We start from the raw sequence: 144,179 nt of genomic DNA on the forward strand, positions 1-144,179 counted from the left end.
TATGCTTCCAGTGTTTTCTGCTGCACTTTCACTCGCTACTGCCACAGAAAACACTGCAATTACTTGTGTAGATTACTCCAAGTATGCCACACTTGCTCATTCTGTAATAGTATTCAAAATGAAATGTAAATGATTGAAATAACACTTTGTGGTACTTCTTTGTATTACACTGGGAAGTATATTTGTTCATCAGTGGATATAATGCACAGTTCCTTTTATTCGTTGTCACAAAATGACATATGCAAATTTCAATTCAATAGCCAACACATGTCATGAGACAGAAAAAAAACTCTATGGGAAAGAACTACTTTATATGAGTTTATAAAAAATGTTTCAGAATTAAATTAAGGTAAGTGACAAATACAAATACAAGTTGCTCTGTGCACAAATTTTCAAATAGGAAATTGGTTATAAAAACATTATGGGCTTGTCAAGCAGAGTATTTTTCTTGTGAAAGAAAATATTTAAAATCAGTTTTACAGCAGACTTTTTTTAATTGTAAAACGACATAAATATAACAGAATATCCTGTGTAAGTTAACTGCATGTGAAAGCATTTTGAGGTTGGCGCTTTCAATTCCTTCATATGCACCATGCACCACTCACTGAACTGTGAAGTTAGTCATAGTTCGTTGAGGGCGCTGTGGTATCACTTCACTGAACAATCAGGTCAGTCAGTCTTAAGATGGTCATGTTATTTCATTTCAGTTGAATAGGTAGTTTTTATTGGAAAATGCATATTGGGAAAGACGAAAGACTAACTTTGCCTTTATACACAGCTACAATACAAAAAATAAGTATGGGCTTTTACCCACAATGCAAGATCGACCAAACGTCAGTGACAACTCCTACACATGCGCACCACGTCACGACCGTTCATTGCTGTCTTGGGTTTTAACAGACCAGAGTGAAGCCACAAAATATATGGTTTGTTGATAACCTGGAGACCCTTTCCTGTAAGGAAGACAACAAGGTATAGCATTGTAACGAATTCATTGTATTTTATCAACGAACCAATATTTTGTTAAATGTTAATAAGATTATGTCGTACACGCATTGCACCGGTCGGCCATTTTGTAGCAGCTGAACATATTTCGTTTCAATCTAATTCTGGCTGATTTACAATGTAAAGCCGGTTGTCAACATTTTCATTTTAAAAGGGATGCTTTAGGTAAAATGTACAATTGTTGGTAGCTTACACACAAGACAGTATAAAAATTGTCCACAGTACAAAGAATTCAACCGCTGAAGAACATTTCGGTTTAAAACATCGAGATACACGGTTATCTAACATTACATGTAACAGCCACATGTTTTCAAAGTTGACGTAGTTACCAGATGAAGTGAACTGTTAAAATTCGCCTCTACTGATTTTTTGTGATTGCCAAAGTAACTGGTATGTTTACCCAAATACCCCCAGTTCTGCTTAGTTTAAGGTCATCATTCATTTTCGGCGTTTCGACCACAACATGGATGTTTGACTTCCGGGTTAACAGGACAATCCGACGTTGACTGATATCATTGAATTCTTGATAACACGTCACCTCTATTACGTGAAAACGTTACACGTCATTCAAGACGGTGGAATCCCCGACACGTTACACTTTCTGACGTATTGACCCAGTTACCTTGTTCATCACTCTACTACAAATAAGAATTTATTATACGGTTCAAAAGTGAAACTGATGATACGGTGTATCCATTTCTCCACTGTGACAGTCAAGTGCAAGTTAAAGTTTACTGGTATCTCCTGAAATGTTTCGGAATACTCTGTTAGCATGGATCAAAATGGAAAGATAAAACACCATTAAGGTAAGAATGTAGAACAGGAAACAGTTGTACCATATATATACACAGTTGTATTCAATCAGGGAAGTAAAATGTCCTTATTTCTCTTTTCAGAACCTTGAATGGTACAGTTATTTTGGAGAATTCGTCTCAGATTATATTTACAGACATTGATCCGATTGATGTTAAGTCAAGCTTACAGGATTACACTGAATTTCAAACAAAAGGAACTGTAGGTGTCATCTGTGAAAAAATAACCTTGTGGCATGTTTTAATATTAAACAAGACAGTTGTGCTTGTATTATAAACTAAGTTGTCTGATTACTGTAGAGAGAACAATGCCTGTGATTTAGCACTGTGTGGATATCTACTCTAATTGTGAGCTACATTCTCAAAGAGAAAAGCTACACTGGACACAACCAAAATGGCTACCAAGATATCGGCACCCCCAAATGGGATTTATATTGTACAAGGGGAGATGTCCCTTGTTGTAACTGCAATGAGACGCAATTCAAGATGGAGTTCTCACAGTCCTCAGGTTAGTTGACTTGATTTTCTAGAAGATAGTTATTTTTATGACTTAATCCAGTTTTCCTAACTTGTAGTTCATGTGTACAGACAAATCCCTCTATCCTACCAGGTCCCCAATGATATAGCTGCTTGGTTAACTGGGGTATAATGCTGGTTCAGTCGACTCATAGTGACAAAAAACCCTTAAGTCACTTGCATTTTTCTTGGCTGAATGAACAAAAATGTTGGGAATAACATCTAATTATACATGGCTTATTCTGGTAACAAAAATTTGAGTTATTATGGATTTCTTTTCTTGCTATATTTTCAAGTTTTAGAAATTCCACTAAATTCTAAGTACATGATAATTATGAAGTAACAGGTACTGTAATATACAGACTTGTGTTTTGCCAGATTCAATAATAATAATCTCATAGTTTCCAATACATTGTATCATCATTTTGGTGGAGAACCTAGGTAAAATGAAAGGAGAACTCTGGTAGATTTTACCTGCTTATTTTGGTGGAGAACCTAGGTAAAATGAAAGGAGAACTCTGGTAGATTTTACCTGCTTACCACCCTTAATAAAAACTGATTTGTGTTTGTGTTGTCTAATGAAATAAGTGAAAATAAATCTTATAAAAAATGTCCAGCTTTACAGAATTTATCACACCTTAAAATAATCCCCTTCTGACATACACCATATATGTTGGAGAGCGACATTTGTACTTTTAAAAAGTTCTTGTAAATGATATGAAATAAAAGTATCTTGCGGAGTAATACAGTATTTGTGTTAGTGATATGATTTTTAATAAATACATAATCATGCTATAAATAGTATTTTCTTGTTATTACAGGATGAAGATCAAGATCCACTTCTTGGTAATTTTTCTCAATTAAAAGAAGTCATAAATAACATATCAGGTAAGGATATCACAAACTAATGTATACTGTTGCAGTATTTGGTTTTCATGTATTATAATGGAAAATTTTCTCAACTAAAAAGTTATTAATAATATATCAGGCAAATCTATTACAGATGTATCCTAGCTGATTTTAATAAAAATACCACATTCAGCTTTCATTCATTTACTGTAATAGAAAGTTAATTTATCAGGCAATGAAAAATTCTCCATACATAATTATCCCATTATAGTTACCAGCAGGGTGCCCTCAAATTAAAAACATCACAGATTTTGTGAGAATGAATGTTCATAGACTTTGGGTTCATAGTTGCAAATGAAAATATTTTCTCACATGTGACATAGGCAAAACATTTCTTGGTAGTGATTCCCAAACGTTGCCAATGTTACATCAGTATCATCAGGAGTGTACTCCAACAAATTTTGTTGTGGGTCAGATTGTTAAAAATTGGGTTTACTCTCGAGTCACCACAAAATATGAGATAAGAGAACACCACATTTTGGTGCATAACATGAAATTACTATGCATCAGTGTTAAACCAAATTGGCTGAGATGGCACGCTGTGACACTGGTTACAAGGATACTATATGTTACTTCAACAACCATGATATTATTTGAAACCAAGTTTAAAGTTGTACAACCTGAGTTTATAAACCTTTTTACTCTGATGAAAATACTTACATAAAACCTTGGTTAAACTATTATAATGTTATGTCCTGCTTGTCTTCTATGACAGTATAATTGGCACTGACAGGCATAACATTTTTTTTTTAGAACAGTTGATTGTCAAGTATGGATTCATCAACATTTTTTGATATGTATAAAATATTACGTCAGCAGATCGTTTATATGTTATATCTTAATATCCAGTTTGAGTTCAGTCAATTGCAAGTGATACATTTTGTATGCTTCAGTAAGTAGTAGTAGTAGTAGTAGTAGTAGTAGTAGTAGTAGTAAGTAGTAGTAAGTAGTAAGTAGTAGTAGTAGAATTTATTTAAGAACAGGGTAGCAGGAAACAACAAAAGCTGATTTCCACCTGGGCCCTGTTACGAGTGTATACTAGTATATGAATTCTAGTACTATGAGTGACTTTTAGATAGGCAGTATAGAATCTCACCCCAAACCATATAAATTCAGTGTGTGTCCCTTTAAACCACCTAGCACACCATTGCAATAAAATATCACATCGATAAAGTCTGCACACATTGTACACAAAGTGTCACACATAGAATATTATTAATTACTGGAAATAATAACCCTTTAGCATACTATTTTAATCAAAACATGGTGTTAATCACTTCAGGGCATACACACAACATCTAAATGTATCATTTGTCTTGTAAAAAAAACGAAAAAAAAACATTCCAATAAACCTGTAAGAAACCTTGCACATGATACAGGTATGTATAAATACAAATTCCCATCTATATATATGAAATGTTGAGAAAATATGGGCATACATAATTATTATATATATATTTTAAATCAACTTTTACAAAACTGTTGGTATAACATACATGATGTCAACACTTGGAACCATTTTGAATCAAAATATAAGTAAAATTTGAAGATGTGTTTTTTGTGCACTCTAAAAATGTCTTTCTAAAATGTTTATGATATTAAAATGAAGTACTGATTTGTCTACCCTGAATAACAAAAAACCATTCATGCGTTATTTACATATTATTTAAGTACCAGCTAATTTGTATAATTGGTTTATTTTCAGATTCATTCAGCATTGAATGTAAATGTTCAAATATTCATGACCACTTCAAACGTGGCAAGTTGCCCACTCTGAGATAAAATCTGTATTTGTCTCACAAAGATAATAAAACCAAGCCAATAAAAGAGTTTCTGTAAGGCCAAATAAAAAAAAAGTGTGTTTCTGATAATCTAACTTACCCAAGTTACGCCACCGACCCTAAACATTTTTGACATGCGAAAAGGTACAATTACATGTATGATGTTTTACTTCTATTTCACTGTAGATTTTCTTGGCAAAGTATATTTGGTTACTTTTCTAGAAAAAATCACATTCCAGAGAGAAACGATGTCTTTTCAGCCTATAAAATCACTGTCTGCATATTGTGTTTGTCTACTTCTGAATCACATAATTGTCTTCATTTACTTCTTTTACACTTCATCAACTGTTATGGAAATATTGTGATCAACGAGTATCTTGTCTTTGGGTTAAAGTAATTAAAAAAACCAATAACATGTCAAATAAATAAAATCTTGACCTACCTACCTGAGGCTATTTTCTGAAATCATGTTATCGGAAACAATCACTTTTTTTATTTTTGCCTTATGATGAAACCATTCATATCAGTATCTTGTGACAGCAAAAAATATGTAAAATGTACCTAAGTTGATATAATGACCCCACCAAATCATGGTTCATTCCCCAAACAACAAAGTAAAAACAAATGACAAATAGTTAATAAAGATTTGAAAACAGATTGAGTTGAATGTACAGTAAACTCAAAAGTTTGCCAGATTTCACCTTAGTGTGTTAGTGAGGAACTAGCTATACATAGATTTAAAAAGCTTAATAGATAGTATGTGATGAAACTTTCTTTGCTATGACCATATTGTTCAAAACATCATCAGAGGCCATACAGTGCATATGCTTTGAGTGATTTGTGTAAAACGACACACATATGGAATGATTGTATAAAATGACATGTATGGGAATGGGATGGGATGCATTGCCACTTATTCGTTCATAACTTTGTAGTTGAATTCATGCACATATATAATATCAATATCAAAATCCCTATTTCATGTTTCTACATGTTTCTTTATCTATACTTTGACAAAACAGTGTGTGGAATTATTTGCTGACGGTAATGAATACACATTTACATGTACATTGTACATCTCAGGATCAGGATCTGCTGTTGGTCAATTATGAATCTTTGTGTAGAATTGAATACATTTATTAATAAGTGAGTGTACATGAAATGAAAATAATATCTATGGTAACTTGAAAAGATAGTGACAAGTATGTACATGTATTTGTATCAGAGACAATCACATTTCTGATTGTGGATCTTCTGAATTATAAATTACAAATATAGACTGTGGTTATGGTTTGTGTAGTAGCTTGAACTTTGCACATAATGCTTCAAAGCCTAGTAAAGGTTGTCTTCTGTTGTAGCATTGATTCAAAAACTGACAGAGAACATTTTTCATAGTGATGTATACAGAACACAAGCCCCATGATGTTACATACTGGTACATGTGATGTCATTTTCATGGAACATCCAGTACCAATGCTGTATTTGAAATTATTTGAAATTATCTTCTTCATCGACACGACACCTCAACCTGTCTGCAAGTTTGATGTGTATATGCAACAGCAGAAACCATCTTCAGCTAAATGTAAATTAATACTTTCATATATAAACAACATGTTGATATAAGCTGATAGAAACCACCTTCAGCTAACTACATGTTAAGATACACACAATTTAATACTGTCATTGCAACATGTTGATATAAGCTGATGAATGGAGGGTAGTGTAATTGTATTCACAGTAGGGCGGCATTTCTGATGACTTCCATGATGTTGCAGTGTACAGGTACCTTTCTTGAGGCCTTCCAGTGTTGACACTATCTTGATTACATGGTGATTATATCCACACACAGAGCTACAGCACAGCTATCACCCACTTGTGTATTTTGTCATATGGAGTATCAGTAGTTTTAGATTGTATCTATCTCAGTAAGCTGTAAGCTTGGTTTCCACAGTAGTACATGTCCTGTGTATGATTTACACACCAAACTTGCATTCATTTCAGTATATTTTTTGTTGAATATGCATTCTTGTATCATGTAGGTATTAACATACATTGTACTGCTAAAAAAAATTGAGGGAAAGCAAATTTGACACAATATGTAAAGTGTCCATGGAAAATTATCTAAAAAAATCATAAAATACAATACTCTGAGAGAGCTAGGTAAAATGTACACTATGGTAAGCTCACACTGTGATTGATTCAAATGTACAACTCTGTTATTGATGTGGCTGTCAAAATGGTACATTGTGTATCATTATAACTGTACAGTATACCAGGTTCTTGACAGGCTACCAATACCGGGGTTAAATTTAATTTCTGAACTATTTCAGACTTGGGGTAGAGGCAGGAGGGGGTTGGAGGGCTCCAGCTACAGATGCCAACAAAGATGTGACCATGTCAAAATGGGACATTGATTGTGTACCATTATATAACTTAACAGGCTACATTTTTGTTTGTGAACTTTATTATTTTGTGGGAGGAGGGTGTGGTGGGGGTGGGGGTGGGGGTGGGGGTGATGGGGCTCTTCCTGGTCTCCAACTACAGTACTAGTCGCCAATCCGAAACCCTCTCCTGGAAAAATCGCGTGAGAGGACACTGACTTAGCTTTACCTTTCTGTGCACTGTACATGTTATACACTCACAAACCTTGAGGTTTACTAATAACGTGGACATCTGTGGCAAGAGAATCAGTACTGGGTATTTTAGATGAAAATCTCAGTCCAGCATCAATAATTGACTGTTTAGTCTTGATGTACACAAATACAAGGCTATAAGAGTTATAGCAAGGCCAAAAAACATATAAATAAATTGTTATTTCTATAAATGCCCATGGCAGTTGACCTTGTAGATTACCAGGTTCCCTAAAATGTACAGTTTATAGCATTTCTATAATAGTGCTAATTTTAAATTTAGGCATGTGATGTACAATGTATATTTCTATTAGAGTGTACATTGATAAAATGGCATTATGAAATGATTTTACACTGGCTTCCTCACTTTGGCTTTAGAATGTACAGTTTAGTATACTTATATAACCCAAAAATGATTCAGTGAAAAAAAATAAAACATAAAAAATGGAACAAGGACATTGTGATAGAAAAAATGGGGAAACTGATAATTGAAGAAAGAAAACCGAGCTAATTTACATTGAACTGAGAGACAGTTGGTAACCTTTTGACTAAAGAGCTAGTAAATTATTGCACTAGGCTATGACATTTACATCTTAGAAGAGGAGAGAAGTGGGTGGATGTCATGGTAACTGTTGTCATGGTAACACCAGCATCATAGAGAATAATACACTAAATAGACCTACTAGTACCATAATGAGAGAGGATCATTTTGATATCTCGACATTATCACTCTTAGCTATTTATATGTATGTGTGTGTGTATGTATGTATGTATGTGTGTGTATGTGTGTGTGTGTGTGTGTGTGTCTGTGTGTGTATGTGTGTGTGTGTGTGTGTGTGTGTGTGTGTGTGTGTGGAGGGGGTGGGTATGTATGTGTATATATATGCGTGTATCTATATTTTTATGTGTGCCTTTATACAGTCATGCATAATATGAGTATATAATACAGTGGGAGAAGATCAAAGGCAGACAGATACACATGTATAAAAAGAAGAGATAGACTGACTGAAAAAAAAGACAACCCAGACTAAGACAGATAGAGACTTGAGGGTGAAAGATAGAAATTAGGCTAAGTGATGAAATATTTATATGGGAATGTCAAGAAAAATAAGATGTCTGAATGAATTTCTTGAGAAATATAGTAATGAAGATAAGATGGTTTTTTACGATAAAATTTGAGTATCATCAAAAATGACATAGATAGATGAAATTGATCACTTCTAATTAAAATAACTACTCAAGTGTAAAATCAAGGCGACAAGTTAGAGTAATTGTATAGATTACCACCTAGCTAATTGCACCATTACCTTTCTAACAGACCTATGTTTTATTCATATAACTTTTATTGCACTGTGTGACTTGCATTTATAAGCTGCTATATAGCTCTACAATCTCTTTCCTACTGGGCTAGTCCTTTCTGTGGTCTTGTTTATAAGGCGAGGTTGGCCACCAGGCAAGTTACATGTACTATGAGTATATGTAGCATAAGCCTAGCTCCGTACAAATACACCAGGGTAGCACTGACGCTTGATCAAGTTGATGTAGCATAAGGCTAGGTCAGTACAAATACAAATGTACACCAGGCTAGCACTGACACCACAACAGTGTAGCATGTGTAAGCAACTGGAAGAATTATTAAATAGTCTGCACCAGTCTAATGCTAACACTAATCTAATTCACTGACACCAGGCTATCAAATCAGAGAGTACTTCTTGAGCTATACAGCTAAGAAGTACATATTATTGTCATTTAGGAAAAATGTAAAACATTTGTAAATTATCTAATTATTATTATTCTAATTTCAGTACTTTACACAATCAAGAGTAGTTGGTTGGTTCTTCTCCAATCATGCCACCTTGAAAACAATTTAACAAATCATTAATTCATCAATATTACATCTTTTTTTTATTTCAAAGTTCTTGTATACATGTAACTTTATTATTATTTTAGACACGTTTCAATTTAATCAATGAAACTCTACAAATACAGTCAATAACAAGGGAAGCAGTGGACATGTTTACAAGATTTTAATCAACTGTACATTGTATATTTACAATTGAAACTATATATCATATTATGAGAAGAATATTGATTAATTTGTTGTTTTTCTGATAACCACAAGTGATACATGTTCCAGGTCATACATTATAATATATTGTATATGTTTATATGCTAAAGCTTATGTTATTGAAACACAGAGACCTAGAAATGACCCCATTGTGATACATAATGGTAAATGTGTAAGTATCATAATTTATTGCATACATACTTTAAACAGACACAGGTCAGATTGGGATTAGAATTTTGGTTTGGAAAATAGTTGTCTGGCACAACTTAAGAAAAGTTGGTTGAGAAGTAATAATAATCCTATTTAATCCATACTATTGTGAACCTAGGATTGAAACCCTGGCCTTTAAGTTATGGCTCCACTAATGTGAACCTAGGATTGAAACCCTGGCCTTTAAATGGTCTGTGTGTAGCTAACATACACAGGTACTTACATTTTCAGTGATGGAGGGTGGGTGCTGGGGTGGTAAACTGTGATTTTACAAAGGTTCTGGAATGATCATGAGAGAAAAGCAAATCTCATTAAGCTTCAGATCAAGTCTGTTCCAAAGACTGTTATATTTTGGTTGGTATCCATGGTGATATATTGAGGGAACTTGAGTAGATTCAACCTGTAAACAATATTTAGAAAATTTGTTTCAAAATGTTGTAAAATAATCCAGCACAAAATATGAATTTCGATTGAAAATTGTATTCCTGTAATATTTTGTGAATTAATGTATCACTCTAAGTGAAATTAGGACGTTTGGTACACAAAAAGATGTGCAAGTGATTTATAGTTGTGGTATATATTGTAGACGTCTTTAATTTATTGTAAGGCTAAAAGTACTATTCTAATTCATCATGTACAGTAGATGTCACTTTTATGGCAATTTATTGTCCCCTGAAGCCAGCAAGTAAAAATCCATCTTAGTTACCAACCGTGATGGTTGATTCATTTATTGTATATGTTCCTTAATAGGTCACTCTCAAGTGGCACTATATATATTGAACCAATATTACATTTGTAGACTGATTTGTAAAGAATTTTAGATTAGATCTGTTAACCAACATTACATAGGTTTGTACAGAATGCTAGATGAGATTCGGTGATATGGCCACACTGCGTCATGCTGTTAGTTGTATTTAGATAGGCCATCTGTTTGTATTAATTTTAACATGATGAAATTAGGGATGTTTGTGTCAAATGCGTTGAAGAAAGGAAAAGCATTGTAACGTTCTGCTTGTTGACGTCATGAAAAGGTCAAAGGTTACGGATACAGTGTGCATCAACTCACAAAAATAATTTACAATCTAGTGTTAGCCATAATTAGATCTTTTACAATGTGAAATTGTCCATGAAATGCAATAGGAACTGCTACGGTGCTAGATTGCAATTGCATCTAGATGGATGATATAGCGCACAGGGTTTCTGCTTTGAACAAATACAATATAAGGCTTGTAAGTCTGATGTAAGGTAGGGTTAGGTATACACGGTAATTATTCTATAAAAACAAAACAATACATGTAATGTTTGTAAGTCTGATGTAAGGTAGTGTTAGGCATACATACACTGTACACATGTAATTATTTTATAAACAAAACAAAATGATATCAAATAAATCCAAATGCACATGTTTCTATATGCTCTAACTAGCTTTCAGTTTAACCCAGGTTGTGTTCACAGATTATTATCTGGTCAGTGAAATGGTATGGTATTGTTTGAGATTTAATAGAGATTATTTCACTGTAAAATAAACTCATATTAAATTATATTACAACAACAAGATGATCTCAGTAAAATTCAACAATATATCTGTGTACACTCTACAACTAACTATCTCTCATCCTGCTTATGTTCACAGAGTTATTATCAAGTTAGCAAAATATTCTATCTTGTTTGAGATTTAGAAATTATCTCACTGTTCAAATAAACAGTCTTTAATTTACAGAATTTAAAATGTACCTGGGAATTTGACATTTGTAGCGACATTGTAGTACCTGCACTTGCAGCACAACATTTTTTTTTCATCTCACACCCTGGAAGGAATTTTCTTTTTGTATATAGGTGGTCAGCAAAGTTTATTAACCATTTTGGGCCTGAACAATTTTATTCTGAACCCCCCCCCCCCCCCCCCTCCAATGGTTTACCCATAAATATAAAATGTAATATATCATATCACTTCATGATAAATGCACCTAGTGTAAAAGGGTAGAATTGTAAAATGTAAAACCATTATATAATACAGTAATTAATATTACTGTAGGTAAGGCCACATACATATATCATAGTCTACTGTATTCTCCACGAATAATTTAATGTATACTGAGGTCAACTCTTGGCATTTGAAAACACTCCCTTGATGAAATGAAATGAAAATTGTATTTCAAGGATTTGGTTTCAAATGTCACTATGTTTTTGATTTACACTTGATAGTTCTTATCATGTCAAAGTTTGTTATAGGTGTGAACCAATTATGAAACATTGTACATGTATTACTAGGTATTATATATATATATATATATATATATATATATATATATATATATATATATATATATATATATATATATATATATATATATATCTCTCTCTCTCTCTCTCTCTCTCTCTCTCTCTCTCTCTCTCTCTCTCTCTCTCTCTCTCTCTCTCTCTTTCTCTCTCTCAATCTAATGTCAGAGCTTGAAATTCACTTTTTTTTCAGTAGTCCTAGTAGGCTAACAATATCAGAAACTAGTGGCTCAAGGATGGTGACCAGTAGTCCCAAATTCCTGAACTGAAAACAAAGTTCCTCTATTAGAAATATATGTGTTATCAAAATACTTTTATGTAGGCCTGTAAATCTTCCATCCTTTAACGTTAAATCATCACATAAATTCAGTGGCAGTGGGAGACCAAGTTGGCTATCAGCGGCAAAGCCCTTCATACAGAATCTGTCAAAAGCATATACATATACATGTAGTATTTGTCAGCTAAAGTCCCTAATGTAGTGTTTTATATGCTGTGATCAGATTACTATGTATTTGTTTTCATATAGATAATTCTATTATATTTTTCAGATCTTATAGAGGTAGAACCCAATGTGTTTTTAACACCTTTCCTGGATGTTATTCGTTCAGAAGATACCACAGGTCCAATCACAGGATTAGCTTTATCTTCAATCAATAAATTTTTGTCCTATGGACTAGTAGGTAAGTGTGATTTTGAAACTGTAGACTTTCACCGGCTCCCTGTGGTGTAGTGGTCAGAACTCAGGATTATAGTTGGGAGGTCATGAGTTTGAATTCCAATAGAGACTGGGAATTTATGTGACTGACCCAAATCCAGGGTGAGCGTTCCACAGACTTGATGGTAGGCTGTATCACTCACTCACTCACTCACTCACTCACTCACTCACTCACTCACTCGCTCACTTACTCAGTCATGTCTCATTCACTTGACTAGTATGAATTGGGAGGGGGTGGATAAGGTAGGTAACATTTACCTGCATTCCCCAGTCATTTTACCAGGGTTCCCTACCAGTGTTTTTGTTAAGTGTTGTAAGTAGGTAAAATATACCCAAGTTCTCCAATCATTTTACTAGAGTTCCCAACCAAAATTATGGTAACTCATAGTCTACAGGAAACTATATGTTACCAGGGTTCCCAGACCTTTGCAACAACATTGTTTGACCTTGTAGATATATCTCAAACCAATGGTTGACGTCACCCACATAATAATGACTTACTGGGTAGTTTGGTTTTCAAGTTTGTCTCCATACAGCAATAATTGACATAGTTAAAGTTGTGGTGCAAGTCACAGGAATCATATCATACATAAACACTACGATGATATTCCTGTATTGCTATGAATCATTTTACTTCAGAAATCTTTGTAAAGCTTACAAATATATAATTTTTGTTACCTGAAAAATACAATTTTACCACTTATAATTTTGCATGATAAACATAACAATAATTAAATATTTTGATTGACACATGATGTACTAGACATACATTACTACTACTAGTAGACCCCCTTGTTCTATTTTGACCCTCTAGTATAATGTAAAATGTTATACTCAAGTCATGGAGAATTGAATTAGAACTCTTAGAGGTACCAGTGTATTTATATATGAGTAAAACTGTGGAACATCTGGCTGGTGAACATAGCAACTGTTTATTTTGCACCGATATCACCAGTTAGGATGGGTCAATAACCCTGTCATAGTGTTAGTATACAATAGGCAAAAGACAGCTTAAAGGGCCAGTACAGAGTAGGACATAAATTTAGGTGTGAAAAACTGGTCTCAACAGAGTTAGCAGTTGGTCCAGAACAAAGAATGATTCTACTGGAGATGGTGTTTGTAATAAATCATTCCCTACAAACACAGTTGCACTAAATAATTGAATATAATGAATGGTGCAGGGGTTTCATTATATGCCGGACGCCGGAGAAAATACCCGCCTACTCTTGTCATTTCTCCGGCTACATTTTTCGAGATGATGACAGAAATGACGTGAAATTTAATCAAAGACACCTTTGTAATGGTCATAAAAGAATGATTTTCAGACTACAAAACTGCTATAAAACTCTTCGTAAGAAATACATCGTGTGACAAAAGATTATGACCTTTGACTTAGTTTGATACCGCTGTCCAAGAACATGCAATGACAATGGCTTGGTGAAATAAACAAAATACATGTAGCTTAGATGTGATCAAACGTCAAACGCAACACTCTATTGATTTCATGACTGTTTCATTGTCTTTTCCATGTCACACAGTTGCGATCAAAATGATACAAAACTTAGGAAAATATACGGAATAAAATCATTCTCCCACCACTAATCGCGAATATAATAGTATTTTACAACTATTCATTCAATACTATGATACCTCAATTTAGTGGAAGGATGAAAATTTACGTCGTTTATCGAAGCCCTTAGCTGAGGAGACAAATCCTAGACATAATCAGAATGACTTCCTGTGTTTATAGATAGTAACAGATAAGATTTGAGGGACGTGACTTGGCGCATACCATTTCTCTCTAGGGTTGGATCATAGCATGTTATTTTTTAATCTAAGGGAAACTGAAATGGATGGTGACCTTGTGTATTTTTTATCGTATGACGTTTTATCGTTTACAAAGTAAATAATAATAAATAGCATAAATGCTCAGAATTGAGAGCATTTGTGTTAAAAGTTTGACAACCAACCCACACACCCAAAATGGAATGAGCCACTAATCATTAAGTGTAAACTCTACACTTCACCCTGTTGGTGATTCAGTGAAATAAACTACAACATGGAAAGTACGTAATTTTGGTGTGTGACTAGCGATTTAGTTAGTGTTTTGAAGTTTATTTTTGTCAATCTCTCAGTCGTCCTGTATATATGTTTGAGGCCAGTAACTGTTTGGTGTGTGTGTGTTTGTGGGGGGGGGGGGGGGAGGTTTGTACATGTATACATGTGTGTCTGTGACTGAACTTGATGAATGGATGTAAAACATGTGTGTATTTATTATGTACGTGTTTATGCCAAAATTGGTGTCAGTTTGAGGTTTCCAAATTGCAAAATGGGAGGTTGGTACACACAATAATCATTTATATGATATTTACTTACTATGATAATAGTATATTATATGTAGTATTTTAGGACAGGTCAAATGTTTGCATAATATGAATGTCACTAATTTCATGAAAAAACTGGAACGTTTATTACTTAATGTTTTGTTTATGCATAAATTATTAAATGCTGAAAAAAAAATGACTTCCAAATCTTCCCTGTTGACTACCAGTTTTAAAAAGTGGTAGTCAAAGTGACTACCAACTAAAAAAGTTAATTTTGAACCAGAGGTCTTTGCTTGATACAGGCTTCATTAAACTATCAAAGGGCCAATATAAAGGTAATGTGTTCATGTTTATCATAATTATTACCATAGCTATGAGTTGTAATGTATACATGTACTCTAAAATCCACCATTTTGAACATGAACTGAGTGAAGGCATAAGTCGAAACAATTACTAACAGTGGGCTCGCCAAGTTCATGGAATTACACCGACAGCTTTAAGAATTTTCAAAACCTACCAATAAATCACATAACACAAATTTTCTTCAGAGGAAACCTGACATGTGTCATTTTTTCTAAATTGAATATTTAACCAGTAAATGACAATGTATAATTAATGGTGTCTGTACTTCTGAAAGATGCTCTAAATGACCTCTGAAAGGTTTCTGTTTTTCAAAAAAAATTCACCATGGGAGGGGGGACACCCCCCTCCCAAACCCACCCCCCGCGCCTGCATAGCAGGCGAGGTGCACGCTCTGCGTGCACTTCTCCGCCTACTATTATCATTTCTCCCCCTACTTTAAAACTTAATGAAACCCCTGATGGTGTGAATTGATTACCCAGTTGTAAGCATATTAGCCCCGTGGATGTTTTACTACTAGCATGCATTGCTCTGTAGTAATACCAACATATGAACTAGCTAGATTTTTGATACTTTAAACATGTTAAAGACACTTCACTGGTCATGGAGTAGGATTCCAAGCTATGGATAGCCTCTAGACTAACTCAATCCTACCTGAGATAGGTGTTTGTAGTGCCTCAGACCACTAAGAGGAGGCTGCCTTCCTATAGTAGGTGTCTGTAGTGCCTCGCCTCTAAGAGAAGGCTGCCTTCCTATAGTAGGTGTCTGTAGTGCCTCAGACCACTAAGAGAAGGCTGCCTTCCTATAGTAGGGCTCTTCATAAACAAGGACATAGAAATCTCTTGTTATTTTGAAGCACTGTATTGATAGAATCAAATTCCACTCCAAACTACTTGTAACCACTTGAGTTACTAAAGTTGTATCAAATTTAATCCATTCCAGTGTTTTTCTATGTCAAGAATTTAACCTAGTAGGAAGCCATGGTAAAATTATTTTATAAATTAAAAATCCAAAATAAATACCCAATCCTCATCCGTATGGCCACTTTAAAAATCCCACTTTGAATTAGTACACTTTCCATGATATGTATGACAGTGCCAGCTATGATTTAAATAATCTGTGAGTGGTGATTGCAATGATCTCTGATCCTTCTCCTCAGGAGAACTCTAAAGCATACTAATGATGTACTTTGTATTTACTAGATTCTTCTTGTGAAGGCGCTGCGGCAGCCATAGAAAACATGGCAGATGCTGTGACCCATGCCAGGTTTGTTGGCACTGATCCAGGCAGTGATGAAGTAGTGCTAATGAAAATATTACAAGTAAGTGATTCAAACAGTTAGCAGTGCTAATGAAAATATTACAAGTAAGTGATTCAAACAGTTAGCAGTGCTAATGAAAATATTACAAGTAAGTGATTCAAACAGTTAGCAGTGCTAATGAAAATATTACAAGTAAGTGATTCAAACAGTTAGCAGTGCTAATGAAAATATTACAAGTAAGTGATTCAAACAGTTAGCAGTGCTAATGAAAATATTACAAGTAAGTGATTCAAACAGTTAGCAGTGCTAATGAAAATATTACAAGTAAGTGATTCAAACAGTTAGCAGTGCTAATGAAAATATTACAAGTAAGTGATTCAAACAGTTAGCAGTGTTGATGAAAATATTACAAGTAAGTGATTCAAACAGTTAGCAGTGCTAATGAAAATATTACAAGTAAGTGATTCAAACAGTTAGCAGTGCTAATGAAAATATTACAAGTAAGTGATTCAAACAGTTAGCAGTGCTAATGAAAATATTACAAGTAAGTGATTCAAACAGTTAGCAGTGCTAATTAAAATATTACAAGTAAGTGATTCAAACAGTTAGCAGTGCTAATGAAAATATTACAAGTAAGTGATTCAAACAGTTAGCAGTGCTAATGAAAATATTACAAGTAAGTGATTCAAACAGTTAGTAGTGCTAATGAAAATATTACAAGTAAGTGATTCAAACAGTTAGCAGTGCTAATGAAAATATTACAAGTAAGTGATTCAAACAGTTAGCAGTGCTAATGAAAATATTACAAGTAAGTGATTCAAACAGTTAGCAGTGCTAATGAAAATATTACAAGTAAGTGATTCAAACAGTTAGCAGTGCTAATGAAAATATTGCAAGTAAGTGATTCAAACAGTTAGCAGTGCTAATGAAAATATTACAAGTAAGTGATTCAAACAGTTAGCAGTGCTAATGAAAATATTACAAGTAAGTGATTCAAACAGTTAGCAGTGTTGATGAAAATATTACAAGTAAGTGATTCAAACAGTTAGCAGTGCTAATGAAAATATTACAAGTAAGTGATTCAAACAGTTAGCAGTGCTAATGAAAATATTACAAGTAAGTGATTCAAACAGTTAGCCGTGCTAATGAAAATATTACAAGTAAGTGATTCAAACAGTTAGCAGTGCTAATGAAAATATTACAAGTAAGTGATTCAAACAGTTAGCAGTGCTAATGAAAATATTACAAGTAAGTGATTCAAACAGTTAGTAGTGCTAATGAAAATATTACAAGTAAGTGATTCAAACAGTTAGCAGTGCTAATGAAAATATTACAAGTAAGTGATTCAAACAGTTAGCAGTGCTAATGAAAATATTACAAGTAAGTGATTCAAACAGTTAGCAGTGCTAATGAAAATATTACAAGTAAGTGATTCAAACAGTTAGCAGTGCTAATGAAAATATTACAAGTAAGTGATTCAAACAGTTAGCAGTGCTAATGAAAATATTACAAGTAAGTGATTCAAACAGTTAGCAGTGTTGATGAAAATATTACAAGTAAGTGATTCAAACAGTTAGCAGTGCTAATGAAAATATTACAAGTAAGTGATTCAAACAGTTAGCAGTGCTAATGAAAATATTACAAGTAAGTGATTCAAACAGTTAGCAGTGCTAATGAAAATATTACAAGTAAGTGATTCAAACAGTTAGCAGTGCTAATTAAAATATTACAAGTAAGTGATTCAAACAGTTAGCAGTGCTAATGAAAATATTACAAGTAAGTGATTCAAACAGTTAGCAGTGCTAATGAAAATATTACAAGTAAGTGATTCAAACAGTTAGCAGTGCTAATGAAAATATTACAAGTAAGTGATTCAAACAGTTAGCCGTGCTAATGAAAATATTACAAGTAAGTGATTCAAACAGTTAGCAGTGCTAATGAAAATATTACAAGTAAGTGATTCAAACAGTTAGCAGTGCTGATGAAAATATTACAAGTAAGTGATTCAAACAGTTAGCAGTGCTGATGAAAATATTACAAGTAAGTGATTCAAACAGTTAGCAGTGCTGATGAAAATATTACAAGTAAGTGATTCAAACAGTTAGCAGTGCTGATGAAAATATTACAAGTAAGTGATTCAAACAGTTAGCAGTGCTAATGAAAATATTACAAGTAAGTGATTCAAACAGTTAGTAGTGCTAATGAAAATATTACAAGTAAGTGATTCAAACAGTTAGTAGTGCTAATGAAAATATTACAAGTAAGTGATTCAAACAGTTAGCAGTGCTAATGAAAATATTACAAGTAAGTGATTCAAACAGTTAGCAGTGCTAATGAAAATATTACAAGTAACATGTTGGATCATCACTATTAATTGTTAGATGTGTAACATTTCATTTTATGCACACTGAATGAATAATTTGATGACAAAAAATTGAATCTCGATTGTCAGGATTGTTGAGACAATAATGTTTATGTGATGTGTGTTATTGAATCAACAAAAGAGTGAAAACTATCGGTTAATAAACTCAATATTTATTAATTTTTTGGGATTGTTATTCTTTTAGGTATTAAGAACTCTGTTGTTGACTCCAGTGGGAACACTTTTAACCAATGAATCTGTTTGTGAAATTATGCAGTCCTGTTTTAGAATATGTTTTGAAATGAGACTAAGTGGTAAGTCATAGTACACTGCTAAGTTCATCAGATTCTGTATTTTATAAATACAGTCACTTTTAACGAACAGTAGACAATTAGATGTTAGTACCCAATATTTGTCTTCCTTCAGCCAAGGAAAATATGAATGACCTCAGAGGCCTTTGTCACTACAAGTCTAGTGACGTGTAGTGACAACCCTTAGGTCACAAGTATTTTCTGGCTGAATGAAGAAAATTATCGGAGAATGATATAATTATACCAGTGGCAGTAATAGCAAAGCACATTGAGATTGTTTTAATGTATTGCGCTCTATAAGAAATAAATATTATTATTAAAGAAAAATCAGAGAAAGTAATGGCAATTTTGAATGTTTTGACTCATATTTCGAACGCAGCAGAATCAGTGACATAGACACGCGTTGTCATGACATAGTCACACGCTGCCTTGACATAGAAAGACCAGAGTATATATTCTAACTTGGCTTATGTGTGGTATATTAAATACATGTAGTATCTTTTAGATCCTGTAACATCAATGTCTTGATGCGTGTCTATGTTAATGGTTATCAATATGTCTGTATAGGTGAGGATGGACGAATTGACCTCTGTGTGTGTGTGTGTGTGTGTGTGTGTGTGTGTGTGTGTGTGTGTGTGTGTGTGTGTGTGTGTGTGTGTGTGTGTGTGTGTGTGTGCGTGCGTGCGTGCGTGCGTGTGGGTGTGCGTGTGTATGTGCGTGCATGCGTGCGTGCATGTTTGTGTGTGTGTGTGTGTGTGTGTGTGTGTGTTGACCTGTCTCTCTATGTCTATCTATCTGTCTGTCTGTCTGTCTGTCTGTATACATGTATGAATGTATGTAATCATTTCTTAACATGTGTCTTCCCATAACAGAACTACTGAGAAAATCAGCTGAACACACACTGATGGACATGGTGCAAATGTTGTTTTCAAGATTACCGTATTTCAAAGAAGAAAAATTGTCAAGTATGAGAAAAGTAAGTATCCTAGTTTTGACTTTGTACAGGAGAAGTAATTATTGTTATTTTGATCTATTTATACATGACTCAGTTGAATTAATAATATTAACCTATGAAATGTCAGGACTTGAATTTGTCTAGTGTGCATATCAAAGGAAACTAGGAACACACTGTTTTAAAGTATTATTGTTGCAATGTTAAAGGGCACTACTACACCACCACTCCAGGTAATAGAGACATTTTCATAAACAATGGGTTCTGGAGTCATTTCATGATTTTACATCACCTACAACTATTTCCCATTTCAGAGAAACATCAAATTGATCTTGTGCATTTATGGGGTATCTTTGCTATGGGCTATTGCATCATGGGAAGTAGCAGAAATACAGTATTCAATGGATGAACACTGAATACTCATAATAACACTTATGTAATACTATTATACTCTTTCAGCTGAAAATGAGGGCAGGTGGAATCTCTGAGTCATCCAGGAGCAAAAAACAGAAGAAATCACCTAAAGTGCGACAAAGAAAAGAGAGACTTGCAACATCTCCTACAGAAGACAAAGAAAAAGACATTACTACATCTGTTACGTATACTGCAGCAACCACTTCTACAGTTGGAACTGCAACAACAACGACAACAGGTAATCCAGCAGTGACTACAACCAATGCTGCAGCTGTAGCAACAACCACCACAACAGCATCAAGTACAGCACCAGTGGCTTCAGTAGATATTTCAGTTCAGGGGTCTGTGACATCTGGGATTGATAGTGGAATTGACAGCAAGGAGTCCTCACCAGACAGTGAAGGCAAACCAGAAATTACTGTTACTCTGCCTGATAATGACCAGAAAAATGATTGTGAATTGAAACCTCCAGAAGAGTCCTCAGAAATGAAGGTATTGTATTTAACCAAGTCTACATTTTATTCCGTGGCTATCTACATGTCGTTCTCTCAGGCAAACTGTACGACTGTTTAGTTGGTTGGTTGGTTGGTGGGTATGTGGGCATGTATGTCTGTCTGTCTGATTCAGTCTCATCTCTCAATACAAGCTGGTAGATAAATCATAAAGTTGTCAAATTAAAGTGTGCAGTTTGTATGTGTGAATGTCTATGTAAGTGTACATGTGTGTGTGTGTGTGTGTGTGTGTGTGTGTGTGTGTGTGTGTGTGTATGTACGTACGTACGTACGTACGTACGTATGTAGTACGTACATCTCTCTCTCTCTCTCTCTCTCTCTCTCTCTCTCTCTCTCTCTCTCTCTCTCTCTCTCTCTCTCTCTCTCTCTCTCTCTCTCTCTCCTTCATTACAATATGGTGTTAAATCAGTCTTCTAAGATATATATATATAGAATCCTTGTTTTTTAGTAAAACATAAATAAAGACAGAAACTGATTGATTGGAGGCACACAGAAAGTAACAAATATACATGGGTTTTTTTAACAGAAAGCTGGAAGTGATTGTGATTTAGCAGCCACAGACTCTGAAAAGACAGAATCTATCCCAGAAATAGCAGAAGATTTAGACTCTGTTACCGAACAATCTGACAGTGCATCCGTACAAGATATGGAATATGTCAGTTCTAGAGGGGTTCGGTTCACTCCACAACAAACTGCTAGAGATGGTAAGTGAATACATTACGTTGACCATTGGTAGTATTTGCTAAATAATACAGTGTTCTCCCAAACACTGGTCAGTACAAAACGGTACTCAGAATAGGGAACATCAACTATATGCTGCTTGTCTTTCACTTGATTTATATCACTGTACACTGTACACAAAAGTAATCAGTACAAATGTACCAAAGGCAGAAATAATTGAATTTACCTTTTAGTTTATTCCTTATAAATGTAAGTGATCAGCCAGGTTAAATGATCAGCTAGGTTAAGTGATCAGTCAGGTTAAATGATCAGCAGGTTAAGTGATCAGCCAGGTTAAGTGATCAGCAGGTTAAGTGATTAACCAGGTTAAGTGATCAGCCAGGTTAAGTGATCAGCAGGTTAAGTGATTAACCAGGTTAAGTGATCAGCCAGGTTAAGTGATCAGCCAGGTTAAGTGATTAACCAGGTTAAGTGATCAGCCAGGTTAAGTGATCAGCAGGTTAAGTGATTAACCAGGTTAAGTGATCAGCCAGGTTAAGTGATCAGCAGGTTAAGTGATTAACCAGGTTAAGTGATCAGCCAGGTTAAGTGATCAGCAGGTTAAGTGATTAACCAGGTTAAGTGATCAGCCAGGTTAAGTGATCAGCCAGGTTAAGTGATTAACCAGGTTAAGTGATCAGCCAGGTTAAGTGATCAGCCAGGTAGCATTACTTTGGGACTGTGAAACCTGATTGATACCAAAGGTCATCAGCTGCCCCCATGGCACAACAGTGGCCAAACAAAAGAGTTCAATACTATGGTGTATTTCTGTATTATTATCAATTCAAGAAGACTACCCATTATAGTTGTATGATAGATTGGTGCTGAAACATCAAGGCTAATTGGTTCTCTAGGGAAATATTTGCTAATCTTCAAACATCGATGCATTTTCAGTATCAGTAATTTGGTTGTCAGCAACTTTCAATACAAATAATATTTTCTGTGTTTTGTTTTTTTACAGGTTCTGGACCACTAATTCCCCATGGTTTACCATGTGTTCGAGAACTTTTTAGATTTCTAATTTCATTGATAAGTCCACATGACAGGTAAGAATAAATGTCACACTCTAGTTTGGTCATCTTTTTTACTTTCTTGGCGTTATTTTTTCATTGAAGTTAAAAGTCAGTTCTCTCAACCATTCTTGATGACATTCAATTACTGTTGGAAACTTCAAGAAAATGAATTTCGTTTAAAGGGGAACACCACTCCAGGAAATAAAGATATTTTCATAAACTATGGGTTCTAAAGAGTCATTTTGTGATTTTACATCACCTACAATTACTTGTGATTTCAGAGAAACATTAAGTTGATTTTGTGCATTGATAGGGTATCTTTGCTATGGGCTATTGCATCATGGGAATCAGCAGATATAACATTCAGTGGTTGAACACTGAATATTCATGAGATCCTGAGTACCCATTCCCCTCAGTGTAAAACATCTTGCTTTGCCCTCACGAAACTGTCTGTTGGGATGACCCACAGTCACTTGAGGAAACCTCTATGATGTTGTCCTCACAAGCACTCAACATGTGTATAATGTTTTCATTACAGGCATAATACAGACGTTATGATTCACATGGGACTCAGTTTACTAACAGTGGCATTAGAGACTGGATCTGATCACATAGGAGCATACAACGCTCTACTCTGTCTAGTCAGAGATGATATGTGTAAAAATTTATTCTTTGTAAGTAACTCCTACCTCATTACTTTGTGTGATAGTGGTAAAGTGTTTTGCATTTTTAATTCATAAAATAACTCGACTATTAGTAATTATACATTCTTGTACTATGACCAAGAATCGTGGTACAAGAACATATTATTATGAGAACATATTATTACAATGCTTTTACCGATCTGACGAACATGATTAAGGACAACGTTACTGTCTTTTTATACTTGAAAAAATAGTGTGAAAGAGCATCAACCAAATCCATGTTTGTATCTCAATAAATTACAAAAAGCTGAAAAATTATATGTGGAATACTACGGTATTTGAAATTGAAAGAACAATATTATTAACAAAACAAAGCTCTTTTGTACATATTTTCAAAATACAATTGAGGCAACAATGTTTGCCTTACCCCTTCTCACTTTAAACACAAGTATTTGTAGTCTTCTAAATTTCAACAAGTGTAATGTACCAAAGGAGAAGTTTTGATATTAATAATTTTTTTTTGTTTTGTTTTTTTTAGTTACTTCAGTCAGAAAGGTTGTCATTATTTGCAGCAGCACTTAGAGTTTGCTTCCTATTATTTGAATCAATGAGAGAACACCTCAAGTTTCAACTAGAGATGTATCTACATCGATTGATGGAGATTATTATATCTGAGACTCCTAGGATACCATATGAACAGAGAGAAATGGCATTGGAATCTATTGTACAGGTAATTCTTGCCATTTATCCCCTCTCCCCTCTCCACCCCCACCACCACCACCACCACCACCACCACTCCTAGGATACCATATGAACAGAGAGAAATGGCATTGGAATCTATTGTACAGGTAATTCTTGCCTTTTATCCCCTCTCCCCTCTCCACCCCCACCACCACCACCACCACCACCACCACTCCTAGGATACCATATGAACAGAGAGAAATGGCATTGGAATCTATTGTACAGGTAATTCTTGCCATTTATCCCCTCTCCCCTCTCCACCCCCACCACCACCACCACCACCACCACCACTCCTAGGATACCATATGAACAGAGAGAAATGGCATTGGAATCTATTGTACAGGTAATTCTTGCCATTTATCCCCTCTCCCCTCTCCACCCCCACCACCACCACCACCACCACCACCACTCCTAGGATACCATATGAACAGAGAGAAATGGCATTGGAATCTATTGTACAGGTAATTCTTGCCTTTTATCCCCTATCCCCTCTCCACCCCCACCACCACCACCACTCCTAGGATACCATATGAACAGAGAGAAATGGCATTGGAATCTATTGTACAGGTAATTCTCACCTTTTACCCTCCACCCCCATTCCCACCCCCACCCCCCATTATGACACCTCCAATATACAATTATTTAGCTCTTGAATTATATTTTCCCTATCTGAATCTTTTAAAGAGAGAGGCAATGTAAGAATACAACTAAATTATGTGGTTTGAATTTCAATATTTTTCTAATTTTGTTGTATTTACAAATAAATTAAAAAAAAATTTGTTTTTTATCTAAGACATTAATATGTTAGATCAATTTATTTAGCAGTCACATCATCAATTGTCTTAATCATAGGCAAACATTGTTGTTTGAGTTTTCACCTTTGATTTCATTGTAGTCAACAGGAACTGAACAATTCCTGGTACCAGTACTTTTATCATCATTGCAGGAAATACAGGCATTCTCGCCAACTCTTGGTTCTAGCGAGTCATTTCATGTTTTTACATCACATATAATTATGTGGTATTGCTGTGAAACATTGAGATGAAACTTGTCACTCATTCATTGTTAAGTGTAGGTCCTTGCCATGGACACTAATTTCCCCATGGAAGTCAGAATACATGCATATGTAATAGCAGAACATAAATATTCATGATTCCTAACAGTTTATTACCTCCAAATAAACCAAACATAGAGTTCAGTATGCTAGGATACTTGTGGACAAGTTGAAATAAATTTTCATTTTCTTAGTGATATACAAAGTTTGTGTACTGAGAAAGGAATAAGACAAATGATATGTGAAATCTGTAGTAATCATGGTAACCATGTGTTTGTATTTGTGTTGTAGCTATGGAGAATACCTTCCTTGGTAACAGAGTTATACCTTAATTACGATTGTGATGTTTACTGTAGTAATTTATTTGAAGATCTTACAAAACTTCTGTCCAAGGTGAGACCTAATACAGACTACTGTGATACTGTATTCCTAAATATTTATTGCAAAATATGACATTTGTCATACGAAAGAAATGTTACATATCAAAGAAAGGAGAGTAAATGAATGAAAGATAAAAAGACTGAATGGGGCAGCTGATATCAAATGTGTAAGTGAATGGGAGCAGAAAGATAACCAAGATAAATATGTGAAATAGAACGACATAGCATAGTGCACCACCAATGTTGAGACTTGTATTACTTTTGTTTAAACTGACTGCCTTTGCCATAGTGTCATTGTTTGTGTCTAATGGCAACTGTTCATTTTATTCACAAGCTACAAGTGCTACAAAATCTTGTTTTCTTAGAATATTTAAATGAATGTCCAAACTTTATTTCAAATGAATGAAACCAAAATGTCTATTTTTCTGCATTTTGACAGAATGCCTTTCCAGTATCTGGACTATACACTACACACCTGTTATCATTAGATGCATTACTAACGGTTATTGACAGCATTGAAGCTCATTGTCACAATAAAATACTGAGTGGTATGGCTGCTCAGCAACAGAGTACACAAGAAAACCAACACTCCGCTGACAAAGACAAAAAACATATGGAAGTTACAATTCATGTGGAAGAAATACCTGAAGAAGATGAAGAAGAAAAAGAAGGTAAATTATATACAGTAATAGCCCATATTTGAGGTTTATAACTTTAGTAGTAGTAGTAAAATTTATTTAAGAACAGGGTGGTAGCCAGGAGACAACAAATGCTGATTTCCACCTGGGCCCTGTTACCACTCACCAAAAACATTACATACCACACAAAAAGAAAGTACAAACAATGCAGAAGCAAAGATTTACAAGAAAATGAAAACAACAATTTGAACAGACAGATTTTACACAGCCATCCAGTTCCACCAGACTGGAAGTCCAAATCAACTGGAAGGGTTACTGGTAATCACTTTTAGGAGTGATGTATTTAAAAATGATATATTCTCCTGTTGACAGGGGAACAGTTCAATTCTTTTCACCTTAGCTAGTATCTGGCTTGTTTAGGAAATTCTGCTAACTTTAAAAGCAAACAAGGGATGCATAGCACCAAAGGCACAGACAAAACTGCACACCAGAGGTAGTGTCATCCTCGGCATTTGTTTGAGTATCTTAATTCTAACTCTAGGCTGGCACTATCACCTTACTTGTGTGTGTTAGCAACTGAAAGGGTTAATGTCTGCATCAGGCTAGTTTAGTGCTAACACTAGGCTGGCGCTTCCACCTTACACACGTGTGTTAGCAACTGGAATTAATTGACTCCAAGCTAGAATGGTGTCAACACCACGCTGACACTACAAAGTCACCAGCATGTGTTAGTAATGGGTAAATGTATACACTACCCCTATATCGACTCCAGGCTAGAATGGTGTTAACACCAGACTGACACTGGTTGAACAAATGAGAAATGTATTTAGGAGTTGTATTATACATTGGGTGGCGTCTGGTCATAAAGGTTCTTGTCATACATATTATAGGATAAAAATAGTACTGTGCATCTTTTTGTTGATGTTGAAAATTGATAAGTTACAGAATAAGTTAAACAATCAGTCTGCTGTTGATGGACAAGTTAAATATCTACCAGAATAAGTTAAATAAGCAGTCTGTTGTTGATGGATACTTCAAAATATTCCTAGAAGAAGGCTTTAGTTGGCCACAAAATCTGGAATCACCGTGACGTTTGAGTAAATTCAATTGTATGAACCTTACATACAGATTACTTAATTTCCCCTCAAGTTAGCATACAGCAATTGAAAGTACAGTACATATGTTGCTGTCCAGTTAGTGATGATGTTATTGGCAAATATAAGAGAGATTTACAAGTTACATTTTGTTATGTATGGTTTGTACACAGGTAAAGTAAGGACTGTGTCTACGACATCAGCTGATGGAGAAGATTCTGGTACAGAGTGTGATACACAACCATGTACTGCACCACACCCTACTACATCAGGGTATGCAATGGCACAGTATATAGCATTACAGAGACAGGAATCTAAAGAAGATACGGGTAAGAGATTGATTGATAGGCAGACACAGACAAATACAGATAGACAGACACACAGACAAATACAGATAGACAGACACAGACAGACAGACAGACAGACAGACAGACACAGACAGACAGACAAGTAAAAGACAGTGAAACACATTTATATAAATAAGAAACATGAGATAAGGTAGACAGACACACACAGACAGACAGAGACACAGAGAGACAGACAGACAGACACAGACAGACAGACAGACAGATAGACACAGACAGACAGACAGACAGACAGACAGACAGACAGGCAGACTGTTGGTTGGTTAGATACATTACCAAATGAGGTGGATGAGATACGGTAGACAGCCAAATGGACAAGATAATACTATGACCTAAACACAAACTGACACCTTGACAAATGACTGTTTTTTCAGCACAAAAGTCAGAAATAACAGAAGTAAACAAAAGACCAGATTTAATAATGACTTTATTATTTTGATAATAGTAATAATATGCTGTATTGTCTTTGGAAAAGAAAATAATACATATTAAATAATCAAGCACTGAATACAAAAGAAAGCTTAGATATTACCAATTCCTGAGACAGCTTCCTTCCTCAATGCAAATGATTCATGTTTTGTATTCTTTATTATTGAGTGTCTTTCTGTTTCTCAGCAGGTAAACCCAGTACTAATGAAATCAAGAGAGGGAGAGATCGAAGGTCAAAGTTCGCAACAAACATTCCCAGCCCTGAAGAACTGATAAATATCAAACAGAAAAAGAAGTTGTTGTTGGCTGGTACTGAACAGTTCAATCAGAAAGCATCCAAAGGCATAGCTTTTCTTCAAGAGCATGGGATTTTGAAGGTGCCATTGGAAGCTCCAGAGGTGGCTAATTTCCTACGGGAAAACCCTAGACTTGACAAAAAGATGCTTGGGGAATTTATTTCAGCCAAGAAAAATGTTAAAGTGCTGGATGCATTCGTAAGGTATGTATCGATGGGTGAAATGGAATGATAACGTAAGTGAAATAAAAACTAAAAACTACATTTCACTAACTTCTACAAGTGATTATACCTATGTATTTGGTGTATCTGTCTGTGTGTTTGCCTTTGTATTGGTATGCATGGGTTTGTATTTAATACCAGTACATGTGTGTCTGTGTGTGCCATACCCTAACAAGCCTTCCTTGCCCACAAACAAATCCTTTTGACAACGCATGATTTGGAAATATATATGCCAGTACATAAAAATAGTGAACTCTAATGAAACATTCAATATCTGGAAACTGAACAGGTCAGCCTATGTAGTCCCTTTGAACATGAAAACCCTTTCTTGTTAGCAGATGAGTTGTTAAAGTAACTTTTATATTCTATTTTATTTTTGGTTTATATGAACAGATCCTTCAGGTTTGAGAATACAAGAATTGATGAAGCATTAAGGATGTATCTAGAAGCTTTCAGGTTGCCTGGAGAAGCTCCTGTCATACAGCACTTGATGGAAGTCTTTTCAGAACAGTGGCATGTAAGTATATACTGTATATATATATATATCCACCAGTGATTACTTATATCAGTGTGTGTGTGTGCATAGTGTATACAGTGACATGTAATTGTAAGTATATACATATGTATCCATCTTGATTACTTAAATTTATGGTCACTGTATTTTTATCATTTTCTACAGAATGCTAATCACCAACCCTTTGTCAACTGTGATGCAGCTTTCACCCTAGCATATGCTGTGATAATGCTGAATGTGGATCAACACAACTACAATGCAAAGAAACAAAATATCCCCATGACTGTTGAGGTAAGCTATACAATATGTTGTACAGTAGGTAGTTATTAGAAAAACAAAAGATTTAGTAGTTTGGCCACTGGGAGTGCTGTTTGGATGTCGCTTTTGGGTCAGAGGTCACGGCTGTGACAGAGTCTGCACATGTAGTGTGGCTAATAGGACTGTGGGTGCAGCTTTTGGGCCAGAGGACCATGACATTTGAGAATTATAGCATATACTTTGGCCCCTAGGAGTGCAGTTTGGATGCAGCTTTTGCATGAGAGGTGAGGACTTTGACAATTGAGTATTTATAGCCTGTAATTTGGCAGTGCTGGATGTAGCTTTTGGGCAAGAGGGTGAGGGCCATGACAAGTATTATAGATTATTTATAAGGATCATCCTTCCTAGTGTTTCAATGATTGAAAATATTCTGCTAACTCAGGGAACTCCTGTCTATGCTGGCACTCATGGAAAATAAGCAACACAAAAAGCTGTCAATGCAGTACAAACATTCTATTATTCTTGGACTTTACTAAATACATAATATAGAAACTAATTATGACACCTGTCATTTAAATAACACAATTGAAGAGAATGGCACATTGAAAAAGAGAACAGAAGATATTCAAATTTGGCCTGAGTTCCTTCTGTAGACACCTGTGGTTATGTACAGGAGTGAAGTCAATTTGCATACTGTATCAAGGAAAGATAACAGGTGGGCAGTAGAATGTACCTGCCACTGCAGTTCAGGACCCCTCAATTATCTACACTGAGTACTCTAGTAGCTCATTTGAATATTTTTCATCAGTGGTCAGTACATACATGGTGTTTTAGGTTTTTTGGTGATTGACTCAACTGCAAATTTTGCAATATTTTTTTCTTTTGATAATTATTTGGAAATACTACTACAGGAAGGAATATAGTTGCTGTACAAATGAAAGGAAAAGATATTGACATGGGATATACAAAGAATATATATATATACAAGAAAAAAAAGATTTTATGCAAGTGTTACAACAAATATTGTTCATTTTTGGCATAATATATTTCTTACAATTGGACACAAATTGGCCATGTGGTGTTATGCTAATTGGATCATGAATATTAATTAGGGAATGAATATTAATAATATCCAGGATTCCTGGTACAGTTGGGAGATCTCTGCAGACTTTGTTTCACATCAAGTATTTTAGGAACTCACAGAGTTGTTTAACTTTAAGGTACATTTTGTCCATGTCAACATGAATTTAAACTTTGTTACATCATTTGTTGATTGAAATGTAGATGTGGAAAACAGTTGTCTGGCAGAGTCGTAAAAAAAATGGTCCAGAACAAAAGATGGTTCTATGAAACCTTATCGTTGGTTCCACTAATAAGATTACACTAAGTGAAAACCTTGGCCTTTTAAATGAAAATATATAATTATTTATTTTTTACTTTGTAGGAATTTAAAAAGAATGTGAAAAATTGTAATGGTGGTCAAGATTTTGATGGTGATATGTTGGATGAAGTGTACAATGCTGTCAAGTAAGTAGCAGTGGTCATTGGAATATTTGGAACCAGCTAATAATAATAATAATAACAATAACAACAACAACAACAACAACAACAATAATAATAATAATGCTATCGGCCTTAAGGAATACATGTTAAGTGTTGAAATTGAATAATTTGAACGGAAAAGAAATGAGATGGCATACTACATATGTAAATGAAAAAGTACATAATTTGTATTGTATATATATATTTATTTATTGTTTGGATCAGGCTCAAGACCCATATAAAAGAAATACACCAGGAATTTACAAGAAAATACATATATATTGTTTACTTTGTAATTTGTGGATTGTAAAGATTGTACTTTCTTTTCTTCTTGGGAGATGAACATTCATCCATCATTCAATCAGTAATTTATTCACATAGAAAGGACTGAATGTTGTCACATCAGATGTCTAGTGATGGTTATACAGCCATGTCAAATTGAAAATATTCATTTACAAAAGAGTAATTTACCTTTGTATAACAGGAATGAAGAAATTGTAATGCCAGCTGAGCAGACTGGTTTAGTCAAGGAACTATATTTATGGAGGGTTCTGTTAAAACGTGGTGCAGGAAGTGGCTGTCACTTTAAGCATGTCCCTAGTAGCAGCTTTGACCAGGATCTCTTTATGCTGACTTGGGGACCTACTGTTGCTGCAATTTCTTATGTTTTTGATAAGAGTTTAGATGAGACTATTATACAGAGAGCTATCTCAGGGTTCAGGTAAGTTTTCACAACTGATACTAAATTTCTGTCTGTTAAAGTATCAATGGCTATATTACTTCAACTATTTTTCCAATGAGGATTGTCCACTAGAATACAATGTTCTTTACTAGGTTGAACTGCTTTATGTATTATTACCTTTGTAATTCATTTGCTCTGTCAAGCTGATGAATATAGAACATAATTTACTTGTTGGACGTCAGGGAGTTAAAGACTACGCTCTCTTTGGGATATTTACCCTTTAATACAAGATTGTAATTTTTCTGACAATAGTCAATGAATTCTCATTTTGATACTGTTCAAGTCACTTATGGGATATGGGAAGTTAAATATTTCATTTTATTTTCTCTCTACAGAAAATGTGCAATGATCTCGGCTCACTATGGTTTAAGTGATGTCTTTGATAACCTAATCATATCACTGTGTAAATTTACAACGCTTCTCAATCCACCAGAGGTAGGTCTAACCCTTGCTAAGATTTCATTTCACAAAGGTACTGTCTGCCTATCATATCACTGTGTAAATTTACAACACTTCTCAATCCACCAGAGGTAGGTCTAACCCTTGCTAAGATTTCAGGAAGGTGTTGTATGCCTATCATAATAGTGTGATGTAGACATGTAACTTCAATTTTTTTAAAAGGTAAAAGAATAACAACATTTACATAGATGTTGGATTACTAGTATTGGTTTGTCTGTACTTTTATCACAACACTAACATCACACATTGAAGCTTTACTATTAGAACTAGAAAAAAATTGTTTGGTTCCAGTTATCCAACCCCACTCAAGTTTTTCACTGCCGACCCTAAACTTTTCTTTACGTATTTGAGAAAAAATAAATAAAATCACAAAAATTGTGAAGTCTCTCGAGAAATAGTATACTAACATCAACTTAAAAAGACAATATAAAACTGTTCTTCAAATCTGCAATTGCTGTACATCAGATGCGAAGAAACCAATAACACAGAGACCATTTGGAAAACAACAGAAAAAACATAACTACCTGAACTAGGCACTCACATATGAAAAAAAAGTCTACCTCCCCATCTTTTCTAAAATTGAGTGTAATCGGAACCACACAACTTTTTTTAGGCCTTACCTCAATAAACACTAGGGTGCACACATTTAACACCTGTCTTGTCTGCAAATACTAAATCAGTAAATAGTTTTAGCGAAGTGTAAAAAACTGTGTTCATTTGATTTTGTCCAGTGACAATTGGTTGGAAATGGGGCCTCAGTTTCAAACAGTTGATTTTGTTGTTTATTTATTTTCACAGTCCATGGAGTCACTGCCCGTTGTCTTTGGTTCTAATGTCAAGGCTCAGCTTGCTGCTAAAACTGTGTTTGCTTTAGCACACCGACATGGAGACATCTTACGAGAAGGCTGGAAAAATATTCTGGATTGTATGTTACAATTGTACAGGGCCAAGTTATTACCTAAAGTGATGGTAGAAGTGGAGGACTTTGTGGATCCATCAGGAAAAATTTCATTGATCAGGGAAGAAATACCAACCATGAAGTATGTACTCATTACAACAAGTTGTCTTTGTGATAGTAACAATGCGATGAAAAGTTTTTTTGGTGATAAAAAATGAAATTCATAGACAAGTTCTCTTCTTCCTTGGTTGGTTGGGAAACAGTCGTGTCTCAATTAAACACACAAGATGAACATTTTATGTATAATTAGGAATCTTAGTGTTTCCATTATAATCATATTTTGTGTTAAAAAAGAAACTGTCTTGTTGATTCATTGATTCATGAAATAGATTCATGAAAAGGAATTGACAAATTGCTACTTCATATAATTTATTTCTTATTCGTATTTCTTAGGAAATTTTTGTGATTTATTTGATTTTTTAAAGATCTTGAAATGACTCTCCAGAGCCTAAAGTTTATGAAAGTGCTTTTATATCCTGGAGTGACATTCCCCTGTACTTTGTGACTTTGGTATACACATACATATTTTCCTCAATATTTAATGATTTCTCGGTGTGTTTGTGTTTTCATTTCTCCACAGCAGGACAGATTCTTCTATCTTCAGTTCATTCTATCAGTACATCACACTGAACCCAGAACCAGCCAATCAGAGAGGTCCTACTGCAGAGGACCAGGAATCAACACAACAAGCACACGGCTGTATAAAAGTAAGTTTGAAGATTTTTAAGGGATTCGTAGGTGGCACCCCCACATGACAAAAATTGAGAATTAAATAACATGGCAGTACATCAAACAATCAATAAAATGTGGCTATAACAACTCCTAGTTTCTGAACATTAGTTGATCTGACACAAAGCCAGCAGACTTTTTAACTGGTTGAGAATACAACCAACTTTTGCTGTAAGAAACTAGGAAATAATGACTTTTTTTAAAGGAGGCTTTAGCACTCAATTATCGTGACCCTAACTTTTTGTCCAATGTCTGCTCTTGAATAGCGCTCCCAGTGGCTAATCTATGTGATCTTTTGTTTTTATGATCAATAGGAATGTCATCCAGAACAATTGGTAACAGAGAGTAAATTCCTAAGGTTGGATTCCTTACAAGAATTGATCAAAGCTTTAACGTTTGCATCATCTGGTCCTGAAACAGCTGTCTCACTTGGTATACAGTATGATGAAGAAGCTGCTGTCTTCTATCTAGAACTACTCATCAGGGTTATACTACAGAATAGGTAAGAAAGACATTTTAGGTGGTAGCAATGGAAGGGTTACACTTCTACAAAATCAGGAGTAGGAGTGAAGAGAGAATTGGTTATCTACAAAATAAAGACAGGTCCAATTAATCAATAAGTCTAGAAAAAGGAGGTTCAATTTTAGCCGTTGAATTTGATATGTTTACTTCCGTGAGACGTTTCATATGCAAGACTTGCAGGTCATCCAAGTGATTGTTTTAGATGCAAGACTTGCAGGTCATCCGAGTTATAGCTTTGTTTCATTCTCACTGCATTGTAGAGTTATAATGATCTTTCCTTATTTATATTATCATTATACATCTCTCTTGACATTGTAGTCATTGTGATAGTTATTGGAATTATTGGTTGTTAACCTCAAATTCAATTTGTCCATGTCGGGATAATATGACAGAACCCCATGACATGTAAGTTCAAGTGTGGTGTACTCAGGATATTGCACTTGTACTTGCAGTGTTCTCTGCGCCAGTAGCATGTGAAAGTGCAGTAGAATACACTGCAAGCACGAGTGCAAATATCCCAGAGTAATATCACACTGGAACTCACCATAGCATGGAGTTCTCATATTACATATGTTTATCTGAAATGGCGAATTTCCATAAAAAATCATAAAAATCATACAATGCAATAACACAATTTTCGTGTGTACCAAAAGATTGTGTCCTAATTTGCATATCATCATGCTGGTATGCTATAATGTTTTCCATATTGTACTACAGTGAAAATGTCACTAGTATGTGTGCACACCAAAGCAAGTAATCTCTGGTACATATGTAATAATTAAAGTTGTCTAATTGATATTGCAGACAATAAACTGTTTGTCTTTATTTTACAGAGATAGAGTTAGTTCCATTTGGCAAGGCATCCGAGATCATCTATATAACTTGATAGTCAACGTAACTGAATATAGTATGTTAGTGGACAGAGCTGTTGTAGGAGTTCTAAGACTGGCAATTAGATTGCTTCGCAGAGAAGAAATAGCACCTCAGGTATGTCTGTTAATTCATATTAGCAAATGAAACAGTATACTTTTACACTTGATATGGATGCTATAAACAATTGTGGTACATACAGAAAATGCTTTACTTTGGTGTTATGGGTTGTACTTGATATGGATGCTATAAACAATTGTGGTACATACAGAAAGGCTTTACTGGGAGGAATTTATTGAGTTACAAACAAGGACTTGGTATATGTTATTTCATATTGTCTTTTCAAGTAGAAAAACATAATAAAGTTGTTTTATACATGAAAATTCCAAAATTATTCCAATTCTAATCCATATGGCCACTTTATTTGTTACTGTATTATATTTTGTACAATCCAGGTCCTGACTTCATTGAGAATTCTACTGATGATGAAACCCCATGTGATGTATAAAGTTTGTCGTCAAATTGCATTTGGAATGCATGAACTACTGCGTACCAATGCTGCCAATATCCACTCTAGTAGTGACTGGATGGCTATATTTACAATTATGAATTGTGTTGGTGCAGGCATGACACCACCACAGATGTTACAGTATAGTGTTGATGTTGATACTGATGTACCTCCTGTTGTTGTTGACAGTGGTAAGTGAAATGTACAAAAACTCTCATCAGATTGCTAGATCAGTTGATTTACAAAGTTTGTAACAGACAAGCTGTTGAAAGTTTTTACCATTGAGCTTTTCATCTGGCTTGTTCAACAAACTCATGAGAATGACAAATTCCATAGTTACAGCTGACCTCTAGGTGGCAGTATGATCAGCCGATTGTAGAGTTTGAAAGCTCAATGCTAAAATCTTTGAACTGCTTGTGCATGATAACCTTTGTAAATTGAGTGAAAATGTACTGAATAAAAGGGCAAAATCATGTATTGTGTTACTTTCTATGAGTGACTTTTCTTAAGTTTAAATAGTATACTCCTGAGAAATAAAAATCAACATTTTCTGTTACTTTGTTCATGTTCATGGTCACCATTTAGTGCCATTTTAGAATCCAATATGGCTGCCAAATATGGTTTTAAATTTTTGATTTCCTTAAAACAAGACAGTGTACACCTACATATCTTTTATTAGTTCGGAAGGACTTAGAACAAGTGCTAAAACAGTAAAGTTTTGAGAGAGTTTAAAAACTTTGATTTTCTGGGAAATTGATCCTGCGGCACATTGTACCTTTAACAGGAACCGCAGAAGTCAAACAAACTGAGTAGATGTGGTTATTTGTTTTCAATGTGCTGTCTATCATATCTTTTCAGGGGCTCAGTCAGATAGTGAGTTATCAACAGGATCATATGGTACGGCTAACTCTGAGAGAGGATATACATCAGATAGTGAATTATATGAAACACAACAAAGAGTTGTAAGATCTGCTACAGATACAGATCTACATGATGCAAGTAGTAGCAGTACTGGTGGTTGGCTACTGGTAAGTATACAATGCAATTCTTGGTACCTGCAATAGAATTCTTAAACTAGGTTGTCATAAAAAATAGCGACTTTTTGATTGTGTGGTCGACAGTAACTTCCACTCCACACTGCATATGTATTACTCTAGGTGTTCGTGAGAATAAGTTTACCTTCTTGTTCTATTTGGACCTTCTAGCATGAGGTGAAGTGCTATTACAGAGGGTACTGAGATTTAAGTGATGTGATGGTGGGATAGACAGTGTGATGTAGGGAATTTGGAAGTGGACGACAGTGAAATAATGTGATGTGATGTGAGGTAGACAATGTGATGATGTCCAATGGGATAAAGTGATGGGATGTGATTGGGAATAGACAAACTGATGAATGGAATTTGAAAAGTTAGGATGAGTGATGAAAAGTGTATGATGGGATTTTGGGATTAGGATATTGGAATGGGATATTGGGATTAGGATATTGGGAATAGGATAGGGTAAATGTAAATGAGAATCACAGAATGGGAAAGGGGGAAATGGTGGTTATTATGAGAGAATTAATCGCAGTAGACGAAATATCAATATGGTATATATGAAGTGCTATAGGATAAGTGGACATATTTGAACTGTAACCTGTCCTTAGACTAGTTTTTAAGTAAACTTTACTTTTGTTATCAATCAGGTTGGTAAGGAAGGAGAAATTGAGCAGCGGCAACACCATGGTAACCACAGCCACAGTCATCATCATCATCATCACCATCATCATCATAATTCTAAGAAACCCTTCAACCAATATGAGATAGCCATAGATGAAGAACTTCATCAACATGATACAAAGTCACTGATGAAATGCTGTGAATCTCTGGCTTTCCTTGTCAGAGATGCAGCACATGTCACTCCTGATAACTTTGAAAGCTGTGTACACTGTATCCGAGTATTTGTTGAAGCCAGTGTCAATGGAGGTAAGTGCAAGATTTTATACAACATTGGCCAGCTAACAAATACACAGACTAAAAATATCTTTGAAACATGTTGAGATAAGTAATTAATTGACATGAATATACATTCACAGTTGAATGGCATCTATGATAGCAAGTTTTCCTCCAATGATGCCATATATAGTCTCATTCAGTGTTTACACTATCTTGATCACATAATGATTACTAGTATACTATATCCACATAACCAAGGTGTCATTATCACTGGCTCACTTGTAACAACAATAGTTTTAGTTTTTGTGTACCTTCATTTACCAATAGCTTGTTTTCTGCAGTAATGGTTTGTGATATAATGAAACTGAGATGACAAAAATTTATTTATTTTAAGAGTTATGAAAATGTAAATATGTATAAAACAAAATTCTCAAGTTTAGGTAAACTTAAATAATTCATGAAGGTTTGCAAGTGTTGACGTCTTCACTACTCTCAGAAAGCCAGGGTTGAGAGGATAGGGGATGTAAGTAGGGAAAATCTGTATTTCCTGTCAGTGTTACTGGGGTACACCAATCTCAGCAAAAACATTGAAATAAGACATTTAATAATTTGAATTAGCTTCACATCGTGCCATCAGAATGACAAATTTCATAGTTCCATGGTCATCAACAAATTTGTATGAACTGCGTGTTGTTTCTTTGTAGGGAGGCTATCAGCAGAGTACAAAAAACACAAACATGCCAAAGATAAAGACAAAGCTGCAAAACACAGGAAGAAACAATCAATGAAGAAATCGAAAACCTCACCAGCACATCTTTCCAAGATGCTGAATGACAGTGAAGAGAATGATGATGGACCACCTGGTGGATATCAAGCGTTATCTATTCAGGTACTTCCAATTTAAAGGCTAGAGTTTCAATCCCAGGTTTTATTGGATTAGTGACACCTTATAAGTAGATAGGCTTACAGACTTAGCATTTCATGTTGGACCAACTTTTTCATTGACTAAATGATGAGTTTCCAAGTGCTCTAGTTGTACTTCTGTGATTTAGTCTGGTCACTTAAAGCCAAACGTTTCAATCCCAGGTTCATGTATTGTGTTATCTTGTCAGTAATATCTTAAGGATCATTCTTATATTTTGAACAAACTTCTCGTATAGGTGGGTGGGTGGATGAGTGTCTGTCTCTGTCTGTCTGTCTGTCTGTCTGTCTGTCTCTGTGTGTATGTCTGTCTCTGTGTGTGTCTCTGTCTGTCTGTGTCTGTATCTGTGTCTGTGTCTGTGTCTGCCAATATAAATAGAAGGTTGTATGTATTGTGCTGGATATTGTAACAACATTTTTTACATACATTGTACTTTCTTTCTCAAATTTCAGTTACTTGACTTGATGCACACATTGCATACGAGGGCAGCAACTATCTTTAGTTCCTGGGCCGAGGAACAAGAACGGGAAGGCATTGAAGACAGGAAGGTAGATGCAGGAGCTAGTGCCCTGTGGATTAAATGTTGGTGTCCACTACTGCAAGGTTGGTATATTAAATGAAAACTTACACACTTTACACTTAGTATCACCAAAATATTAATTCACTCTCTTCTCTGCAGTATTGTCCATGTTTACTAGATCTTGAGGCTATATCCCAAAAAGACAGTATTTGTAAAACATGGCGATGTGCGTTTTGAAATTTTATTTGACTGTCCATGTTTTGGGGAAGGGAATATGTTAATTTATACCACAAGTAAGGAAAGTGAAGAAACAGGTTTAAGTAGTTCTTCAAAACAGATTTTCACATGAAAGAAATATTATTATTTTGGAAATAGTAACTGTACATGTATGTATGTACAGTCTGTTCCATATTACTGTCCACTGGTTTTGTTTGATACAAACTACCCATTCTACACTCTTAAGATATTAAGAGTGAATGAATAGTATTTTGTTGTGACAGTTTGTCTAAATGAAATGAATGATCATGTCACCATCCATGCAGATATCAAATGCAGTCTTCAAAACATTGGCACTTACCTATCTGTGTCTGGTTGCAGTTTATTTCATTTTAGACAAAATATAACTAGAAATTGTAATCTTGTTATCTTAAAGTGTAAGTGTGCAGGTTCTTAGTTCCTGTATGGTTGTATCAAACAGAGCCTGTGAACACTAAAATAACACAGGCCGTATTTAAAGTTTGATATTAGTATTGTATTAACTATCTGTAGGTATTGCAAGGCTGTGTTGTGACGTCAGACGACAAGTCCGTATGTCAGCTTTGACTTATCTACAACGTGCACTGCTGGTCCATGACTTGAAAACCTTGTCTGCTGTGGAGTGGGAATCTTGCTTTAATAAAGTATTGTTCCCACTGCTGTCCAAGTTACTTGAAAACATCAATGCACAAGATCCTGTTGGTATGGAGGAAACCCGAATGAGATCATCAACTTTACTTTGCAAGGTAAGAACTTCTAAGAGCAGATAGTTTATGTAAAATTGTAGTGTGATGCAGATATTAATTACAGCTAAAACAGGGAGTGTTTGACAGAAAACTGTACCTAATATATCCATTTAATGATCAGTCAATCAATTGGCAAGTTTAGGTTGTTGTTTTAGTTGCTAGGCAAGACTACTTTTATTGATGAACACAGCAGGATTGTGATTCAAGAGATTTTTGTTTACATTCATTCAGCTTTTTAGATTTCCTTCAGTGCTGTGTTTAGCAGTAACAGTCATGTTATCTATCTAGTAAAACAACAAACTAAATATTGCATAATGATCAACTCTGAATGTAAGTAAATGTATGTGTTACATGTAGTCTTCAAGTGAACACTGCCTGATTTAGCTGTAACAGGCTCTCACTACAAACTGTAAATGTCTCCATGTTGTCTGATGACACAATTGCAGAGTTGAATCCCATTCGGAAAGTAGTCAGTAGACAGTTTTGAATTTACCCTGGCCAATAGTCATTCAGAGAAAGTAGAAGTCAGTAGACAGTTTTGAATTTACCCAATAGTCATTCAGAAAATAGAAGTCAGTAGACAGTTTTGAATTTACCCAATAGTCATTCAGAAAGTAGAGTCAGTAGACAGTTTTGAATTTACCCAATAGTCATTTAGAAAGTAGAAGCCAGTAGACTGCAGTTTTGAATTTACCCAATAGTCATTCAGAAAATAGAAGTCAGTAAACGGTTTTGAATTTACCCAATAGTCATTTAGAAAGTAGAAGCCAGTAGACTGCAGTTTTGAATTTACCCAATAGTCATCCAGAAAGTAGAAGTCAGTAGACAGTTTTGAATTTACCCAATAGTCATCCAGAAAGCATAGGCAAGAGCAGTGGTTTGAAAAAGGTCCTCATTAGTATTGATATTACCACTCTGAAAGATTGTGCTCACATTGTGCATACTGGTGAGATCTAAAGCTGCCACCCATCATGTGATGAGAATCCATGTTTACACAGTAGGTGTTACAAATCTCTATCACTAATTACCATATTAGCATTATACAACAACATAGGAATAGATATACAGTAGTAGGAATGTATTGATTGCAAAACTTCTTAGGTAGATATTTTCCCAACAGTGTTTGACAAATTAAATACAGTGGTCAATCCATCTGTTATAACCAGGAGTATTTTAGAGTGCCAAGGGTTTACAGTGCCAAGTGTTCACATCTGTTTTTTTCAGCAGTACACGTTTTTTGAACTTTGATATGTATTTGTAATGAATAAAATGTGTTGTTGTTTAATTCCAGGTATTCCTGCAGCATTTGACACCATTACTGTCACTGCCTACATTCACAGCATTATGGCTTACAATTCTAGATTTTATGGATAAATACATGCACAAAGACAAGAGTGACTTACTGGTAAGTCTTTCATAATCTACATTCTCTAATTATAGTCAACTGAAAGTATATGCACGGTTTATGCTGATAGGGTAGAAAACCATTCAAAAGTGACACAAGAAGATAGCAAGCTATATGCATGCTTTCCAGTCACAGTTATACCCCTCCGAGGGCTTTGCTTTACTCAAACTTTACAGCCTACATATTTATATGTGGATATTCCATACTGAGGTTCAATACTAAAATACTGCCAACCTTTGTAGTGTATATGATTCAAAGAAAGTATTGCCTTCGACAGAATTTCAGAAATATGAATGGTACAGTTTCTACTTTTATAATGAGAATGTTACTTAACTGGGAAACCATAGCATATAAATGGATTAACATATCTTTAGATTACACTTATGCTGATTACAGACATAGTCTGTGTATCATGTCATATAGCAATAACTGCTACTACCTGAGTAAAAACTTGCATCTCATAATTGAGGTTTCGGTTAAAGATAGACAAACTAAAACTATGATTGTTTTAATATGGTAGATGACACAAGTTGATGATAGAGGTTCTTCAGTTGTGTGAATATAACCGTCATCAACATAGTATAAACATTGAAAGTCCCAAAACAGTACACTGCAAGTTTTATGGAACAAGCTTTCAGAGAGCTGCCCTACTGAAACTATAATCAAACCAATGTCCATTCAATAACCCTGTCTCTGTTGTGACAAGAGTTTCAGTTCTTGTCTATCTTGACCAAGGCCTCAATTACCAGAGTAATAATTTTAATAGTATTCAAAAAGAAGTGAAAATGGAATATTACTGAAATTACATACAATTAATCAGAAAGAAAATTTCAATTCTGCATATTTTTAAAGTCTCCATCAGTAAAAACTTAAATTTTATATTATTAAAAAAAAATGGAAATTAAATTTCACTGAATAATAATAAATGAAACTTTAAATCTGATGTTTTTTACAGTCAGAAGCCATCCCGGAATCTCTAAAGAACATGTTGCTTGTGATGGACACTGCCAGGGTCTTTAATGATATGGATGAAGATGAGGAGCGTTCCCAACTCTGGGAAGTCACTTGGGAAAGGATAGATTGTTTCCTTCCTGGACTCAAGAATGAGGTGTTCAAACCACAAGAAACAGGTAAGGTAACCAGTTAATGACTTGGTTTCTGTAATTCTATGTATAACTCCAACCCACATCTGCTGATCAGGTGAGTGAAAGCATCAACTAGTGTATCTCATGTATTTCCTCACAGAAGCTGGTTATATCACAGACAGGTACATGTAAGAAACAGATTAGTAACAGGTATTGTTCCAAGGTGTTAATAGGGGGTTATGAGCTGGATTGTCATCTAGGGTAGGTTGCAAGGGTTTCCTTTGTTTCAAACATACACCGGAAGTTACCAAGTGACACTTGAGTTGCTCTTTGGGAACCATCAGTGTATGTTTTCTTCAGCAACACTACATCATCGGTAAAGGTCAAAGGTTGTAATGCATAATCTTTGAGCAGGAATGGAAAACAGTTTGAAAATCGAGCGAGATTTGGTTGAGTTATTGCCTTTTAAATTTACTTGTTAGCAACAGTCAAATTTATGATTATCTGATGAGCATATTTGAGTAAAAAATGCAGAAATATGGCAAAGGTTATGCACTGTGACAAAATCTGACGATGGGTCAAGGTGTATTGTATTGCTCTTAGTAAGTCATGCTCTGGGATTTTTATCAGAAAAGTAGATATTTCATACCATAGTCATTTTCGGAGGTTTACACAGCTTGTGTGTGTATTTTGACATTGTGATGAATTTATATCTATTGGTGTGCTTGTACACATATTTTAGCAAGGGAGTATGTAAAGCAGGTATGATATAGTCAACACAAAACCCATGTCATGTATAAACTGTTGGTATGTTCAAATTTCTCATGACATTCGTCAGTCGAACAGCATCTAATGCGTGTATTTTTGGTTGATTGAAATTATAAAGATTTTCTTGATTAGGCCTAATAATAAAATAAAATAAAATTGTAGTTCCGATTACGCTCAATTTTAGAATAGGTAGGGTAGGTAGATTTTTTATTTTATTTTATTTTTTTCATGTGCGAGTTCAGGTTTTCCATTGTCTGTGTTGTTTATTTCTTCCTATCAGATGTACAGCCATCACAGATTGGACAGTTTTAAATTGTCTTTTTAAATTATTGTCATTTTCTGCATCCACTATTTCTCGTGAAACTTCACAATTTTTGCGATTTTATAATTTTTTTCTTATAATACATAAAAAGTTTAGGGTCGGCAGTGAAAAAATAGGTGGGGTTGGGTATAACCAGAACCAAACAATTATTTTTTTAAGCCTTGGGGAAATAGTTGTTATTTGTTTACAACAATGTGGAAACCTGGGAGTAGAAATAATGCATTTGCCGTTTTAAATTTAAGTAGGGATTATATTTATTCCATATGCCAATACAATATCCTGGTAAAATGATAATATGTACGTATGGTTATGGTGGTTTGTTAATTTATGCGAGAATATGTTGAACCCAGGTAGATTCACACGTCTGAAAGTTATTTCCATGAGAATAGAATAATGTTTTGTGGAGACTACTACTAGGACAATGGGAGAGGGCCCATTGCTAATCTGTTTCTTACTTGTCTTGTCTTGGATTGTAATTCTGATCCTCTGATTTACCATTTACTTCATCTATTTGTACATTGCCACTTGACATTTCCACAGCCTCTATGTTGAACAAAGACATCCTGCCCAACAGCTGAAGTACTACTACAGTTATCAAGCTATAGGCAAACTAAGATAAACATGAATTAAAACTGTTGTTGCAATATGTTGATGGAATTATACTCACTGTAGTATTGCATCAATTTCAACCTCATTCAGTGTTTACACTGCGTTGATTGCAGGCAATTATATCTACAAAATCAAGCCACTGCTATAACCTTCTTTTTTAATCTACGACATGCAACAATAGTTTCAGTTTGTGTTCTTAGTCTGGCAATATCTCAATATCTGTTGTACTATTTGAATTACATTTCTGTGTATTGTTCCTGTGTATATCCACTGGCCATGTAGATTTTATTCCAACCTTGCACAATGTCACACAAGCTCAAAAAGCGAACTTCATTCGTTTAGAGGGAGGGGGTCTGACATCAATGCAATTGCTGGACTTCATTTTTACACTTGTAACCAGTCTGCAGTCCTTCAATGATAACAGCTTTTGTATTTACTGTTGATAAAAAATGACTTCAAATGTAATATAAAGTGCTGGGTTTCCGATAGTATTTTAATGTTTTTACATTATTACCAATCATAGTGGTGTGACCACTACAGTTTTCATAATAGTTTACATCATGTATAAACATTTGATGTCACACTTGTGAATGTTCATTTAGGGGGAGGGGTTTTGAGCAATTGATTCCAAGTGCATTGTTTAATGTAATGTTTATATTTGAGTCTTTTTGCTTCCCTTTTGTGTATATTTTGTAATATTTAGGAGTAGAGATTCTAATTTGAACATTGTGTATCTTGTATTTTTCTTGTAGTAAATCCAAAACCAGTGAAACTGAAAGAAGTGACAGAACCTCCAAACCAAGATACAATCATACCAAGAGAAGGCTCTCCTTCCCCTCCACCCCCAGAAGAGAACTCCATCCCGTCAGGTAAGAACAATTTGGTTGTCATCTTGTCCACTTCAGTGTTTTATTTAAGGGCGGTAAGTAGGTAAAATCTACCGGGGTTCCCCACCTAAACTATGATACATTGCATGGGAAGCACTACCAGTTTTACCTCTTTCCCCCTTTCTGTTACCGGGGTTCCCAAACCTTAGCAAAAACACTGCACTTGATAATTAAAACCAGTAACACTCAAGTTAAGTTCATTTATTTTAATTCAGTAACACTAACAGGGCCTCAGCCCATTGTACATTAATGTACAAGTAAATACATAGCAAAGTATTTTGACAACTATACTAATGGAAAATAGGATTAACAATATTAAACTCTTGTTACAACTTGAAGAGAATCTCCCTGTTTGAAAGGCTTAACTACAACAATAGTTGCGAAATAATAAATTTCATTTTCTTGAGGAGAGAGGACTTCAATAAGCTTATGTTTATATGTCTGTGTTCTTAGTGATGGAAAGAAGTCATTTTTGACATCAAGCTGTATATAATAATAGAATGGTTAATTATTGATACTTTCACTGTTAATTATCATAGCTGAATTTGTATTAAAAGTTGAACTGTTTTTTTCCAGAACTTAATCAAGTTGGACCGGAGCAGACTGGTGGTAACATTATACTTCAGCCACCTCTTCCTGCTTTGAGTGGGACTGTCAGCAACACTAGTACAGTTGGATCTACTGGATCTGTGCCTATATTACTCAATCCACAAGTTATGCAGGGAGCCCCTCTACCTATCTTAGCTGTTACCCAGTCTCCTTCCATTACCACTGATACAATACAGTAATGTATGCACAGTAAATTTACTAACTTTGCACTAGGATTGACATGTATTTGTGAACTAGTTTGTCTGACAACATAATGCAAGGACATGAGAACTCTGAGGGGAGACACCTAGTTAAACTTGCACTGTTTCCAATAAATTAAGTGATTTTGCAAGGGTATGAGAACAACAGTAAAACAGAAACCTTGTAAAATTTGTATAGTTTCTCCATACGCTGTACTGTGTTATATAGGTAGTTGAAACAATTCATCACTCTCAGCATTGATGTTTTTCACTTATCACCATCCATGGTTGATTTCTAGGAGAAACAGGTAAAGAAAAAGTATGATCATACCGCAACAGATTGGTAGAGGTAATGGGGAAACATAACACAGATAATAATTATTCCTATATATAGTTTAGGGTTGTGTGATTTAAAGAGGAACAATTAAACGACCTGTTCAGTACAAACTAAAACCTAAAATCGTCAATTTGATTCATAAGGATATTGATGTATATGTTGTAATGTAAAGATAAACATGTAAAATAGGAAGGGGGAGGTATTTGTTGTAAAGATGTACTTAAGTACCAAAGATTTTCCCCAGTTGTAAATGTTTCATTTTATGGATCCTGTCTGAATAAACACGTATGGCCCAGAACTGAATGATCAAAAAACAATTCTATCAGAATTCGTAAAGCAGCATTATTCACTGGTTATGTGGTATATATAAAATGTGTGCTCCCCAGTATTAAATAATCGAGAGAGATTTTTTTCTGCATTTGTCATGTCAGTTACAGTTAAATGGCAGATTTTATGAGTTTTTAAACACATCACCTTCAAGTTACATTAAATTTTTTGTTTGTTTTCATGGTTAATAAAATAGTGCAATTTAAATGGAATTTAAAAGAAAGATAAAAACTTACTGGATGTGAAAATGAGAATCAACTCAATTCACAATATAGGTAGGTGGTAGGTATTATCCCACTGTTAATGTCATGAATAAAAAATATTTACCTGACTAACTTGATGATGTTAAAAGTGTTGGACACTGTTTTGTTTTATGTACATTATTCATAGTTTTCACATATACTTATTTAAAAATTGTAAAATGAGTTGGATGTAATTTGTTTGTGATGAATGTATTGTACATTCCATCCTCATGTTAAATAAAAATGTGTATACCTAAACATTTGTGTCAGCGATGTTATGACTTATTAGAATGAATGAATGAATGAATGCTGGCCAATAAACAGAGTTAAATATTGAAACAAGTAAAAATGTGCAAGTCACACACTCTCATTCACCATGTACGGGCACAATCGTAGGGGTAGGCATTCAGTTTTAGATTTGAAGTCTTAAATACATGTGTGTCCATGGCAAAAATCATTCCTAGGTTCAAGGTTATTTTGAAGACGACTAATTCTAAAAAAATGTAGACCAACAGTACTACAAGTAAGAATGACCTTGGTGATATTTCTGTTTCATTTGAGATATTGGTCAAATATAAACAAATGTATCACCAAAAGCATCATACTAGTACTACATGCAATATGCAATGACCATGTACATTCCAATATTTTATTTCAAAATAGACTTGAACCTAGCAATGATTTTTGTCATTGATACTCCATGTATTTTAACATGGGACATGTTTGAGATGAAGAAATGTAATGCAAAACTTCTCTTCAATGGATACCACCATTTTGGAAAGTTGCGCCCTCACATGGTGATTCAGAGAAACTTGCAGGTTTCAGTATCTGATTTAATTGTTTCAAAATTTGGCTCCCATCCCTAATAAACTATGTGGGTTATGTACTATAATGGAAACCAAGGTCTCAGTTTGTTTTGACCTAATCTTGACCTATTCCTATACTACTCCAGTAATCAAGGTCTCAGTTTCCTAAGAAGGACACAAACTAACACTATTGTTGTGAACCACTCTGGCAATTGAGGTCCAAGTTTGCAAAGTTAGACAGAAACTAAAACTATTGTTATGTGTTGATATACTACTCTGGCGATCTACTATTTCTAACTATATTTTGTAATCTACTATTTCTAACTATATTTTGTGATCTACTATTTCTAACTATATTTTGTAATCTACTATTTCTAACTTTATTTTGTAATCTACTATTTCTAACTATATTTTGTAATCTACTATTTCTAACTATATTTTGTAATCTACTATTTCTAACTTTATTTTGTAATCTACTATTTCTAACTATATTTTGTAATCTACTATTTCTAACTATATTTTGTAATCTACTATTTCTAACTATATTTTGTGATCTACTATTTCTAACTATATTTTGTAATCTACTATTTCTAACTATATTTTGTAATCTACTATTTCTAACTATATTTTGTAATCTACTATTTCTAACTATATTTTGTAATCTACTATTTCTAACTATATTTTGTGATCTACTATTTCTAACTATATTTTGTGATCTACTATTTCTAACTATATTTTGTAATCTACTATTTCTAACTATATTTTGTAATCTACTATTTCTAACTATATTTTGTGATCTACTATTTCTAACTTTATTTTGTAATCTACTATTTCTAACTATATTTTGTAATCTACTATTTCTAACTATATTTTGTGATCTACTATTTCTAACTATATTTTGTAATCTACTATTTCTAACTATATTTTGTGATCTACTATTTCTAACTTTATTTTGTAATCTACTATTTCTAACTATATTTTGTAATCTACTATTTCTAACTATATTTTGTGATCTACTATTTCTAACTATATTTTGTAATCTACTATTTCTAACTATATTTGTAATCTACTATTTCTAACTATATTTTGTGATCTACTATTTCTAACTTTATTTTGTAATCTACTATTTCTAACTATATTTTGTAATCTACTATTTCTAACTATATTTTGTGATCTACTATTTCTAACTTTATTTTGTAATCTACTATTTCTAACTATATTTTGTGATCTACTATTTCTAACTATATTTTGTAATCTACTATTTCTAACTATATTTTGTAATCTACTATTTCTAACTTTATTTTGTAATCCACTATTTCTAACTTTATTTTGTAATCTACTATTTCTAACTATATTTTGTAATCTACTATTTCTAACTATATTTTGTAATCTACTATTTCTAACTATATTTTGTAATCTACTATTTCTAACTATATTTTGTAATCTACTATTTCTAACTATATTTTGTGATCTACTATTTCTAACTATATTTTGTAATCTACTATTTCTAACTTTATTTTGTAATCTACTATTTCTAACTATATTTTGTAATCTACTATTTCTAACTTTATTTTGTAATCTACTATTTCTAACTTTATTTTGTAATCTACTATTTCTAACTTTATTTTGTAATCTACTATTTCTAACTTTATTTTGTAATCTACTATTTCTAACTTTATTTTGTAATCTACTATTTCTAACTTTATTTTGTAATCTACTATTTCTAACTTTATTTTGTAATCTACTATTTCTAACTATATTTTGTGATCTACTATTTCTAACTTTATTTTGTAATCTACTATTTCTAACTTTATTTTGTAATCTACTATTTCTAACTATATTTTGTAATCTACTATTTCTAACTATATTTTGTAATCTACTATTTCTAACTATATTTTGTAATCTACGATTTCTAACTTTATTTTGTGATCTACTATTTCTAACTTTATTTTGTGATCTACTATTTCTAACTATATTTTGTAATCTACTATTTCTAACTATATTTTGTAATCTACTATTTCTAACTATATTTTGTGATCTACTATTTCTAACTTTATTTTGTAATCTACTATTTCTAACTATATTTTGTAATCTACTATTTCTAACTATATTTTGTAATCTACGATTTCTAACTATATTTTGTAATCTACTCTACACAATAGGTACTAGCACCTACAGTTCTCTAACATGGCAAATTGACTTTACTACATGTATATGCAATAGTAATGCCACTATACCAATGATAAATTTGTTGTTAATTTGCGTAATTGTATAAACATAGGCGTGTTCTATATTACTACAGTGTGTTAATAACATTTTTGAGTAGCACTCCCCCTTTAACTCCCCACTTTTGAGTAAACCACCCCCCTCTAGCTTAGCAATTTTTGAGTGACCCCCTCCGATTCCTCTGACCACCCCCACCCCCCACCCAGTCACAAATAATGGTGGCACCCTTATCTATAATCTACTTAAAAGTTCACATGTTCTATTATGAAACTTCTAATGTTATTTGCCTTGGTTATGGACATGTTTTATTACTGCCAACAAAAATGAAACTGACATTTTTCAACTCTTGCGTAATAAGTCATTTTGAAACTGCAAACAGTCACACTTGCATTTTTTTTTACTTTTGTGAAGAGATCGACTTTGATGATGTATACTGCCATCTACAGTTGACCTTATGTTTACCCTTGTCTTTCTTAGGATGGTGTAACATTCACTTTTGAACCAACAATGATATATGTATGTTCAAGCAACAAATATTGTCTTACCTGGAGAATGCAAACAGCGCAATGACCTTATGTTTATCCCCGTCGTTTCTTAGGCTTGAGTCACGTTCATTCTGCAACAAAATATTCTCTGTATTAGGCTCAACCTACCCATATTTTTGGCATTTCAATTTTTTTTGGTCATGGGCAATATATCCTCATGTTTCAAAATTAAGGGGATTTCTTTACATTTCCTGAATAATACATGTAACAATATACATTCGAGTCAATTACAAATTATATATCTTATACAGTGATTTACTTGGCTATGATGACTGCATATACTAGCTGCAATAATTGTAGCGTTTGCTGTGATTTTGAGGGCTTTTTCGTCTGTTTTGTGCCTTTTTTCGTTCCGATGTTTGATTCGGGTAATGCAAAACTTCTCTTCAATGGATGCCACCATTTTGGAAAGTTACGCCCTCACATGGTGATTCAGAGAAACTGTTATGTGACTTGCAGGTTTCAGTATCTGATTTAATTGTTTCAAAATTTGGCTACCATCCCTAATAAACTATGTGGGTTAATATGTACTACAGTGGAAACCAAGGTCTCAGTTTGTTTTGACCTAATCTTGACCTATTCCTATACTACTCCAGTAATCAAGGTCTCAGTTTCCTAAAGGACACAAACTAACACTATTGTTGTGAACCACTCTGGCAATTGAGGTCCTAGTTTGCAAAGATAGACAGAAACTAAAACTATTGTTATGTGTTGGTCTACTATTTCCATCGGTATGAAACTACTACTGTCTAACTATATTTTGTAATCTACTATTTCTAACTATTTTGTAATCTACTATTTCTAACTATATTTTGTAATCTACTATTTCTAACTATATTTTGTAATCTACTATTTCTAACTATTTTGTAATCTACTATTTCTAACTATATTTTGTAATCTACTATTTCTAACTATATTTTGTAATCTACTATTTCTAACTATATTTTGTAATCTACTATTTCTAACTTTATTTTGTAATCTACTATTTCAAACTATATTTTGTAATCTACTATTTCAAACTATATTTTGTAATCTACTATTTCTAACTTTATTTTGTAATCTACTATTTCTAACTATGTTTTGTAATCTACTATTTCTAACTATGTTTTGTAATCTATTTCTAACTTTATTTTGTAATCTACTATTTCTAACTTTATTTTGTGATCTACTATCTCTAACTATATTTTGTGATCTACTATTTCTAACTATATTTTGTAATCTACTATTTCTAACTATATTTTGTAATCTACTATTTCTAACTTTATTTTGTAATCTATTTCTAACTTTATTTTGTGATCTACTATTTCTAACTATATTTTGTGATCTACTATTTCTAAGTATATTTTGTGATCTACTATTTCTAACTATATTTTGTAATCTACTATTTCTAACTATATTTTGTGATCTACTATTTCTAACTATATTTTGTGATCTACTATTTCTAACTATGTTTTGTAATCTACTATTTCTAACTATATTTTGTAATCTACTATTTCTAACTATATTTTGTAATCTACTATTTCTAACTATATTTTGTAATCTACTATTTCTAACTATATTTTGTAATCTACTATTTCTAACTATATTTTGTAATCTACTATTTCTAACTATATTTTGTAATCTACTATTTCTAACTATTTTGTAATCTACTATTTCTAACTATATTTTGTAATCTACTAATTCTAACTATGTTTTGTAATCTACTATTTCTAACTATATTTTGTAATCTACTATTTCTAACTATTTTGTAATCTACTATTTCTAACTATATTTTGTAATCTACTATTTCTAACTATATTTTGTAATCTACTATTTCTAACTATATTTTGTAATCTACTATTTCTAACTATATTTTGTAATCTACTATTTCTAACTTTTATTTTGTAATGTACTATTTCTAACTATATTTTTTAATCTACTATTTCTAACTATATTTTGTAATCTACTCTTGGGGCGACATCGAAATCAAAAGCATCGTAATTACGCGTCGTAACGAGTAAAGACGAGTAGCTACTAGTAGTTACGATGTACTACGGTGAATATTCATAAGTCTCAACGCATATTCATGTACTTTAGGTTGTAGACAATAAAAAGTAAACACCTATTGTCCGTTATTCATGAGCCCAAACTACGACCATTTACGCGTAGTCTTCATCGTGAAAAAAATAACGAAACAAAAAGATTTTCTTTCCTGTGCAAATCAGTTTCACGCTTACTTTTTTAAATGTTATTCATTCCGATGCCTTCTATGGCATTCGTACAGTCGGCTAGTCAACTAAGTGTTTCAGATATATTCAGATGTTTACCTAATATGTCTTGCCTAAAAATACCTTGAAGAAGAATTTTTATTCGTAACGTCGGATTTTACATCTATTTATTCGGACTGCCTCACAAGTTCCTCATGCACTTCTCGGCTGGTCGACAAACATGTCGACCATTTTCGTCTGGCTGGTGAACGGTGCATTGATCGTGTTAGATTCTAGTCTAGATTGTCCACAAAAATTAATTAAAAACTAAAGCTTGTCTCGCATTAATATATTGTTTGATTTGATTGACTTAGAAGTCACCTAAAAACGTTTTGTTTCTTCAAAATTTTGAGGAAAATCGTCATTTATATAACGAAATTTCGGGCTACGAATAACTGAATACGTTCATCACTTGCGTCTCTATGTTTATATATCTACCGACATCACGCCACGCGTTGCCGAACATTGCGATTTCTCAACTGAACCCCATCATTTAGGAATGTTACTGTACTGAGAAACATAAAAAAACAGTTGTTGTTTTAGAATATATAAAACAAATCCCGTTATTCGATGATATAAAAGTCAAAACTGCACTTCCGCAACCCGGAAATTCAACAGCATTTCTTGGCCCTACCATGGCCGTCAATCGTGAGCTTGTAAGTTGTACTGTTAGTTTGTCGACCGTGCAAAAAACAAAAAAGAAAGTCTAACCGCGATTGATGCTTTGAGAGTCACACAATTGTACGATAATCTTCCTCAAAGATTTACTGTTAACCCAGGACTGTTACAATATTACGTCCATGCGTCCATCACAATAAATTTCGAATACATACCGTCCTGTTTGTGATTAGTTTGTACTGAATATTGAAACTTTGATTTCGTGCATATCTTATTGTTTTGTTTATGAATATCGCCCATGAACTTGCACTCATAAAAACATGTACAGTACTAGTTTCATCAGCACATTACTGGCTGGAGTACGTGGTTTTCGAAAATTATGACAAACTACGATCAACTACGATAGAAGACGATGTCATCATTGGAAACACGGAAGGTGAGAATAACTATCTATTGTGTGTTGGCGATAAAAAATTACGCGTATCTATGCTCAAAGACGACGTCTTTAAGGGAAACAAAGAAAAGTGAACTGATTATCTATTGTCAGTTATTCATGAACTTGAACACCTCATTATCTCCTGTTTCGCGTAGTACATCGTAGCTACTAGTAGCTACTCGTCTTTACTCGTTACGACGCGTAATTACGATGCTTTTGATTTCGATGACGTCCCCTACACAATAGGTACGAGCACCTACAGTTCTCTAACATGGCAAATTGACTTTACTATATGCAATAGTAATGCCACTATGCCAATGATAAATTTGTTGTTAACTTGCGTAATTGTATACACATAGGCGTGTTCTATATTACTACAGTGTGTTAATAACATTTTTGAGTAGCCCTCCCTCCCCCCTTTCACTCCCCACTTTTGAGTAAACCACCCCCCTCTAGCTTAGCAATTTTTGAGTGACCCCCTCCGATTCCTCTGACCACCACCCCCCCCCCCAGTCACAAATAATGGTGGCGCCCTTATCTATAATCTACTTAAAAGTTCATGTTCTATTATGAAACTTCTAATGTTATTTGCCTCGGTTATGGACATGTTTTATTACTGCCAAAAAAATGAAACTGACATTTTTCAACTCTTGCGTAATAAGTCATTTTGACACTGCAAACAGTCACACTTGCACATTTTTTTTTACTTTTGTGAAGAGATCGACTATGATGATGTATACTGCCATCTACAGTTGGCCTTATATTTACCCTTGTCTTTCTTAGAATGGAGTAACATTCACTTTTGAGCCAACAATGATATATGTATGTTCAAGCAACAAATATTCTTTATAATATTTGAGACAATATTTGTATTTTTTTATTTTTAACATCAACCAGACTATGAAAACTATTGTAAATGCTATAAAGTAAATATGGGATTCTGCATTTATATTTCTATGAATTTTCCATATATTTATCCTAAATTATCTAGAATTGACTAAAAAGTTCATGTTTTCTATTATAAATCTTCTAAAATATGGCTTGCATCGGCCATGGATACGTTTTATTACTGCCAACAAAATGAAACTGACATTTTAAAACTCTTACATAATATAAAGTCGTTTTAAAACTGCAAACAGTCACAATTTCGTGTTTTTGACCTTCGTGAAGAAATCTATGATGATGTATACTGCCATCTACAGTTGACCTTATGTTTACCCTTGTCTTTCTTAGGATGGCGTAACATTCACTTTTGAACCAATGATATATGTATATTCAAGCAACAAATATTGTCTTACCTAGAGACTGCAAACAGCGCAATGACCTTATGTTTATCCCCGTCGTTTCTTAGGCTTGAGTCACGTGTTCATTCTGCAACAAAATATTCTCTGTATTAGGCTCAACCTACCCATATTTTTGGCATTTCAATTTTTTTTTGGTCATGGGCAATATATCCTCATGTTTCAAAATTAAGGGGATTTCTTTACATTTCCTGAATAAATACATGTAACAATATACATTCGAGTCAATTACAAATTATATATCTTATACAGTGATTTACTTGGCTATGATGATTGCATATACTAGCTGCAATAATTGTAGCGTTTGCTGTGATTTTGAGGGCTTTTTCGTCTGTTTTTGTGCCTTTTTTTCGTTCCGATGTTTGATTCGGGTTAAACATCGGAACGAAAAAAAGGCACAAAAACAGACGAACAAGCCCTCAAAATCACAGCAAACGCTACAATTATTGCAGCTATTAAAATGCATACAAGATAAAGTAAGCTGTTGCATATCCAACGTGCACTACAAGGAATAAACAAAATTTACAACCATGGGAAGGGGAGTTTTTTCAGTCCGACGGCAAAATATCGCCAACTCTGCGGTGACAGCAAGTAAACATTTCCGTAGTGTGCTATCCGCTTTGCATCAGCATATAATTATGGCTGTGCACCAAAACAGGTGTGTCAGGATAAAGCCGTAAATAATATTCCTAGGTAACTTGCAGTAAATATTCTTTGTATTGACAATTGGAGGTATTTATAAATTGAGAGAAAACGGTCCAAGAAGAAAATGTAAGTTGATGTACGATGCAGATTTTGGAACATATCACATGTAGCATGTACAGGCATTACAATTAATGAACTCATTTTGAAACGACTGGCTAACAATCTGACTTCGAAACAGAGGAACAACAGCAACAACGCAGTGGTCAGTGACATTGTCATTGCGTTGGCTTTACAAGCACGCGGAGTAAAGTTGTGAACGACTGCAATCATTTTACAAGTTCAAGTTCCTACTACTTTTACAATGTAGTGGTCTGGGGTTCAAGGTACAACATTTTAGCGGTCGCGAGGTATCAATTTTACTTACCGGCATGTCCCGAAATCGTGGAGAAGACATAATGGATAATAATCTTCACAAACTCCATACGGCACGACTCGACGGTACGCTACACTACACCATGCTCTCCCAGGAAAATGACAAAATTTATGTAAAATTGCATTCCACAAGTACCATGTGATTAAAATGGATTGGCCAATCATTGGTCTGTTGCTAAATTGACTTGCTAATTTGTGAATACGTCCTCAAATCCGATTGGCCAATGGGTGACCATACAGCTGTGTTTGATTTCTCGCCATTCAAAATGCTAATATCTTTTCAACACTTATCGTTAGAATTCAGCTCCTGAGTGGGGTTATTCAGCTGTTTGTAACTTTATTCGCTTTTATTCGGCCAAGAAAGTTTACCTATGACATTTTTTTAAACGTGATTGTTGTTCACGTACGCTAACATAACGTGATTGTTGGGAGTGCACAGTGGCTAATGGGCTCGAGTCAAACTATGTGGTACGTGTATACTAGTATATTACACCAACCGCGTGCGTGTGTAGCGCATATCGCGACTCGAGTTCATTTATATTTACATATTCACAGTTGTCAAAATGTTGACCAATAATTAGACATTACACATTTTAATTATTGGTCGATATTATTCAGAAACAGGTGACGCATGCAGAAATGTAATACGAATAAGTCACTTGTCGTAAATTATAAAACATTTTCAGCTTTAAAACATACGATGACCTTGAGTTATTGGGAAAGACGGTTGTGTACAAACCTAGCAACAATTTTCAGTGGTTGTGTGATCGAAAATGATACTCAAGATACAACTTTTACTGTTTTCATATGGCGACAGATCGATTTGAACTTTCCACTACACCACCTACGGATAATATTGACCACTAATTAACAAATACGGTGTCTTTTTAGAAGTAACTGACCATTTTTTAATGAATACTAGTACTACTGTGGTTATTTTTGTGAGGAAAAAATGTCCCAGTTGCAGGTTTGAAACATATGTCTTATACGACATGTCACCTTTGAGCCAGACTTGAAAGAAATCAGAGAAATGACGTACTGCCGGACGGACGGATGGAACCCATTCTAATGGTCTAAAAAGTCGTTCGATATACAAAACTCAAGAATTGCAACTATATCATTCATAACGCCAACATTTGTTCATGAAAACTAAGACAGCAAGCTGGTGTTACTGATCAATATATTTCTTCATATAACTATTTAACATCTTTTTCATCAAAACTGTAAAAATATATTCCATACATGACACCACTCTTATGAATAGCTATATCAAAGATAGCAGACGACCAGAACACCAAATATATAGACAGGAAAATACGATAGATATCAAAATGCCAAATACACACCAATACCGTACTTAGTGAAAGAGAACAAAAACAAAATAGAAAATTTTTCCAAATTCTACCATGATCATTGTTCTGAAATATTGTATGTTTATATAAATTTACTGTTACGTGTAAACACAGCCTAAACACGTAAATAGTTAACTTAAAATATATATATATATATATATATATATATATATATATATATATATATATATATATATATATATATATATATATATATATATATATGGATATATCCATGTATATATGATATATGGGTGCGTTTTCGAATGTTCTGTTCCATTTTCGCCTTCTACCTAATAAGATCACACCTGAGCTTCGAATGACAAGGTAGCTGTGAAAAATATCTATTTTCGACAGCAATTTTTTTCATGTACCTTTTTGGTGTAACCGTGTAAAGACAACACATAGTTGCGTTTTCACTTGAAAGCAGTGTCGCGTAAACGGGGACTTAGTATTTTTCGTTCTAAATCAAGGTTTACATGATTTGCACTGTTCAGTTGCTTCACAGACACACGCATGCGAGCGTCTCAGCGTCCCACTCAATGAAAACCACAGGTGTACGTCTTACTGGCGTAGATTGGCACTTAAATGTCACTCCAGCTTTTCTCCAGCTACAAACTATTAACACCCCCACCTATATATGAAGAAATAACATATAATTCTTGAAAACTTTACAAATGAAAAGCGCAACCATTTGGCCAAGGCCGCAGTATGTTACATTACAACGCAATTTTGATGAAAATCAAGCCATGTCTAACTGTGACGTAATGGCTGATGACGGACGCACAGACACATGCTACACACTCTACACATGCCCATATCTATCGCTTTGTCGGGTGTAGGCTAATGGACATGTAGTGTTTGTACGATACATTATTGGCGGGGTTTTGTTTTTAAAAATACATCCAAAGTGACTGTAACTTGTTCACGTGCAATACAATTTGAACTATCCAGAATATTAAATTAGTAGCCACTTAGAACCCTAAAATCATAAGAACCTAGAACTCTGAAAAAGGGAAGGCAAAGGAAACATTTACAAGTGCATTCTATCTAAGATCATTTTGAACAAAAATTCTCCAAAAAACCCAACCTTTCACTCGTTTATACAGTCTGAGTGAATAACCACAATGAAGAATAGACAATATTAATTAACTAACTTCTTGTATGGCCAAAAAAACATTGTTTCTGGTCAGCGCGCGCATCACTTAAATACCCTCGCGTCAGTATTTTTCTTTTCGTGTTTGTCCAGCTCATGCAGTCTGCAGATCCGAGGGGAAACTCAAAAATAACCCTCCCTACTTCAGTGAAGACAACGTACTGCAGAGTCAATCATGAACAAGCGCACATACTTGCTTTTAAGTACTAAATAAAAAGAACAGTAACTGCCACAAATAGTAGATTAAGTGACAGGTTTGTTGAGAATTTGAAAAAGCGCGTCGTCACACCACTTTAGACAAAATGTCCTGACCAGAAACAGTTCTCTCTTTTTTGGCCTAAACTAGGGTAGTAAGTAAATAACCTAATAATGCCACAACTCTGTATTAACAACAACTGTCTGACAAACTACAAGCTGAAATACTTGACGGTAAATCATACAATGTGTTTCAAAGTTAAAGTACTTTCAAAGTATCTAATAAGGCAGTGATATGAAAATCTTTTCTGAAAAAAGTAACTGGCCTTTTGTATGTTTTCTCACATCACTGAGATACATGTACATCAACATGTGACGTCATACATACCGTTTAGAACAATGGCATGACCTTGAAAACACAACAAACGGTTTGTATGACGTTTGTCTTTTGTGTAAGTTTTGTACACTATATGTAGCCTTGACTAAAATCACACATTTATCTAACTTTGAAATACCAAAAATCGTCAGACGTCACAAATGCCCATTTCCACTGACATTGAAATCGTTTGTAAAAAAAGAAGAAGTAAGTATAGTGGCCTAATCGTTGCATAAAACTGGCCCTTTTAAATCTTTTCTCTTCCCCTAAGTACATGTAAACACACTCTGTCAAGCACGTTCGTTTCTAGCTATGGATGTATATGCTACGAGGTCAGGTTCGACACGGGAGAGGGAAGACGTGTCGTACCTCGTAGCATATACATCCAGAGCCAGTTCGTTTCGTGTTACACTGACGAGTGTCGTAAACTATTTCTCTATAATTACTAAATCTGACATTACAAATAATTGCATTGGTCAACACGATGATCATTTGTTACAAATTCGCTATTTTTCAATTTCTACTACAACTTAAAAGAAATACGTAGTCTGAAATTTGCTAAAAAACAAATGTCTCTTTATACTTCAATTGACATGGATTGAGTAGATTCCTTTACACAATCTTCACAAATCACAAAAACACCATATATCTGTCACACAAACATTGCATATTGATACAAATAAAAAACTTAACTCTCACAGCAACGCTGAAAATTTCTACTCTTGCCATTGCTTACAACAATTGTGGTGACTTGGGTTTAACCAAAGAAATTTCAATGAAAATGAATAAATGAGATATTCTTTAAGTAGTTCCTATTTAATTTTGCGTTTCTTGTATTTTTTTATCAAGATGCATACTAGTATAGATTGTATCGCCTTTCTTTTTGATTATCTTTACAACGAAAATCACATAAAGTGAATACAAAACCCTGCCTACATTGCAATTGCCACATTTTATCACGTGACCAGATATGTATCTAGACATGTTACTAAATCTTATCGTTTGTGTCGATAACAATCTAAATAAAAGTTTCACATGATAGTGTCTGGCATGACAAGAATTGAAGTACAATTGATTGTCTCAAAAATATCAGCATTAGTGTTAGGTTTACCTTCATGTGTTGTCCTTCTACATATAACTGATATCAGAAACTCACCATCGGCGCAAAGAAAGTGTAGCAATTATGGATAAAAAGATGTGTAGCCAGATTATTAGAGAAGCAATGCTGGTAAGATTTTTGTCGCACCCGACGATAAAATGTAGCTTTGTTAATACAACTTTTGTCCAGCGAGGCAACATTCTCTTACAAGTTTCATGATTTTCGTTGCATAATTTCTACTGTATTGGTACCTGATGACAAATTTACAATCTAGTTACCAATGTGAATAATCGCTCCCTTTATGAGGCAACTGCTATTCACCACTATCCTGTAAATGGTAACCTTTGAAAGGTCTGTTAGCTTTTACATAAATTATGGCAAATTATTAAACTAACTCTTGCAACAGACTTTTTCCTGATTCTGCCAATAATTCACCATTATTTGATGGGTATTATTTCTGGCATTGGTACATTTTAGTCTTGCTTCTCTTCGGTCTTCAACTCTTTCATCATATTCTTGTATATCGCCCTCTTTTTGCCAATGGCTAGCAACCCTTTCTTAAGTCTGTCAGCTTGTTTTTCTTGTTTGTCATCGGTGAGAGTACACTCTTCATCACTGTCTGTGTACACTCTCGCTGATACTCTATCCAGAACTCTCATTTTTGCTTCAGAAAGCATATACCTTCTCCTCATTCCTGAAAAGCGTTCACTTAGTGAAGATGTCGATGTCGGTTGGCTATTAACAACATGTTCACCATCTGTGCCATTTGAATAAGGTAAGGGGTGTTTCAATTCACCAGCGCAAGAATTTCTATCGACATCCGAATCATGCTTGCCTGTATCAGTTGGGTTTATGATTTCATGGAAGAGTTTGCACCGTTTTCTCGTATTGATGAGAATTTTGTTGATAATGTCTACCGCTGTACGTACATTGTCACGTCTACCCACGACTTGGAACTTCTGTACCTCATCTGGATCCATGCATAGGTCTTTTGGCGGTGAATATATAAATGTATGTGTTGTTCTCTCGATCATTTTAAGGTGACTTCGCCCTTTCCCGATTATAGCCCCAACCAACCTCGCCGGAACAGGAACATCGAAAACAACAGCAGTTTGCTGCTTAGATGTGGGAGCGGGTATGTAACTGATTGCACATGATTTCATATCACTGTCTTTTCCACGGGTAGGAAAATGTCTTAGATGGTCAGCTGAAGTGAACTCATCATCATCATCATCATCATCATCATCATCATCATCATCATCATCGTCGTCGTCGTCATCATCATCATCATCGTCATCATCATCATCATCATCATCATCATCATCAGTATCTTCATCAGTATCTTCACCAGTATTTTCATTACGTGTAACAGAATATTCATCGGACACACTTTCTTCACTGTCTGCTTGACTGGAATCATTAGATGTGCAGTGTCCTTCTTTATCATCGGTTATGGAGATTTCGTTGTCTGATATCCACTTTCCAAAACGATTTTCTTCAGTAGTGGGGCTCAAGGTGTAGTCTGTTTGAGAAGAAAATACATCATCATCATCATCATCATCTTCTTCTTCTTCTTGCTTTGTTCTGGAGATAGTGTTTGACGATTCTTCCGAATGTTTTGATTCAAAACTGGCAAACCTTTTCCTTTCAGGATCTTGACTGACATTAAGTGGGCGTTGAAGACACACAGGTGGTAACCTAATGCTTCTTTCATCATTTCTTCTACTCTTTTCTTTCTTTGCTTTAAGGTGACAGTACAGTTTCCATACTTCTTTTTCTTCTGGTTTCAGCTGCTGAAACCACTTTTGTCTCTGCTCTCGTCTTAATCGACGCCACATCCTAGCCACCCTAATATGGTCTTGCAGATGTGGAGGCACATCATCAGAGTCATCGCTGATATAGATAGGAGGAGTGTTTGAGTCAACATCAATACCTTCACCTTGTTTGACTTTGCAACCCTTAGACGTCTGTTTATGGTTCTGTGATCGTTCATGTGAATCTTTGGAATCTAATACAGATTCTAAGTAAGAGTGCGCAAAGTCATCAATTGCACCATCGTTCAATGTAGGTGGTTCAGTGGCCCGAGCTGAAGACCCCGCTTCATTATACTTTTGCGATCCTGAAGGCATTGCCTCAAGAGGGCGGGTCGCCGTTTGGTTTTGCAACGATGAACTTGCTGGATAACCTTGTTCTGTATAGGTGCCTAATTCACTAGTGACTTGTGCAGCAGTATGTGTAAATGGTATATTTGTTTGAGTATATGTTGGAAACGGTACCATCAAGGAGTGGAAATGCTGTGGGTCACCTGTGAAATAAGGTGGCATATAAGAACAATGTTCCTGCCACAAACTCATGTCGTAGAATGGATAGTTCCAAGTATTGAGATATTCGTTAGAAGTTACATTACAAGCAGAAGAAACTGTTCCTGTATTTGCGGTCACTGGCATCTGAGCTTGAAAGTGAGGAAGAGAAGGATATGGTTGACTGCTATAAGAATTACCATAGACAGGGTTGAATTGATTACAGGGCAAATTCTTACTTTGTAGGTACATCATTGTCAATAATGCTCCATGGATTGATGTGGTATCTGGCATTGTACCTGTAAGAATAAATGAAAATACATGTTACAATCATTTTGTGGTCAGCAAAAACACTAACCAATTGTATTACCTAGACATTACCATTTCTTAATAGGAAAGGAATATCATGAACATGGATCATGCACCATATACTGTTAGAATTGACAGGTTTATAATTACAGAGACTTACCTCCTTTTTCAATATATTCTGTCAACTTTTCCATGAGATCCAACATTTCCTGCATAGCTGCCGCATACTGTACATCAGAACTTGCAAGGTGTATATTCCTCTGCAATATAACTAGAATATTATTAATCATACTCCTTGCTATCTCTATATCTTGTGGACTGGGTCTCTCTGAATCCTTTGTGTTCTCAGTTTCTTTAGTTTGGCGTTCATCCTTCCATGGAGTTTCCTTGTCACTACTGCTACTTTTCCTGGGATGACCTTCAGCTAATATTCTTGACCTCTTTGCAACTGGCTCATCACCAATATACCCCTTTCCTTCAGTTACTTCACATTCTTCATTTGGATTGTTCATGAAACGTCTTTTCGGTAGAGAAGGAGCTTTTGTTTCACAGGACTTTTTGCTGGACACAGGTTTGTCGCCATATGAAATCTGATGCTCACTGACAGAATTTGCTGACTGGCTTAGAATGTTTTGCACATGTTCTTTATTGCGAGCTTGGTTGACAAGAGGTCGAGGGAGGAAAGTGGGTATTTTGTTGCGATTTTCATCTACAGTGGACACTTGTACACTAATGCTCGGGTTTACTACAGACACTCTTTTCTGTTCATTCTCACTTACTATTTGACCAGAAGAGATAGTTGACTCACTATTCAGGTTCTTTGTGTTAATCATGTTGATGCTTTCCTGTAGCTCTCCAGTTCCCCATACACTTTCACTGGATTCAGCAGGCAATGTTAATGTTTTGTCCTTAGTTATATTCTTGTCATCAAGATTAAATGTCACTCGTTTCATACTGCATGGTGCCACCAAAGAATTAGTCACTTTGGCTTTGCTACTACCAAGAGTATCATTAGAAATGCCATTCTCCTCAGTTTGTCGACAGTTCACTTTAGTATTCGCTGTCTGCACGCCTGTGTATACATATGGTAATAAACGAAGACGAGGATCACGTGATTCCCCTGTTAATGAATGGATTGCAGCATTGGTAGTTTGTTCAGTACCATGGTGATAGTACTTTGAAGTAATGCCACCTTTTCTGTTGTTGTCCTTTGAGTGATGTGTCATTTCTGTAGTTAGTGTAGTATGTGATTGACGAACGCTTGGATCTGTTGACTTTCCTGTAGGTGATTCTACCTTCCGAAAATTTCCGGACAGTTCACCAAGATATTTTGGACTTACTTTGGAGTGGTTCATTCCAATGTTACTTTTACTTGTTTGGCCATCTTTACGTTCACCAAATGTGGAAGTCTTCCCAGTGCTGTTGACATTTGGGTTTCCTTTTCTATTTCCAGTCTCCTTTTCAATGTACCTTGTACTCTTGTCTCCACCATAGGACGACCTGTATTGAACTGGGGAAGGTGTCTGCGAAATTTTTGATGCCTTGAAACTCTTACTTGGTTTACTGTTGTTAACAAAACTAGCGTTTGGTGTTCCTGGTTTCACTTTATTGCGAGAGGCATGAAGCCTAGGATCTCTAGGATTACCAATCATTGAAGTTGCTTTCTTGTGATCTACATACTGCCCAACACCATTCATGTGTCCTGGAATAGCTTTTCCCTTTCCAACATCTGTTACAGAACAGCTACTGACTTCCATATCAGAAGAAAGTGAGAAGGTATTTGATTTAGTTGCATTAGATCTCCTGCTTGATTCACTAACCTCAACAGATCTTGATCTTGATTTGCATTTTGTTTCAAAATGTTCTTTACCACCTAGTATTGGCTGTGAATTTGGATGATTTACATTTCCTTGACCAGCTAACACTTTGACAAATGCGTTTGAATCATTATGTCTATGTTTATGAATATGATAGGAAGTTGTACTGGAAGTGTTTACTGCTTCTTGGTTGATTTGTTCCATAGCATTGTTTACATTTGGTAATTTTGGGGTATCCATGGAAATTTGGTTGCTCCCACCATTATCTGTCTCCTCTGTCGGTACACTGTAAGAACTACTTTGTGGTGCAGTATTCTCTTCTCCTGTACCTGTGAATTTAAGTTGTCGTTCACTGACAGTGCTTTCTGTTTGTTTGGATGCATTTGCCTCACAAACATCCTCACCATTTACTGACTTTGGGTTTTCCTTAGGTGTAGGTGGGTCTTTTCCTTCAGTGTCAGCTATCTTGACAACAGTATCGGAGTTTGATTCATTTGGAACACTAATACTGCACTTCTGTAATCTCTGAAATGCCTTAAAATCAAACTGGCTTCCTCTACATCCACGAAGCATTAACTTGCTGCCACCATATGATGTATTGCGCGCTGATCTTTGAGGGGCATTACAAATACCTGGTACAAGATTAGCAGAATTGAGCCTCTGATCTGTTAATCTTCCATATGTAATTCCAGTATGCTGGTCCTGCAGTTTATTTGAGCCCTTATGTTCTTCCTGTATAGACTCAGAAGGGACTTCCTCCTTTTGGGGATATTTAACATATGGTTTGTTAATTGTATTTTGAGCATTGTAAGCTGATGACTCTTCAATTTCCTTCCCATCGACCATACCAGATTGTGCAGTCTCCTTCTTTCTGTCAACACATTCATCACCGTCTTGCTGACTTGATGTACTTTTAGTTTCGATTACTAATGAACAACTGGCCTCTACAGGAACTTCATTATTTCTGCTGGTATCATCACAACATGGCAACGTGACTTGATCTTCACTTGCCGTTGAATCACTTGCCTTTTCATATTGATCACTCTCATTTACTAGGCAGACATGTTTGAGGTCTTCTTGCTCACTCGTTTTACTCTTGGTTATGTTTTGAACACAACATTTGTCAACTCTGGTTGCTACCTTACCTGTTGCCTCAACAACTAGATCACCGTTAATTGTATCATCATGTCCAATTGCATCACAACGTTCAGTTAAACTAGGTGGAGATTTCTCTGAATCACATTCCTTATAATTTTCACCATTCTCGTCACCACTGCAAGAATAATTGGCAAAGTCTTGCGTATTTAGGTTTTCACTACCTTCTGATTTTGGACATTCTCCTGTTATGTTAAGATGATATTCATGTGTAGCAGCTGGGGGGTTGGATATTTGGGATGGTGAAATGCTTTCTGTCTCAACAAACATGTCAAACACATTTGATGTGCTTTTATTTACACCCTGTGTATGCATATTACTTCGTATTTCTAAAACATTCTCAGTGCAAACATCTGGTGCTTTACTAGTTGTATGCCCCTTTGTGTTGATTGTATCTTCCTGATCCCCTTTTCCTTGGTTTTTGGTCTCGGTTATTGTTTTGTCAACCCTCTCAATAACCCTGGTAGGTATATCCAGGAGGATGTTATCACTTGTATTGTCAGATATCTGTCCGCACATAGATTCATTTCTGCCATGGTAAGGTTGAGGCTGCTCGACTTTCATTTTCTTTTCTTTGGGAACACCTGATTCTTCGTTCAGTCGTTTTAGTTCAGTTTCTTTCCTGACAGGACACTTTGGACTGTTGTCATCAACCTTCTCAGAATTACCTATCACACTTGATTCGCCAGTAGCATGGGTAATTTCAGCGTTGTGAGATTTTCCCAATCGAGATTGAGAACGAGTTACCCTTTTGTGTTTCCTTTGTGAGAACCTGTTGTCTTTGTTACGAATCTTGGTTTTCTGTCCTTCTTTTGAGTGTTTCCCCTTTGTCTCTTCCGATGTTCCACTTGGTGTAACAGACCCAGAGAGAACATTGCTGCTTTTAGAGTCATTTGTACTTTCGATTGAAGGATCCGTCTTATTCAAGGAAGGACCAGATTCATTCTGCACCTGACAGTTTGCCATCATATCAAAAAGACAACTTCTTGATGTTTTCCTGGAGCACTCAGTTTTACTCTCCAAATCTGTGACATTTTCTGCACTTGTATTGGTATTAGTCGGGTGGTCTTGAGTACAGGATATCGATGATGTAACTTTGCAGTGGTCTAAATTTGAAACAGTAGCTGTATGAGCACTGGATTTAGATGTATCGGACATCCAACTCTTAGATTTGTTAGCAAACATGGATAGTGGTAATTTTTCAACATGAAACTTACTCGATAAGTCTTGCAGCATATGATTGATATTTGGAATGACAATCTTACATTGCTTCAGTTTATACTGAGCCATGTCCTCTGGAGTATGAGTTCCATGTACTGTGTCGGTAGATATATGGCCATGACTAACATCCAGTTCTTTCAGATTTGAAGAACGTTTGCTGCATATAGGGTCCTGAACTTTATCTACGTCAGTGGTGCCGTCCAATTTATCTTTGGCACAAGTAGGCTCCTGAACGCTGTCTGCATCTGTGGTGCTGTCCAATTCATCTTTGGCACAAATATACTTGTCAACTCCGTCAGTGTCATTGATGCCCTTCATTTGATCTGACTCAATTTGATTATCACGGTTATTGCCACTGCCGTCTGTGTCTGTGTCCACTAACTTCTCAGTTTTAATGTCAGAGAGTTGACCCTCATCTACCCATAGTGAATTGTATTCCTTAATCTCTGTATCAAACTCGATAACTCCATCATTCTCACATTTAATGCTACAATGGTCTACGTCAAGTGGCTTGAAATCACTGTCAGCTTTATCAGACATATCATAACGGTTAATTTGATGAAAGGTATCTTCCTGAGTTTGATCCTCTTGCCCCTCACACATTTCGTTTTTGTCTGTATTCGATGCTTGATTCATTGGTGATTTGTCGTCTATCATCATACTATACCCTTCTTCAATTCCTAAAGACAGTGATGTAAAAAAAGGAAGTAGATATACTCATTTTACAAAACCCAATGTCAAATTATCAAGGACTGATAATGCCATGTGAATAATGTTAAAATCAAGAGAGAGCAACGTTAGGGCGATGTCAGTAGTTCAATGTAGGATAAAAACTAAATTCTTTAGTTAGGCCTTAGGACCCCTTAACTTAATTGACCGAAATTGTTATTGTTTCAGTCAGCACAATCAATTTCAAATCGGTATGTATTGGTATGTAGTACTATGAATACAAAGCCAGTATACGTAGTGAGAAAGGTGATCTTTATTGACACTTTGATGGTCATTGTAATAGGATAACAACAACTGTAAAAATAAATAAATTATTTGAACAATGTGTGAATATTCAGCTGAGATGATCACCATGGGTGGCATCAAACAGTATACTGATATGCAATTCAGTCAGACAGACAGACAGACAGACAGACAGACAGACAGACAGACAGACATACAGACATAGAAGATTTATCAACAAAATACCATCTTCTCTTGTCTGCAGGGAGATATTAAAACGGTATTATCTCAGTGTGTGTGTGTGTGTGTGTGTGTGTGAGTGAGAGAGAGAGAGAGAGAGAGAGCGAGAGAGAGAGAGAGAGAGAGAGAGAGAGAGAGAGAGTGTGTGTGTGTGTGTGTGTGTGTGTGTGTGTGTGTGTGCGTGTGCGCATTACATTCTGTATTTGCATGTGATAGTCAGAACAAAGACCTCTGTGGGATTTGCAAACAAAATCGTGTTCCTGGTTTGAAACTACCCACACCCTGTTTTTTTACTTATTAGTCATAACAGCATTGTTGATCGTTCTTTTCTATTATGCAAATTAAACATAAATCAATGCACCATGTCACCAAACACGCACAAATTTTATAATAAAAAGGAAGGTATATTTGATTCTACAAACACGAAACATAATCAAATGTGTTGATTTAACAGCAAAAGAAAGTTAACTTTGTTAGCCTTACCATGAAATGTATCAACGTTAGATGATCTATAAATACAGAGATGGCTTCTTTCATCATTCAGTAGTTGGGAAAAGTGCATTTTGTAATGAGATCCACTTTGTTGGATCGTGGTTTCACTCGTTTCATTAGCATTAGAGATGCAGTGATTAGTAAAGCTCTCAGTATTGTATACATTGTTATTATTTGAGTGACTCTGTTGGTATGGATGCAATAGCCTATGAGATTGATGTACTAATATGATGTGGGTGGTGTTTAGATGATGTTTGGTGGATTTATTCTCTGGTATCAAATCAATTATCGTTTTCCTACCATGCGTTTCTTCAACTCTTTTTCTAGTCCACTTGTGATGTTCGTGTTTGCCAATATTTGATGGATATTTCTGGCGCAAAACACCATACAGAACTCCACGGTTCCTGGTAAGATTTCCAAAACCTGCAAATAAATAAAATATACTAATAACCAACAACTCGTAATGTAAACAAGAATATGTACAGATGTAACATATCCTAACATGCTCATCACGTAACACACTTGTCTCCATATGTGAATTTATAAAATGACCTAAAAGAAACACTGATGACCAGTCACCAATCGTAGGCCAATTTACTACAGTTTCCTCTTTTGTGAAGACTTTTGAAGTAAAAGCTACGTGCACAAATATATGTACAGTGCTGCATATAGTAAGACAATAATTTGCTATCCTAACTGACATTTTGATTTTAAAATGTCGCTGTACATTTCTCGTCTATGATCATAGCTGTATTCCACTGGTCGATCTAGAAGCCCTGCCCGCCACACACATAACAAAACATTAGCATACATTTGCATAGAAAATAATATGACATACTGCGACATACGTCATTAGAGACGAGCACTAATTGTGGATTCACCATGTGCTTACTCTCAAATAAAAGGAACTACTTTCTACTGAATCACAATATGCCTTTTTACTTAAATTCATTCACTGGGGCCTAACAAAATCGTGTGGATCCAATTTTAGAATATTTGGGGTAGGTAGAATTATTTTATTTTCTTATTTTATTTTTTTTTTCATGTGTGAGTGTCTAATTCAGGTAGTTATGTTTTCCGTTGTTTTCCATATGGTCTCTGTATTATTGGTTTATTCCCACCAGATTTACAGCCATTACAGAATAGACGAACAGTTTTGTATTGTCTTCTTAAGTTGATGTCAGTTTCCACACCTTATCATCACAGTGGTAGTGGCGTTGTTTAAGGCCAGGGAACATAGGTAACTTGATGGGGCACTATGGTAACAAGATTTTGTGGGTAGGAGCTGTAAAATATTGTGTGTCTGTGTGTCTGTGTTATGTTTGTGTATGAAATGACTTGACTAATGATAAGAACAATTACGGCTACGAAATATAGCTATCAGCCAAGTTGTCAAAGAAGTTTTAAAGTGCACATTGGTGTCACGTAAAAGACTTGGCCAACTATTCCTTGGGTTTGCCGATTATTATTATTATTATAATAATACATATAATCTTACACATTAACATACCAAGAACAACATTAAACAGAGATACGAAGACGTTGAAAACTGAGTAAAAGACTACAGACCCACACTTCCTTTACTTCAATACATTCTCTGATTAAGTATTCTGATGGCAGAGGGTACATAACTGAGCCGAGCACGACGTGACGTGTTCTCAAGGATAAAATTCTATACCTGTGACCCAAGGGAAGCATCTCAAATACTGAACTAACGCGTCAAGGGTCATTGACGTGCCTTAACAAATGCTCGATTTCCATACAATGATTTCATGCTTTTACATTCAGTACAAAATATTTTAGTACAGGTGTTGACAACTGTCTGTAATTGTTAACATTTACAGTCAACTTTCCAAAACCAGCTTAGAAACGAAAAGGTAACTACACTCTCAATGTGGCTAGAGTAGAATGTTTTCAGTACATCTGGTCTAATATTCAGTGATCTTAGTTTACGCAGTAAGTACAGTCGCTGTTGGCATTTCTTATATACAGCATCTGTGTTCTGTTGGAATGTAAGTTTGTCATCAATGAGTGTTCCTAGGTATAATATTGAAACACGTTCTACAACCTCAGAGTTAATTTCAAGTGCTTTAACTTTCCTTCTAGATCTACTAAAGTCAATTACCATTTCGTTTGTTTTCTTTGTGTTCAATTCTAGATAATTGTCCTCACACCATTGTTTTAAGTGATGCACTAGATTTCCAAAGTGTTTTTCATCATTTGAATAATCCCCAAATGCTGTATCATCAGCATATTTGACCATCTGTCCCTTTTCACTCGTGCTTTTAAGATCATTTGTGTACAAAGTGAACAGAACAGGAGAGATTACTGAGCCCTGGCGTACACCAGTAGACGTACTATGCATACTAGACACTGTTGCGGACGAATTATGATTATTCACACCTCTCCCATTTACTCTTACATATTGCTGTCTGTTAGTTAGAAAATCTAACACCCAGAGTATTATGTTGGGGTGTACATTCATTGCATTTAACTTGTTCACCATCAGATGTGGCTGTATGGTGTTGAAAGCTGATGAAAAGTCAACTAATAGAATAGAATAGAATAGAATAGAATAGAATAGAATAGAATAGAATAGAATAGAATAGAATAGAATAGAATAGAATAGAATAGAATAGAATACGGAGAAAAGACTTAGGTTGTTCCAGATGAGAAAGGGCTTGATGTAGTAGGGCTATAACGGCGTCTTCAACTGATCTGTTAGCTCTGTACGTTAATTGAAGAGGGTCAGTAAGATTCTGAACTTGGTCAGTAATGCGAGTTAAAAGAATACTTTTTAATAAGTTGGGGTTTATTGAGGTAAATGTGCTGGTGCAACGACCAAAAACGTTAAAACGGTAAGAAGCTACTTCTATTTTAAAGGTAAAACGGTAAGAAGTTACTTCTATTTAAAGGTAAAACGGTAAGAAGTTACTTCTATTTAAAGGTAAAACGGTAAGAAGTTACTTCTATTTAAAGGTAAAACGGTAAGAAGCTACTTCTATTTAAAGGTAAAACGGTAAGAAGTTACTTCTATTTAAAGGTAAAACGGTAAGAAGTTACTTCTATTTAAAGGTAAAACGGTAAGAAGTTACTTCTATTTAAAGGTAAAACGGTAAGAAGTTACTTCTATTTAAAGGTAAAACGGTAAGAAGCTACTTCTATTTTAAAGGTAAAACGGTAAGAAGTTACTTCTATTTAAAGGTAAAACGGTAAGAAGTTACTTCTATTTAAAGGTAAAACGGTAAGAAGTTACTTCTATTTAAAGGTAAAACGGTAAGAAGCTACTTCTATTTTAAAGGTAAAACGGTAAGAAGTTACTTCTATTTAAAGGTAAAACGGTAAGAAGTTACTTCTATTTTAAAGGTAAAACGGTAAGAAGTTACTTCTATTTAAAGGTAAAACGGTAAGAAGCTACTTCTATTTTAAAGGTAAAACGGTAAGAAGTTCCTTCTATTTAAAGGTAAAACGGTAAGAAGTTACTTCTATTTAAAGGTAAAACGGTAAGAAGTTACTTCTATTTTAAAGGTAAAACGGTAAGAAGCTACTTCTATTTTAAAGGTAAAACGGTAAGAAGTTACTTCTATTTACGAGCAAATGTTCTTGCCAAAGTATCTTAATGATCCCACTCCAGAGAATCCACGAATTAATACAGTACAGTCTGCATGTTGTGTTCGTGTACTTCACATACATTGTATTCGTGTATTTCACATACATTGTGTTCGTGTACTTCACATACATTGTATTCGTGTATTTCACATACATTGTATTCGTGTATTTCACATACATTGTATTCGTGTACTTCACATACATTGTATTCGTGTATTTCACATACATTGTATTCGTGTATTTCACATAGATTGTATTCGTGTACTTCACATAGATTGTATTCATGTATTTCACATACATTGTATTCGTGTATTTCACATACATTGTGTTCGTGTACTTCACATACACTGTATTCGTGCATTTCACATACATTGCGTTCGTGTACTTCACATAGATTGTATTCGTGCATTTCACATACATTGTGTTCGTGTACTTCACATACATTGTATTCGTGTACTTCACATAGTTTGTATTCGTGTACTTCACATAGATTGCATTCGTGTACTTCACATACATTGTGTTCGTGTACTTCACATACATTGTATTCGTGTACTTCACATAGTTTGTATTCGTGTACTTCACATAGATTGCATTCGTGTACTTCACATACATTGTGTTCGTGTACTTCACATACATTGTATTCGTGTATTTCACATACACTGTGTTCGTGTACTTCACATACACTGTGTTCGTGTACTTCACATACATTGTGTTCGTGTACTTCACATACATTGTATACGTGCATTTCACATACATTGTATTCGCGTACTTCATATACATTGTAGTCGTGTGTTTCACATACATTGTATTCGTGTATTTCACATACATTGTGTTCGTGTTCCACATACATTGTATTCGTGTACTTCACATAGATTGTATTCGTGTACTTCACATACATTGTATTCGTGTATTTCACATACATTGTATTCGTGTACTTCACATAGATTGTATTCGTGTATTTTACATAGATTGTATTCGTGTACTTCACATAGATTGTATTCGTGTACTTCACATAGATTGTATTCGTGTACTTCACATAGATTGTATTCGTGTACTTCACATAGATTGTATTCGTGTACTTCATATACATTGTATTCGTACGTTTCACATACGTCGTATTCGTGTACTTCACATAGATTGTATTCGTGTACTTCACACACATTGTATTCGTGTATTTCACACACATTGTATTCGTGTATTTCACATACATTGTATTCGTGTATTTCACATACATTGTATTCGTGTATTTCACATACATTGTATTCGTGTATTTCACATACATTGTATTTGTGTATTTCACATACATTGTATTCGTGTATTTCACATACATCGTATTCGCGTACTTCACATACATTGTATTCGTGTATTTCACATACATTGTATTCGTGTACTTCACATACATCGTATTCGTGTACTTCACATACATTATATTCGTGTATTTCACATACATTGTATTCGTGTATTTCACATACATTGTATTCGTGTATTTCACATACATTGTATTCGTGTATTTCACATACATTGTATTTGTGTATTTCACATACATTGTGTTCGTGTATTTCACATAGATCGTATTCGTGTACTTCACATACATTGTATTCGTGTATTTCACATACATCGTATTCGTGTACTTCACATACATTGTATTCGTGTATTTCACATAGATCGTATTCGTGTGTTTCACATACAATTGCCTTCTTTAGACCTCATCTATCTATCAGAGAAGTATTGTAATTAACGAGCGAATACCTTGTCTTGGGGTCGAAGCAATGTCTCAAAAAAACAAATATATAACATTCTGTCTTACCTACCCTATTTTCTGAAGTCATGTAATCCGCAACATATTGTGTTTTTTTTCAATTTGCCCAATTACTAGTTTTCCCCTGAGAAGGTTTTACCAAATACAGATTTTCAATTCACGTATTACACTGCATTGATTTAATATTATAATTTAATGTTTGTTATCGGACATGAGAGTAAAATAAGCATGTTTATAATAAATATTGAAATGATAATTTCGAATCCGTAGTTCACTTCTATATCATATATTCAATATTCAAATGTCTAACAACACTGATGTAGTCCTTTATAATATGCTTTGTTTGTAAAATGCGCCTCAAGAAGGAATTTCACTGAACAAAACTTTGCCTTGTGGCGCTTGCCTTCTAGTCCTTTTGAAATAATAAAAGAAATGTGTGATCCACCGTCTTGTTTTCAAGGAAATCTACACTTTTATTTTCCCATAGAATTAACATAGAATTTGGCGGCCATTTTGGATTCTAAAATGACTAAATGTTGATATAATTCTGACCTCTAGTAAAAAGTTTGTATGGTGAACCCTCTTATGTTTTTTATTTGAACTGGGTTTCTGCTGGAGTTTTCTTAAACAAAGTAACAACAAAAGTCTATTTCCGAGGCGCGTTCTATGTTAGTCTGTAATTAATGAATTTTAACATCACAATAGCAGTAGTCTGAATACAATTCCTTTAATATCTACCTCTCCATGTGAGACATTTTACCCGAGGCTCTATTAAGTTTTACGTCTAAAACATGTATATGATGCTTATATAAGCTATATGTCAAATATTTCTCATGATTCATAAACAATTCTCCCTTCGCTCAAAATTCCTTTCAACACTGTCTAGGAAGGGTACTAACCCAACAGCAGAATATAACATTTCCTTTTCCACAATTTGTTATCAAGAATTAAGTATCGGTTTATCTTTTCATTCATATGTTGTAACATGATAACGTATTTTCCGTCACAATTTCAAGCTGTTTTTTAAAATGGTATTTGATATCCTCATGCATTTTCGCAAGCAACGAAATACCCCTTGGCGATGCGTCTTGGACGCTGTGGTCCATATGTTCTTATAGAGGCTGTGGTTTTATATGTTCGGCTATCAACGACAGTTTTCCCCAAGTGCGAGTGAAAAAAAGACATCCTCGGTGGTACACAATGACCTAATACTCAGTAATAGCTACTCGTTGCAGATATCGTGCATCCCTAACAAATGAGGGTTTTCAAACTTTTTCTCGTCTTCACGCTGAATTGAAATCACGCCAGAAAACGGTTTATGAGGCATGCTTACTCTAAATAAGAACCCATCAACAAACTGAAAACTCTTTTGGACTTTTGTAAACAGTAACCATAATTGTAAGTCTTCTCTCACTACCATTACATATGAAGGTACTTCAGCGGACAATCAAAATGATAGTGCTGAACTTTTCAATCAATATTTTCAATCAATTTTCTCTAAGCTTGAAGAGATTGTTCGGCCGGAATGCCGTCAATTTATCACTCTAATGCTGTTTTGACCGCACAACAAGTACAGTAACTATGTATTTTAAAGGAGGTGAATTCAACAATAGCGTCCGGTCCAGACGGCATATCAGGTGTATTTTTACAAAAGTGTGCTGAAAAGCTGTCTTTTCCACTTACTATAATATTTAACAGATCTATTCGGGGGGGGAGGGGGGGGGGGGTTATATCCCCTCTAGTTTTAAACAAGCGAATGTAGTCCCAATTTTTAAAACTGGTGACGATCTGACGCCAGTATAGACCTATATCTCGCTTATCCTTATTTAGTAAACTTTTGAGAAAGTTTTGTACAGTCAAGTTTATAAACATGTGATGGCTTCTATTCATGGAAACCAACACGGATTTGTTGCTGGTCGATCCAATGCTACAAACGTTATACCTTATATCGAATACATCAGTTCCTGTATTGACAACGGTGGTCAGGTTGACTCTATAGATCTAGACTTTTCAAAGGCATTTCACACAGTCGGGTCAATCATACATTGTCAATTCATAGACTGCAATCATATTGCATTAATGGTACTTTAATAACTTACTTGAGTAACAGGCAGCAGAGGGTAGTTTTTAATGTGGAAATATAGTCATGGGGTAATGTTACATTAATTTACATAATTAATGATTTTCGGTAATTAGGCTATATCTCAAGAATGCACGCTTCAAATTCATTATAACTTGGTACAGACATTTGCAATACCAAAGCGCACCTGTCCTGAAAATATTACTAATGTAACTTTTAGTTTTAATAAGTTATTGGCATATTTTCGATTGGCCACAAAACAGAAAAAAATAGTTTCTCGTCCGGAAATGTCGTCTACAGTGGTGCGACTTTATCACCATTTTCTAAAACATGACTGGCTCAATTCAAACGAAATTTATTGCATGTGTTCTGTAGGGTAGTGACAAGAATTGATTAGGTTTCAGTAAACATCCCAAGAATATTAACGAGAAATTTACATAATTAATGGTTTTCGGTAATTAGGCTATATCTCAAGAATGCACACTTCAAATTCAATATAATTCGACAATCTCAAAACTTTGCCCTTACGGACGACATTCAGTTTACATCTGGTTGTGTATTGTATTTGTTGCATTATTAGTATTGCTTTCTTTCAATGAATCTGTAATTGGGGCAACCTGTTGGTTCATGAGTAAATAAATAAATATTGAGAACTTTATTCTCCTGCATAACATCGTTGTTCATTTTGACCATCGTATTGTAGGTAAGCTTACATGGATTGTACAATGATCACCTACTTACGGAATTGAAGGGACAATGTTGATTGTTGTTGCAGCAAGGGAGTGAGAAAAAACAACACGACACATTAAAACATTGATTTATTGTAGCTTTGCTGTAGCCAATCAAACCCGTACTGTAACAGCTCCTGATCGTTAACATTCATATCTACAACATATACGATGACGATTATTTAAGCATTTCACCACTTTCAATGTTTTCTGTATTGTTTCTTTTCTGTCAAAATAGAATTACTGATTTTGCTGGACCTGTCTGTAAGAATGATTTGATGGTTGTCAATGTGCATAAGCATTGGCGTTCATGTCGTCACCAAATAAATATATGGGTTCCTGTTTTTCACGAGGTTTGGTGGTCATATGTATTTCATTGGAGGCATATATACGTATTAAATGCTGTGCGAGGTTCAATTTGTTATATTATGAATCCTACATCACACTTTAGGTAAACAATATTTGGTGTCTTGAAGATTTCCGCTCTGTAAGTACGACCCCTGGTATGTACTTGTACCGCGAGTTCAATTATATGAATTACTACGATCCTGTTCAGTAAACCTTTTGACATTGCTCAGTTTTATTTGTTCGCAAAATGTGTATGACTGTTTGTGAATTATGCCCATTGCTACCGACTTCTCAATTCCACTACGAACGCTAAACTGATAACACTCTATTGATGCAAAGCTGTTGAAAATCACAAAGATTAATGTGATAAATGTACAGAAAAGTTTGTCATAAAGTGATGACATGTTAAGTAAAGTATTGACTTCATATTGACCCCAGTCAAAACTTATTTACTTTGTACGTAGAGCCGGAAGTGTTTACTTTGTCTGTAAATCAGTTAGTAGACATCAAATCAAGGATGGTACATACTCATTTCAATATAGATTAAATATATTCAATAATGACACAGAAAATCCAAAGACAGTTTGGATAAATTCATCCAAAAACTGCTGTTTATATCTTACCCATTTCCTCTGTAAATTCACATGCTGGTATCAGAAATATCTTAGTTTGAATGGTTTCCTTCTTGTTTGGCATGGGTACAATTGTCACTGCAGCCTAAAAAATGGTATAGTTTTGGTAAAAGAAGTAAGTTTAGTAAGTATTTGAACAAGAATCATGAGTATCAAACAAGTACTATCAAAATCATCCCATTCTCTATAGAATTCAACAAATAGTAATATTGAAAACACTTTCACACTACTTAAAAGGAAGAATCGTGTCTAACGGTTACTGGTATCTTTCACTCCAAATCCATACTGACCATATTAGATGGTTTTAACACCATTAAATCAAGACTTCTTGGGAGACAAGTGTTTATATACTTAAAGAACTATTCAGTATAAATAAATAAAGATTATTATTATTATAAGTGAAACCAGACTCTTTGTAATTGTGTATTTTGCATATATTGAGTAGCTAACGTAAATTGTAACCTTGTGTCAAGTCGGATATGTACATTGACAAAGGTTATGTAAGATTATGCCTGAAGACTGTGGAATTAGTTAGAACATTGGATCGAAAAGGACCCAGTTAAAGGCTGTTCCACTTTACATTCAAACATACATACATACACACACACACACACACGCACGCACATACATACATACATACATACATACATACATACATACATACATACATACATACATAGACATCAAAACCTTCGAAGTCTAACTGTGGTCAAAAGTGTAGTAATATCACGTTCAGATGTAAATCAAGCCATAACCACAATAAAAATATTTAAGTTGCTCTTTTTTTAAGTCAATGAAGGCATTATATTTATATTTGTAAAATCAGTGTACTGATTTACATCTGAAAAGAGAAATGACATGAACAAATGTTAATACGAGCGATGTTTTCAAGTTTTGCTATGCTGTAAAGCTCTCCTACCTCCACATCGGGTATCAAATTATGCATTGCTAACTGACAAACGTATCGATACAACTGCTGAACAAAAAGAACACTGAGGTGCCAAACAAACTATTCAAGACGTTTGTGTACACATTTACAGATGATAAACTGTTTAACAACATTCCTTATATGTTGCCCATCATACTTTAAAATACAGTGCATCAATATGTAACCAAATATGTATCAATATGTAACTAAAGCAAATTGAATTGGTATATTAATACCTTATGACGATTCCTCAGATGGTTTGCTAAAGACAGTATAGCAAACTCTGACAAGGCGTCTGGCTGAACAACAAACACATAGTAAGTTCCTTCTTCACAAACCACTGCAAAAAGATAGAAGATTTAGATAAGTATAGCAAGTTAATTACATTGCTTACATTTCAAATTATACATTCTTAACATTCATGGCCTCATTGAGATTACATATGAAGAACAGTTGTCTCTGGCAGAACTTTAATAGAAAGAGTTGGTTCAGAACAAACAGAGTAATCATATCATCCAACTAATGCGAGAGTCTGGGATTGTAACCCTTCCATTGTTAAAGTAAAGCCTTTTGACATGATTACCATATTTGTCTTACCATGAATTGTATATAAATTATCTATACGGTTTAAAGAGTTGCTTACAATTTCAGATACCACATGCGCAATAGATCAATTTAAATACACAAATGTTGAGAACAGCAATTTTAAGATGACAATATATTGGCGTGAGAATTGAAAGTCACAAATTCCCAACCGGAAATATACATAACTTCACTTGTGAAACATATATACTACTTGCCGAGTGGGAGATATCTGCTGATTTTTTAAAATTGTAAACATGAGCGTTTTTATAAGTAACATTTCATATTGAAGTGTACATACTTGCCAGTCTCCTGAGTGCATACAATATTGAAAAAACAACCTTTAACTTACCAATTACCCAAAATAATTAATTATGCAAATTATTCATTAACGCTCTAAGATACATCAACGAATTTTATAGGACAAATGTATGTTGTTATGTTTAACGAATATACTAAATTATATTGAAATTGAAGTATACAGTCTTAAGATATTACGTAATTAGTTGATTTCATTAATATGCAAATTTCTCTAATTAAACATTAACAGATCTGGCTCAAAACCTAATCAGGTCTAGCTATTACCCTAAAATTATATATCCCAAATTTCATTACAATTGAACCAGCCGATTTTTAGAAAATGATGACACAGACAGACAGACAGACAGACAGACAGACAGACAGACAGACAGACAGACAGACAGACACACACACACACACACACACACACAGACAGACAGACATTCCCCTTTTAATACCTCCCGTACCCTTACGGGAGGTAAAAATGAAGGGCATTGTTATATTCATCAAAACATTACATTATCTAGTCAGTGGTGCTCAACTTTTGAAAAGCTAACACACGTTGGAAAAAAGTTATTAGTATGTGGTAAAACTTCGTACATAAGTCCATCAAAGTAGTGATGCTTCCAATTAAACATAAATTCAATATGGTTCCATACACTAAGTACGTTTCCCGTTCCATTCCGTTATTCGTTAAATCAGATACGTTCCAAAGCGTAGGGGTTTCCATATAATTAAATTCACCTGCACTTCAACCAGTGTATAGACCCTGCACTACAACTAATGTATAGACCCTGCACTACAACTAATGTATAGACCTTGCACTACAACTAATGTATAGACCCTGCACTATAACTAATGTATAGACCCTGCACTACAACTAATGTATAGACCCCTGCTCTTCAACCAATATATAGACCCCTCACTATAACCAATGTATAGACCCCTGCTCTTCAACCAATATATAGACCCCTCACTACAACCAATGTATAGACCCCTCACTACAACCAATGTATAGACCCCTCACTACAACCAATGTATAGACCCCTGCTCTTCAACCAATGTATAGACCCCTCACTACAACCAATGTATAGACCCCTGCACTTTAACCAGTGTATATACCCCTGCTCTTCAACCAATGTATAGACCTTGCTCTTCAACCAATGTATAGACCCCTCACTACAACCAATGTATAGACCCCTGCTCTTCAACCAGTCTATATACCCCTGCTCTTCAACCAATGTATAGACCTTGCTCTTCAACCAATGTATAGACCCCTCACTACAACCAATGTATAGACCCCTGCTCTTCAACCAATGCATGGACCCCTGCTCCTCAACCAGTGTATATACCTCAAAATAATCAAATGAAAAATTCATACCTGGTGTCTTCCAAGCTTTACTGAGATTTCTTTTGCAATACTTTGAAAATGACCGTTTCTCCAAATAGTCCAACAACACACTGGTATCAAAACTGAGGCTTGAGGTACTGGGGTAGAAAAAAAAGACAAACTAAATTGCATGTTTGTTTATCATAATATGTCGCAACTCTTTTAATAGTATTAACAATTGCAGCAGCAAATTGAAGGGATCTTTAGGAAATCATCTTGCACAAAAATGTTTTGGTTATTCTTGATGTTTTCTGATGTGGTGAATATGGCTAAATTTCTTTATTTACCTCTAATTTCCTTCGTTTACTGTCGTTTGTATTCGATTTTGTTGTTTCAGGAGTGATCGACGATCACTACTGTGAAATACGGAACATGGAACAAAATAAAGGGTTTACTCATCGACTGTAGTATAAAAGGCAATACGGTATCCACTTACAGTTCAACGGGAAGTTGTCCACCAGAGATAAATTCTGCGCAACCAATAATATTACTCTTGTGAAGAAGTTTTCCCTTCCACTCTGTTGTATATTCTACATCCTCATCTCCAAAAGATATTATTGGTGCAGGTGCCGTTTCTAACACACTTTGTTCAAATGTACTTCCCCTTGGACTTTCCAATGGTGGTGAAGAACTGCCTGTAACCTGTGTGGGTCGAAAACAGTTAGCTTTAATTGATTAAGATTCTGGTGACATGTTATCTAACATTTCAACGACAAGAGATATCAGGGTTTTCTGTGCACTACATGTTTTTCTGACACGTGTAGTATCAGGTACTGTGTACATTCATTTTGCAAACAGTTTGATTCCCGTCCTGCACCAGACAATCATCCACCGGGAACCAACTACTGTAATATGAATTTGGAATTTCTGTGTTTGGATTCAGTCATGATACTGTTTATGCATGTCGCCAAACACCTAGTTAAAGAAATGGATTGCAATAGCTCACATGGGTGTCTAGACAATAGGTACTAATATCATATGCCTCCAGATGTTAGAGTGTCCTTTGTTTCATTTCAATGACGCTCATAACTATGCATAACCTATTGTTATCTTAGGAAGCTCATCTCCTATGCGTGACTTATTGTGATTTAATTATTGTAACGACCATAGCGTCGCATGTTTGTCGACTTGGATTTTGACCGCGGAGTTGGGCGCACCTGTCTCTCCTAGCTCTGGGCTTTAATAAAGTCTATGTTCCAGTTATACTCCATACATCGTCTCATATGCAGTTTATCCTGTTACTACAAGTCTTGCTCATCTTAAAGTTTTGATAACTACATACTTTGGTTCAATAGAACACATAATTGCAAAACATACATGCAAACCCCATTCTGGGTTTACGTTTCTTATCAACGGAGACTGATACTGATATGGTAACTAATATTGATATCTAGTTTATGTCACAAGAACTAGGTGTATAGCTAGTAAGAAGTCATTTTTACTGCAATACAAATCGAGCGAGCCTCTCGTTTGCTGATGTAAACGTACCTATAGTTATTCAATTTCTCGTTGAAAATTGTATCTAAATCTGTACATTTGACTATAATATCATAGTTTTTAAATAAGTTCTAAATGTCCAGTAATAATCCCACAATGTAAAGTTTACATTCTCCTTATTGTCATGACATTCCAGTCTTGATGGCTTAACCCCATGAAATCTCCAAAATCAAGTACCTTTGGAGGCTTGAACGAGTCTAAGAATACTATTTTCATTGATGGTCAGCAAATTGTGAATTTACCATATTTGTTATAGTGAATAATATAATATATATACACTTGCAATGGCAGAAATATACATGCAGGTTTATATTCCCAATGCTCTAAAACATGAAAGGCTGGTCTTATTGTAAAACAAATGGTTGATCCAACTTTGGTTAACATTTGTTTATTCACAATCTCAAAAGTGTAAATAAGGGGTAAATAACGAAAAATCAGTTTTATCATCTTCTTTGGACCGAGATCACTTTGTCTTACCAATATTTAGACAGTATAGTTGGTCAGTACAGTATTAACAAGGTTTAGGCCGCCAATCTGCGGATTCTGTATAACTTCAAATGGGTGATTTAAACGAATTATATTCTTTCGTTCTCATCAAGTATGAAACTATGGAACCAACGTTATTAAAGTGATGAAATAGACAATAGACAGTACACACACACACACACACACACACACACACACACACACACACACACAAACACACAAACACACAAACACACACATGTGAAGCTTGTATAGTGTAAACGAGAGTGATGTACATAAAATATATTGTTTAATGTCAGTTGGCACTATGATATTGAAAGCATTATTCTTATAATGTCTGTAAGGTAGGTAGACTCAATTGACCTGATCAAACACAACAACTTTAATTTTTTTAAACATAGATAACATGGCGAAGGCTCTTGCGGTAATTATTTACTTTCTGTAAGGGAGATGTGTTGTTGTGTCCATGCTAAGCGTATCTCTGTTCCAACATTTTATCAGTTCAATTCAAACGAAATTTAGTATACAAATTCTTTTGGGTAATAGCTAGAACTGATTTCTTTTGGAAATCTGTGGAAGGTACTTAGAATACTTGACATAATGGTCAGTCATTTGACAGTGTGCTTGATGTCCCCGCGTTGAAGGGGTATTGTCCGCATATCCATACTTTCACTGTTGGTGGCGTTCTTTACAGTACGTGGTAATATATACACATACGTTACACGCGACATTTACATCAAATCTTGCCATCGTTTAGATTTACTGAACATGGCATATAGATCTACACTAACAAAGGGTCAACCATGCAGTTAGAATCGATACAAACACTTGCTTTCTTAAGTTAGGCTAGGTGTGGTAATAAGCTGATTCCTAAATTACTGCTCCTAAATGTGACTTGTGGCACATGATTTTTGCAACTGTCACAATCCTATATACATGCCTATAGCTCGGAAAGATATAATAAAGTTTAAACAAGGATTGATTACAGATCATTCGACAATGAAAAGTCACGTAGTCGAAGGATAAATGGTTTCACTTACGGCTTCTGGGCATTTATACATTGCGCATATATTCTCCTGCCTATACGTCACCACAGCTAATGGTAGCACTTGTCTGGGTCTGGTACTCGGAAGTCCATTACCGTCGTATTCATATAGATATACCTAAAATCGAACATGACAATGCACTAAACATCATTCTTGACATATAGCACAAATTGATTCGTTTATTTCATTTCTATCTGATTTCATTTGTTTAAAGGAACATCGACAATGTGGTTTTAATGCTATCATCGAGTTAATCACCAAGTTATACAGGTTGAATGGAAAAATTTGTGTGATACTTTTGTTAACTTCGCTGTTCATCAACGTCATCCTGATTTTGGCGGTAATAGCCATAATGAGAGAAATAGGACTACGTCATAGCCCAACGCCCACGTCGGCAGAAATTTGATACATTATTCGTCGTCGTGTTCATACACTAGACGTTAATATATGTAACTAGTATTACTTGTCATGAATCATCGATGAAAAATGTACAATTAAATGTACCATAAATACAGAGTGTATTTTATGACCGTAACGTTACTTAAAAATAATATATATTTATTCAGGGTAGCTCAAATAAGTTTACTAAACACTTCTTTCCATTGGCTCCCTCAAGCATCACTACATTAACAATCACACAAAAATGATGAAAATGGGTAAAATGGCACTCCTACAGAAAGCGACCAGTCTTTCCCAAATATATTACAGAATGAGACTGAGTTGAGAAACGGAGAGACAAACATGTGATTAATTTTACCACGCATTTCGTTCATATTCATAATCTATTCACTATAGCATCGCCACTCTTTAATATTAATGTAATATAATTGTATATTGTTACGAGGACATCATTTGTAATGATGTAATACCAAAATGTTAGTGTATGTACTTCATTAATCACAACATTCTGAATTGTTTAAAAATATACTGCCGTATTAATATTCCTTAACACTTCTTTGTTATGTAAGAAATCTTATTCAAGAAGGGCAAAACATTGCCATATCTTTATGTCTCCCTCAAACTTTCCCTAGAGTTACAAGGTAGACAGGAAATGTCGGTTTTAAAACATTCTCACGTGATCAAATGTAAATTAAAAGCTATTGACGTGTTTGACGAAAACATTATGTTCCTTTAAATGTTGCCATGATGATAATTAACTTACCATTGTTCGTTTCGTTAAGTCCTGTAAAGTGTGTATTGTCTTGCCTGTGTCATACGCTATATGGCAGTCGTAATTTGGCGTAGGTTCAATGGGTGCACATGTGATGCTGACCCGTGGTAAAACTGATTTCACTTTCCCCCGTGTAACCTAGAAGACAAGGCAAACGTTTGGGAGTGCTTCTTACAACATACAACGTAATAGTACTTGTATTATGATTTCTAGTTTCTTTTTTGAAAATCAATTTTGCATGATTCGATAAAGTTGGATGCTTTGTATAGCTATTTTTTAATCGAAATTAAATCTAGATCACTTAAAAGACAAACTTCTTTGTTAGGACTTCTTTGAGTGAAAGTCAAAATTATGAACACTTCACTTCTGTTTGGGTGACGTTTCAAGCTATTGCATCCATGGAATTTTGGTGTTCATATATTGATGCACACACACACACACACACACACACACACACACACACACACACACACACACACACACACACACTCACTCACTCACTCACTCACTCACTCACTCACTCACTCACTCACCCACCCACTCACTCACTCACCATGCCTATAGCACTACTGTATCACAATTCGTGGATGCTCAAAATTTGTTTTTATCAATTCAATGATAACATTTTTACATTTGTAATAGGTACCTTGAACACCAACAATCTTGGATCGCTTAAAGTCTTTCCTGAAATGCAGACATCCGGGCATCTCCATAACGATATACCCATAGAGTTGTCACCTATTGTATATAACTAGGTGTTAGAACTAACGAGTGCATACATATGAAGAACGAAAAAAAATACATAAGAGCATGGAATTTATCAGTCTAATTATTTAAACATTTCTTTCGATTATTGTCGATTTTGTTGTTCCAGGGCTAAGCGCCTTCTTTACACCTCTGGAAAAACTTGTTTACTCGAACTCCCGGAACAACAAAAACGATAATAATGCATAAAAGTCGCCAAATCTATCAAATGCAGCGAACGACTTTATGTCGAGGCATTTCAAAGTGTATTTCTTGTTAACCTTCTTTGTGAAAACCTGTATTACATGATCTTTCCTTTTGAAAAATAAAAATTTCTGCTAAAAAAAAGTGTCCAGCCCAAGCAAACCTTGTATTACAATTTAGTCACAATTTGAAAACAATTGTAGGACAAAACACTGACGGCAATTAGATAATAGCGAATATCCGTCATCTTTGTGCAAACCAGGGAATAGTTGGTTTGATATATATTCATCTCCTCATACCATCGCTAGTGCACTATCCTCATGTTTGGTGGAATTAAGAAAATGCTTCTGTTTACTTTTGAAAAATGCCGAATCATTTCATAAACAGTTCTTATTTTCAGAGCGCCAACGTTAAATATATAGAGGAGATTGACTTTTGTCACATCAATTGTATAGTTATTGAGTGTGGACACGAAAGAATTAGGGCAGGAAATATGAATAATTATTCATTGAGCTCAAAAACCTTGAAAGTAGATAAAATAACTTGTTCTGGCCATGATCCTACATTTACTTACCTATTCTTCCAAATGTCCTACTACCACCCTTGTCTGTACACAGTCCATTCTTGATAATACTCTGGAGTTTACTACCAGTATTTTCAACGCGATACAAGTACAATTCTTCAAGATCCTTCAAGGACCTTCCTTCTTGTTTCATGTCATTTCTCTTGTCTACATACTCTGTAATGTAAAGTATACGATATATGTTTTGGATGTGGATACCATTGTAGCATGCTCCTACTTGATTTACAACGACAAATTGTCAATTGAATTTTCGATTAAAATTTGTCCTATTTTGACAATTATCCCTTGATTACTAAATGCATACTTGTTTGCTGTGGTAGCTAAATATTCTCATCGACTTGAGAGACCCCAATCCCTTCAAAACGGTCCACTATGCTTGCGCAAAACTTATTGGGCCCGATTTCAAAAGTCTAGCATCGATGGCGTGACGAACAGCCATGACAGACTTTAAAAAGTAACAAAGCTTTAATCTTACAGCAGACAAGTTCAAGATGGCTTTCGGCATGGACCTTCTAGCCCACCCCAGAATGTTAAACTTTCCGTAATGTCAATCATAACATGAATCCAAAACCGAAATAGAGACTATTTTAATTTGATTGCAAATATCTTTTAATTGACATTTAAGAAACATTATTTATTGTATTTGAAAGATTTTGTAGAAAGTTGCTCAGCCATATAACGTGCCTTAACAATCATCATTTCTGAGTATTTTTTACCAAACGTCACATTTTGGTTTGAGTTACATATGTTAGAAGACTATGAGCCCCTAGCAACGATGACATATCTATCTAGATACGTCAACCAAATATCACACTACATATCACATAATTTACCAAATTTACTTATTACTGTTACTATTATCCAACCACTTTGCATATAGAACGTCCAAAAACTAGGTAAACGAAGAAAATAAAAGCACAGCATTGCTGTCAATTTGTCTGCGAGTTAAAATGACATCATTTATATTACGTCCATCAATGATAGCGCCACCATCACTCACGAATTCAAACATATAGCGTAGGTGATCAAATAAGGGATTTTTAAGATAATTTTTTTAGGTACGGCTGGACGTTGATCTGGTGGTAGAGATTGTTTACTGAAATATTTAACAGATTCTTCAAATTGGTTATTGGCCATAGTTTAACAAAACAGTTAGCCTCATACCGCCAATCGTTTACTAAATATTTTTCAGCAGAACAGCTCATTCAATTTCTTTATACGCTCAGTTTCAGGGGTAGGCGATGGCGACTGGGGTTAAGGTAATACATACGGGTGACATGTGAAAAAACAGGAACAAATTTACCAGATGTAAACTTAATGCCTCCCTTAAAACCTTATCAGCCAGTGGGGATAGAATAATTTATATGAAACTGGTGCCACACATATTCATGTGTCACTGAAGTTATAACAATGGCACCAAACGACCGCTGGGGTCGCTGTCCAATTTCTTTGATATATAACAGAAATCCATTAATTATGCAAACAGATAATTACTTCTGGTGTTTCAATCATTTACGATCATACACGATGACAGTTTTGTACGAAAATTAAAGAACATGGTTTGACAGTTGCTCTAATTAGTCACTGTAATGATCTATGTATTAAAATTGTACTAATTAATAACTCATTCCCGTTCATCCAATTCATAACATATACTAGTTTGTGTATTTTGATCGTTATCTTCATTATCTTGTGTACCAGGTTACATATACCCCGAAATCACCACTATTAAGATATTGCCTAATTACTGAAAATCATTAATTATGCAAATTATACTTATTAATATGCAAGCCATGGCCACAATATATTTACAATATATGTACTACAGTGGTATCAATGTGCCCAGCAAATTGGTTGATATTATAGGATTCCAATCAATCAATTATGAGATACTGCCTAAATACTATATTGCATTGATATGCAAATACGAATAATAGGTATGTATAGATCTCGTCCAGAAACTAAGCAGCTTTAGCTTTTGCCCTTAAGAATGTGTGTATGCCATTTGAACTGAACTCGTTGTTTTAGAGAAAGTGATGATATAACCATGCACACATGTACGAACAAATGGCCAGACAGACAGACAGACAGACAGACAGACAGACAGACAGACAGACAGACAGACAGACAGACAGACAGACAGATGAATGGTCAGTCATCCCCACAACATAACCCCCCCCCCTCCCTCTTATGGAAGGTAGAAAAATAGACACTGGCAAAGTCGTAAATTAACTGACCAAATGGAAATTTGGCCACTCTTGTAAATTGATATAGATATTGTTTCCTCACCAGTTTGAAGCTTTTGATTTTTAATAAGATCAACGCCAATAACTTCAACTTTGGGTAACTTTGCTCCCCATGAATTTCTTTTGATTTCGAATTTGATTTCACTGCTGTCTCTCGAATCTAAGTCCACAGATTGTATCCCATACGGCCGACCTGTCCAATCATAAAGGGAAAGATATACTAGTTACACAAAAAACATAAAAACTTGACGGAAATTGAATCCTTGTATGAAAATGTTTTAATATGTTTCTGCATGTGGATACTTTTAGTCAATCTACACCACAATTGACATGACAATTCTTGATTTCTATAAAGCACGCACACTCTTTGTCTTAAATTTACAACTGGGCATTAAATGAGTCTGTAACTCCAATATAAATATAAAGACAATAGGTACACATTATTGGTTAACCGTTTGAAGTTGGTGTAAGTGAAGCTATCTATATGAAGAAGTTAACGCCTGATACTCTGACCGTGACGTGGGTTGCTTTCAACTTATAAAGGTGGGGATCCATTCTTTTGTCATATGATTCCAGAGTTGTGTCATGTGACCAACCAAGAATACTATTATCAGAGCGGTTAACAAGTCAATAAGTGTTTAGACTTTAGTTTTTGCTTTCACTAAATTGTACATTGTGCATAGCATATATTAAATGTCGGTGTTGATACAGTAACATACACAGATGAATCTGCATGTACAGGACTAGTATATGATGATTCAGACATCTTATAATTTTCGGATCTTTTGGCAGATTGCCAATTTAAGAATGTAACTTTAGATTCGGCAGATTGTCAAGTGGAATGTTACTCTGGCGGAGTGCCAATATAAGACGGCAATCGGCCAATTACATTCCATTTGCCTTCTAACATTGGAAGGCAAGTGGAATGTAAATCTGGCAGATTGCCAATATTAAAAGACAAGAGGACAATGCATCTCTGGTGACCTGCCATTTGTACATTTGAAAACATCTCGAGGACTCATAAAAATTATTTATTTTGATATGTGCACCGACATGATTGGAAATTAACTATCTCTCACGACTAGTTGATTCTATGTACATTGTGATAATTTTCATACACGTTTGTGACGACTATGTTAAATGTTGCCTCGGTTGTTGTTTGTTTTCGAGTCTAAAATAGAGTCCATTCTACATATTTTTGACCTTGCCTGGTTTAAAATATGGTCCAGTGTCCCTTTACCAAATCATTAATTGTCCCAAAATGTTGCCTTCTGAGGGAAAAAATCTAGTACAATAGAGTGCAAAGTACATTTTGCGAGCCACCATTTTCTTACTATGGAACTACTGCAAATGTATTTTGGTCTAAAATATGATTTCTAAAAATGTCTAAAACGGGGTATTGGGTTTTGGTGAAAAATGGGTCTTAAATGGGGTATGGGGTTGGCAGTATTGGCAGAGTTGGCCATTGGTACCACCCACAGGGTGTGATTCAATTGTAGTTTAAATTCATTAAGCCAATACTATACAACATGACCCTTTCCGTCTTGGGTATGTTAACATAGGTAAAGTTTTGCTCCATTGACACAATGTCGGGATTTCGGTCAAACTTACTTTTATCTATGCAAAAATCTTTCTTCGGAATGGTATACATTTCTCTTGTACTGTTCTCTCTATATCTGTGAAAAGAGCACACATACAATTAGTGTTTTAACATTTCGTCACATGGTCGTATCAAAATGATTAGTGTGTTAGTGTATGACAATTATGTCGTTAACTTATGGGCAATCTCATTAAAATCTGATGTGGTGAAAGCGGCTAGATGTCTCTATTTACCTCTATTTCCATCGTTTTGTGTCGTTCCAGGTGATCGCTGCCTTCGAAGATTTTAATCAGATTGACCTATGGGCAAAATATTAACAACCTTTGCGCTTGTGAAGGACATCTGGGTGTGTAGTTTTAAGTGTCAAATTCCAGAACAATGTGGTAACGGAAATATTTATTATGTGGTATCAATAAACACAGTGACCTGTTCATACCTGGAGTTTGGTCTTATAGAAGTTGACGGTGTAATACAAAGAATGTGTTTATCAAGACCTCATATGATTAATACAGTTATTTTAAAAGAACCTATCCTGTATGTCTTTACTATTCTATTCAGTTACAACAGACTGCAAGACGAAGCTGAATTAATGTGACCAAGTGTGTATATGTGTATTACTCAATTCAATTCAAATCAATTCAATTCAATTCAATTCAATATGTAGTACATAAGTTGGGAACTTTAAAAAAAGTCCCAACTTGCAGTGTTCAAGTGGCTAACGTTCATAACTTGGTGATTAGGGTACACATATTTAAAAATAGCGCCAATGGCGTTTTGGCACAACTGTACAGTTTTTAAACATGTTTACCCACAATGCTGATCCATGCTAGGTATAGGTGTTCATTTGCTGAATGACTATCATCGCACTATGCCTATAGTACTACTGAACCTCATCAGTTCAGTTGTGCTAAAAATCATAACAGTGACTATTAACATTTAAAAGAATGTAAATCTACATAGAAATGTAAGTGAATGCTATAATAACATGTATTCTGCATTCGGAGATATTAAGTAGACCCTGAACCAATGCGCTGTTAAACTGTGTCTATATTATAGTCCTGCAATACATCAATTCAAAATCAGTCTAAGCTTAGATATTGATATATGAGCCTGGTATGTCACAAAGTCAGTCAGACTGGACAGCCTGTCTCTGATAATATGAACGTTTACATGCACTTAATGATGACTCAAGGAAAGATATTCCAGTTTACTTGGCAATATTACTGTTTGGGCCTAGTCTGGTTGATATGGTTGAAGGACAGTTTTACAAAGAAATTTCATCTCTATAACCAGATGTAAACTGAATGTCTTCCGTAAAGGCAAAGTTTTGAGATTGTCGTTCCTACAGACAATTGTTGGAATGCAACAGAACATGTGTAAAAAGTTATTTTTTTTCTCATTGATTGCTATTTGCTCATTGCTGTTAGTGATCTCCTGGCCAACCACAACATGTAGTGTGACATTTGTTGAGAATGTAAAATAAAAATAAGCGCATCGTCGTACCACTTTAGACAACATTTCCTGACGAGAAAATATTTTTTCCTTTTTAGTGGCCTACAAAATTATGCCAATAATTTATTAAAACTAAAAGCTACATCAATAATATTTTCAGGACAGGTGCGCTTTGGTATCGCAAATGCATGTATCAAATTATATTGAATTTGAAGTGTGCATTCTTGAGATATAGCCTAATTACCGAAAGACCCTTAATTATGTAAATTTCCCGTTAATATTCTTGGGATGTTTACCGAAACCTAATCAGTTCTTGTCACTACCCTACAGAACACATGCAATAAATTTCGTTCGAATTGAGCCAGTCGTGTTTTAGAAAATGGTGATAAAGTCGCACCACTTTAGACGACATTTCCTGACGAGAAACTATTTTCTTCTTTTTTTGTGGCCAATCGAAGATATGTCAATAACTTATTAAAACTAAAAGCCACATTAGTAATATTTTCAGGACAGGTGCGCTTTGGTATCGCAAATGTGTGTACCAAGTTATAATGATTTTGAAGCGTGCATTCTTGAGATATAGCCTAATTACCGAAAATCATTAATTACGTAAATTGCTCATTAATATTCACGGGATTTTTACCAAAACCTAATCAAGTCTTGCCATTACCCTACGGAATACGTCTTCAAAATTCCGTTTGAATTGAGCGAGCCGTTATGGAGAAAACGATGACACAGACAGACAGACAGACACACAGACAGACACACAGACAGACACACAGACACACAGACCCATAAATATATCTCTTCCTTACGGAAGAAAAAAGTATGGATGTATACACATGAATTGTATTTATACATAGAAAACTCAAATACATGGAGTAAATTGACCTTGAATAGGAAGGTCAAAGTCATGGCAGACCATGGACAGACGTGCACATGGATCGGTGGACATGAGTCATTTCTTCAGCCCCCCCCCCCTCCCCCCCCCCAACTGTGTCTGTTAGGGGATAATAATATACTTGTAGATGTTTACCTTGTGATCAACGTATTCCTGTATGCGTTTATAATAAACGGTAGTAATGCTTCAGGGTCTGAAATAATACAAACAACATGAGTTAAACACTTACTCTTTGACACATTTAGAGCTGATGTTTGAATATCGGTAAAAAGTCACATCCAACGTGTCAACACTTCAAGTTACTCGCATATTTTAATACCTGGTCCAGTACCACGGAGCAAGACTCGCATGAATGACTTTTACAGGTCGAGGAAAAATGGCAACGGCAGACACAAATCAATAATTTAAGCGAAGTCCGTGTTGCAATACCGTGAACATGTCAGTACATGGCAACGGTGGACTTTAACTATCAGAGTTTGCACTCTGTCTGGTTTAACGTATCACCTTTCCTCGTACCTGCAGGTAAACAACTAGTCTTACGATAGCTTATCTCTACCATAATCGTCACTGGCCTATGAAACCACAGACGTACCGAACGACACAGCCTTATAGCCAGCGCATTGTTAGACATAAAGGTCAGAATATTATAGTAAATGTTGTGGAAGTTTGAATCATACCGAACTCATCAAAACGTGCTATGTTGTCGTTGAAATATCAAATCTCGAGAAATTTCCTCTTGTGGCATACCTAGTAACAGACCCAAATAACTGTTTTCGTATACCACCTGGGACTTCTTTCACGTGACGTGGAAAAACGAGTCCAACTGAAGACTTTTGAGCTCAAATTGCGTAGGCGATGTTAAAACACACACTATAACTTGTAAATAGAATATGAGTCGATACATCACAGTACCTGAAAACAACAGTGTGTTGACTGTGAACAGCTCGACAATGAAATATAGTGATGAGAGTATATTTGAATAGACGTCAAAACATCATAAGGAGAGTGATTCTAATCTACTATAAAAATGTTCAGTCTATCGTGACCACAAAGCATTTGGATTAATTGCTTACACTCAATTGACATGGTGTATCATGATACATCAATTACACTAATTAATGTTATTGTGGAGTATGCAGCCGTGTTCATTCATTTTACTGCCTGCAATGCATAATTTTCCTGTCTTGCTTCTGTTGAATTCCTCCCTGGAGTCGTTAATGAAATACTCGACCATACTGAAACTAATTAGCTAGCTACAGTTCAAACAACGTTCATATCTACGACAAAAGAAGTACAAAATACTACAGAGTATTTTAATTCCTCAACCCAACCGAGAAAGTCATTTAATATGTGAAAGCTTCCTTGTTTGTCTACTTCGTCACATGGGACTTGGGAATAAAATTGACTATCTTGTCATATCATATTGTCTGATATTAACAACAACAATAAAGGTACAAAAATTGCGTCAAGCAATTTTTAATTTGAATTTTTACATTTATTAGGTAAACATTTATACAAGAACATATTAAAATACAAGGTATCAAAATAACCGATGATAACACATAAAAAGTACTTATTTCTAATATAATGGTAAGGCTATTCAAAACGCCGTGGTAACAATGGTACAGGACAATGTATTATATTAGACATGACAGAAAACCAATTACAATGATAGAATACACACTGACTAGGCCCAAAATTAAAAAGAGGAAGGAGATGGTACAAAATTATTGAAAAACCACTTGTGGAAAAGGTTGAATAAACTAACTCCATGCGATCAACCGTACACGAAGCATACGATGCATGTTTTATTGCATCTTGTAAACTCTAAGAAATGTAGAGTAAATATTTTAATGATATTACTTCATTATGACAAATATTCAGAACTTTGACATTATAACCACCTGCACTATGCGAGTTGAATCATCTGAATATAATGCAGGGTTGACTCATAAAGTGTAAATGACAGAAGAATAAACACCTCAAAATGACAAAATGCAATAATTATTACATCAATGATTACATACTCGGTCAGCCAGGATATCTATATAACAGTAGTAATGGCAAAACGTTTTACAAGTATTCTGTTCACTGACGCATGGACCATATTATAGTGTATCTTGCTATAGCTAAATTCAGTGCTCAGATCATGACTGTAATTTTATGCGAGTTCAATATATAGTATTTCACACAACAAATATAGGAACTTTGGTGAACAGTGCAACTGTGACAATAAATAAATCGAAATCTCTGTATGATTAACATTGCACTATGTTGCGTCGATCAGCTAATCTGTCAACATTACAAATGTTTCATATGTTTATGGGATCAATGGTTTGTTGTTATTTTTCATTAAATTGTCCCTACAATGGAAAATATGGCACTGGACGGAGTGGAATACGAATACAGTACGAACAGATGTAAACTGAATCCCTTCCATAAGGACAGATCCTTTAGATGTTTTATCCTACACTCCCTCATTTAATATTGTAATGCAAATTTCTGAGTTATAAACCATTAATTATGAAAATGGCTGATTATAATTAACAAGAACGCCATAAAACTAAATTAAGACGTATGTTTTATTATCATCAATGTATGTATCAAATGATAGGGCATTTGAAGTGTGCATTCTTAAGATATGGCCTAATTGAGAAAAAAATTTATTATGCATATTACTGATTACAATTAAAAAGTACATCATTAAGCTATATCAAACATTTGTGACTTATTGTCATCAGTACATTTAGTAAATTATATCTAGATCAAAATTTGAAACTTGTATTCTTAAGATAATTACAGAAAATCATTAATTGTACAAATGACGCATTGACACGAATAGCTAGGTCACCAAGTTTTATAGGACACGTGCACTTTTGTTATGCTTGATACATGTTTCGAATCATATGTAACTTGAAATTTACATTTTATGCCATACCCTTATTACTGAAAATCATTAATTATGCAAATTATACATATTTTTTTAAATACATCGTCAAGCTTTACAGGACACATGTTTTCTGTTCAACATCACTATATTTATAAAATTACATAAAAGCTAAAGAATACATTATTAAGATATTGTCCAATTACCAAAAATCATTATTTATGAAAATAGCACATTAATAAATCATAGGATATTTACCAAAATCTAATCGGTTCTAACCACTACTTTAAAGAATATGTGTACCAAATTCGTTTTAATTGACACGGTCGCTTTTGAGAAAACTATGACACAGACAGACAGACAGACAGACAGACAGACAGACAGACAGACAGACAGACACACACACACACACACACACACACACACACACACACACACACACACACACACACACACACACACATTACCATACTATGACCTTCCCCTGTGGAAGGTATTAAAACTAGTAATGTTTGGTATTGAAACCCTCGATTATATTTTATCGAGAATTGGGCATATGTAGAAATTTGGTCTCACAGTGTTCGCTTGAAACGTTTGAAACACTTTTTGTGACCCAGACTGATAATTATGACAAGTTCTGTAATAAATGTCCGGCAAGTGACATCGACCAGTTTATGTAGATATATGAAACTGCCAAAGAAGGAATATAAATATAACACAGCTATTATAATTACAAAGTGATTGAAACTTGTATGAAACTATTTGTATCTCATAAACAGTTGAACAATGCTTCTCGTATTTCAATTTATTTTATAATAATTATTTCGTCACTGATGACAATTAAGAGCCTTCAGGGACGTCATTTTACTAACATACTATTATGGCAAAAACATACGGTGCAATTATATAGCACTTTCTATTTCTTCTACCAAAGGGTTGACAATTTCGACCTGGTTCCCCGTCAAAAAAACATTTGCTGTAATATATCACCATCTCTTTAAATAAAATATTTAGAAGCTAATCTTTAGTTAGATATGTTTTGTCTGCAATGTAACATTAATTCACAAAGCATTCATGTTGGACAGGCTATTCATTAAGGGCAATGACGTCATCAATTCATTACATATTCATAGGAGAGGTAAAAAGTTCAATCGGAGAATTTCCATAAAGTATGACGTGTATGACTCATCCGTGCATGAGATACCCGAGATACACGTGACCGTTCACTTCATAACTAAGTTGCCATGTAGCCCCAACAGCGATGTGTGGAATAAATATTCACGTAATGTAAACTTAGTTATACTCTGATATTTAATATTTTTTACTTCTACATATTTCATACAAGTTTCAATATGGGTCAAGTCATCCATAGGCATACTGGTTGCTGATAAACGGCGCAAATATCGACAAGCGCACATGTAGTATACATGGGTAAGTATGTATGCAGTTAGTCCTGCTAGCATACGAAATAAACGCGTGCATCGTCTGTAACCCTTTACCCAGGGACGGAAAACTGTGACAGGGTTTCTACACAGTGTGTTTATGAACCCTGGCTACGAATATAAGAAATGTAACAATTTGCGTAAAAGAATCGAGGTGAATATACATACTTAATTGTCTGTCAAACGGTAACACAACTTACCTACAGTAGGACATGACAATACGTAGTCAACTGTAGCATTACAGAGGAACGAGACCCGTCCTAAACCGAGTCAGTTAACAACAAACGCCATTTTTGTGTCACCTCACTTGTTTGCGTCAGCCTCGTCTGCACGGAACAACAGTTTAAAAGTCTCAAGAGGCAAAGGTCAGACTCGGTAACAATAAGAGCGGCATACAGCGCAATGGATGACATAGAAACTTGACGCCTTTCATTACAGATTAGAAATACGGTTGTAAATCGTCCTAATTTCTCAACGGAGAGTGTACATTTTTGAAGAGGAAGTTTATTTTCTGGACACTATTAAAATTAACACTTCCGGTAGCTAATTTACATATATTGTTTTAATGTCCCAAGGCTATAAAGGGTATTGCCCGCAAAGGACTGCAAATAAAAGTGCATTGGATAAAAAGTACTTGACACAGCATGTTGGAAGTACGACTTAGGGACTGGTCAGTTTCTTCGGCCTGGGGGGGGGGGCGCAGTGGATTTGTAGGGGGTCACCCTGTTTTTGAAATTGGCAGTGGGGGGAGGGGGGTCATGCTGTTTTCAAAATTGTGGATGGGGGGTTCATTGTGTTTTGGATTGTGATGGAAGAAAAAAATCCTTTTTCAACAATGGCATATAGCCTTGTCTGAAATTTAGTACATGTAAATATTTGTTCTTATCCCTGTTTCTTACATTTATTCTTTGATATTACTTATTAGTTCAAACATAACTATACATATACATGTATTACCTAGCTACCACACTGGTTACAGAACATGTCATGTAAATGCTTGGCTGTTTCACAATCAGTGCTTCACTTATATTACACTTTGGGGCAAAAGTGAACATGAAGGTTTCGTAATGGTAATCTTCACAGAATGTTTATAAAAGAGGTTAATCTAAATTGTTCTACTCATCACTATGAACTTGTCAAAAGGGATTAATACACTTTCTATTTTGGACACTACATGTTATTGACACTACAAATCACCACATCTCATCAGATTCCAGTTTCTATTACACACTAGGTATGACCACCTAAAGTTCTCTAACATACCGGTGACTTTACTATACATGCAATATCAATGCCCCTATACCAATGTTACGGGACCATTTTTATGAGACATGGGAAACTCATTTAAGACTTATATTTACGTTAGCTTTTCGAAGCTTGGAAATATTACCTTAAAGGCTATGAATAACCTAAACATTGCCTTAATTAATAGAAGCAAAAAACTGCAGATCTGCCAGGGGGAAAACCCCAACGACTCCCTCACCCCCAGAGGTTACTCATGCATTCAACCAACAATCAGATGCACCAACAACCTTTTTACTGTCATAATGGTATTAAACCTTTCTTAAATATTTTCACCCTATTCTAATTTGAGATGATATTGTCTTTTCAAGATCTGAAACGTTTGCCAAGATAGTCTAAAATTGCCTTAAACTCCAAATCTCCCCTACCAATGATACTACCATTAGATGTGCTGACCTTTACTACATGTATATAATGATGCCATTTAACTTTTTAAGAACATATTTCAACCCTATGTAAGTTATAATAGAATAGTTTCTGATACTTGATGGTGCTGTGTTGTAAAGCATGGATTGAGTTATGGCTTGAAAGGGTCAGAATAGCTTAAATATCGGTTTTAAGAGTAAAAATCCTCCAGGGCTTCTAGAGGGAGACCCCTTGGACTCCCCCCCCCCACATGAGGTGGACATATCCCAGTCTCAAGCTCTTCCCCTCTTACTATCAAGATACTATCAAAGTATATTTCAAAAGTATTTCAAGCCAATGTAGTTGCTTTTTACATGTTGAACTGTTGCAGTCTAAAGTAGACAAAGACGTTATGCAGATTGAACTGTTGCAGTCTAAAGTAGATGAACACGTTATGCAGATTGTACTGTTACAGTCTAAAGCAGACGAACACGTTATGCAGATTGTACTGTTGTAGTCTAAAGTAGACGAACATGTTATGGAGATTGTACTGTTACAGTCTAAAGTAGACGAAGACGTTATGCAGATTGTATTGTTGCAGTCTAAAGTAGACGAAGACGTTATGCAGATTGTACTGTTACAGTCTAAAGTAGACGAAGACGTTATGCAGATTGTACTGTTGCAGTCTAAAGTAGACAAACACGTTATGCAGATTGTACTGTTACAGTCTAAAGTAGACAAACACTTTATGCAGATTGTACTGTTACAGTCTAAAGTAGACAAACACTTTATGCAGATTGTACTGTTACAGTCTAAAAAGACATAATTTCTATCTTGAATACGATTTTTAACTAGAGTGACTACAGATGAGGCAAATGCCTGAAGGTGTACACAGAAACAGATATAAATTATTACCATTTTTACCTTTCGTAAGGAAGGTTACATATTGGGGATGAAAGGTGAGTCTGTCTGTCTGTCTGTCTGTCTGTCTGTCTGTCTGTCTGTCTGTCTGCCTGCCTGCCTGTATGTATCACCATTTTCTCAAAAACGGCTAGCTTTATTCAAACGAACTTTGGTGCACATATTGTGTAAGGTAATGGCAAGAACTTATCTTAACGTCTTATTCAATATAATTTGGTGCATACTTTTGTGATACCGAAGTGCATCTGTCCTGAAAATATTACTGATGTAGCTTTTATTTTTAATAGGTTATTTGCATATTTTGGAAATTAGATCTTTAGGCCAAAATTTTTTCCTGGTCAGGACATTTTGTCTAAAGTGGTGTGACAACTCGATTTGTTTTAAATTCTCAACTAATGTCACTCAGTGTACTACTCTTGACAGTTACTGTTCTTTTTATTTAGTACTTTACAGCAAGTGTGTATGTTGGGCAGATGTCATTTGCTTGTTCATTATTGGTTCTGCAGTTTCTTCACTGAAGTAGTAATTAATGCACAGAGGATTATTTTTATGTCAAATTTGCATATTTCACAAAACAAGTGACATGCATATGTACCACATGATATGTCACCAGTGTGCAAGTCATGAATGAAATTGCATATGCATGTCTGAGAAATGGCATATTACAAACGGACGGATGCTCAGACACACGGACAGACATGGCCCATTGTAGTAGCCCCCCCCCTCCCCATTTGGGGAAGCTAATTATTAACCCAATATGTAAAACTACAACCCATGTAATATATAATAACCTTCGTAACACTATATGTAACGTTAACCACTAACAAAATATATAATAACACCAAATATGTAGTAATGTATATATTGTATATTTTTATCTCGACACTGTGTGAGAAGAGCCTTTGGCTCAACAGTCTATCGAGTTTAAATAAAGTCTAATAATAATAATAATAATAGTAACTGTTAACGCAATATGTAACTAATAGCACTTAACCCAATATGTAATAACACTTAACCAAATATGTGGTAACTGTTAAGATGTTATTACATATTGGGTTAGTATTACATATTGGGTTAGTGTTACACATTGGGTTAAAAGTTATTACATATTGGGGTTTTATTACATATAATAGATACCGTCAGCAGACACATATTGGCTGAGCGGTAGGGAGGACACAATGCCATTATTTAGAAGAGACGATTTACATAAAAAGCTATGCGTGATTGATCATGGACGAGTCCAGTCCTGCTTGCATACGGAGTCATACGGGACTCGATTCTGACAATGGTGTTGAGGGTCGTGGTCTAAGGTAATATAGACCTGTGCACCTCTACGTCTACAAGCAGGACTAACCATGGACAAGTCCGTGCCCATTACAATTTCAGAACCACATCCCTTTATCCCATAAATAACAACTATTATAGTTTTCTGAACAGCATTCTACTTCCATATAGTGTAGCCTATCTGGGCCTGTAGCTGTGTCAGTCCTGCTTGCATACGGAGTAAGTGGGAGCGTAACGCGTGCACCGTCTGCAAGCAGGACTATGATTAGTCCTGCTTGCAGACGGAGTACTCCGGGACTCGATTCTGACAAATTGTCCCTCCATTCTGAGTTGTGTCAGTAATATAGACCCGTACACCGTCTGTTAGCAGGATTATACGATGATAAAACATATGTTTACTAACCGCTGAATTCTCAGTGTTCTACACATGACGACCTACACAACCCCTCACCCCGTTGCCGGTCCTCCGATAAGTTCTTCCTTGTCTGTCTGTGTCCGATCGATCCTACCAACGACACAATGATAGTCCGCGGGTGAAATCACACTGGGTTGACGCTGATAAGTGACCCGATCCCATGAGGCAACGAGTAACCTAACTTATGAAGTTTTTCAAGGTCAAAGCAAATAAAGTTTAAAGCAGGTTGCGTTTCCGAATATATGAGTAAAGTACACTCGGACGACTACCTCTGAGCTATGAATAGTAAAACTTACCATAATAGTGGTGGTGGTACTGTGAATCGCCGTTCCAATGGTTCGTTCTAGTATGGCCTTGAAATCTCGATGGCAGCTCAACGTAGATCAAATTGTTGACGCCAACAACTCTACAGTACGGTACGTCATGCGACCCAGATATTTTTGCAAACGAGAAAAGGAAGCTATATTACTTCCGGTTGGTAATTTACATATAAATGTCATCATTTTGGTGACAAATACAAATATTTTCCAGTGATTTCTTGCGTTATTGATGAGCAGGTGTGACTGGTTTCGTAGCCAATGAGGTGTACGTGTAGGAAGACCAAGTGTGACTGGTTTCGTAGCCAATGAGGTGTACGTGTAGGAAGGCCAGGTGTGACTGGTTTCGTAGCCAATGAGGTGTACGTGTAGGAAGGCCAGGTGTGACTGGTTTCGTAGCCAATGAGGTGTACGTGTAGGAAGGCCAGGTGTGACTGGTTTCGTAGCAAATGAGGTGTACGTATAGGAAGGCCAGGTGTGACTGGTTTCGTAGCAAATGAGGTGTAGGAAGGCCAGCTGTACAGGTGTTGGGCTGTAGTTTGATCTGTAGGATGTTATGCCTGTTACCTTTGTTAGCAGAGTACTCAGGCACAGTTTTCCAGAGTATTTTTCCTGTCTGTTTATTTTTTCCCTGAAAAGTTCTTATTTCAGTCTTTTCCTGACGACCGACTACATGCTTTTCACTGTACAGTTTCGTGCATATAGTGAAGTGGATTGTATATATATTGTGTATATATTACCAATGCACATTTTAATTTTTATTTGTCAATGTATGTATGTATGTATGTATGTATGTATGTATGTATGTATGTATGTATGTATGTATGTATGTATGTATGTATGTATGTATGTATGTATGTATGTATGTATGTATGTATGTATGTATGTATGTGTGTGTGTGTGTGTGTGTGTGTGTGTGTGTGTGTGTGTGTGTGTGTGTGTGTTTGTTTGTTTGTTTGTTTTATTTGTAACACGGTTCCTGGGCTCCCTGTGATGCTGCACCAACTACGAAATTTGAATTTATCATCACTGAAGCACAATCATATATTAGATAGTTTTCCATTGATCGTTTATGGCACTAAATAGTAGGTACATCGAAAGCATCGAAAACCAACATTTTGAATAAGAATTGCAATATCCGACCGATATTTAACTAATTATGTATACTTTATTTTAATTAGAATGGAATTTTCACATCTTCATTTTTTAGTGCGTAATATGAATTTTCCGATCAAACCATCTTTCAACGACTTCAGTGTATCACAGCTTTTTCACTTTTGAACTCCTACATTAGAACTTTACATACACGTACCTTTACAGGAGTCATTAAAGTAAAATATTTTGATACATAAACTTAGTATTACATTTGGTAAAGTTACTCGTACAATTTGTGCTGGCTGACCGACCGGCTAGACACGTGGCTAGCTGACAGCTGGTGATTTAAATCTTACGCCCTCTATCGCTGACCTAATCTTCAGGTGAGTTTTAGACCAGGTCATGACAACTTCGTTGGGAAGTGAACGAAGACCGATCACCAGAGTGCAACGCAAACTTTTGTCAAAACGCCGTTACGATTTGTGTGTTTCACCAGCAGATATGCACCTGATACAATTGAATTTGCACTGCGGTTTATAACGAAACCATTGATGTAATTGTAACGTCCTCTGTGTGCAAAATCTGATCGGCGATTTAGACCCAGGTTTAGACATGTTAGAGTCACTGTACAGTAAGTGTCTACTATAGTTTTAGGTGGAGTGTGGATTATCAATATTACGTCATTGTTTTCCGGTTTTTCTCGACAACATCGACACTTTTTTTTATTGCATACCAACTAATGTAAGACTTGCTATTAACTTGATAAGATTGTGCTAAACGAATCACAGCACGGTTTGTAATGATGTACTTTGTACTTGTAATGTAGTACACTCGGATTCACAAAACTTTCAATACTCACTGCATCAACTTAATATCAAACGAGAATACAAAGGTATTATAACATTATAACAAAACATACCTTGTGATTCGGCGATCACCGAGAGTCTAGATCAAATACTCAAGATTCTGGAAATTCTTGGGATGTACACCCATCGAACTGAAACGAACACTTTCGATCGAGTACATACACGCTTGCTTCGAAGTCCGAACTGTTCCATCTGTCGATCTGTTGCCCCAGGAAGTTTAAGACGAACTATGAAGGTAATCTTGAGATAGACACCAATCATGTCCCTATCTTGTAGTCAAATTAACGTTACGGGGGCTGGGCCATCACCACGGACTAACCATGCCAGTGGTTGGCACGATAATAAATTGATTGTCTACGGTGGTAACGCAGACAGCAAATATGAATGCTTCGGAGATTTATGGGTTTTGGACACCAACGCAATGACCTGGACACAACCTTCAACAACTGGCACAGGTCCAGGCACTCGATGTCACCACACTATGACTATCTTAGCTAATAAAGCGTATATCTTTGGTGGCTGGACAGGTATGTACAGTAATAAATGAAGTCACAGATTAAAAAATATAACCAAGTAAATTTGAAATTATATTAGATTTTCTGTCACTTGAGCATGACATTTCAGGGTCAGTTAGGGAAGGTGTGTGTGTGTGTGTGTGTGTGTGTCTCTCTCTCTCTCTCCATCTGGGAATGAGGCAATGATCTTTAAAAAAGGTCATGACCTCAAGCCTAAGGTGGTGTCAAAGTTATGTATCATGTATAGAAGTGAAAATATGTATATGAAAAGATACCTTCACCATAAGTTTGTTGGGAATTCAGTCTCTTTAATAGTGTTGGAATGCATGTACATTTTTACCTCTGTTATCTTGCATAAAAGTATCACATTGGTGTTTTAATACCCAGAAAATGCTCTCTTTTTTTTAAAAAAACAATAAATTTTGGATTTTGGCAGACAACATTCACCACAGGCCTGTCAGTTGGTACTCCATTTGTATATCAGTGTGTGTGTGTGTGTGTGTGTGTGTGTGTGTGTGCAACTCAACAGAGAGAGATTATGAACCAAATACTTGTTTCTGCCATTCACACAGGAAAGAGACGCTGTAACTTTCTCCATTGCTTGGATATGGAGACTTGGAAATGGGAAGATTTGACACTAAAAATGTCTCACATAGACCCCCACTCTAGTCATGCAGCGACAGCAACAGATGCCAACGTTATCTTAGTACTTGGCAGAGGTGAAACAGGTACACATGCCAAGTATGGCTGTAATATAGACTTCTTAGATGTGAAAAAACTTCAGTGGACAACCTTCCCTGGAAGCTCCATTTCACGTGCTGGACACTCACTCACTTTTCAACCAGACGTCTCTTCTAGATATGCTGTAGCCTTTGGAGGAAGACAGAGGCATATGATAGAACACATTGTGTGCAAAGCAAAGGGAACAGCACCTAAACTGTTTCATTCAAAGATCCCAGAACAGATAGTTAAAAGTAGTAAAAAGGTTGAGATACCCCCTGGGAGGAGTTATCACTCTGCAACAGATATCAGTGGTCTTCTGATGATCTATGGTGGTTTCATTGAAGGAAAAAGTGTGAGAGGTCTTGTGGATGGAGTTGATGAACTCTTTCTCTTTGACGTAAAAAACAATCGATGGTTAGTACCTGAGAAGAAAGGTGAGTGGCCTAAGAGAGCAGGACATACTGCTGCAAGAATTGATGAAAACAAAGTACTGTTGTTTGGAGGTGAACATGCAAAGAAGTTCTTCAATGACGTACATATGATTTCCTGGTGACTGTAAATATTTCAGGGCAAACTGATTAATATTCTTGGAAAGCCAACTTGTAGTGTCGAAGGGCTAACGCTACTACACTATTTCAGCTATTGCCATTTTGAATTTTTGAACTTTTGGTCGCGGATGAACCAAAAAATCAAAATTTCAGTTGGGATAGCTAAAATAATGTAGCAGCATTAGTCCTTCAAGACTACAGCTTGGCTAGGACAATGTGATTTAGCCTAGTATATTATATATTGTTCTATAAATGACTCATAAACATCATTTCAGATATTTTGTTGGATGCAAACTGTATATATTTCTGATACATTTCATATTATGTACTTGACCTGACCTGACCAGACCAGGGTGAAAGCTAGTCAAAACTTTTGGAAACCCTTTGAGTTGACTTTTGTTGAGACCATCTGGTTTTCATTTTTTTGTTTATTTCTGATATATTAATATGTGTTATTCTATGTATATGGTCTTGTGACTTTCACATTTGAATAGACCATTTGAAATGTTTAAGGTTAACTTTGGAGGTTGATAGAATTCAGTTGTAAGGTATCACTGATGTGAAAACCAAGGATTGAATTATTGGCCTTTATAAAACACTGCAGTTATAAGCTACAGCCTATATTTAGAAATTGTACTCAGAATAAGTATACAGTATAACAAACAGTGTACATTATTTGATGAAACAAAACAATGTATGATGACCCTGCAACAAGTTTTTTTTTTTAAATTCTCATGGATTACTTTTTTAGTGGATAATCCATTGTTAATTGAAATGATAATGAAAGTGTGAGTATCTATTAACCATGTCTAAAGTGTATCTTATATCACTTTCACAAATGGAATAAAATAGTGATATTTAATTCACAGATTTATTTGTTAATGGTTGTCTGGCTTTTTGGCCTAATGAAAAAAAAAATGTGTGGTTCGGATTACGCTCAATTTTAGAATAGGTGGAGTAGGTAGATTTTTTATTTTATTTTATTATATATTTTTTCCTGGGTGAGTGTCTAGTTCAAGTTTTCCATTATTTTCCAAATGGTCTCTGTGTTATTTATTTCTTCCTATCAGATGTACAGCCATTACAGATTGGAAGAATTTTATTTTGTCTTTTTTTAAGTTTCAACATCCACTATTTCTCGTGAGACTTCACAATTTGTGCAATTTTCATTATTTTTTTGCTCGAATACATAAACAAAGTTTAGGGTCGGCAGTAAAAAGCTAGATAGGGTTGGGTAAGGGGAACCTTAATATTAATGTTAGTCTCGTTCCAACCACTCTAAATGATTTACAACGGTTATAACACACAAGTAGTTCAAAGTTTTTCATCATTGAAATTTAAATCTTTGAATAAATAACTCTGAACTGTTTGTGAACTATAACCTTTGTAAATCATTTGATCTACCAAGCTGATGAACACTTTTGGTCAATCTAAAGGAATTCTTTTCTGAATATTGAAACAACTGTACATGATTAAAATACAGAGCTCTCTCCCTCCCCTCCCTCTCTCTTTCTCTTTCCACTCCCTTGTTTCTCTCTCCATATACTCTCAAACTCTCCAAACCTCCACCCCACTCCCCGCCCCCACCTGACCCATACTGACCTGCCACTCATCCTATTGTAAACTACAGGTCTACAAAATCCAATGTCAGTAAACTTTGAAGTGACCTAGTTTTAGTAACTGAGGATAGAATCACCTGATCTCAATCCAGGGCATTAAATGTGTGTGGGTGGATGTTTGTTAGCATAACATGACCAGTGTATTAACATATGGCAGTACATCATTACATAGTAACTAGATACTACTATAATACCAGAGAGACAGTTGAGAAATTAGGACAATCATATATTTCAAGTTAGTGTTAAACTGTCAGGTAGTGTGAATAAACCCTTAGCATGTCTCTTATGCATGAAGAACAACATAGGGGAATCAGACCTTAAGTTGCAAACATCATTTATGAAATATTAAGGAGGGAAATTTTACCTCTGTTATTTTGTCTCATATTTTGAGTACAGCAGAAGGATCAAATGATGTGTTTCATGAATAACTATTTTATTACAGATCTCAAAGATACATATATAATTAAAAAGCATTATATTGTTCAAATCTATGCTGTACAATATCTGATTAAATAGAATTATTTATGACATCTATGCATTTAAAAAGTAGGTCAATTTTCTGACAATTAATGAGAATGTTACACAATGTGTGTAGATCAAAGAAAGTGGTGGATTCTTCAATATTATACTACTGTGTTACAAAAGTGCAGTATTCTAAAACTACAGTAGATATAAAACAGCTGCAATATTCTAATACATGGAGTGCAACAATTCATAAACAGAATATATCCAATGCTAAAACTTCAACTGTTTCATGTAGAGTTATACCATAGACCATGGTGGAAGGTCTATGGTTATACAAATGTCATATTTGTATCAATTAGTAAGTGTATATACAAACAGTATGTGATATCCCATCATGCACCAATGACAAATCTATTATTATTAATTCCCAGCATAGTAATTAAATTGACCTTATTCAGTTTAACTTAATGATTGGCACAAAGCATATTGAGTTGTTTTCAATGTGTGTGTGTGTGTGTGTGTGTCTGTGTGTGTGTGTCTGTGTCTGTGTCTGTGTCTGTGTCTGTGTGTGTGTGTGTGTGTGTGTGTGTGTGTGTGTGTGTGTGTGTGTGTGTGTGTAATGGTATGGATGATATGACATGACAGAACCCTATGCCACATGAGTGCAAGTGTGCCATACTAGGGTTATTTGCATAAGTGCTTGCAGTGTTCTCTTCAGCAGTACTTTCACAAGATTTGCAAGTGAATGTGCAGCAGAAAACACTGCAAGCACAAGTGTAAATACCCCTAAGTACCCACACTGGAACTCATGTGGCATGGGGTTCTGTTATTATTACATATGTTTATTTAAAACAGCAAATTTCCATAAAAATGATAGTATGTGATCACACACTTTTGTGTAGAATGAATGATTGCTTCCTCATTTGCATATCATTTGCATGCAGGTATGCAATAATGTTTTGGTATTACACCACAGTGCAAATACCACTACTATGCACATAACAGCAGTGCAAGTATAAGCACTGATACACATTGTAATAATATACAGTATGCATGTTTTGTAGGTTTAGCCATACTCTCATGAAAACACATGAATGCAACTATGTGTATCATGATGCCACATATAAGATGCTATTAAAATAAAGAATTATTCCATGGAAAAATACTAAACAGTTGACAGCACTTTGAACAACAGTATAACCTTATAGTTTCCGATGACATCAACCTCATTACATCTAAGTACAATATGTCCACTGTATGCCACAATTGTTTATAGTATTTATATCAAGTGTAGAAGTATACTCTATGAATGGCTTTAAAAGACTAATTTTCAATCCTGGGCCAGTGTCTAGACACTCCCAATGTATATCAAGCAAACATTTTCTCCAATACAGTCCCAAAATACAACTACTTTCAAAAATACAGTGACAGATTTCTTTCCTGTATATTCATAATACTGTAGTCCAACGTTAAGAGATAAAAAATCTGTAATTCTCTCTAAAATGGTAGTTACGTAGGTGCTCTATGAGCTCTGTGAGTGTGTTACACGGTCAAAGTCATCTAGTATAATGAGTGTCATCTTAATCAGACCCCTATTTATATACAGAGTAGGTCAAAGTTATCTAATATAATGAGTGTCATCTTAATCAGACCCCTATTTATATACAGAGTACCGGTAGGTCAAAGTCGTCTAGTATAATGAGTGTCATCTTAATTCGACCCCTATTTATATACAGAGTAGACCTTTAATTATCAGCTCAGTGTGTTAGCTGATAATATCATTTTTAAACTGACCACAAGTCATAGAAATTTTAGTCTTGTAGTCAAAGCAATAAAAAGAGTTTTATTTAGTACTTGATATGAATGCTATAAATGATTGTGACAAACAGTAGAAATATTTTACTTGGGCATTACAGGTTGTATGTCTTGTGAACATTTCACCATGTAGAAATGAAATCATATGTTTTGTATTTTGAATATGTATCACTAAACATGAATAGAAGCCTTGACTAGATTACTGCATGCTTGAAGTACAGGCTTTCAAATACAACAAACAGTCACCCAATATCGTCTCCATGCGTAGGCGTGAAAACAAGTCTGGGGTGAGGATAGAGTTATTGCGTAGGTGTATCAAAATGAAAGCGGTATGATGAACTCACGTACACAGGATCAGATAGTGTAATTAGTACTGTAGTCATAGACTTCAAAAGGAATATGAACTGATACAATCGTTGTCTAAGGGGCCAGTCGTATTACAAACTGAAAGTACACAAATAAGCTCACGTACACTGAGTTATTTTTAAAGTGGTTAGCTTTTCACCCACATCATATGTTTTTTGACCTTCAGGACTTTGATGAACTGAAAACTATAACTTATATATAAAGAATATGGAATCTACGTGATCATAAACCAAGGCAACTAGCTATCATGGAGTAAACAAGACTGACACTTTGCAGTCAAAAGCTCTCAACTTATCAAAAATATGTCGTGTGTATTTGGTTAAAATTTTAGTGTTCAAATGATAAAAAGTTGTGTAGGATCACAAAATGGTCAACATATTGCATATAAAGCAGAAACAACAACTGAGTCTTTCAGGTAATATTTAGAGTGAGTTGAATAAAACAGTTCTCAAAAATGGTCCAGTTATAGCTAGTGTGGCTTTAAATAATACAAAGTCTATGTTAGTTAGTTTTGGTTATTTCATGGGGTGGGCTACTGTACATTGATCAACATATTTCATGGGGTGGTCTGGTGTGGGGGTGGGCTGGTGCAATAATCAACAGATTTCATGGGGTGGTCTGGTGTGGGGTGGGCTACTGTACATTGATCAACACATTTCATGGGGTGGTCTGGTGCATCAACAGCTCTGTCAAATCACAAAATGAAAGAGATAAAATAAACTGACGTATGCACAGACTTATTTCTAATGTGACAGTATTACTTCAACTCCCTATTATATATATAAAAACATTTGTTGAGAATCTCAAATAAAATGAAAAAATGTCCTTGTCTGATGTTTTCAATGTCAAGCTGTTCAGTATTTATACATCAAATTTAATGTCTTGCTATTCACACTCTTTCACTTCTATTCACTGTAATCTCAGGTTTTGGGGACAAAAATATTGCTGTGCAAACTTAAACACTGAGAAAAGGAACACTGCATTTTAAAAGAATTGGCAATGCAAGATGTAATCACATATGATTTATATATAAGAAAAATTACTTCACTATATTTCAGAACGTTGCATATTAAGCACTTTTTTCAAAACATGTAAATTCAAGCCACTATTTCATAAACCATTCATTAAGGCTATAATTATGTAGATTTACAAGGAACCAATGCATTATGGGTTAAATTTCAATTCAACAGAAATACAAATTACCATAAAAATTAGATACACAACATGAGCAGTTTTGTGATGTTCAAACTACATTTTACTAAAATGTATAATCCTCCTGTGAAAGAAAATGATGTAAAATTTGATCTACAGTTCTGTGAAATGGTCCCTAAAATTTGTTTTGTATTGAATAATTAAGCAGCACCTATGCTCTATGAATTGCATACAGATATGTAAATAAAAACGAAAGCATCACCACTTATAAACATGGAGGGCGCACTACAAATTGTATTTGCTGGCTCTCACTATAAAAAAGTTAATTAGTCCAGCTTCGCCAGCTCACTTGTATAGATGCCGATACTCTCCATGTCGTACAGAACAAAATATATTTGTTTGAGGGATGAAGCCATGACACTGACAAAGTAGTTAGAAATTGCTCTCAAAATAGTTTGGGCTGCTGTCTGCTTTGGAAAGCCACCTCTGAAAAGAAAAGAAAGTCAGAAATAATATAACAAGTACAACGTAATAATAAAAGTATACTTGTCAATGTTTTCTACCATCACTATCCTCTCCATGTATAGTCAAACTGACAAATTTCATAAAAAATCTGGCTAAACCACCTGTTGGGGCAATGGTGAACAGCACATGTCAGTAGTAATCCATCACACACTGATAGGAAGTTGTAATTGGTTACTTCATTCAGACAATTGTTCATTACTATTCAATTAGTACAGCTGTTGAGATGTTTATATCAACTCTCCAATACCATTAAACTATCACTGTAAGGGGTGCACACAGAATATTGTGCTAGAGTAACCACTTTGACTATACGATGGAGATGATCATAGTGATTGTAATGCATATAGGAAACAAGACTATAGTAAAAGTGAAGTTTATCAATCCTTCTACTGATAGCAGTGAACATTGTGATTTTCAGAGTTGTCAAATCTTGTACCAGGCATATTAAAATTGGCCATATGGATGAGAAAAAGTTATTTATATTACTAAGAACATTACTATTTTTTCTAACTCAAGTCCATATTTGTAAATCAAAATGTAACAATATTCAAAATGTGTATAAATATTTTTTTTAAGTTTGTTACTGTATATAAGTGAAACACAAATAATCACTTGTTATCACAAATGAACACAAGTAATCATGCTACTTTTACTTTGAAATGTATGGTGATGTTTCAACAGACATGTATTCAGACTGAACATATTGTATTTCAAATCTATACATTGATATCGACATGTAGTCAACTAAGATACCATGTGTAAAATTTTGCATCTGAAACTGAAAGGACTCTGTTGTTTTCATCCCAATGACTTACCGTCCACTTCCTACAGATGGAATGGCTATTATTTTCAAATTCTTCTCATCAGCCAATGCTAAAACATTCTTGATACATTTCTCTAGGTTTGATATAGCACCTGATCCACCCCAACCAGGACTGTTAACATGGATAACAAACTTGGCTGGAAAATTGTGTCCAGGACAGATGGCAGCTGTTTAAAGACAGAAATTATCACTTTAATTGTACCGTTTTAAAATGGACAATCGCACGTGTCACATAAGCTAAATAAAGGAACTTCATTCATTTAGAGGGAGGGGGTCTGTCGTCAATGCTCATTTTTACATTTCTAACAAAATTTAGAAAACTTTAATGATAACAGGTTCTGTATTTATTATTGAGATGTTGATAAGTTGATTATAATTTACTGCTAATGGTGAGATCACAGTGTTGGGTTTCTGTTAATACTGTAATGTCTATATGTTGTTACATTACATCAATCATAGTGATGTGCCAGTTACAATTTTCAACATGGTGACAACATATAATATATTGTGTTGATGTCGCACTTGTCAATGTTTGTTTAGAGGGAGGGGGAGGGAGGGGGAAAGGGTTTTGGCCTAAATGAACAAATTTGTTTTAATATTGAGCTTGTCTGACACTGTGCGATCTTCTCATATGTTGGTTTGAAATTAATATCCATCAAATGCCACAAAGTCTTGAGATGTAAACTGTTGATAAATTTTACATCATTCTATAAATGTATAATGACTATGGAGAGGTCAGGTCAGGTTAAAGTGAGGTCAAAGGTCAGTTGTTTGCTATGTTTGTACATCATGTAAAAAGTCGCCCACACTCAACTGGACTGCTCACACAGTGGCTGCAAAGGCATACATCCAAGCTTTGATTGACCCTACACACCACATTTATAAATATTCATAAATTTATTTTAACACCTGTATTACCTTGGATTATCCTTACCAGAGACGTTGTACCTCCCCCTGAAGTACTTGCCAAGGTCATGATACCGGCTCTTCCTTTTATCGCTTGAAACCTGGTCACCTCTCTGTCCCCTTTTGCTTTACTTTCTAATTGGCTGATTTCAGCTACAGCATGACCAAGGGTAAATAGCCGCTTAGAGTGGTGCAAGATGCAAAAAGCCACGTGTACATTTTCAACATGCTGGGCAGACACATGCCAAATGTTTACCAATGAAAAAATAAATGGGTATATAACAGTAGTTGGAAGAGCCGGCCTGCTAGTGTGAACCAATCATGTACTGGTATATCTGGAAGCAGTGCCAAAGCGCTTAATTTCAAATGACAACATTCTAAACAATAGGGTTTGACCACTTGTATTTCATGTGTATGCAAAACTGATATATATTGAGTGTGGGCAGTGGTTCAATTTGAAACTGACAAATACACTCTAGTAGGATATGTAAGCTGAACAAAAATGGCTTCTTTTTTCTTACCTCCTGCAACGTCCATGGAACCATGATTCTTTTCAAGTTCTTGAACTTCATGTTGAAATTCTTTACCGCCAGCTTTCTGAATAGCTGACCCTAGAATAAATAATAATATTATATAGCTTCACATTACAAGGGTTTTGTCATGTAGAAAGGTGAAATTTATATATATGCCGAGAAAAATAGACTGAGTTGGTACAAGGCCAGTATTTGTAGCATAGCTTCCAGTTATAGGGTCCTTGATGGTGTGATTTTGGAAGTGAAGACTACAGGGTACAAGGTAAAGATGGGAAAAACACTAAATCACAAATTATTAGTATGCCTGCAACATCATGGCAGGTAGCACTGTGTCATTTGGGTGATTCCATTACAACGTAGGGTACATGTATATTCATCTTCCAGTATGGTATTGTCAATTTTTTTCAAAAACTATTTTGAATTCTGTGATATCCCTTACCTATTTTAGTGGTTTTGCTTTCCAGCAAAATAAGTGAAAATTCATCTTTTGCAAAATTTCCAAAAATTTATGTAGTTAAACTGGAATGGACTTGAAACTATAGAAATGATGACTGCCCTCTATGGCACAAAAAGTCCAGGATGAAGAGCTTGACTGATGTTTACCTACCTACTTCACCTCCCATGTAATAGGATGAGTTGGTTGGATGGACAATGGCATCAGCCTGAACGGAGGCAATATCTGCCTGTATGACTGTCAGCTGTAAACAAATACAAACATATTGATTTCAATATAAAAAGTCAATGTCTACTAGGCTTTGGCAAAAAAAAAAAATGATCATTGTGTGTTTCCGATAACATGGCCTTAGAAAATAGGGTAAGTACAGGAATACAGATGTTGGTCCTGAATTAAAGAATAATTGTTTTAATTCCTGTGACTCAACTGATATTGGGACAGTAGAAACCCAAGAGTGTGGAATTCCAATAATTGGGTTTAAAGGCCCATGACCTTGACCATGACAATGACCATGGTTAGATTATGATTACACACCTAGATGAATGATAGGACATTTGAAACTTTGGACCTGAACTAACTCTACAGACTATTGTAAAAGCTGTTGATGTTTGAGTCTGGAGATCTTTTTTAACCACTGCACACTTTGTAATGGAGATCCCCTGGTTTAAAGCCATAAATAGACTCTTAGATTAGTCCTGAAAGTGGTCGTATGGATGACAATTGGATATCATCTGGGAATTTTAACTAATATTTCTACTTGAAAAAACAATATGAAATAACAGGTATCAACTCCTTGTTTATCACTCAGTAAATTGCAAAACATTGAAAAAATATGTAAAATGTTTGTTATACAACTTTTGACACACTTTTATTTTTAATTTATTGTGTTACAAATAAGGACTTGCTGTATGTTCTTTTACATTGTATTTCCAAGTATACAGTAAAGTTATTTTATAAATTAGAAATCCCAAATAAATAAATACCCCATTTGACAACTTGAACAAAGGAATGACCCTGTCTAATTCCTAGCTGCTCTGCTTGTAAGATAGTAGCTAGTATACCAACACACTGAGATTGCAAATATTGGGGTTTAAGTTAAAAACCTTAAAGTCTAAGTTCTGCCGGAGATACATAAAAAGTTGGTTCTGAACAGATGAATGATCCACCGCAATCCAGTGTTGGAGGGGAGGGGGACGGGGGGAGGGAGTCGAATTAACAATAATTAAATCTACCCGGTTTATGCCTTCTGTATATGAAAAGCTTTTAGATTTATACATAGTAATTGTTAGAATACAAAATTCTGATGTATAGCTATCATTCATCGTATACCACTTAATTGGCAAATTAATTATGCTAATCTACATGAAATTCTAAACTTGTATTCTTAAGATATTGCCTAATTACAGAAAGTCATTAATTATGCTAATGAATCATTAAGGTCGTTACATCATCAAGCTTTGTTGTTATCAATGTACAAACAAAATTATATGAAATTGTAAATTTGCATTCTTTAGATTTCATTAATCAAAATCATTTATTATGCAAATGACTGATTATAATAAAAAAACTACATCAGTAAACTATCAATTTTGTGTGTTTCATTATCATCACTGCATGTACCACATTATTTGGAATTCAAAGTGTGCATGCTTAATTAAAGAAAATCATTAATTTATGCAAATGACTGAATACTGAGTGGGATATAAATAGATTGTCATGGTTTATAGTGGGGGAGGGTTTCTGGTACTAAGTTATTTTTTTTTATATTTGCATATATATGCGCTACACAAGAGTACTTGTGGAAAACCAATCATTATATTTTGTGTATGATAATGACTTCAAAAACTCCAAATAAAGTTTTATTTCATTAGTTGTAAGGAAGTAGTCTGTGTACATCCCTACAAATAGTACATAACCTTTTGTCCTAATTTTATACATACTATCTTGATGTTTACTTCAGCTCAGTGTCAAACATTATATTTTGTGTGCATCGATCATGATGATACAGGTGGTCTGTGTTCTCTAAAACCCTACAAATAGTACATACCTTTTGTCCTAAAAATAGTTTCTTCTCTGACAGGATTGTGATACCACCTGATGTTTTAGCAGTCTTACTAGTACCTCCTTTACTTGTACTGGCTACAGGCAAGAACTGTAAGAAATGTGACACAATATGTGATATACACAGTTGGTATTGGAACTACAACAGCACAGACACATGCAGACATGCACATATGGATACACACACACACACACACACACACACACACACACACACACACACACTCACTCACACATGTTAATTTACATGCATATGGAGAAAACATGCATTTACATGAAAAACAAAAATCAGCAACAAAAATAACATAAAATAAATATATTTAAATCATAATATTACTAAAAGCATGAACAAATTTTGATTTAATTTTGAAGAATATTTCATAAAACTAATGACTTTTAACCAAAATTTGTATGTGAATGTATAAATAAATGTTTCTCCAATAAATTGCAACTTGCTTAAAAAATACAGGTAAAACATTAATAAGTTACGAAGTGTAGTAGACAGTAGACTTATTAAGAAAACAATGCACAGCATTTAAAAGTCTTTCCTTAGAATCAGGGTAGAAATTTGAGTATACTTGACCTACTAATTGTTACCATGACAATGACCTCACAAACTGTTTCATAGTACAAATAGGATATGATTGAAAAAATATATATTTATCTCAAAAATTCATCATTCTAATAAACTGAGTTCAAGAAAACATATTTATACCTTAATTTTTCATCTTTAGTTTCCTACAAAATGTCTAATTATTTTACGGTATGTGATAATGTTTAACAACAACAAAACAAAGCCAACATTTAAATGCCAAAATGAAGCTAAATAATACGACATGCTTGTAAAAACCAAAATGGCGGCATGCAGACATTGAACAGTGTACAAGTAACAGGACTAATAATCTTAAAATGTCACAACATCTGGTTGTTTTCATTGCTTTATTTGGTGTTTTCAGTACAATAAAAACAGTCAAATTTCCTACACTTGTGTTTGTAACAGCTAAAATTACATAACTGACAAATATGGAAGATATATGTATATGTAAACATATATGTATATCTCAGTGAAAGGTTCTAAAAATTAACATATAAACCTCAAACGTTATGACGAGAGGGACGGGTATAAACTTTTCTCAAATCCCAATTTTTCAATATTAACATTTTCTTTTGGTTCTCTTACAGTAAGGTTACATTGAGCTCAGGGCTTACTATCTCTAGCCTGTCTATTGGCTGAATCTGTGACATCACAATACTCAGCAAAATTTCCACCTGTAATGTTAACCGTCTTATGCTTCATTAGGAAACATGGTACAACTGCTGACATCAGACCATGGATGAACGGAACCTTTTACAAAAAGGGAAAGTAAACAACTGAATTGGATTAACAATACTTGGAAGTACAGAGACTTATATTACATTCCATCATTGATAAGAACAGTTGTATGGCCTCTAAAATTTACATAATGGTTCATGGTCTCACAAAGAAATTAGAAGTTCCCCTGGCATTTCATGTACACATAGAGAGGTCATAAAAACTGTTCTTATCAAAGCATGAAATGTAATACAAGTCTCTGCTGTTCCAACATGCTGTGCCAATTCATTTGTTTACTTTTCCTGCTTGTAACAGCTTCCGTTTGTTTGATGTCAGCAGTTGTAAATCTTTTCTGTTCTTCTAGCAACTGTTTGGCATTTTCTTTACTGTAGTGAAATTGTACAGTAGAATCAAATGTTGTACATCAAATGAAGGCTATTATTGTATGGAGTTGTAAACATAAACAAATCAGAAATAAACATGAAAGTAAACATTGTGCTCCAAATGAATTGAGGCCTTTCTTATAACCCTGAATATCAGTTACAGATGCATTTGGAAAATCTTGCCATAGTGCCCTCACAAGGTGATATTCAATAGCACACTCAACTCACAAGGTCTATCAACACGAATGAGAACTTATAGTTGTGTATACAGTGTGAAAATGCTCCAACAAGTTCATGAAGTGAGAAGAAGGTTAATCTCACATGTGTACTTCTAGAAAATTACCACAGCAATTAAACCTCCTCACAAAACATGGTAATGTAAAGGGCTTTGAAATGGTGCCCTCACGATATCTAGTAAACAAAAGATCACTTTAAAGTGACTGCGACCTCACAATTTGGGGTATTTAAAATGACAACTTCGTGAAAATTGGAATAGCGTCCTCAAGCTGGAACAGTGAAAACGTCAAACTTGTGACAGCACCCTCACACATCCTCAAGCTGGAATAGTAAAAACATCAACCTTGTGACAGCGCCCTCACATTTGGTAATAGTGACAAGAGAACCTTGTTATATTTCCCTGATGACAAGTAGAATAGTTACATTTGAAGGGTAGAATAAGTGTATTTAAAATGAAAGATAGAAATTAATGCAGAAAAGAAGCAGACGGTGAAACTTCACCATTTTTTTCCACGTACTAGCTGCAGCATTATTAAGATGTTCAACATTTGTCTCTTTGACAGGCACTTGTATATCCTGATAGATAGATCCTACGTAGACTTGTAAGATATGTTGTGTTACTCTCCTCCACTGGCCTGCTATATCTAAAGGTTTAACCAATCTGTGAGGGCGCCCGATTACGGCACATCTTAGAGACTAGCTCCTACATTACTTGACACATTACCACTGATTTAAAATCAACCTTACAGAGACCTTCAAATCTTAAAACCAACATCTTCTTTCTTTTGACGACCCATGTACAACATTATTATGACCATGTGTAGGTTCAATACTGTAGCAAAAGAGCTGTTCTCTGTCTTTACCCATAATCCTCTTTGAGGGAATGTATTTGCAATGAAGTGATAAAGTGAATACAACAATTACATGTAACAAACAACATCAATATTTCAGATTGCTTCCATTAAAACTTGACTCGTTTAAAAAACTAATATTCTAGTCTATCAAAAAGTATACCTGGTTAAACCTTGAGTGGCAATATATACCTTCCTTTTAAACATTGTATAACAATTATTATAACCATCCAAGTATAAGCCCATTCTCTTGTATAAGCCCATACCTCTGTATAGGCCCATGTCCTTGTGTATGCCCCTACACATGTATAAGCCCATAGGAGTGTATGCCCCTACACATGTATAAGCCCATAGCAGTGTATGCCCCTACACATGTATAAGCCCATAGCAGTGTATGCCCCTACACATGTATAAGCCCATAGCAGTGTATGCCCCTACACATGTATAAGCCCATAGCAGTGTATGCCCCTACACATGTATAAGCCCATAGCAGTGTATGCCCCTACACATGTATAAGCCCATAGCAGTGTACGAGTTCACACCTTTGTATATACATATGTTCCCATACTCTTGTAAGTTCAAAACCAATGTATAAGCCCATACACTCTATGAGCCCATACACTCTATGAGCCTATACCCTTGTATAAGCCCCCTCCTTAATACTGGTTTCTATCAGTGTTCTGCCTGCCTCTGTCAGTCAGGTTCCATTTACATCTAAATAACAAAAAGGGATATATTTGCATAACAATATGTTCATTTGTTATGCAAAATTCTGAAAATTATATCCATGACAACGAGAGATCACTGTTAATAAATAATAGTAATAGCACGTTCGACTCTGGACAAACTAAGATGGCTGCCTTTAATATAGGAAACAAAAAAAGAAAAACTCAGATATTCATGATCAGGAAGAGGCTTACACTACAAATCGTATATTACTCCAAAAACAACAACTCAGATTTGGTTGGGTCAGAGGTCAAATTGAAGCTGTATATTCCCTATGTCTGTGAAATCAGCCAAATTTTAATTACAGAAATACACTTCAGGGCAGAACAGATTTCTTGGACTACAATTGTGTCATCACGGATGTCATAAAAAATTGAACAATGAAAATGGAAAGTGAACGATGTAATTCTGTCTGGTCTAGCTACAGTAGTACTCTTTTGCTGGAAAATTAACTATTATTGGTAAACCCGTTAAAATCTGTACTTCCTACATTACTTTAAAATCTTGTTACACTCTATACAACTTTTATAAGTTTCACTTATTATGTTCCAATTGTTCGATCATTATATTTTGATAAACTGTTAATTCCTACATTGATCTTTACTTTCCCTAATTCTCTATATCCAAGTATATGAGACTCACGATATACCTTGTATGGTTGTTTGTTAATGCACTAACAGTAGGTGTGAAGGTTATGGTGGGTATACCAAAGGTTATAGTGAGATGTGGTGGGTATACCCAAGTTATAGTGGGTGTACTTAGGTTGTAGTGGGTATACCCAAGTTATAGTGGGTGTACCTTGGTTGCAGTGGGTATACCCAAGTTATAGTGGGTGTACCTAAGTTGTAGTGGGTATACCCATGTTATAATGGGTATACCCAAGCTGTAGTGGGTATACCCAAGTTATAATGGGTATACCCAGGTTGTAGTGGGTATACCCAAGTTATAATGGGTATACCCAGGTTGTAGTGGGTATACCCAAGTTATAGTGGGTATACCCAAGCTGTAGTGGGTATACCCAAGTTATAATGGGTATACCTAGGTTGTAGTGGGTATACCCAAGTTATAATGGGTGTACCAGGCTGTAGTGGGTATACCCAAGTTATAATGGGTGTACCTAGGCTGTAGTGGGTATACCCAAGTTATAGTGGGTGTACCTAGGTTGTAGTGGGTATACCCAAGTTATAGTGGATGTACCTAGGTTGTAGTGGGTATACCCAAGATATAATGGGTGTACCTAGGTTGTAGTGGGTATACCCAAGTTATAGTGGGTGTACCTAGGTTGTAGTGGGTATACCCAAGTTATAGTGGGTGTACCTAGGTTGTAGTGGGTATACCCAAGTTATAGTGGATGTACCTTGGTTGTAGTGGGTATACCCAAGTTATAATGGGTGTACCTAGGTTGTAGTGGGTATACCCAAGTTATGATGGGTGTACCTAGGTTGTAGTGGGTATACCCAAGTCATAATGGGTGTACCCAGGTTGTAGTGGGTATACCCAAGTTATAATGGGTGTACCCAGGTTGTAGTGGGTATACCCAAGTCATAATGGGTGTACCCAGGTTGTAGTGGGTATACCCAAGTCATAATGGGTGTACCCAGGTTGTAGTGGGTATACCCAAGTTACAATGTGTGTACCCAGGCTGTAGTGGGTATACCCAAGTCATAATGTCCTGCAATAAACACTAACTTATCATTGGGTAGAATTCTGTGATTGATTAACAAAGACATGATGTTAATTGCTGTGTGGGTGGTTTTGTTTAAAATTTCATCTTAACGCCCCATTCCTCCAGACGTAGTGAAGGATATCTTCAGATTCCACGCCATGGATTTACTATAGTCTAGACTGAACAGTTTAGTAGACAACCTAATCATGCATGGCAGATCATTTAAATATGGTCTATGTGAGGAGTAATCTACTCGTCTCCTATACACTTTAACGATCTCTATGTCAACAGGTATAGCTGCTAGACTACGTGACTGATATACAAGCAGTCCATCTGCTCTAGGTTTGAAAGTAACTCATCCAAATCTTGATATATATATATTTATTTATTGTGTCTTCAATGATTATAAAAGTTTACAAATGACAGAGCAGTGGTTGTTTGACAAGCGTTGACAAGTACTGATTTCAAGAAATGATCACAGAAATCCAAGATTTCCATAGCAACAGTGAATGACTTGTATATTTCTATTGTTTTTACAGTGATAACGATATTCACAATAATGTTATTTTTACTTTGCACTTTCCCATACTGTAAATCTGTAGTTGAACATTTCTGCAACACCATATTGCTTGTAGTAACTATGGCAACCAAAGTCACCATTTTCAATATGCCTGTATCTTGTTTTTCTTCCAAATTTATTGGTAAAATGATTTATTTTCTCACAATATCAAGAATGGAATGCTGATCAGTTTGTGGTTTGGGTAAAATTTTAGCAAGTGTGTCAATCAACTCATAGACTGTATTTCTTAGTATCTGAACTGGTATTTTAACAGCCTACGTTTAGGTTTGTTAGCACATGACAGTATTTTAACTAAAGTTAAGGGGATTTGTGGTTTGTAATTCTTTATATCTGACAATCTTTTAACTAAACTAAGGGGCTCAAATCATCTTTGTAACTATTTAACTTAAGTTAGGGGGTGAAATCATATTTGTATCTGTACTTTAGCAAGAGCTAGGGGGTCACCTCTGATTTGTATAGTATCTGACTATATTGACTGTTTGATCTAAATCTAGGTGGTCAAATCATAGCAGGTCACATGTGTAAACATTGTTGGTTATAAGGTGACAGACAGACTGTACTAATCTACTGATAAACTATTTTATTAACACAAGTGTTTGCTGTCATATCAAGGTTTTGCACTGACTATTTTCAGGAACCAGATAAATTACTTGTTGTTCTAATCATGTGACATTTCCTCTACATACTAGAAGTTAATTGTACTAATAATCTGCAGATTTTAAAAAACTTCTTCTCAACATTTGTTCAATTTCATAACTGCAGCAATATTATCATCATAACCGGAAGTATTGGTATGTATGATACTAAAACTGATATTAGTACTAATTAAAATATACAAGTTGTACGGCTTGCAATTAGCAAACTATATATTACCATGCACGCGCAAATAAAAACTTTTAGAAATCATCAAATGTTTGCGTTTAACGAAGAACTTTTTGATGTTACTCTGTTAAAGAAAATTCCAACCTATTCTCAGTTAAAATTAATAAAAATAATCTGTGTCACCATGCATACACATTCTTCAAACAGATGTCAAAATGACATCAACATTTAGTCATATTAGAATCCAATATGGCTGCCAAATACTGTATAATTTTATGAGAAAAATAAAAGATTGACGATTCCTTGAAAACAAGACGGTGAAACCCCAAATTTCTTTTCTTATGTCAACAGCACCAGGCATGCAGGAGCAAGCTTTCATGTTGCAAGTTTTGAAAGAATTGGAAAAAATGTGATTTTTAGGACAATTTGTTCCTGGAGCACATTGTGATTGTGATTGTTACTACCAAACTTTTACAACAACAAAAATAACGCACAAAACTTACTTATCACTTTATATATGATTTGAAGCAACTATGAAATTACTATTTATTGTAATGTTTCGGATTACAAAACATTATTGTGGTCCTTCCATCCACTCAATAAAATACTTTCAAAACATATCTGGCATATCAACAACACTTAAGTGGTCCACATCCTGTGTCTCCATGGCAACTATTTCAAACAACCACTGCTATGCTAAACACTACTACCAATGTCTAAAAAACATGTAACAGATAATCTAAAAAATATAAACAAACAAACAAACAAACAAACTAATCAGCTGTTTGATCATCAGCGTTGTCTGTTGTTTCTTCCCTCACCTGTTTAGCTTTACCCTTTGCAAATTTGCCCACTTTTTTGCCTTTACTGAGAGGGGTAGTCTTCTTGGCAACTATTTTCTTGCTCTCTATTTTCTGTTTCTTGCTTGGGGGCGCTGTTGTAGCAGGAGTGTCATATAACAGCTTGCTCTTAGCACCCCTCTTTTTGGCTAACAGTTCAGGGTGGATTTTGGGCAGAACTCCTCCAGCGGCTATAGTTACATGTTTGAGAAGCTTAAATTGGGAAAAAAGAATGATTAGTCATGAAAATGGATGAACTTGGAGTTTATTAAGAATCTACTGTAAATTATAGACATTTTGTAAGACACTGTGTAAGAAGAACCTTCAATTTATCAACGTCAATAATAAAATAACAAACAGTTTTCATGTGTGTGTGTGTGTATGTTTAATAGTATGTATGTATGTATGTATGTATGTATGTATGTATGTATGTATGTATGTATGTATGTATGTATGTATGTATGTATGTATGTATGTATGTATGTATGTGTGTGTGTATGTATGTATGTATGTATGTATGTATGTATGTATAGATGTATGTGTGTGTATGTATGTATGTATGTATGTATGTATGTATAGATGTATGTGTGTATGTATGTATGTATGTATGTATGTATGTATGTATGTATGTATGTATGTATGTATGTATGTATAGATGTATGTATGTATGTATGTATGTACGTATGTATGTATGTATGTATGTATGTATGTATGTATGTATGTATGTATGTATGTATGTATGTATGTATGTATGTATGCATGTATGTATGTATGTATGTATGTATGTATGTATGTATGTATGTATGTATGTACATGTATGTATGTATGTATGTATTTATGTATGTACATATGTATGTATGTATGTATGTATGTATATGTGTGTGTGTACGTATGTGTTCATGTGCAGGCTATCTGGTAGGTGTGCATTGTGTGCAGGCTATCTGGTAGGTCACAGTTCAATGTGTGCACGGCTATCTGGTAGGTGTTCATGGTGTGGTTGCTATCTGGTAGGTGTGCACTGTGTACAGGCTATCTGGTAGGTATGCACTGTGTGCAGGCTATCTGGTAGGTGTTCACGGCGTGTATGCTGGCTAGCAGTGAAAAGACTGAGTGGAAGACAGAGTTGGTGTATGCTGCCAGCTGGCATGACATGATGTCAATATTTACGTTCAGACTATGGTTCATGCAAGAAGATCTCGAAGGACTCATGCTGTGGCATTAACGGTGATTATGACTATGAGACTATGCCATAATCCCCAAATAAATTTACAGTAAAAATTTAAAACATTGTTCAATAAGATATCCATCTATACAAAACAAGACAAATATAATGATAGACACATGTGATGCAAATCTTCAGTATTTGCAATTATCACAGCACAAAACATGATCAAGTAAAACATGCAAAAAATTAAATATTGAAAATCACCATACGATGCACTCACCTGATGCAACTCTTCATCATTGGCAATAGCTAGGAGAATATGTCGTGGAGTAACACGACATTTCTTGTTGTCTCTTGCAGCATTGCCTGCCAATTCTAAGATCTCAGCTGTAATGGAAATCACTGGTGGTCAGAAATTAGTGAATATGTCATCAGCTTGGCTTCGTAACACTAACTAAAGGAATGGCTCTACATGAAATTCATCTGCTATACTCACACCAAAAGTTGATGAAAAACTCTTGCAACAAAATAACCAAATATGTCTACACTACAGTAGACTTGTGTATAGTGACTATGTGTGCTCATTTTCTATGATCTGAGCTAGACACTCTCTCCAAGTGTAGTCAAATAGATACATACAAATTATCTGTAAAATCTAGCTAAATCTCATTCTGGGGAAACAGTGAACAGCGCATGTCAATATAGTTACACCGACAGGTGGTTGTAATTGGTTACTTTGTTCAGATTTAACTACAAACTCAACCTGATCACGTCTCAAAGTATTAAGTCACTTGAGAATAACGTCATCATGTTTATATCAACATGCACTCAAATAGCATTAAACTACTGCTGTCAGTGGTAAGAACAGAATGTCATGCTATAAAAGAAAGCAGTTTGACTATATACAGTGGGGAGAGAGAGAGAGAGAGAGAGAGAGAGAGAGAGAGAGAGAGAGAGAGAGAGAGAGAGAGAGAGAGAGAGAGAGAGAGAGAGAGAGAGAGAGAGAGAGAGAGAGAGAGAGAGAGAGAGAGAGAGAGAGAGAGAGAGAGAGAGAGAGAGAGAGAGAGAGAGAGAGAGATTGTAGAAAAGGACCACATATAATTGTTACTCTGCTGAATGATTGCTTTATTAGACTATTTTTATAGACAAGATTTGGTCTACTTTAAGCTGTATACATCTAAATCTCATCCAACAAGTCTTTCATCTACATTATTCTGGGGTTCAATCAATTTCTTGCTATTTCCTAAATAGAGGATTTGTCAACCTAAAGCCAATAAAAGCAATCTAGTCTATACAAATACTGATTTCTCAGATTACAGATATTGCATATAGTTGAGATGGTTTTATAAATATTTCATAGAGATGGAAAAGTCAGATAGGAGAGACTCAATTATGTACAATGTTCCTGTATTTTTTTGAGAGCAATCAACATAAAATATGTTAGATTAGAATTAAATGTTTGACTGTGAAAGACAGTTGTACACTCTTGCAAACCAGAGCTGTTATTTCTTCCGCGACACTGTAAAATAACGGACGGCGAGTTTTGGACGGTGCCGTAAAAGAGGCAGTGGTTTGCAATGATGCAGTTCTATGACAGAGTGTAGAAAAGTTGGTCCTGGGTAATTATCATATTTAGTCCCTATTGTTCCACTGATAAGATATTATGTTACTAAAGCCAAGACCATGGGATTGAAATATAGGGATTTAACTCTATACTATTTCAAAGGATGCAATTTGTACATTAAAGCAACTAATGTGAGTTAGAAATTTTCTAAGACACATGTAGTGTTCTTGGTCGTTTGTAAGGTATGCCATGATGGAGCATCCTCACATATCGGTGTCAGCAGGCTGTCGAGGGTGGAGTATGTGACACGATGTATCTTCCAGTCTAGCTATGTCCTTAGTGGTCTAGTATATGTGCATATATATTAATACCATATTGTAGGCAAAGTGTTCTGTAAATTATGCCATGTACCATAATTGGGTACATAATGAACCATTCCTGGTCACATTTTAGTAGTGTAACACTGTATTGATCTGTATTATGTTTGTGAAATGAAGGAAAATGAATCAGCTTAATTTCTGGCTACTACCGGGTAGGTGATATTTAGCAGTAAGTGCTATAGTAGGTGATATTTAGTAGTAAGTGCTAAACGTTAATAACATCACCATGTGATTAGAACTAACTCAGAGGCTAGAGGTGGAACCATCAGATTAAATGGACATTTAGTCTGTAAGATGGATGTGTCGTTCCACCCTCACCGGCCTCCTTGGGTTGACTGATGTGTGAGGGCGCCCCGTCATGGCGCACCTTACAGACTAATAGACATTATGACCTGTCTCAGTAGAAAGGAGTCAATCACAAATTTAAAAGGATGGATTTGATGGTGGATGTATGTGTGGTGGGGTTAACATCACTGTGTGATGGATTTGATGGTGGATGTATGTGTGGTGGGGTTAACATCACTGTGTGATGGATTTGATGGTGGATGTATGTGTGGTGGGGTTAACATCACTGTGTGATGGATTTGATGGTGGATGTATGTGTGGTGGGGTTAACATCACTGTGTGATGGATTTGATGGTGGATGTATGTGTGGTAGGATGAACATCACTGTGTGATGGATTTGATGGTGGGTGTATGTGTGGTAGGATGAACATCACTGTGTGATGGATTTGATGGTGGATGTATGTGTGGTAGGATGAACATCACTGTGTGATGGATTTGATGGTGGATGTATGTGTGGTAGCATGAACATCACTGTGTGATGGATTTGATGGTGGATGTATGTGTGGTAGCATGAACATCACTGTGTGATGGATTTGATGGTGGATGTATGTGTGGTAGCATGAACATCACTGTGTGATGGATTTGATGGTGGATGTATGTGTGGTAGCATGAACATCACTGTGTGATGGATTTGATGGTGGATGTATGTGTGGTGGGGTTAACATCACTGTGTGATGGATTTGATGGTGGATGTATGTGTGGTGGGGTTAACATCACTGTGTGATGGATTTGATGGTGGATGTATGTGTGGTGGGGTTAACATCACTGTGTGATGGATTTGATGGTGGGTGTATCTGTGGTGGGGTTAACATCACTGTGTGATGGATTTGATGGTGGGTGTATCTGTGGTGGGGTTAACATCACTGTGTGATGGATTTGATAGTGGATGTATGTGTGGTGGGGTTAACATCACTGTGTGATGGATTTGATGGTGGGTGTATCTGTGGTGGGGTTAACATCACTGTGTGATGGATTTGATGGTGGATGTATGTGTGGTGGGGTTAACATCACTGTGTGATGGATTTGATGGTGGATGTATGTGTGGTGGGGTTAACATCACTGTGTGATGGATTTGATGGTGGATGTATGTGTGGTGGGGTTAACATCACTGTGTGATGGATTTGATGGTGGATGTATGTGTGGTGGGGTTAACATCACTGTGTGATGGATTTGATGGTGGATGTATGTGTGGTGGGGTTAACATCACTGTGTGATGGATTTGATGGTGGATGTATGTGTGGTGGGGTTAACATCACTGTGTGATGGATTTGATGGTGGATGTATGTGTGGTGGGGTTAACATCACTGTGTGATGGATTTGATGGTGGATGTATGTGTGGTGGGGTTAACATCACTGTGTGATGGATTTGATAGTGGATGTATGTGTGGTGGGGTTAACATCACTGTGTGATGGATTTGATAGTGGATGTATGTGTGGTGGGGTTAACATCACTGTGTGATGGATTTGATGGTGGGTGTATCTGTGGTGGGGTTAACATCACTGTGTGAAATTGTAATAACATTTTTAGGTTTGAAAACACATCTGTTTAATAATATGGCAAATTGCTAGTCATAATGGGAGATGGTAGTCAAGATGGGAGATGGTAATCAAGATGGGAGATGGTAGTCAAGATGGGAGATGGTAATCAAGATGGGATATAGTAGTCATGATGGGATATGGTAGTCACGATGGGAGATGGTAGTCAAGATCCCTACATCACTAAATACTAGCCAATAGGCTTGGGTGTGTGTCAAAAGCTGGTTACAGTATTATCGCAGACAATATTGCATCCAAGATGTTTATACTTTTATCCCAAAATGGAGACAGCTTGGACATAAATCATTAATATTTGAAAATAATTACTACACCTCAAAAACCTTTTAAAATTATAACGATCTTATCAGACATTGAAATATGAATATATTATAACTTAAGAAAATTAATATCAATTTGTTAATTGGATTACCATGAATATTTTATAAGTGTTACTACAATGGACTGTTCCATTCTTTGTAATGCATGGTTAACTGTGAAGGTTAATGAGGTCATATAAGGTCATAGGGTCACATAAGGTCAAACATAGGACACAGTATGCTGATACAGGCATATGGCCTGGTAATTTCAACATATTCATGGTTTCTGGGTCTTTTATCCCCCACCATATACACACCTGAATGTGTTAATGATATTATATGTAACAATATGCATTATAAGTAATAATTTTTTAATATAAATTTTCTTTATATGTGTACCAATTTTATAACATTATGTAGAGAAGACTATTATATTATTAAGTGTTGGGTTTATTTCAGGAGACATTTACAAATGACATACTTCAAGGTCATATTAATGTCTGTTGACTCCAGACAATAATTCATACATATTAAATTTTCTTATTTTCTCATTTTCATTAATGACTGTATTCCACATATTTCGTTTTGTATACCTGTACTGTGTGAGTTTTCTCCTTTGTGGTTTTCTATGATCAATTCATGGAGACTCTGTTTATGTTTGTGGTGGGTGGCATTTACTTCAAGTATTACATATGACATAAAAATATGTAAATAATATAAATTAAATTGATATAATTCCAAAAGTGTGTCACTGTTCTGCACACATTAGAACATGTGTACATTGAGCTGTATTAAATGACACATAAATCTAGCATGCAACATGTGTACGTTTTGAGGGTTTGATAATCCCTAATATAATGGCTTGCTTACACACTACGGTGACTACGTGGATTTCTTTCACGTCTCCACCTCGCCGACTTCATTAATATGTATATCCCATATGTCGAAAGGTGACCTCAAAGCCTAAGGTCACAAACATAATCTTCATTGATTGAGGATGGAAAACAAAAAGGCTCTCTTGAAAGAGCGTTTTCCAATATCAACGTTTCTTTCATTATTTTGGGATATTTCGTGTTGCAAGATATATTGTAACATTGAATAGTGACACACTGCAAAACGAGCTCAGACCAAACATTCGCCATTTTTAAATGTCAATAGCTCATGCTATAGTAACTGATTCTAGTTTTGAAAGGGAGCTAGAGATTCACAAAAGCAGAGTTGTCACGTATTTTACTTACCAGTTAAGTATTCTATAACTGCCGCTGTATACACAGGTGCCCCAGCACCAATTCTGAAACGGTGTGTACTTCGTCGAAGGTAGCGATTTAAACGGCCAACGGGAAACAACACGCCAGCTTTGGCTGACTTTGATGTTGGCTTGCTACGTTTCTTACCACCTCGTGCTGACATCTTGTTCAAGTTTCAAAATGTTTGAAGGACTAAACACGAGTTTTTGGTAATATCTGCAAATGTTAAAACTGGGGTCGGATGTCTGCTATAAACATACAAACCAAAAGCGACGCATATGAAAGCTTGCCTTCACAATCACAGAGACACACCCCTCGGAGAAAATATATATATTTACCTCGGCTTTTTTTTTGGTTTATCGTCACCCTGTTTTAAAACATCTCCCAAGCGGAAATATATGTTTTACTATGATTTCTGTTTTTAAACTTGTAATTATAACCCTTTACGACTTATTATTTCGTAAAATTTTGGCCATTTGGGGGAGCGAAGAACACAGAACGTATTTTCCGAAGCAATATGACACGAGGTCATCCGTCAATCATTACACAACCTAGCCAATGAGACGCGACTTCCGTCACTGTGTCACGCCCCTAATCAACAAAACACGAATGTGTTCGTACATGCACGAAAGGGGATCCTTTCACTTTTGATTCTGTGACGTCACTATTATTTGTGTTTTGATGAATCACGTAAGCCCATTGAACAGGGTATGTATAACACACATTATCTATAGTATAAGAACTTCAGTACAGGCATAGTATACAATGTTGTGTTGATAGTGGTGGGGTTTTTTTTATGTATAAACTACATAACAAGGTAGGCTAATGTACATGAATATCATGGTGATGTGAGTCATTTAAAACATGTACTTACTTGTTTGTATTTTTATTTATTTTATCTCGTGTTATCTATCTGTCTACAAATAATTAAATTGAACCCAATTATTCCCAAACCCTCCACAATTGTTTGTCACAGAAACATATAAATAATATAACTTTTATTTTACAATACAGGACAAGATTGGGACAAAATGGTAAACGTAACAAATTGTACATAATTATAATGTAATAAAACTGACTTCAAAATGTTTTAGATATTATTACATGTATATATTGTGCTGTGTGTCTGCTGTATAAGTACGCTTCTTTGAGTTGAATGACATGAAAACAAATACACTTTGATAGATTAATTGATTGATTGATTGATCAATTTGCAATGTGGTTCCTTGACACACATGCGCACACACACGCACACACACACATGCACACACACAGACACAGACACACATATACACACACATAAACTCACAGACACACACACACACATAAACTCACACACACACAAACTCACACACACACACATAAACTCACACACAAACTCACACACACATAAACATAAACTCACACACACATAAACTCACACACACACACACACAAACTCACACACACACACACACACACATAAACTCACACACACACACACACACACACACACACACACACACACACACATAAACTCACAACACTATTATAATGTTTTAAGATAAAATGTTTATTACATCAGTTCTTGTCTAAAATACTCTCCCTAATTATTCTAAAATACTTTTCTTTGGCAAGAATTTTGTTTCCAACAAGGATCCAATTCAATTTACCTCTTAATAATTTACAAAAAAAAAGTTCACATTTTACAACTGATTTTACTAAGATTGTACAAGCCATACATAAGTCATATCAAACATAAAATATCCTTCCCTTCCCTCAACCTACAATTCCTTAAGTTGATTTCCTTCTTGTTATATCTGTTACCTTGTATTTCACTTTTTCCCTAATCCACTTTCAGATATAAATTTTGATTGTATTGTTCCTCCCTCAACAGTGTGAGGGCGCCCTAACATGTCATGCCTTACCGACTAATATAAACTGCAGTTACTAAAACTGGATAAACAGTGACTACCATATGAAGGCACACTGCCAGTGTACGATCCATCAAGGTAAAAACTAATCATGTCTAAAAAGTAATTCGAATAAAATGCATTGACTGATTACATACAGACTGTCCACCAGTTATTCCCACAATGCCACAGCTCCCATCATTCATTTATTTCATAGGACATTTGTTTTATCAGACTGTCTATGGTTTTATACACCCAACTCCCATGATTCACTATTTCACATCCAACTCCCATGATTCATTATTTCATAGGACATTTGCTTTATATACCCAACTCCCATGATTCATTATTTCATAGGACATTTGTTTTATATACCCAACTCCCATGATTCATTATTCATAGGGAAACAACTCTGTATACAACTTATCTTGATACTGTGTTGAATGTGGTAAAAGGCCTTGCTGTGCTTCTCACCAAAAATCTCACAATTTGTTAAACGTTAGTGACAAAATACTTTAAAACAATTCATAACATTTCTGTGTTTTTGTTAGCCGGAATGAATTCTATCTAAGGTCAATGTTTTAACAATTAGTTCATTAAAATTAAATTAGTAATATTCAGATGGATTGGTGGGTTTTATATCTTCTAGAAAAATTTAATCTAATGTCACATTCCAGTTCTGATAAAATGAAAACAGAGAAGATTTTGCTGAAAAGAAAAACTTAATTTTTATCCCTGCCCACAACTTTGACGTTTGGACTCAATAAAAACCAATAGTATCTATCTTTGGCAACTAAAAGTTGCTCATTTTATATTTTGGGGAAATAAAACATTCCTGTTGGGTAGAGACTAAAAAACTCAACTTTAACTTAAAAAATACAACTCACTGCTCAGTGAATAAACTGTCATTTTACCGATAGAAATATGGACGTTCATAAGAATACTGTAATAATAATAATAATACTGGTGGTTGAGGTTAGAATGGCTGGAGAGTCCACATGTTGGTAGACTCTTTACACTTGTATAGAAATGAGTACTCATTTTAATAAATGATCATCTTTATTTGTCCAAATAAATTCAAGAAATTTGTTGAATGGTTTCCATGGAGCAGCACCCTGGTGTCCTAATGTTATAATTCTTACCCTATATGTTTTCTCACAGTACAGTACTGTAAGTAATACTATTATCCATACAAACCTACAAAGTATATATTTATCTATGATTTTAACAGAACTGAGAATCCAAATATACAGTGATTATAATACTGGTACGGTATATTGTGTTGTTAATACTTACAATATAAATCTAAACTAGCTGCAACGGAAATGATTTTTGAAACTGTTTTGTTAAAAATACTGTCCTACTCCTAATATCATACACCCTGTAAAGTATTGAATCAGCTGTGAGTAAATCTAAGTGTACACATAATATGATACAATACGCCAGGGTTCATAAAATCAGTCCTCCAACACAGTTCATGATTTCAAATTATGGATAAAATCAACATCTAAAACATGTATAGTGTCTACTTATTGGTATTTTAACAATTTTCAGTGAATATGTTGGTTGTCTTATCAAAACAATAGTATTCCAGTTACAGCTAGTGCAGCTTTCACAATGCAGAGTTCAAAACTCCCAGATTTCTTGGTTATCAACATATCATTTGAAAAGCTACCCACATCACACTACTTTCTATAAATATATAACAACTTTCTTTTGTTTTCAGCCAAAATGACATAATTAATGGCTGAATTTTTCATTCTGATAAATGACATCACCTAACCATTCCAGACATAGTTTCTTGTTTTGTGGAAATAACTGTGTAGACAGTGGGAGAGAACCAAGTCATATGAAATAACAGACTGCAGTAATGAGAAGACAGATATAAGGCTTTAATAAATATGATATTTACAAGGGGTCATTAGACAGTTAAGATGAGTGGTGTCATTCTGCCTTCATCAGCCTCTCTTTAGGACTGTCGCTGCCCCAAATAAAACTACAGTATTTTGTGATCAGAGTTTTATAGAGTGATTTTATCATTTCACACTGTGTCATGTGATTCGTGGATTCAAACTGGTAACGTTTGATTGTGAGTAAAGTATGCCCTCAACATACACTACTAAAGGTTAACAGTGCTGTAACAGTCCTGCTGAACACTAATGTTACAGCATAGTAACCACAGCCATGTAACTGAGCTGTTCCTACAATCATGTTACAGTAATGCTAAAACAGCTAAGTTATGTAATAGGGTTGTACACAGTTGGCTGTGTAGTGCAGTGCTCTGGATATTCAAACAGAATAAATATTGAAGCCAAGAGGACTCCCTAGATGAGAGCAAACTGTGTCCCCTTATGTTACTGTAAATATGGCAGACCATGTTCAACTACGTACTACATTGTAATATCAAGCAACTAACACAATCACTTTACAAAACCCACTCATTACACACATAGCTTTCTTTCTTACACTAGGTTTCTCCCCTTCATAGTTCTAGAAAGATCACAAAAGTCTGACTGTACCCCTTAAAGGGCCATATTTCAATCCAACGTAATCGCACATCAATCTGACCCCTGACCCAAACCCCTAAAAATTACATTTAAAATGTCATGGTCTTGTAAATTATTCAAAAACAATGTTAATATTTAATATTTCATCATTTCTATATACATCACACCCTTGTAATCCAATCCAATTGAGTCTCAACTGACTTTAGTCTGCCTCACACTTTCAAAAATATTAAAATTTTACTAACCACAAAACTACAATCACCAGTTATTAAATATTGCACATCCATATTAATAATACTTTGACTACAAATCGACCACAACGTAGACCACAATCATCAAATCAACCACAACGTAGACCACAATCATCAAATCAGTCGGCCATACAGGTGATAGGTAGACAATATATAGCCATATCATCTACTATATTCTAGTCTATACTGACTTCATCTATTCTTGTCTCTACTAGCGTCATCTATTCCTCTATACTGACGTCATCTATTCTATACTGATATCAGCTACGCTTGTCTATACTGATGTCATCTATTCTAGTCTATACTGACATCATCTATTCTATACTGATATCAGCTACGATTGTCTATACTGACATCACCTATTCTAGTCTATACTGACATCACCTATTCTAGTCTATACTGACATCATCTATTCTATACTGATATCAGCTACGATTGTCTATGCTGGCATCACCTATTCTTGTCTATACTGATGTCATCCATTCTATACTGATATCAGCAATGATTGTCTATGCTGGCATCACCTATTCTTGTCTATACCGATATTAGCTATGTTAGTCTATACTGATATCAGCTATGCCAGTTTATGCAGATATCATCTACTCGTCTATACTGGTATCTATTCTAGTCTATTCTGACGTTATCTACTCTTGTCTATATTGACATTAGCTACTCTAGTCTATATTGATATCTTCTACTCTGCAGTATACTCTTGAAGTTGACAACTGTTATGAAGTCCGTATATTACCTTGTTATCAATATCATTGTAGTACGTAGTCCGTTAACAAATTGGATAGCTTCCAACATGATTAAATAGATTGCTTACGCTTTATATAGTATTTTCTCTACATAAACTTAAAAGAAAGTGGTGAAAAAAAAAACCAGAAATGAGATTTTATTATCTCTTGTCTACTAAAGTAAATGATGTGAAAAGATGAATATAGTTGATTTGCAATGTGTTTATTTATATACAGTGTAAGATAAGTTTGATTATGTACAGATATACCAGATACTCCATTGTACCATATGGTCGTAAGAACACCTTTGAAGGACTGTCGCTTATGTGCTGCGAGGATTGCATGAATACTGCCCTCTGTGTTTATACAAAATATGCTTTTGTTTTTATAATCATCAATTCTGTACCACATTTAGATACAAAAGATTACTGTTGTTTTCAGAGACTGGTTTCAAGTTATTTCACCGTATAGTAGAAGTATCTGGTATGTCGTTATTTAATAATACCTTTAATATAGGTTTGCAGGGTTCCTGCTTTGATTGAGATAATTGATTGTCGTTTATACCTTGTAGAAAATGAAAAGTCTGAGGTAGATTCACTAGTTAGTAGTGTGTGTGTGTGTGTGGCAGTTTTCATTATGCTGTAAATGTCTTATCAAAACCGCAAAGCAGTCTGCATAATACCAGTTTAGTGGCCATTGTTTTTCCTCTACAGTTTAGTGGACGTTGTGTTTCCCCTACAGTTTAGTGGACGTTGTGTTTCCTCTACATTGAGAAAAGAATCTGAAAAATACAAATCAGCATCTGAAATGAAATGAAGAATGATAGTAAATTTACAGGATTTGTTTCTAGGTGTCTGAGGTCAAGTGCAACATTTCTAGGTGTCTGGTGTCAAGTGCAACATTTCTTGGTGTCTGAGGTCAAGTGCAATATTTCTAGGTGTCTGAGGTGAAGTGCAACATTTCTAGGTGTCTGGGGCCAAGTGCAACATTTCTAGGTGCCTGGGGTCAAGTGCATACCAGTTCTTTAAAGGCCTAACCTGCATATAAATGGTGATCAGATGACACTCATTATGCTAGATGACTTTGACCGTGTAACATGCTATCAGAGCTCATAGAGCACCTATGTAACTACCATTTTGGAGAGAATTACAGATTTCTTATTTCCTAATGTTGGACTACGGTATTATGAATATACAGGAAAGAAATCTGTCACTGTATTTTTCAAAATATTTGCATTTTGGGGACCGTATTTGTGAAAATAATGGCTTGATATACATTGGGAAGTGTCGAAACACTGACCCAGGATTGAAAGTTAGCCCTTTAAGTCTCTGAAGTGTACTTGGTTTTTTATGGAATGGCTGGTGCTATAGTAGTATCTACATTGCTATGTTTAATGTAATTTGTGAAGTGACTAACCTGTTAGTTTATAATCCATGCACATAGGTAAGGGTTACATATTACAATGGATCAATAAAGTCATCTTTGTACAAGGAAACATGCAAATCATCATCATCATCATCATCATCATCATCATCAATAATATCACTATGGAAACAAACAACAAAACAAAAACAAAATGATTACTAATAGGGATGACTCCAAATGAAATACTAACAACTATGTGCTGTCATCATTACCATGGCTACACAAAACACTTGAATGTTACTTGAATTTTTATGACGGTTTGACATTTACTTGTTAATTTAGTGTTGAACACACATGGAACACCCTCTTTGGACTTCATAGTCCACAGTAAAGTGTCTGTGGTCCATATCATATACACTATGAATATTCGATCCATTTTATCATCAGTTTTCCTGCAATTTAGTCAGCATGTGTATATCATTTTTTACAAAAATCTCCCAAATTTCTGACTAAAATTTTTTTACTGTAGCTCGTCTTCTCTATTCAGTTGAAAAAAGTGAACATAATATAGTATTGGTTTAATTAAAATATAATATTTGTTGAGTTGGGTATAAATGAGGTGTTATTTTTTACTGTACATGACTTACTTGTTTACTTTGAATATCTTCCTCGAGAACCATTTACTTCCTCCACTCCTAGAATCTCGATTTTGGGAACTGTCTCTCCTGGGTGACCTCAATCGACCTTTAACCCCTGAACTTTCATCCTTTCTGACTTGAGGTGGCTGAAGAGAGTCTTTTACACTGTCTGTCTGTTCATTTCGATGTCTTCTTGACCTTGTATTATCATTACTATCTTTTTCATCTGCACATCTTGGACTGGACGTTCTTGAAGATTTCTTTTCATCTGCATATCTTGGACTGGACGTTCTTGAAGATTGCTTTTCATCTGTAAATCTTGGGCTGGTTGTTCTGGAAGAGTCACTTGTAGTATCAACTCTCCTTGGAGAATATCTGGTTGGTGTTAAGCTGCGTGGACTGTGTTGAGAAGTAATGGTGCTACCACTCACATCCTTCTTTAATCTAAATCGACTTCGACTTTCAGAATCTGTGGGTGGATTTGTATTATCCTTGTCAGATTTGGACTCAGTGTGTTGAGACTCCTTAGGTTTGTCAGGAATCAACCGTCTTGACCCCCCAACTGAATGCTTACTGGCACTCATACTACCGACTGTCTGCCCTTCTAACTTACTTGAGTCTATGGTTGTCTGATTGTTTTTAGTATCTTTCTCTCTCTCAGTAATTCTTGACCTTGTAACTCTAGAATATTCCCTGTCATCATTTGTGGTCATTTCCCTATCTCTCACTCGTGACCATAACCTTGGACTGGCTGGTTTTCTATGTGTTTGTTCTCTCGTCACCTGTTTGTCAAAACTGGTGTCTACAATTTTTTTATCTTTAATGCTACTTTTCTCGGCATTATCACTTGATTCCACAATTCCTAATATCTTTTGTTTTCTCTTTAGTAGTTCTTCATTCTTCTCCAGAGACATTGAAACTGATAGATCCCTTGTCCCTGTCACTTTACAACGTTCATAGCTCTCGTCCACAGACATTGATTCTGTCTTATCCTCTCTTCTCTTTCTGCCGAGGACCGGTGAGTCACATGGTGAATCTGATCCAGAATCTTTCTCCAGACTGACATTCTGGCGAAGTTTAAGAATATTATACCCTGGAACCGACTTCCGTCTTGTCGTCTCTGGTGTCTCTGATCCAATGTTCTGAAATAATTCAACTTGTTTACTTACGCAACTCACATTCCCTGCCGTTGAGGATTGAGAGTTATTAGTCCGAGTGGATCCTTTTTTATCTGATAAAGAAACCATGGAGAAGGCTTGGCTAAGTTCTTTGACTCTACCAGCACTCCCTGCAGTTTTCTCATTTCTACTTTGGCCTCTATCACCTGATGTCTGGAGAACACTTGGAGAACTGCTATACTGTAGATCAGAGAATTTCTTACGTATATCTTTGACATTACTAAGATTATTAAGTTGATTTAGTTTTAGTTTTAATTGTGGCAGTGGCTTTACTCCTTCATCTTTAGTTCGTGGACTTGATGTTGTCATCTTCTCTGACTTGTCATCAATATGAGATATTCCACCCTCCTGCTCAGTACTTTTACTTCTACTCTCAGAGGGATTCTCCACTTTAACTCTGTCCAAAGTCCTTGCACCAAAGGAGGCACTTCTTGGTCTCAGTTCCATTGTAATGGTCAGAGATTTGTTAATTTTAGGGGGTGTGTTTGGTGTGATGTTTTCTTTCTGTTCAGTTTTGGCAATGGATTCCATTGAGCTTGCTGAGCTATTCTCCAATCCATCAGATTTCAATGAAGATCTCCGAGATGATGGACTGACACTGAGATGTCTTACTGGACTTTTCGCTAATCTTACTCTCTCAATTTTTGGAGATAAGGAGATCATCTTTTTCAGTGTTGGTGATGGTGTCGACTGTCCTGATTGCCGACCATCTGGACTTTCTGTAGGCGACCTGATATCTCTTGGAACAGATCGTGACCTACGACCCCGATACAAATTTCCAAGATCTCTGGATTTTTCTGGCAAAGGTGCTGAATCTTTGTTTGTTTTATTTCTGCCATCTCTACACACAGATCTAGATCTAGGATATACAGGGACACTTCCTGATATCTGGTCTTCTGTCTCTTTGACTTTGTGTTTCATCCTTTGTCTAGCAGTTCTTTTAATGATACTTTCAATCCTCTTCTGTACTTGTAACTGTTCCTGAGACGAGGTCACAGTGTTCTCGTCAACACTTCTCTGACTACCTCCTTCAGTTAAACTACTTGAACCATAAGATCCATCAATGTTTAGACCTGCCTCAGCTGACTGTGTAGCTCTTAAGTATCTGGTATGTCTAGTTGGTATGGGTTTGAATAAGCCAGGGTGGTCAGACACAGCTACTCGTATCACATCAGGTGCACTCTTAGCAAAGGTTTGACTGTTCAAATTTGAATCTCCTTCTACTTCTAACTTAGTATCAACAGATGCACCTAGATTGGTATCACCTGAGGTGTCAGATTTGATTTCTTCTTTTGAGATACTGCTTTTAAGGTCTCCATCTTTGGAGATTTCTGACAAAGATCCATGACATTTGGCACAATTTTCAGGTGATGATGATGATAATGTAGCCATGACAACACTACTACCTCCCGGCGCTATGTCAGGATTGGTTCGTGTTTGGTTGCTGACAGGCCACGGTCTTAGGTCTTCATCAGAACTAGATGTAGAGGTGATGGAATGCTTGTGAGCTGAACTACAACAAAGTAAACTGGGAGTCTTTCTGTACTCATATACTTTGAAGGGTTTTGGGATGCTTTGGATCTCTGTGGATGATATTTTAGACTTCTCTTTACCCTAGAATTAGAGAAAATACCAACATGTTTACAGAATGATTTATAAATACAACACTCTGCTGTTAGATGAAACCAGTCATGATAGTCATCTGACCAAAAGGTGGCCAATCACAATGTCTGGTACTTTGGATGACAGTTACAAGGTAAGTCATCTGACCAAAAGTGGCCAATCACAATGTCTGGTACTTTGGATGAGAGTTACAAGGTAAGTCATCTGACCAAAAGTGGCCAATCACAATGTCTGGTACTTTGGATGAGACTTACAAGGTAAGGTACTTTGGATGACAGCTAAAATAGTCATCTAATGAAAAGGGAGCCAATCACAATGTCTGGTACTTGGTTAGGTAGTCATCTGACCAAAAGGGAGCCAATCACAATGAGTGTGTGATAGCAAAATAATGATTACAACAAAATTGATATATTTCTATTTACAGCTAAGTTGACAGGTTACATTTATGATATTAGCTATATGATACTACTCAACAATGTATTAGTTTCTACTTACTAAGTTGACTTTACTGTCTTCTTGACTCATACTATCTGTTGGTTCTTCTATAACCAATGGTTCTAATGTTTCTACTTCATCATTCATGTCATCGTCATCTTCAATCACTAACTTCTCCAACAACTCCTCCTCCTTTATCTCTAAGTCATCAACTGCAGGTTCAATAGAAATATCAATGTTTGTCCACTGTGGAGTGACAGGACGTCTATCATTGCTGTTTCCCTGTTGACTATTTAATTGTGTCTCCGAGTCCTTACTAATACTTTCATTACTCAAATCAGTATCAATTTTCTCATTCCCAGCACCAACTATTCTGTTTTCTAACCACTTTCTTCGTCTTTCTTGTGCAGGACTGCTCATTGACAGCGATGGTTTAAAAGAACCAGAGTTTTTAGTGTTGGTCACAGGTTCTGTCATCTGCTTTACTATAAGTGCACTCTTTCTTGATGGTCTCTCTGAAGAAAAAGGAACATCTTGTGAGTTCATAAACTTTGAGAATGCAAAGATGAAGAAATCATAAGCTTGTCGACAAAAATGTGAGATTCTGCCACACATTACCTGTATTGGGAGTTGAGCTGTCTGAAGCAAACTCAGCTGTTGGAATGGCAGTGAAGCTGCTCTTCTCACAGGTGGATACCTTCCCTCCTAAACTGGTTGTGAGTTGGAAGACCTCAGTCATATCATCACTATCAGTGTGTTTGACAGCTTGAATGGTAAACTTAGAACGTACAGGTGACTTGCTTGGAGATGACTTCTGTCTGTCCTGCTGTAATTTTGCAAGATAGACAACATAAAGTCAGTTCAATAATAATTTCAAATAAACATTGGCCTTGATCAGGTTAAAAGATGCAATGGACAAGTAAGTGCATGGGCAGTACTTCTAAGATTTTTTTTGTTGTTGTCTTTTTTCTCTTAACTACATTTGATATACAACTCGCAAAAAAAACACTGGTGTGTTTCCTTTCTAGTGGTAAACAAAAATTAGACAAGGTTCATGCAAAGACATACAATGTAGTTATCAAAGTCTCAACACAAAGACATACAATGTAATTAGTGGCTGTAACTTATCAAAGTATATACACCACATAATGATGGAGTCTGACTGTTACTGTTACACTATAACTTCCATAAATATAAACAAATTGATATAAGTGTTTTTTATCTAACATTGTCTTTGCATTTGCATAAAGTCTTTCTTTGGTTCACTTCATGCAAGCAAACACACCAGTGTTTTTTCCATGGGATGATTTTGAATTCATAGAAAGATACGTCAAACTTTTTCAATTCAGTTTATGTAAGACTAAAGTAATCACTATTCACTTTATCATACTCTTTGTGATTGTGCAGAGTTTTGAAGAGTTTTTACAATTCAACTCAGTATACAGCAATGTTTTTGCTAAGGTTGAAAACAAGTTTTTTTACTACCCGACTTTCCCAGTCATTTACCAGGGTATACCAAGTAGGTAAAATCTATTTGAATTCCCCAGTCATTTACCAGGGTATACCCTACCTTTTAAGGGTAGTAAGTAGGTAAAATCTATTTGAATTCCCCACTCATTTTACCATGGTTCCCTACTAGTGGTGTTGTACAGGGTGGCAAGTTGATAAAATCTGCCAGAGTTCCCCACTCATTTTACCAGGGTTCCTTACAATGTCATTGCTAAGGTTGGCAAGTACGTAAAACCTATGTAATTGCCAAGTCATTTTTACCAGGGTTCCACACAAAATTCTGGTAAATAATTGAAGGCAACTTGACAAGTTTTACATAATTCCCCTTGCTAATACAGGGGTTCCCCCTCACATTTACAAAACAGTATACAGAGTTTTGAAATACAAACTTACATAGGTCTTATCTCCAGAACCAAAACTTTTCACTCTTCGTATAGCTCCATTTTCTCTCATTTTCTGTAAATTCTTGACATCTGCGGCTTGTCTATCAACTTCAGCTTGCAGGATGGCTATATTGGCTTCTCTATCAAGTAGATTCCATTCCATATCAGATATAAACTTGTCTTTACTTAACAGGGCTAACTGAAAACTCTGTAACTGTAAATTTGGAATTATTTTAGTCACCATGGTTCATACACAAGTTAAATCCATAATTTATTGTTGTCGATTTTCTGGTTCCATTACCCATAATGCACTGGATCACTTACATTGTTATGGTTAAAGCAGTTTTAGTAGTAGCCTCCATAGAGGCCTGGGTGATCAACCTGACAAATGTTTTCTCTACTGCTAATTTAATAATTCAACTTTAGTTTCCATGGAGACTGTCCGGCTACACAGCAGTTACAAGACACCTATATATGTTGATCATGGTAACTTGATGTGACCTAGTTGGTCATGGATAAATAACCAAGTGTTCTCTCTGCTGTGAACTTGCTTCCGGGTTCTAAAGCCTTTGTTTTAAAACAAAAACTGTAGACCATAACATCTTTGTTAAATATCAACTCTATTAATATATTGAAGTGTAAAGTAAAATGCTAGATACCTTATTCTGCAATACTACAATGGTATCTTGTGTTTTCTGTATATCATTGGCCTTCTGTAGCAGTGATGTAGCATCTTCTCCTAAGACATTGCCACCTGTAGACAGATAATTAATGTGATACAAATTTCATTTCTGAGTCCCCAAATACGTATCTTTTTATGACACTTTCCAAAACACATCATC

At 35.2% G+C, this 144,179-nt stretch overlaps 4 protein-coding genes and 1 long non-coding RNA gene across 6 annotated transcripts; 2 read left to right on the forward strand and 3 right to left on the reverse strand.

Annotated features, from left to right (window-relative positions):
* The first annotated feature begins 844 nt into the window (after nucleotides 1–844).
* On the forward strand, nucleotides 845–47,485 carry LOC144452301 (Golgi-specific brefeldin A-resistance guanine nucleotide exchange factor 1-like). The gene is made up of 36 exons (XM_078143370.1): nucleotides 845–972; nucleotides 1,719–1,811; nucleotides 2,118–2,325; nucleotides 3,155–3,221; nucleotides 12,760–12,891; nucleotides 16,813–16,931; nucleotides 19,439–19,547; nucleotides 20,417–20,520; nucleotides 20,956–21,402; nucleotides 21,949–22,126; nucleotides 23,104–23,188; nucleotides 23,694–23,829; nucleotides 24,338–24,529; nucleotides 25,886–25,987; nucleotides 26,414–26,645; nucleotides 27,880–28,035; nucleotides 28,687–28,999; nucleotides 29,411–29,534; nucleotides 29,697–29,822; nucleotides 31,234–31,316; nucleotides 31,816–32,052; nucleotides 32,409–32,508; nucleotides 33,331–33,572; nucleotides 34,071–34,197; nucleotides 34,534–34,721; nucleotides 35,575–35,728; nucleotides 36,067–36,310; nucleotides 36,978–37,147; nucleotides 37,804–38,083; nucleotides 38,758–38,942; nucleotides 39,428–39,578; nucleotides 40,264–40,496; nucleotides 41,788–41,901; nucleotides 42,857–43,031; nucleotides 45,438–45,554; nucleotides 46,149–47,485. The coding sequence occupies exons 3-36, from the start codon at nucleotides 2,212–2,214 to the stop codon at nucleotides 46,358–46,360; spliced, it is 5,748 nt and encodes a 1,915-aa protein (XP_077999496.1). The 5' UTR covers nucleotides 845–972; nucleotides 1,719–1,811; nucleotides 2,118–2,211; the 3' UTR covers nucleotides 46,361–47,485.
* On the reverse strand, nucleotides 40,190–56,608 carry LOC144452302 (uncharacterized). 2 transcript variants are annotated; one of them, XR_013482344.1, is made up of 5 exons: nucleotides 56,514–56,608; nucleotides 55,442–55,514; nucleotides 50,844–50,914; nucleotides 46,542–46,655; nucleotides 40,190–40,446 (listed from the first exon to the last, which is right to left on the reverse strand). It is a non-coding gene; the product is annotated as an uncharacterized LOC144452302 (long non-coding RNA). The 2 variants fall into 2 exon arrangements; XR_013482343.1 differs by lacking the exon at nucleotides 40,190–40,446 and having other exon boundaries at nucleotides 45,899–46,655.
* Nucleotides 56,609–58,109: 1,501 nt separating this feature from the next.
* Nucleotides 58,110–98,100, reverse strand: LOC144452375 (uncharacterized). The gene is made up of 15 exons (XM_078143468.1): nucleotides 98,000–98,100; nucleotides 93,606–93,663; nucleotides 91,129–91,193; nucleotides 89,561–89,710; nucleotides 87,263–87,427; nucleotides 86,387–86,478; nucleotides 85,732–85,878; nucleotides 84,564–84,686; nucleotides 81,977–82,182; nucleotides 81,532–81,638; nucleotides 79,505–79,608; nucleotides 78,332–78,425; nucleotides 69,485–69,607; nucleotides 63,469–68,181; nucleotides 58,110–63,298 (listed from the first exon to the last, which is right to left on the reverse strand). Exons 3-15 carry the CDS (start codon nucleotides 91,166–91,168, stop codon nucleotides 61,173–61,175), a joined length of 8,190 nt encoding a protein of 2,729 aa, XP_077999594.1. The 5' UTR covers nucleotides 91,169–91,193; nucleotides 93,606–93,663; nucleotides 98,000–98,100; the 3' UTR covers nucleotides 58,110–61,172.
* Nucleotides 98,101–104,765: 6,665 nt separating this feature from the next.
* LOC144452376 (uncharacterized) lies at nucleotides 104,766–106,135 on the forward strand. The gene is made up of 2 exons (XM_078143469.1): nucleotides 104,766–104,871; nucleotides 105,432–106,135. Exons 1-2 carry the CDS (start codon nucleotides 104,766–104,768, stop codon nucleotides 106,133–106,135), a joined length of 810 nt encoding a protein of 269 aa, XP_077999595.1.
* Nucleotides 106,136–108,831: 2,696 nt separating this feature from the next.
* LOC144452136 (core histone macro-H2A.1-like) lies at nucleotides 108,832–131,083 on the reverse strand. Its single transcript, XM_078143165.1, has 8 exons — nucleotides 130,811–131,083; nucleotides 125,711–125,817; nucleotides 124,248–124,478; nucleotides 116,836–116,940; nucleotides 114,942–115,032; nucleotides 114,323–114,412; nucleotides 112,888–113,062; nucleotides 108,832–112,033 (listed from the first exon to the last, which is right to left on the reverse strand). Exons 1-8 carry the CDS (start codon nucleotides 130,980–130,982, stop codon nucleotides 111,874–111,876), a joined length of 1,131 nt encoding a protein of 376 aa, XP_077999291.1. The 5' UTR covers nucleotides 130,983–131,083; the 3' UTR covers nucleotides 108,832–111,873.
* Nucleotides 131,084–144,179: the final 13,096 nt, after the last annotated feature.

This window comes from Glandiceps talaboti, chromosome 22, assembly GCF_964340395.1.
Source record: "Glandiceps talaboti chromosome 22, keGlaTala1.1, whole genome shotgun sequence".
Taxonomy (NCBI): domain Eukaryota; kingdom Metazoa; phylum Hemichordata; class Enteropneusta; family Spengelidae; genus Glandiceps; species Glandiceps talaboti.

Excerpts from the sequence above, each read along its gene's own strand:
- LOC144452301 (XM_078143370.1), top strand. The coding sequence starts at position 2,212 with ATGGCTACCAAGATATCGGCACCCCCAAATGGGATTTATATTGTACAA. Across the intron at positions 24,530-25,885 it reads CATTGGAATCTATTGTACAG|CTATGGAGAATACCTTCCTT; the intron begins GTAATTCTTGCC and ends TTTGTGTTGTAG. Across the intron at positions 28,036-28,686 it reads GGAATCTAAAGAAGATACGG|CAGGTAAACCCAGTACTAAT; the intron begins GTAAGAGATTGA and ends TCTGTTTCTCAG.
- LOC144452375 (XM_078143468.1), bottom strand. The coding sequence starts at position 91,168 with ATGTATACCATTCCGAAGAAAGATTTTTGCATAGATAAAA. Across the intron at positions 84,687-85,731 it reads ACTTAACGAAACGAACAATG|GTATATCTATATGAATACGA; the intron begins GTAAGTTAATTA and ends GTTCGATTTTAG. Across the intron at positions 81,639-81,976 it reads GGACAACTTCCCGTTGAACT|TACCTCAAGCCTCAGTTTTG; the intron begins GTAAGTGGATAC and ends TTTCTACCCCAG.
- LOC144452376 (XM_078143469.1), top strand. The coding sequence starts at position 104,766 with ATGACCTGGACACAACCTTCAACAACTGGCACAGGTCCAGGCACTCGA. Across the intron at positions 104,872-105,431 it reads TATCTTTGGTGGCTGGACAG|GAAAGAGACGCTGTAACTTT; the intron begins GTATGTACAGTA and ends CCATTCACACAG.
- LOC144452136 (XM_078143165.1), bottom strand. The coding sequence starts at position 130,982 with ATGTCAGCACGAGGTGGTAAGAAACGTAGCAAGCCAACATCAAAGTCA. Across the intron at positions 113,063-114,322 it reads TTCCATGGACGTTGCAGGAG|CTGCCATCTGTCCTGGACAC; the intron begins GTAAGAAAAAAG and ends GTCTTTAAACAG. Across the intron at positions 112,034-112,887 it reads CCATCTGTAGGAAGTGGACG|AGGTGGCTTTCCAAAGCAGA; the intron begins GTAAGTCATTGG and ends TTTTCTTTTCAG.